Source organism: Falco punctatus, assembly GCF_963210335.1.
Source record: "Falco punctatus genome assembly, chromosome: Z".
NCBI classification, from domain to species: domain Eukaryota; kingdom Metazoa; phylum Chordata; class Aves; order Falconiformes; family Falconidae; genus Falco; species Falco punctatus.
Genome location: NC_137586.1, coordinates 84,975,709 through 85,115,823, shown reverse-complemented (window position 1 = coordinate 85,115,823; position 140,115 = coordinate 84,975,709). Strand labels below are relative to the sequence as shown.

At 45.5% G+C, this 140,115-nt stretch overlaps 1 protein-coding gene across 2 annotated transcripts; it reads right to left on the bottom strand.

Moving 5' to 3' along the window:
• Window positions 1–20,709: 20,709 nt before the first annotated feature.
• ZCCHC7 (zinc finger CCHC-type containing 7) lies at window positions 20,710–133,986 on the bottom strand (the record flags this gene model as incomplete). 2 transcript variants are annotated; one of them, XM_080372487.1, is made up of 8 exons in its annotated part: window positions 20,710–22,798; window positions 23,271–23,388; window positions 28,045–28,140; window positions 45,930–45,965; window positions 57,185–57,355; window positions 58,953–59,078; window positions 60,265–60,308; window positions 133,299–133,986. In XM_080372487.1, the coding sequence occupies 8 exons, from the start codon at window positions 133,984–133,986 to the stop codon at window positions 22,353–22,355; spliced, it is 1,725 nt and encodes a 574-aa protein (XP_080228613.1). In that variant the 3' UTR covers window positions 20,710–22,352. The 2 variants fall into 2 exon arrangements, with proteins under 2 accessions (XP_080228613.1, XP_080228614.1); XM_080372488.1 differs by having other exon boundaries at window positions 60,265–60,305.
• Between the last annotated feature and the right edge of the window lie 6,129 nt (window positions 133,987–140,115).

Here is a 140,115-nt window from a genome sequence, read left to right as displayed (position 1 = left end):
AGTACTTCTCTGTCCGCTGGCCCAGGAGGCACAGAGGAGCCATGATACACCCTGCTGGGACCCAACCTGCATCTCTTAAGCAGCGCATACCTACTCTGTAGCGAGAGTGAGAACGTGCCAGCTGAGAGGAACCATCCACCCAGCTTGCTGCTCCAGATACAGCATTCATCTCCCAAAGATCCCTTTGTCCAGCTGCTTGAAGAAGCCATACAGAGCACCCCACCAGTAAGGGTCTAGGCTGAGCTGGTTGCCTAAGCTTCACTGATGAAGAGGGATTGCCACCTCTAGCTGACAACTGACACTACAGGCATTGGGTACTGTTGTAGGATGATAATTTCCACCTCAGAGTCTGCCGTGACTACTTTGTGAAGCTTCCAAAGGCCAGAGAGAGGCGGAGTAAAGCCTCTCCCAGCGCTAAACAGACTTTGCTTGTTAACAGCCAGATTGAAATTTGCTGGGAGCCTGACCCGCATCTGCTTTATGGTCACAAAATGAACACAGCTGGCTGTAGGAGTGGGTGGGTGGAGAAGTCAAAAAAAGACATGAGCTCGTATAGGAAGGTGGGCTAGAACAGGCGTGTTGTCCCTGGGAGTAAGTACAGTCACACCTCTAAAGAGAACACATGCATGGAAGTTTAACATCCCAGTATATTTACCTGGGATTCCTTCTGCGGTTCCACAGCAGGGTGCTTCACAAGCTTGCGCCACGCAAGAGGTGGGGATGGCTTGCAGCACACCCAGTGGCAGGTTTTTGTGTGAGGAGGAGGAGGATGATCTGCAGGCCCTGTGCCCCGGCTGGCAGCTGCGACGTGCCCGCGGGCAGAGCCTGGCTGGGTCGTGCGGTTCCCTGCGCCCGCGGTTCACTGCGCCCGGTGCTGCTGGGAAAACAAAAGGTCTGTCTGCTACAGGGCCTCCTCCTCCTCCTCCTCCTCATTGCCCGGGGAAATCAGAGTCTTCATTGTCTGCTGGAAGCTTTAGCAAGAAGGCTGGAGAGAGCTGGAGTGCACAACTGTCTGATCTTAACGGGAATTTTATAGCAAACTCCGAGGCCAGCAACTTACAGTGCTTTTCTCTGGCACAAATCATCAGTGCTATATGAGGTATCAGCTTATCTAATGAAACTGTACTCTGCTAGTAGGATTTTCCTTTATCGTGATGCATGTCTGCTCCCGCCGCCAGTATGTTGTCAGATTATGCCAGCAGAATCCGTTTTATTTTTTAGTAATTGCTTGAAAGTTTATTTGATTTTATTGATCTGGGTTATCATTAGAGCTGACGTCTTATCTCCCTCCCTGATCACGTAAGGATTTGTGTCAGGAGTATATGCTCTCCAGCATGACATCTCCACACGAATCTTGCAGTGCAGTGGCTGCAAGGGTTTTCCTTTTCCTTTTCCCTTTTCCCTTTTCCCTTTTCCCTTTTTCCTTTTCCTTTTCCTGCTGATCATCCGGTGGACGCGGTGGAGTCGCTCCTCCAGGAGAATGTGCCAAGTCCGCTGGTGCCTCTTGTTGCTGGAGCCAGCGTGCCACGCACAGCAGTGATGTCTGAACACCTGGCCAGTTCCTCCAGCAGCACCAGTACAAGGCACACAGTGGTCTCAGGATCTGCTCAGCGTGGTGTGCGTGTGCATGGCCTCAGAAAACCACTGCTCGGTGGCAAAAGTTTGTGACAGCATGACCCGGGCGAGGACAAGGGAATGTCTGCTTCCCTGCATGCAGCTGGCAGTCAGCTCCAGTGGGACAAATCCAGCCTCTCACGTGGGACCTGAGGATATTTTGCTTGCAGGCTCAGCGCCGCTCCTTTGGATCCCGTCACTCGCACAGTTTGGTGACAAAATCCTTTTGCACCATACAAGCTGGCAGCAGCCCAGCTCTACGTGCCTGTTCCCGTCGCCGGTCACTCACCCAGCGTGGTGAGAAACTTGCTGCCTCTTGGAAAGGTGGTAGCTCCTCAGTCCCTCTGGAGGCCAGGTCGCTGCCAGTGCCATGCTCTTGCACTGCATCTTACGGGTGTCCTCTGCAGCAGGGTGCAGCTCAGAGCCACAGGGTCCCTGAGGCTGGAGGCATCTCCAGAGGCTGGAGGCATCTCCAGAGGCTGCCTTGCCCAAGCCCTGCTCAAAGCAAGGTCACCTATAGCCAGTTGCCTGGGACTGTGTCCAGCTGGGACTGGGGTATCTCCACAGATGGAAGCTCCATGACCTCTTTGGGCAACCAGTTCCAATATTCAGCCATCCTCAAGAGTGAAGAAGCAGTTTGCTTCTGTTGCAGTGGAACTTTCCGCGTCTGGGTGCGGGCGCTGCTGAGAAGAGCCTGGCTCCTGCAACTTTGTTCCCCTGCTGGGTGTTTTTTATACACGGAGATATGACACCCACCCACTCCACCCACCCACCCCCGACCCCCACCCTCAGCCTTTTCTTTCCTCAACTCCTGTGCTGGTCAAAAACTGTGTCGTCAGGCCGGGCACAAAAGGGATTGCACTTGAAGCCTGCTCCTAATGCCCACAGCTTCCTCCCCTGGGTCACCCCATCTCAAGGGTAACTTGGAGCCCCAGGTCCTGGCATCGTGGGCTTGTGCGCTTGATTTTAAAAAGGCATTTCATGAGCACGGGAAGAAATGCAGCTTGATTCCCTGTGAGTTTCTTCCTTGTGGATGACCGCCTTCGGTGTTGAAGGAGGTGGACGCCTCACTGAAGTGTTCCCCGGGGATGAGGACAGAGGGGGTGAAGGCACTGACCATAAGACTCGAGATTGCAATGCAGCCCTCCCCTCCACGCGTCATTGGCAAGGTCCTGGCCCTCTACACATCCACCTTTTGCCCCAACGGCTGTAGAAATGTGGCTCACATCTCCAGACACAGAGGGCAAGTCAGAGTGGTCCAACTTTTTTCCAAACCCTCGTGGTTTTTGAGCCAGTGAGTTGGGAGTGGGAGGAGGACAGCGTGCCTGATGCCATCTCTTTGACTAGAGGGGGGTGCAGTCTCGGTACCTCACCTTCCATTGCGGGGGGCGTCAGGAGTGCCTGCTGACACACCCTGCCTCCCTCCCTGCAGGGATGAAGGTTTGTGACGTCTGCCCACCTCTGCTGACCCTTCCCTAACGTGCATGGGACTTCCATCCACTTTTCATCCCAGCCTGGCCAGCAGTCCCGCTTGCTCAAGCTGGGCAGAAGGTGGGGGAGCAGGGCCAGTGCCCTTGCAAGGGATGGAGCGATGCCTGCTCTGTGGTTGCTGCTGGTCCTGCTGGAGAGGCACCCAGGCACCTGGAGCACCAGCCAGCTCCTGCTCAGCCAGCGCTTGTGGAGGTAGGAGACTGGGAGTGCTGTGGGAGAGCTGGAGGGACTGGGGCAGGACCGTGAAGCCGGGTCTGGGGGAAAGGGGTGGCATGGGGGCAGCTGCAGGGAGGTGTGAAGGGCTGTAGGAAATCGGGCAGTAGATTGTACGGCACATCCCAAGGGGTGTCCAGCTGCCCCAGCACTGCAGGGACCGAAGCAGTTTGAAGCCATGCCTGGGCATCCCTTGAGGGCAGAGAGCAGCAGCTTGGTGCTCCCATCCCCCTGCCCACTCCCCAGGCTGGCCGGTCCCAGCTGCTTTGGACCTTTCAGAGCAGGGGTACCAGTGAGCCACTCCAAGAAATAACCTCTATTAATTAGCGCTTCACCTGGACCCAGAAGTTGTGCCCTCGGGCAAAACACGTGGGCAGTGACTATTTCTGAGCCTGAACGGGCTCTGTGTGCAGGTGAGTGTTCAGTCTGTTTGAGACCCCTCTGTCACCTGGCTCGAGGGCACACCACAGCCCTCCGAAGAGAAGGAGCTATTTCCTTCCCTCTTTTTTACACTGAATGTCATTCAACCTGCCGTTCTCTTCTTCCTCTTGTCCCATGGGACAAACTGGATAGCAATTCCCAGTTTCCCATTTTGGTGTTTTGTAAATAGTACACGCATGTATATGCGTATAAAAACCCACACAGGCAGACATATATGCATAATTTACATGTCGTATTTTCTGTATTTCCTCTAATTCCCTTCTTTTGGTGAAATGCCAGCCTGTGCTGCCTCTCCGTGGTACCCCCCTGGCCAGCTTCTCCACTCCTCTGTGCACACCATGACAATGAATACGTCAGGTGTAGCCCCCACAGCATCTTTAGCCGTCACAGTATTCCCATCCCACCTTTTCCTTCGGAATCATTTTCCTGCTGTGTATGAGCCGTCATCGCCTCAGCCGCGGCAGGCCACTGACGTGGGTGGCTGTGGGGAGTCCAGCCCGGCCTCCCCACTGCCTCTGCCTGCTCCTCTTGGCTTTGCACCCGCCACTGCTCCACCGACACCTCTGCCATTGACCCGCCTTTGCTGGCTCCTTCTGAAATGCTGCAGTGTCCATCAGCGCGCCTGACCTGGGGATGCCTTGTAGCCTTTCCTTGTCCTACCCCGCTTTGCTTCACCCCGGAGTTTCAGCATCATCAAAGCAGTTAGTTAATTGGTCTCTCATGTGTGACCTGGCATCTTTCCTGTTATCTGGACACCCTGGTGAAAACTGAGCGGTAAATAAATTCTGGTTTTACCATCTGCTTTGTTTCAGACAGTCCTGCAGACTATTTCACCCCTGGGAAACTCTGCAGAGCTCTGCAAAGCCTGTCTGAAAGCTGAAATGAGAGAGAGGAACAGATGCCGTGTCTTTCTCCACTTGTTGGCAGACGGCTGGGCTGCTGCTGGAGGAGCAAGGACACTGGGTATGTCCCAGCCAGGTCCAGGTCCAGCTTTTCTTTCCCCCTGTGCAAACTTGCAAGGGTCTTCGCAGCTAGCACATCGATGCTGTCACAACTGGAAAAGCCTTATTGTGGGAATAGCCTCCCTGAACGCTCTTTTCACGTTTCCCCTGCATGAGGCTGTTCTGAAGGCTTTGCTTATATTTTTTCCTGCCACTGGGCTTGGTGCAAAGAGAGCCAGCTCACCGTCTGGGTCAGAAGGCAGCTGTAGGAGACGTGTCTGAGCTTTGCCCAGCCTCTGCGAGCCACGGGCTGCTTGCCAGCAGGGCCAGGGAGCTGCCATAAGCTGAGCAACGGCTTCTGCCAGTGACTTGGGGGGGGTGGGGGGTGTACTCCACCAGAGGAGGTGGAAAAATCACCTCTTGGGTACAGCAGGACCTTGATGGCATTTTAGAGTGCATGTCAGGGCAGGAGAAAGACAAGCACTGGCTTTCACTACATGAAGGTGATGTCTTTCAAAATACAAGACCCCCCCTGGCAAAGTTTGCAGCATTCCAGAGGATACAGGAGTGTGGAGGTGTGGCAGTTCCTTGCAAAAAGCCAGCACAACAGCTGGGTCTCCATCTGTCCAGCCATCCCACCCCACCCCCATCCCATCCCATCCCATCCCATCCCATCCCATCCCATCCCATCCCATCCCATCCCATCCCATCCCATCCCATCCCATCCCATCCCATCGCTTTCCATCCCATCCCATCGCTTCCCACCCCACCCAATCCCATCCCATCCCATCCCATCCCATCCCATCCCATCCCATCCCATCCCATCCCATCCCATCGCTTTCCATCCCATCCCATCGCTTCCCACCCCACCCAATCCCATCCCATCCCTTCCCATCCCTTCCACCCCATCCCATCCCTTCCCACCCTATCCCATCCCATCCCATCCCTTCCCACCCTATCCCATCCCATCCCATCCCATCCCATCCCATCCCATCCCATCCCATCCCATCCCATCCCATCCCATCCCATCCCATCCCATCCCTTCCCACCCTATCCCATCCCATCCCATCCCATCCCATCCCATCCCATCCCATCCCATCCCATCCCATCCCATCCCATCCCATCCCATCCCATCCCTTCCCACCCTATCCCATCCCATCCCATCCCATCCCATCCCATCCCATCCCATCCCATCCCATCCCATCCCATCCCTTCCCACCCTATCCCATGCCATCCCATCCCATGCCATCCCATCCCATCCCATCCCATCCCATCCCATCCCATCCCATCCCATCCCATCCCATCCCATCCCATCCCATCCCATCCCTTCCCACCCTATCCCATCCCATCCCATCCCATCCCATCCCATCCCATCCCATCCCATCCCATCCCATCCTATCCCATCCCATCCCATCCCATCCCATCCCATCCCATCCCTTCCCACCCTGTCCCATCCCATCCCATCCCATCCCATCCCATCCCATCCCATCCCATCCCATCCCATCCCTTCCCACCCTATCCCATCCCATCCCATCCCATCCCATCCCATCCCATCCCATCCCATCCCATCCCATCCCATCCCATCCCATCCCTTCCCACCCTATCCCATCCCATCCCATTCCATCCCATCCCATCCCATCCCTTCCCATCCTATCCCATCCCATCCCATCCCTTCCCACCCTATCCCATCCCATCCCATCCCATCCCTTCCCACCCTATCCCATCCCATCCCTTCCCACCCTATCCCATCCCATCCCATCCCATCCCATCCCATCCCATCCCATCCCATCCCTTCCCATCCCTTCCCATCCCATCCCATCCCATCGCTTCCCATCCCATCCCATCCCATCCCATCCCATCCCATCCCATCCCATCCCATCCCATCCCTTCCCATCCCATCGCTTCCCATCCCATCCCATCCCTTCCCATCCCATCGCTTCCCATCCCATCCCATCCCATCCCATCCCATCCCATCCCATCCCATCCCATCCCATCCCATCCCATCCCTTCCCATCCCATCCCATCCCTTCCCATCCCATCGCTTCCCATCCCATCCCATCCCATCCCATCCCATCCCATCCCATCCCATCCCATCCCATCCCATCTCATCCCATCTCATCCCGTCGCATCCCATGCCATCCCATCCCATCCCTTCCCACCCTATCCCATCCCATCCCATCCCACCCCATTCCCAGCATGCCGTCCTATGCTCCATCAGTAATTTTTCTTGTCATCGCCAGTACGTGGTGATGGGAAGGTTTGGGTCCATGTAAGGGCTTCATGTGTGCTCCCACAGGCCCTCATCTCTTCTTCCCCCCATCACCTGAAGGCTCCAAGCTCTACTCCGTATGGTGTCTCAGCACCTACACACATGGAGGTGGGACTGCCCCGACCCACGGAGAGCCACGGCCCTTTGGGGTTGCTTCTCCTAATGCATTCACTTCCCATGCTCCTTCTCGCCACCCTTGGATCTCCAGGACTTCTCCTTGGACAGAGGGACTTGTGGGAGCATACTGCCCACCCAGCTGGGGCTGAGGGCAGCGGGAGCCTGGCTTTTCCCATCCTGTGCCAGTCTGAGCTTCCCTCCATGGCTACTCCTGCTTGCCTCGCTGTGCCCGCAGCAGAGGTGGCTCCTCTCCACGGCGCAGGTTGCACAGCCGGGGTTTCGCATGCGGCACACGAGGCGCAGGGCACTGCTGTTTCAGGCTCTGTGATGTTCAGAAGCCGATTAGCCCGAGGAAAGTCTGACTTTACTGGAGGGCGAATGTGTACTTGGGCTGTTAGGCTACTACCACAAGATTATTTTTAAAATATCTTCAAAAGTTTCCTGTAGGGACAAAAAACCATACCGTCTCCATTAGGGATTTCAACCACACTGGTTTCCTTAATCCTTCTTAAGGGATAGCTAAGATTTTTTATTTAGGAGCAACCGAAACCTTTGGGCAATGCTGTTCTAAGGAGCAATATTTGAATTTTCCTTTCTTAAAAGAGACAACTGCCACCTTTAAAAGAAGGCTCAGAGCCCTACCTGGGGAGAATTCACAGCGGAAGACCAAGCTCAGCACCAGTTGCCTTCGTGCAGTGTCCTGGCTGGGCCTGGGCCACCACGCTGGGTCTCTGCTGGCCAGGGGACGCAGCTCCTGGGGTCTTCCCCGTGCTGACTCCTGCCCTCCCCTTCCCCTTTCCCAGTGGCTCGATGGACAAACCCAAACCACTGCTGGTTGCCTCCTGGCTGGGCTGGCCCGGAGAGGCGGCAGAAGTGGGGCTGCTGGATTTTCACAGCAGGCATCTGCTCCGTATGGTGTCTCAGGGTGTTTTCGGGGGGACCAGGGAGGACCCCGCCGTGGGGGCGGGGTGGGGGGAACAACCAGCACACACAGCGGGGCCCAGAGAGCTGCGAGAGAGGAGCGAGCTCTGGTTCTTGTCATTAGGCTGCCCGAGCAGCCGTCCCCAGACGCGCTGGGGGGGGGGGGCACAGTCCTGCGAGGGCAGGAGGTGGTGACCCTTGCCAGCCTGGCGAGAGGGATGGGTGTCCCGGCCAGCAGCGCTGGCTCTGCCTGGCACAGCTCCCCCATGCTTCCCTGCGCCTGCCCAGGATGGCATCAGGCTGCCCTGACACGTGTCCTGCAGCCGCGGCTCAGCTGTCCCTGTGTGTCCCCACAGGTCGCGTCTGCTTCCCCCGTGTCCCCCTTCCCCAGCTGAAAGCGGCTGGACGAAGCTGGGTTGGTTAAGCTGGGGCTGCAGCTCCCGAGGCGGTGGGAGGTTCGTTAACCGCCGCGCTCCTCCTGGGCAGGCTGCAGGCGTGCTGACGGCAGTGGGACCATTTTCGGGCAGATCTCGTCCTGTCCCAGGATGACCCGCCGTCCCCCAGTCTTACCAGAGGAGCTCCTATGCTGGGTTTGCATTGCTGCCATCGCTTGCCAGGGATGCTGGAGGACGCTTGTCTGGGGGATGCTCGGCACCTGTGTTTTAGCATTGCCGTTATAGGCCGGCCCACAAGTTGGTCTTTGACCGCGTGACGTGGATACCACACACAGAGAAATGGTCAGCCTGCTCTGCTGCCCACACCTGTGGCTCTCCCAGCGCTTCACATTGTGCTAGGTGAAGGGCCAAGGGCAAGTGCATCCCAATCCCGTGCTCTCCATCCTGCTGAAACTGCCGGGAAGCGACCTCCAGCCCATGGTCCTCTGCAAACCGCCTTGGTGGGGAGAGCTTGGAAGGGCAACGAGGCACACGTGGAGCAAATCTTCTAAACGGGAGCAAAACGACGGCTCCTGGCTGTATCGTGATGAGGCATTGTTTGCCGTGCATCAGTGCCGATTACCAAAACAAGCCTTCCTCCTTTTAATGCTCTTTCAATAAAAATATAACAGCGTGCTCATGGTAACTACCTGCAGCAGGGTGAGGGGAAGAGGGACTGAACGCAGCAAAAGCAAGCAGGCTACGGTTAACAAAGAAGCATTTAGAATAAAAATAAAAAAGGCAGGCAGATGGCATGAATATTAGTGCATGAAAATGACTAACACTCTGAGAATTTCCCAGTGTACTTCTGACTGGTTTGGGCTTGCTTTTATAATTAATTTATGGAAAGCACCTAAATTGGGAATAAACACAATCTCGCAAATCCCTTCTAATCTCTGCCTGTATTTTTGAAATGATACCCTGAAGGTATAGTTAGTTACAATGATTAAACTGTTTTCCTTTTAAGAATTAAAAGGGACTTTTTTCATGCGATTGTGCAGAACATTAATGGTCAGGACCAAACTCAGAACAGTTTTAGATGTGATCTATTGTTGGAAATGCCCGGATGGGGGCATTTCCCCATTGGACCACTGGATGCTAAATCTGCCAATGTTTTCATTTTGTATTCATGTATTTTAATGCAAAATATGACCTGGTATGTTGTCAGTCACCTAATGACTCGAAGCATTCTGACTCTAGCATCAATTTGGAACCCCACTTTAAAAGGAAAAAAAAAAATATATTTTTCATGAAGTTGCTGCTTCTCTGTGACAATAAAACCAGAACTCCCTCCCCCGGGGAAGGATGTGCAGAAAGTGCTCGGGGAGGTGGCGCAGCGCGAACAATGGGGGACCTGGAGTGCGCTGCTGGTTCTTGGTCTCTGGGTGCACGCGGGAGCAAGCTGTTCCTTTGCAGCCCTGCACACGAGGAGAAGCCTGTGGAGATACGGGCTTTGCTCCACAGTCACCGCTGCCTCACAGAGGGTTTCTGCTGGCTGCTGCTGCTGGCTGCAGAGGAGAGAAGCAGCAAGAGGCAGACAGGCGGAGCCGTGCCCTCTCCTGCCATCCCTTTGTGCCCGTGCACCGGCAAGCGGCAGGAGGAGAATAATGTGTGCAGTGGAGACCCTGGCCAGGGGGATGAGGGTGGGGGCCGCCTGGTGCAGTGGTGGCTGCTGATGGCGCAGCTCACCGACTCATGCTGATCTGCAGGCTGGTCCCCAGGCCTCGTTTTTCCTCTGCACCGCTGTGCATTGAGGCTTTGCTGCACCTCGCCATGACCCCAGTGGTGTGGCACTGGGCCCGTTTGGGATCCGCTGCTGTGGGCATATAGGGACAGCGCTGGCCTGAGGAGGGAGAGCGTGCCACTGAAATTTCAGCATTGTTGGTGGCCATGGGGCTGGGCTCCAGGAGGGGTCCAGCAGAGAGAACATGAGGGTGCGGGAAGGAAGCGAGGTTTTTATTACATGGCTTATCGTGTTTCAACATGGAAATCAAGGTAAGAATTACCCAGGGCACAACCAGTCCCTTTGATTTGGCCTTTGCAGCTCAGTCATGCATAGGAGAAACCTTTCCCTTGTTCCCTGCAGCAGCATCTCCTTGTAATGGCTAATGGGAAAATATCGTGGCAGTGAAAAACTCTCTCACCCTCATAAACACAATGACAAGGCTAAGTGATCCGTCTGCAGTGCAAGCAGGGTGTTTGGGCTGCATGTCTCAGATGAATGCTTCCCATTTTGCAGGCTGTTTGCATGTGCTTTATGAGCTCCAGCAGTAATTCAGGCAACTGCCAGACAGATGACAAGAGAGGAGACTGGCAGAGGATGCCATGGCTCTGGCTGCCCTGGGTGCCACCAAAGGGGGCATGCCTCGGACCTCTCATTCCCCAGGGGTGGCCAGAAGCCACCCGGCTGGGAGGGTGAGCTTTGGCAGCAGCCCCTGAGGCTGCCTGTGCTGCAGCATCTCCATGCCCCTGTGCCAGTGCTGGGCACAGCCCTTGTGGCGCTGCTCCCTGCAGCGCTGCCTGTGTCCCCCCCGGGGGCTGCAGCTTTGTCCTGCGCTGCAGCTGCACCTTGCTGGAGTGGAGGCCAGAAGCTGGGCTGGTTTGTACGTCTCCACCAGGGTATTTACTTCTCTCCCGTCGCAGCTCTTTGTTCGATCGCAACCTTCCCGGGGGTCCGCATATTTGGTTTTGCTGAACAGTTCTCTCCTACATGTAGGATCGGTGGGGTTTAACATAGTTTTTCTGTTCCTTGGGGAAAAAGAAAGGAGAGTGAGGAAGATTGAATGTGATCTTTGCTTTCCGAATATTGCTGCAGTAATTAAAATGCTTTGGAGAAGGTGTTCTGTTCCCTGAAGTAATAAATAGTTTTGACTGTTTTGCCCCATTAATTGCATATTAGTTAAATACGTGTATTTTATAACATGCGTATTCACTCACCTGCTTACTCTGACAGCTAAATGCATATTTAAATATGCATTATACCCTTTAATGCATAGTAATTATTTGGTAGAGAGCGAAGACTCTTTCTGAGCAGTCCCTTTCAAGGGAGTGGATGTTTGTGTGCGCAGTCTCGTGCTGACTCTGGAAGGCAAACTGTGACAGGTCTGCTGAGGTCACGGAGCATGGCTGGGCTGCGTGCGCTGCTTCAGCTGACGGCACCCCGCTGCAGCCCGGGGCATGCATGCTGTGCCCGCAAGGCGCTTGGGGACTTGTGCCCGCTGCCCGCAGCCTTCCCCCTGGCGCACCTCTCGCAGCGGCCACCTTGTCTTCTCCACGCCTAGGGCAGGCGCTTGCAGAGCAAGCACGCGGCTTTGACAAAGGGTCAGCCTTTGCGGGGTGAAAGGAAGAACTGGTGATGGTGCCCTGGGCTGGCCTCAGCCCGCGGCTCTGCTGGGGGACGCCGGCGGGTGACAGACACCTTGCCAGTGCAGCAGCATCGGGTGGTGGCACAGGGTCCATGTGCGCGTTGTGTGAAAGAAAGGGTTGGCTGGGAAGGGGCTGGAGGGCTTGCTTGGATTCCTTTTTCTGCTCCACATCTCAGCAAAAAAGGCCCGAGGTCAGCGCAGGCTCTTGAGCTGGCCACCAGCTTGCTAAAGCAACAGCTCCTACTAACTGTAGCTGGGCACTTCGTGTTCTCAGATTTTGTAGTAAACGCCACTTGCATGCTTTCGGTGGCCACAGTCAGCTGGCGTGCCAAGTCAGGAGACGCCTTGAGGGGAGCAGAACCAGCAGTGTCTGGGGCAGGACAAGCCATTTCCATGGCTGCTGTCCCCTCCCAGGATTACATGGGTTTTCTTTTGGACTGTAGTGCATGACAGCAAGAGCTCAGCAGAATCATCATCACCTAGGGAGGGTGAAGATGCCTTTCATTAGGTCACTTGGCAACTGAGGGGGTCTCTGCGTGTCTGAAATCCCACCCGCCTTTCTCAAGTACACTCAGATGTTGCCTCCTGCAACAGGACCCTGATCTCCTACCGCTGCACTGGGGAAGAACAGGCAGCAGCTACTGGCGGCCGAACCAGCGCTCTGTTCAAGACAAAGTAATGAGCTGGTGCAAGCGACGTCTTTGCTGGGGGCGGGTGAGTGAGCAGTTGCACCACCTCCCTGCCTCCAGCTGCTGCTTCCAGCTGCAGAGTGGAGGTGGTGGTGGTGGTGGTGGTGGGGCAATACGCATGCTCCCATCCCTCAGAGCACTGCCTCTGTGATTGCCTCCTCCTTGGCAGTGCCCCCCTCCCTCCTTGCACAGCCCAGCAGCCCCTGCTTTGCAGCCGTGGTGCTGCTTTCCAGCCCTTGCACCCTCCCAGATGCAGCATTTGGCTTTTGAGCCAGCAAGACTGCAAGGAAAGGGGTCCACAGCCTTTACATGGTGTGGTACTGGGCCAGCTTTCCCATCCCTGAAAGGGAGGGGGTCCCAGCCCTGTGCTTGGGGTCCTTCCAGCGGGATGTTTGCTTGTGCTGGCTATGTCCTCACCACAGCCATCGGGCTCTGGCGAGATTGCTCCTTGAGCTGGAGTCAATGGTGCAGTGTGGCACCGGTCCTGTTCCCCGGGTGGATGCCCCTTGGCAGTGCCACGGCTGCGCCCTGCCTCCCCGGGCGCTGCGGCCAGCCCTGGTGGCACCACTGCTCCGACGTGGCGGCGTTTCCAGTGAGGGGTCCGGCTGCAGACTTCTTAAGAACAATGCAGTCCTACTGTATGGTACCAGATTGTACATCAAAACTATTATTTCCAACATCTCTGGCTTAATTGTAAAACTATAATACAAATGACATTGGGGGTTTGCTGGAGTTAAATTTTAATAGCAAGCCAGCGCCCTTTTAATGACATTTTATACATTTAAATTGGGCATGATCCCTTTGGGAACAGTAATTTTATTCATGGAGATTATGTCTAATTTGAATATAAAAACACCACTAAAAAGATATTGGATTTGCTATTTTTCACTTGCAGGAGCTCCGGAGTCCAATCTTCCCAACTGACTGGGCTTTGGTGGATTAATAAAAAAAAAAACCAACCCCCACCCCAACTTCCATCCAGCCAAGTGTTGTACAGAGATCTACGTGCATGCGACCGTCACCACCCCAGCTTGGCGGCCCGGCTGGCTGATGCCCGCCCTTGCCAGGCATGGAGCGATGAGGGGATGAAGCCACCCAGGATGGACCACTTCTGAGGCCGGTGCAGCTGTGCTGTGCATCTGCACGAGCTCTTGGGGATGGTGATGGCCTCTGGCACCGCTAGTCTTTCCCCCTCCCCAGGCCGGCCACAGCCTCCACATGTCAGCACTCAATCCCTGTGACTTCTGTCAAAGCGGCAGATCGCTTGGTCGTGGTGGGTCCTTGCCCCACCGAGGGCAGGACGGGCCCAGCCGCCTCTCTGCTTCGGGGGCGGCAGTCCTGCTTGTCTTTATTGCAACAGCCAAGTTCAAGAGGAACGGCCTACAGGCAGAGCACCTCGGGGGCACGTCACCAGCCCGCACTCACTGCCCGCTGTGCGTGAGGGACCCTCAGTGGCTCAGGGCGCTCTTGAGAGCAAATACGGTCTTGATGAGCTGAACACTCTTCCAACCGAAGTGATTCTATGAGAGGATGCTTGCACACAACCAGTGCTGAGTGGCCGGTCACCAGGGCGCCTAGGGTGGCTGCTGCTGGCTCCTGCAGAGGCCAGCTGGCTTTAGTGGGGAGGATGCTGGGCAGGAAGGCACCAACTTTGTACGACACAAGTTTGAGCCCTCTCCATCGGTGAGGCCGGCCCTGGTGGGGATCGGGGCTGTTTCGGTGCTCACCACTCTTCTGGCTGTACCTTGCTGTGCAGAGCATGTGTTCGCTCCGCATGGTGCTGCAGGAGGCAGACAGCTGGTGGGCAGGTGAGATCTGCAGATGCAAAATAGCTCTGCTGCTGCCTGGGGACCAGAATAAAACTTCCAGGCTTGCAAAATCCCTTAGCTTGATGGGGAGCGGGAAGGGAGACTTGGCTTGCACAGGAGAAGCAGGTGCTGGTGAGGACCTGGAGGCTGCCGCGGTGGCCAGCCGGGCTGCTTTAAGCGTGTTGCGTTAGTCAGCACACGGGGCTGCGTGCAACCCTCCCTGGCTACGAGCTGTATCCTTCAGCACAGCAGAGCCGATAACGGTGCCGACGCTGCTGCGCGTCTGCACAAAGCTGCAGCCTCGTCTCTGAGCCAGGATAAACTGTTTGGCCTTCGGACAAGATTATTTCTGTTCAGAGCAGGATGGTTATCACTTAATTGAAAATAATTATCCAATGCAAATTGGCTTCAAGTTGGCAGGCCGAGTTGAGAAGATGGCGCATTTCCAAGCTGTCCCGAGGAGGGCTGAGGATGGTGGCATGGGACTGGCCGCGGGGCTGGAGGAGGATGCTGTGGGGGGCAGAGCTTCCCTTTGCAACACCCACATAAGGAAACGAGGAAAACGGTGGGGTTCATCCTGCCTGCCTGGTGATTTCATGCACTGGGGTCCTCCAGTTTGCTTTTCCAAAGCTCGGACAAGCTTTGAATCTCCCCCCCTGAGAGCGGGAAGCACCAGTCCATCTCAGGGAAGCGGGCAGCCAGCTGCCAGCACGGGCAGAAAGGAGACGAGATGGCAGCTTTGGCCCCGAGTTGGCGCAGTTATCACCCCACTGGGAGCTGCAGGGGTCGGGCATATCATTTGGTAAAAGAGTGCGTGGTTGTGAGAAGGTGCCAACACCAATAACTCATCCTGGCGATGTGCACCTGGGATTTCTTCACACAGAGGATGCAGCTCTCCTGCTGCTATTGGTCAGGATTGCTGCGGTTGTGTCCAAGGGATGGAGACAGCTGGTACTGTAGAGGGGCTGGGCCATGTCCAGGATGTGGAAACCTTTGGAGAACCAGGCAGAAACAGACCCTCTGGTGCCTTGGCTGGGCTCGTGCTGTTTTTACTATGGACAAGCACCCGTCATTCAATATGTCACCTGCATCCGCATGCTGTCGCCAGCAACATCTAAGGAGAACCAGAGATCCCCACATCTCTCTGTGAGGTTTCCCCCACCCCAACCCCCTCAACACCCGCTGAACCTTCCACTTGTGGAGTTCCTGTGGCCACCCTTGCCTGCAGGCTCCACGGGCCACAGTCAGCCTGAGGAAGGGCATCTGCCAGGGAAGACCCTACCCTGTGGACATCTCCTGGGGACTCATCCTGCCCTGAGTCAATGTGGGCACGTGTCTGGTGAGGAGCCTTCGGGCTTTTGTTCTGATGCAGCGGCGCTCTGCTGTCTGTCTGCCATGGGGCAAGCCAGCGGGGCCAGCCAGAGCCCTCGGAAAGGCACAGGCATCCCGCTTGTCCGAGGCCATCTGCACCAGCAGGGACAAGCCCTCCATGGTGAACAGACCCGGGGGCAGAGCCTGGTTCTTTGGCTTCCCCTTTGAAGGGAAATGCAGGAGCGCTCACCCCATCAGCTTCCACTCCTCTTCCCTGTCCTGCTTCTTGCGTACAGGCGTGTAAGCCGGCACAGCCACACATGCAGGGAGGGCTGGCAGAGGAAAGCAGCGACAGGTGATGGATCAGACACGGCATTGGCCGAATCCAGGTGGCGTCTGCATGTCCATGCTGCCGTCCCACCAGCAAGGACCCCCACCTGAGGTCCAGGGGCTCTCTGCAGCCATGCTGCCTTTGGTGTTTTCTCCTCTCCCTTTTTTTTTTTTTTTTCTGCCTGAACGGGTTTGGATTACACAAGAGCCTCCTGAATGTACACAACGCCTCTGCCAGTGCACAAACACACAAGAGGATACTGAGGTTTCACAACAGTTTTTATATGATTTGACCAGACTGGTACAAGGTTAATTAAAAACCCCAATGTTTAAATGCAGTTTCATCACAAGAAGTGTAAAATGCTTCTGCAAGAATCTCTGTCAGGCCTTTTCAAAGATAATGTACTTTACCCGGCAAAGCATAATTAGACACAGTCAAATATTGTCCCGGTTAAAGACTATTAATTTTCCTTACATTTGTCATGAATTAATTTTTTCTGGCTGTATCAACAGTGTTTCCTTTATAAATACAACTGGCTCCTTTACATTGAAAAATTAAATTTGCTTTGATAATGAACTGAGGTGCTAATAATCATTTTGCAATGCAAAAAAAAGTGCAGTTACTGGCTGCCGTGCCAGGTAGTGCCACAGGCACTTGTAACTGGTGGACACATGAAGACAGTGAAGAGCTGCTCGGGGTCGCAGGGATCAAACCGGCCCTGGCTGGAGAGCGGAGCAGTGCTGCGGGGCCATGAGTGCTCGGTCGATCCCCTCCGTCTCCGCCAGGACCACCGGGCAGGGGCTGGCGGGGCTGTGCCAGGCATCCTGTGAGCTGGACCCTGCTTTGCTGCAGTCATCCACCCAGGTGGCTGCAGGGCTCTTTTGTGCCATGAGCTGCAGCCTTACCTTGATTTCCATTTTGCAGCAGCGCTCCTGCCTGCTGACAGGGTGCCAGTGCCTTGTCCCTGCCCAGATGCCACTGTCCTGCCACCACCACCATCGCACAGCTGCCCTGTTCCCCTTCTGCAGTTCCCGGCTCTCCCAGCATTGCCTGCACATCTGCTGTGAACGCCTGATGCCCACAAGGCTTGGAAAAACTATGCCAGGGCAACTGGGGCTTTCTTTCCCTCTCTAGGACACCCTCATCCATGCCAGCAGCAAGGAGCAGAAGGGACACACAGCTGCCAGCTTAAGACAGCTGGGGGAAGCAAAATGACAGGAGATAAAGACAGCTAATTTTGTCCCGCTCTCTGCAGGCAGCCCGGCTGCAGCTACATTCGGTGCTCGCTGGATCAACAGCTCATCTGGGGGATACTGACTCGCCTCTGCCCTCGTGGGACAAACCCACCACGGCAAATCCACATCTCGCCCCATAGCGAGGAAACGGTCCCAAAACAGGGTGGCTTCCACCCTGTCTGCCTTGCTTTGGCAGGAAGCATCCACAGTCGCCTCCCTGCATGGATGTGGCCTCCAGCTGCTCCTGTGGCACAGAGCAGCATCCCCTAACTGGCTCCCAGGTGGATGCCATGGCCGGGCGCACGCCCTCCTGCAGCCCAGCTCACCAGCACAATGCCGCCCCACCAGTCCTGCCCATCCGCCTGCCACTGCTCCACTCCGTTCACCTCTGCCAGCAGAGACAACATCTACGTGTGGCGCTGGGGCCTCGAGTTAAGGAAGAGGGCCAAGGCCAGCAAGCTCCATCGCAAAGCACAACAAATTAAATCCCAGTCATGATCATGCTCTGCAAATGACTCACAGCAAGAGATTACTTCTTGGCAAAGAGAAAGGGCTGAAAGCTCCACGTGCTCTGGCAAGCCTGCCAAGACAGTGGTGTAGCTGCAGCTCCTTGCCTGAGGGGGAAGGAGAATGGTTTTAGGGGTGACGGGGCCATGCCTGTGCTCAGCTCCTGTTTGTGTGGGAGGTCTTAGGTATAGGTGTCCGGCCTTTGCCCTCCCACCAACAAAACGGGGGGATAACAGCTCCCTCCATAGCCCCCCAGCCTGTGCATCCCCAGCTCCAGGACACCCCACTCCACCTGCTCCCACTGCAGCCTCTGCCTGGGCAGGACTGGGACACGGCTCTGTACTGTGGTGCCCCGATGCCACGGGGAGCTCTGGAACCAACGTTTTGGTGCAGGACAAACATTTTCACCAGTTTGCTGACAAACTGGGTGCCAGCCTGGAGAGCTGTCGTGTCCAAGACAGACTAACCAGCACTGCTGCTGGAGGAACAGCGCCAGCCCCAAGGAGGTAGCACACGCTCCAGTCAGACCAGCACGGGATCCCGCACCTCACCAGCAGCGTTGTCTGACAGGGGAACTCTGAATTTTGTCCCTGCCATCAGCAGCGTGCTGCTCACGCGTGGTGCTTCCCTGATCTGGCACTGGCGACACGGGAGCAGGTTACGGTTCTGCTGTGGGTTTCAGACCTCTTTGCTGGGGGTGTGCAGGAGGGCTCCAGGCCAGGATGCAGCTGCGGTGCCCCAGCATCACCGGCTGCACGGTGCACAACTGAAATGTTGGTCACTGCTCCCCACGGTGCAGCACAGGGTGGCTGCGTAGCTCGGACATGCTTGGTTAAATGACTTTCCCAGCAGAACCTACAAGAGCCGGTGCCTTAGAGACAGAGATGGCGACATTTTTAGGCAGACGTTAGTGAAACGAAAGCTTCAAGGAGGAGCCAGCGTGTTACAAAGACACGTTTAATTCTTTGCCAATGCACGCTGGTACGCTGCCGGGATGTACACCTCAAACATTATTCCTTTCTTCCTCAACCTTGCTGTGTAGCGGCTGCAACAAATGATAGACCAAATACTCTCTTCTCCCCTCTTCACTCCTGGGACAAGTGCCCCCATTATCAAACAAGACTCTGACCTTTCGATCCATCCATCTTGTCTCCTCCACAGAGTCTGGGCTGAGCTACGCCCCTTTATTTATTCACGCAATGTAGGTTTCCTCATGCTGCTTCACCAGTGCACATCAACTGTGACCTCGAGACACTGTCCTCTCCTGGGATAAGCATGTTTTTCAGTCCCAGGCATCTCTGGAGTAAAGGCTGACAGTTCTTTAAAGGAAGGGGGAAAAAGCAGGTGGGAGGAATGACAAGCTGAAGCACTTTTTGGTTTAATAGGATAAAATGGAGCTTGATGAAAGTAATTCAGCCTGCAAGTCACCTGGTCCCGAACCGGATTTTAATGCAGTGCTTTCCTTTCTGTAGTTGCTAATGTGCTATTTTTGCTTGTGGAAAATGCGTTAACTCCTTTTTGCCATTTTCCTCATCCTGTCCTTCTCATCTAATGCAAAAACATCTTCAACTGTATTATTTTTGCACTAAGCTCTGTAAAATACATCAATCTGCTAGACAGAAGCCTTACTGGCAGTGCCGGGAGGCACAAGTTACCAGTGACAGGCTTCTGGTGCTGGCAGCAACCCCTTTTAATTAAAGCATCCCAACAGAGATGATCTGGGAGTGTCATCCACTGCACAGGCACACAGACCAGGCGCTTGGTCTCCTGCAGGTAAGTGGAGATGATTTCCTGACTCCTCCACGTAGAGTTTAACGGTCGGGGGGGAGAAGGTTCACTCACTGGGTCTACGCTGTGGGGGGTCCATCTCCACGGTTGGAAACATGCTGCCAAAGAAGGTCCTGGCTGGCAAGAGACAAATCCTTGTCCTGCTGCACCTTGTTGCCACGTGCAAGAAGGCTCAGCACCCAGCCTGAGGGGTGCTTTTGAAACTGGAGTATGCTGGTTGTGAGAGGTGCGGCACTGGGTTTCAAGGACCCGAGCGCTGCCTTGGGCTGGGGAGCGATGGCTGAAGACAGCGCAGCCCTACACAACCGGTGGGATGCGAAGAGTCTTGGTTCTCCTGCTCTCTATTCCAGCAGTGCCTGGCCAAGGGCGTGCTGAGCTCCTTCTGCCCAACAGCAGCACGGGCACGTTGCTTACACAGGGGCAAGGCCAGGACCGGGCTGCTGAGAAACCACTGAAGGGACCTCAGCAGAGCGCTCACTCATCAGCTCGCTCCAACCACCTCTTGTCATCTCTGGCAGATGTTTGTTCTACGCTTCCTTGAAACCCTCCAGGGAGAGTGCCCGCCCGCCTCGGACAACCTGCTGCTCTCCCATCACCTTTACTGGTTTAAGCTCTGTTTTCTTTGTGCTAATCGACACATGTCTGTTCTTCGCTGTCCCACTTATTAAGACCAGCCATTTTCCTTTGCACCTTATTTACCCAGCTGCTTTTCTCTAGAAAAATACAGATGTTTATACATGAAAAATACATTCATGTTTAGTATTTCCAGGCTAGCTGCATTATCCGGACCTTCTGATTCTTCTCCAGATTCTCTGGTTGGCCCTCCATAGCAGATTTGCTCCGTTTTGCTGTGCAAAGCCTGATATAAGTCAGTATTTGGGCCGATGTCTTAACATGCCGTGACCCAAGTGGACGGTGCAGTTAATACTCCAGTTTGTATACGTTGCACCAGTATCTCGCTTCTCTTACTACAGCTTTGCTGCCTCGTGTTGGGCTGGGGAGTCACATCCTGGCCTTCACCTGCAAGGCTGCTTGAGGAAGCCAGACACGACGCACCGCAGGAGTCAGAGCTGACCTCAATGCTCAGTCTAAACCAACCCTCCTCCCCCACCTGCCAGTCTACGTGCTGGTTCAGCTAAAGGCTACCAGAGGCTTTCGTTCAAATAGAACCAGGTATCGATAAACAAAAAGCATACAGGAAAAGACGAGTTTCAGTGTTAGGGGCAAGTCTTCTCAGGAGTGGAATTAATTTATTATTTTTATTTTTTTAAAAATTAGGGGTAAAAGCGATTTACTTTTTCAATATCGTCAGGAACTTTACAACCATGTAATCAATGAAGTTAAGCAAAATTAAATTTCAGTTGCCAGCAAGGACACACTTCAGCAAAACCGGGCATTAGGTTCCCAAGTATTAGGCTGGCATAGTTCTACCCCTAGCACCTCGGAGATGAGGTGATACGGTCACTGAAGTACCAGCGTTCTCGCTGGTGACCTTGCCAAACAAAAAGCCGATGAATTTAGGGAGTACTACCATGGGACACTACTGGCAGAAGGACAGTCCTGATTTTTTTCTAGTGTACCCATTTCCCTTTCCCAGATAGCCTTGCATTAATGTAGGTTACAAACGCTTCCTAATCTTGAAACAGAACTGTAGCCAAAGGCCCGCTTCTTCGTAAAAATTCAGAGAGGACATGCACCTTTATGAAGCTGTGCTGTTATTTACTATTAATTGCTTAGCAAAAGGAGTGGTATCGTCCAGAGCAGGTCATGAATCTACAGTACAGTAGCTACAGCATAGGTAATTTCCTTTTCAAAACCAGAAAATCTCTTGCCAGGGGTTCAGTAAAGAGAAGATGACACTTTTTAATTATGTTTGGTAATGCAAGAAAATGTAGAACAAAGCTGTGTTTTTTTTATATCCCTCATGTAAAGTTTTATTTAGGTTGTTCCTTCGACGAACCAATTATTCTTACAAACCTTTTAACAACATGCTTGTTTAATTCCAGTGTACAAAAATAACTGTGTTTTAAAAAATTACTAAATTTTAGCACAGTTTGTCTGGAATTGAATACATTTTTCATACTCTGCTACCTTTTCTCCAGAAACAACTTCCACATCAAGGGGAGCAAGGACGTGATTTGGGATGTAAACTCTGTTCCATTCTCAGCTGGTTTTTCCTGCCCTGCTGAACCGTCAGCAAGGAGAGGGAACAGACTCGCGCAGAGCTTGTCCGTGCTCAGCACCAAAAGCCACGGCACCGAGAGAGATGGATCCATGACACCACGCTGGAGCACGAGGCGGAAGACTGTCACAGCCCAAAGTGCAAAGGCAATGGCTTTGTAGCACCTTCCAGGAGGGACAGCAGTGCAAATGCGCCCAGCTGCGCTCTGGAGAGGACTGAGTGGCCGCAGGGAACATTTGCTACATCTGTGCCCCCGGTCTCTGTCCTGATGACTCCTGACGTGTCCAGCGTCAGCTGCGAAGGCACTGTGCTCCCTAGCAGCAGATCCTGCTCTGACAGGCAGAGCAACATCTCACTGGTGAAGAAACAAACCCGACCAAACCCAGCACGACCCCTTCCCCATCCCTCCCCCCCGCCCTCCCCAAGCGAAAAAAATAAACTTACAGCCTATTCTGGGACTGCTGGAAAGTACGGCCATTTCAGGCAGGGGCACAAAGTCCAACCTGTCAAGCGGACCGTTCATGAAAGACGATGTTTGATGTTCATGAGAGGGATGTCTGGTGTGTGACCGCCGCCTGGGCATGCTGCCCGGGCTCAGAGACGGACTCAAAATCAGCGTGCTAAGAGAGGAACAAAAATAAACAGAAGGCAGAGCCGGAGCCAGTAAAGGCTGGTGCTACCTATCTGCTTCCTCATCACCAGGATTTCTGTTTGGACTTCTTCTTCCTTTGTTTTATGAGGAATAAATTCTCATTGATATCAAGACCAGTGTCCTTCTGCTTTTTCCATTTCCTCTTCCGTTTAGCACCCTCCAGAGGCTCCTGCACGTACGCAGTCTTGCTGCCCGAGAATGCCTGGAAAATGGACTTGTAACGGATTTTACTGCCCTTGCACGCATGCCTTTTACACCCTCGAGGGAAGTCCTCCAAACAGCGGTCCATTGCAACTTCACTCCTGTATTTCTCTTTTCTGGGTTTCTCTGCCTGGGACATCCTCATCTTTTTGTAACACTCGCCATCTTTGTTGTATTTCCTATGTTCTTGCCAAGGCTTGCTGCTTTTCTTATGGCTGTGCCCTCCACGTTTTTCTTCCTGCCACAGTGTCTCTGACTGTTCTGGCAGAAGGCCGGCTTCCTGTAGTTCTGTAAAACAGAGCAGTTTATTTCAATACCGATGCAGAAAACATAAAACGCCAGTGGCCAAGTCATGACAGCTTTCCTTATGGACGTTGAAGGTAGGTAGAGAAAAAAATTTCTCTCTGATAAGATTTTTTCATAGTGTTTTTTATCCTGCCAATAGACTAGAATCTTAACAAATTACAGTTTAGTTCTCTTCTTGTTAGTTTATAGCACTTTTAATGTCACTATATTTTTTAGAATTAAAACATCTGACAATGTGAGGATGCTTTAGTGACTTCGGCACAATAAACTTCCATGGTAGACATGGATGATTGAAGTCACAAATCTTTTACAATCGTTAGACTAACTGTTCAAATCCCTTTTGCTTTTCTCAACACAGGAAAATAGTCCCGCAATATTTCTAAAAGCAGCAAGCACAGAAGAAAGTATTTCTAAGAACTGAAAGGTAGGAGGAATCTCCCAAAATATACTGTACCTGCAGCCTTTCTTTTTAATCTGTTTGTTCTTCTCTTGATATCGTATTCATCATCATAGTAGCAGATGAATGGAGAAGTAGGGAACATGCTCCCATGCATCCGCCTTTCTGAGCACTCCTGCAAAACACATTTCGCGTCACTATATGTGGCTGAGTTGCAATTTTTGGGGAAGGTAAACAGGCTGGATTCCGCAGGTGCTGGTCTGTACCTGTGGAGGATGTGGCCAGCAATTCTTTAAACATTGCTAATTTTATTACCATCCAATAATCCCACGTTACACGTATTACATGAGCCGAGCTGCTGTCCTCTCGCAGCAAACTGAGAGGATCCCACCTCTGCCCATCCAATTGCCCATCAGCAACGGTAGAAGCAGTGAGTAGGAGGTAAGCGGGAGACAAACTGCAAACACACCTGCTGGACCTGGGGAATGGGGCTGTCCTGCCTGCAGTGGGGCCAGGTCCCCCCGCCACTCGCCTTCGCTGCCCTCTCCACCCTCCCAGCACAACCACGTGCCCGGCCTCCTCGAAAGACAAACCACTTGTAATTGCAGGGGAGCTTTTTGGCCCCAGGTCATTTTGGGTGAAAGCAGGTGCAGAAACACGGCGGACTGAAAGGCTGGGTGAGCCGAGGGAAGGAGCAAGCGGATGCTTCCTGCAGTTCTGTCGTGGTTTTTTTTTTTTTCAGGGCACCCTGTGGTATTAACTGATGCTTTTTTTCTCTTTGTAAATTGCTTGTTACCCGTTGTGCTTTGCAATATTATCTCTCTGCTTCCTACTGCCCAAATCTAGTGAACTCTGGGCCTTTCCATTCTCGAAAAACTGTCAGGAGCTTTCACTTGCCCTGGTGTCTCCACCACAAGCTAAGCATTTTTCCTTCTTGCGTTTGCTGCTTCTACCACTCGGTGCCACCTCCAGCATATCCTTTCTCTTTGTGTCCTCCTGCCTCCTCCCCTCTCTTTTGCCAAGGCAGAGTACATCAGAGATGCATTTCACATATATTTCGTATTTCTCCACTTGTATTTGGACTTGGCTGAAATTAAGTGAAGAATCAAGTTACTCCCTGTGGTGTCCTCCAAAAGGGCATCATTAGGTTGTGAGACAACCGGCTGGTCTCCACAAGCATGGAGGAGCACGGACAAGCAGCGGCAGCTTGTAGCTGGAGCCTACCCAAGCCTGAGGGCTCAGCCTTACTGCACTGTGAATCAGGCTGAAAGGGACCTAGGAGGGGGCGTGTGGCTCCGTCACCTGAGGCTGGGCTCAGCAGCTATCCATCGGAGACATGCATACCCTGGAAGACGACCGGATTTCTTATTGCACACCTCGAATGGCCAGCTATCACCCCACCACGCAACCTCCTCTCTCACCTTTCCCAGGTCCTCCATGTGCTCCCTCAGATTTAAGAGGCCGGAAAAGCATAACAGAGAAAACGCCACTTCAGCTACCTGCGTTTCACATGAGTGAAAGCTCTGAGTAGCCTTTAGGCAGAGCACAAAGCTACCTGCTTTTATTTATCTGAAATAAAATGAAAGAGAATACTGTCTCTAAACGTTGCCATTCCTGAAAACAACATAGATTGGCTTTACACGGGAGTAGGCAAAGGCACATTCAGCTTTCTGTGGCACCTGTGAAATGTACGGCTTGAGATGCCGCATCAAATCTAGGGCTTGTTCTGCACGCACATGGCCTGTTCATTATTTTTGTTCTGTTAAGGCGCTGGCAGAGAAGCTTTAGTGAATGAAAGGCACGTGCCACCCCCATCAGCACTCCTCTTTTCCTCTTTGTCGCCACTGCATTGATAAATCAGCCGAGCAATGCCCAGCATCCCTCCCAAGTAAGCTGCCGCTGCTCCCATACGCCAGGTACTGTTGAACACTCTCGGGACAGTCTTCAGCATCGGAGGTATCGTACAGAGCATGGAAAGCAGAAGCCGCTACCAACCTGCAGGAGGATTTTTCTGTGCGATTGGCACGCTGGGATGTGAATGCAATCTGCAGATACCATACAGTTCCCTATCCCTGCTGCCTTGAGAACTTGCTGCAGCCTGAATAATGCAGTGGGCTGTGCCTCATTAACTTACCCTCCCTCTTAACTTTCCATGGGGGTGTCCCTTAAAATGACCACATCTTTGTCATGGACCGCAAGAGACAATGTTTTGGATGTGTGGACTGCTATGAAATGAAGTATGATGAAAAGGCTGCTAAATAAGATTTCTCGTCCTTATTAAATCCTGTCCTTAGTTCACGTAAAAACATGACTGTCTTAACTATTTCCATTTCTAGAAACTACAAGAAGTGAGCTGCAATGACCTCCTTGCCAGGACTGTACAGTTAACTCTGGGATTAGGCAAGTATTTTGCTCTTGTCTCTCTTTTGGGGAAAGGTCTCCCTAGGCCTCTAGCAAAGGAAAGGAATTTCGGTGTTCCTAAACGAAATTAAATGGTAACATGAAAGGAAAGGACTGCAGCGGGAAGCACTGAGTATGGTGTGTGTACACAAAACTAACACCAGCCTTTTTCTCTTGGTCAGTTTGTTACTCCTCTGCTTTAACTGCTTAAGAAAAGCAATAGGATAGTGTTCCTGAGGTACAGAAAGGGGACAAAAGTTTAGAGATGCTTGTCATCACAACTAATTTTTACCTGCTTAAAAAGAACTACATGAGATAAAACCAAACCAAAGACTTTTTTCTCCCCTTTAAATTATAGGCAAGAGCCTCCAAGCTCTGACAGAGCTGCTCACTGCAGGAATTCAGGCACTGATTATGACCTTGGTTTTCTTAGCCGGTGAGAGCCGCAGCTCTCAGATGCATTCCCTGCCTGGCTGGGTCGCTGCGAAGATGCACGTGCAGCCTGCCAGTCCAATTTCCTCGGCCGTTCTTGAACAGGGTTAGTGAGTTGAAGGCAAATACTCGGTTATCATCACATAACCTGCCACGCGTCCCGCACATTCGTCTGTGTGCGTATACAAAGGTCTGGTATCTCTGCCCTTCTGTGTTGTTACTGACTTCTCCCATCTTCCTTCAGTCATTGCTAAGGCTATTTCTGCTCCTCGTACTGTCTTATCTTCTTTAAACTTTGGAAGACATACAATGTTGTGCCTGAGTCACTTTACTCCTGTACTGACTTCATGCAGCTTCGCCCATTTTCTATTCGAGTAACTACTACCAGCTCCTCCCACAGATTTACTAATTATTTTTACAGCAGCCTTATTCGTATCCATGTACGGTTGCCTTCCTCAGTTTTTAACAGTTCAGGAAAACGCTCCTGATCCATTGCCAGCAATCAGCCTCACCGCTTCTTCAGTCCCGTCACTTCAGTTTTTATTCGATATGCTCATTCTAGTGCCTGTATTACTGGCAGGGGCTTTATTCTGGTTTTAACAGGATCAGCTTCAGCGCTGCTTTCATAGGTTTTATCAGCTTTACTCCCCAACAGCGGGCAGAACAAGCTAGTTCACATGACTGTATCACTGGGGTCTTACACCGCTGCCGCACCTGTAGCTGTGCTACGAGCAGATGTTTTGCAGGACTCGGCCGCATGCACTGCAGCCGAAGCAGTGCTTGCGCTCCTGTTGTGCCAGGGTGCCACTGGGCTGCTGGCTCACGCTCGTCTCCTCCTACCAAGCTTGGACTGAAACCGCTGAGTATTTCCTGCCCCTTCCAATCCGGCTGCGTGGGCAGCAGCATGTCCTGGATGTTCACGATGACCTCAGCGCACCACTTGAAGGGGAAAATCTTTATGTGCCTCCAAAGACAGCTTGGCACTAAAAATCTTCCATCTATCTTTCAGCTCTGCCATGAGAAGATCCCAGCAAACCCACCCTACTTGTCCCGCTATTCCCCGCAGGGATTAACCCTTTAGCTGAAAACAGCAGCAGGCTTTTCACGATGCATACTCAGTAGTCATAGTAGTCATAGTTGACGTAGGAGTCAACACACAGAGCATGCAGGAGAGAAGGAAGGAATTTGCCGGGAATTTGCTGTAGGAAACAATAAACTTAGCCCATCCAACACGTAAGTAACATTCATTTTCTACAATACTTGTGGGCCCTGGACCTATTCCATCAAAGAAAAGAACGAACATTTGTTCGCTGTTCATATTTGCAGGTAGAGAGTTGCACTTGTCACGACAGGGGACTGCAAGAGGTGATAAACATAAGCAAGCAATCCTAGAAGATGCAGCACACCTCCAGTTTTCACTGAGGCCACTTAAGGATCACGATGTCCTCCTTCACCAGGCTGTGTACCTTACAGAGGGCTTAAATCAGATGTTGGATTAAACTACGAAACTACAAATGAGGATAGTTGAAAGCAGGGAGAAACGGAAAATTCCTAAAACGGGCATTCAAATTGTCGGGCTGATTGTGGTGAAAAATCCTGCATGATGTCGAACACAGCAGTGAGGCACTAATAATTCATCCCATGAGCCACAGGGGGGTGAGGGGTGTGGAAGCTGTGTTCAGTCACTGTCTATTTTCTAATGAATATTCTGTCTCCCAGGCAGTCTCATTTTGATTTAAGACTTAAACAACAAAGCAATAAACCCGCCAAGGAGAGACAGTAACTTTTCCTCCGTATCTTTAAACCAGACGGGTGAGACCACTTTGTAGGTTGGCCCCCACTGATTGCAGCAACGCCACAAAGCCACAAACATTTCTTTAGGGTGGCCCTTCATTAGCTTGACTCTTCCATCTCTTTTCTCCAACCACACGCCACGGCATAGATGAATTTTTACTCCAAGGATGTACTCAACACTGAAGCAGAGACTGCTGAGACTTACATATCCGAAGTGTCCCTTCTGAGAGCAGTTGTAGCAGTACACCAAAGCTGAGTGCTCAGGGTGAGAACTGGCCGCCTTGATTGGTCCTGGCTTTGTCTGAAACACAGGAATAGGCAAGAATTAGGTCTGGCAGTATTCCGAGTGCTGAATTAAAAATAAATTAAAATTACATAAATATAATTTTATTATGCTTAAATCAATACGTTCCTACTTGCAGTTGGAATATTAACTTGGATAAAGAAGCAAGTGGTTCGTATTACTGTAATTTTGAAGAGCAAGGTTCAGCCTCAGCATCACAAATGAGGTGGGAAGAGGCATCCCCAGTATCTATTCCACCTGGCCATGTTATTTCAGCTCTGAATACAAGAAAAAAGGCTGCTGATTTATCTCTCTCCCCTCCTCCTTGTCTCCCATCCCCCTCCCCCTCTCGCAGATGTGCCACCATCCCCAGGGAGGGACAGAGCCATCAGATATTGCATCCACCAGCTGGATAGGCACATTTGTGTATTGCGGAACTAGTTTTGCTTAAAGCAATACAGCAAAGATCTGGTGGAGATCTCGAGGCCTTCACCCGTGGCATTCCCAAGCCTATGCCTGCTTCCAGCTGCGGTGCCCTGAAGCTGGCGTGCCGCAGGAGAACCTACCAGTCCATCCTAGAGAATGGGGAACTGGTTCTCCTCCCAGCAGAGGAGACACGATGCTACAGTCCAGAGCTGCTCTTGGGGCTTAGGTAGGGCAAAGGAAGATTTAGCACGGTCCATCAACTTCAGGGGAACGGGCAGCGCTTTTTCTTTCCCCTGTTTACTACCACAAAGTGGATTACGTGAATGTATTGTCTGTTCCTTTACTTTCCACATGCGCAAACATGCTCGTCCCCTGGAGAAGCAGTGGCCATGGAGCTTGTGCCTAGCCACCCACAGCAGGCACAAGATGAACAAGGGGTGCGTGTATTCCAGCCAAAAAGCAGCGGGCCAAGAGAGCGACCTTACTGCTTCCCACATCGCATGCATTTCCTTCTCTCTGGCACTAAAGGAGCACTGGAGAGTGGCCTGGATTTCAAATAAATTAGTAGTGGTTGCTAATGCTCATTCGGGGCACCGTTTTTTTTCTTTAAATCTGTATCACCACTCTCTTCCGCTGGTAGAGCCGCTGTGTTCTCCTGCATAGCCTCCAGAAGAATGACAGCAGTGCTTGTAAAATAGTCAGAAACAACAGAAATCTTCCAATCCTATCTTTTATGAATCTGATCACACTTGCAGGGTCACCTTATTTTGAACCTCTTCAGCCTTGGGTTTAAATGCATTTCAGATTCATGTTCCTCAGTTCACATTCACTCAGCAGAAGGAGGCTAAAGAAAGACTAGGAAGAGTGACACATCCAACAGTGACTTGTGACAAAAGGCGGGGAAACAGGGAAAGGGAAAAACCACCATCTATAAAGTAATTTGTATATTTCTCATCCATGTCTTACAGCAAGCGCTCTCCAGCTAACAGCAGTGTATAAGTGACTTACTAAGCCGGCTTAAGTTGTTCAGGTATTCTTTTATCATAAACACATAGAACAGGCAAGGAACTCACCCACCCCCAGCCAAATGCAAACATTTGTATATTCCCCGTGAGGAAAAAAAATCTGTGTGTTAAATTTATTGGATCAATCACCTGTATTCTAGTTAGTTTTTAGCATGAGGAGTGGCTCCAGAAATCATCTCCGCTTTGGACAGGGCTCCTAAAGAGCAAAAATAAATCCTATGAGTGACACCTTCCTCCGTCTTCCCACCATGTAGAATTTTACCCATAGTAAATGTGTTTTCAAAGCTGATGTCCACTGAAGCCCACACTGGGATGCTGCCACAAAACCCAAACAGGTTCCTTCAGTCAGGCTCTTTCTGCTGGAGAGCTCTGCGACCAGAGTACTAGTGCAATACAGCTGTCAAAAATAAAATCAAGACCATTACGTTTCTATTCTGCTTTCTGCCAGCTAGAAGGCCTTAAAATGAACCATAACATCAGTTGGAAAATGACACTATTATACTGTTTGCTCCTTGCAAGGTGCAGTGTAACAACAACACATAGTTATAAAAACCATGCATTATTCCAGAGACGTGATCCTTTATGTTCCAAGGTATTGTCTGCTAAAGCACCTGCTGTAGGGTCCAACACCTTCGCCTGCTGAATGGGCATCGTCCAGCATAAATAATGATGATTTTGGCCATCATTAGAGTTCTTACATGGAAACTCCAGTAAAATTTGCACTGAACAGTAAGACACTGTTACTTTTTACAGAAAAGAAACCACCTGCCAGCTGTATGGGTGTTGACAAGAAATGGAGCACGCACACCGGAGCGTTTTATATGGCTAAATTTGTAAGTAAAGAGCCTTTACGCATTCCTGCAATAGGTGCTTCCGCATAATCCAAAAGTTAAACAGGCAGCAGGAGATGCGAGTTAACTCACCTGACTCAGAAATTACACCTGGCACTGGCTCCCCGGTATGTGAGCGCTCCTGCTACTAAATGCTTGCAGTTCTCAGTGGCTAACAAGAGATCCAGCTGAAACGCAGCAGCTGTGCAAAGTGCCGGTGGTGCTACCGTCCCCCCGCTGCCCTTGTGCCACCGGCGGGGATGGAGGAGCACCTGTGGGGGATGGAGAGGTGTCTGCAGAACAGCCTTGCCTTGCTAGAGATACCGGCACCTATAATCCAGGTGTGAAAAGATACGTCGGGGCTTTCCGCTAGTGCAGGAGCCCTTCCGATGCTCCCATTTATTAGGAATACACCCCCTGTGACCCCAACCTCCCCCGCTGCACCCCCTCCCAGGCCAGCTTCCCCCCACCCTGCTGCCTTTTGTTTAGTTACTAGAAAAGGTCATATTTAAAGAAAGAAATTAAACTGAATACTTGCAGGTCAGATTACAACTCTGCATAACTTTACTCCTTTCCAAGGCCAAACAAAAAGGAAACCCACATGTTATATACGCTCTGTTTTGTTATTATTGAAGGCTTAAAAAAGCATCTAAAGGCTCCAGCCATATGGGTACAAAATAAACTATTCATGAACGTAGCTTCTTTATGTTATAGGTTTTTTTGTTACAAACATTTAAATAATCTATATTTGTAGGGTGATATCTTGGAGATTACTTCACTATCAATATATAGAAGTAATAACCTGGTAGATAGCATTACCTATGAAAGGTCCATCCCATCTGCTATTCTTGCTGAAAGCTTTTCATGCACCAGTAAACTCAGTAAATATCAGAAGATAAAGCATAAGCCTACCACGCCATGGATTTACTCCTAATGTCTCCTCAAAGTGCAGCCTGATGCAGCGATTACAAATGATTTTTCTTCTAATGTCATTTTACATAACCCTTTTTTCTGCATGAGTAGTTAGTGCGGAATGAATGAATGAATGCCATTAAAACAGTTAATCATTATCTGGGACACTGGCCTTCCTCCCTTCTCAACTAGGAATCTCCATGACAAAGGCCAAGAGATCAAAATGCCAGGGCTGCCTCTCTGGCCTATTTTTGACAGTAATTTTTTATGCAAATGGACCTGCTGGGCAGCTCCCTCTGTGACCTTGAGCTCCCCTTATCTGCACTGACTTTGATCCAATGAGGGCTTGCTTTTATGAAGCTCATTACTACTTAGGATCTGCAATCTGGCTAAATCTCACTAATTAAGGAAAATCTTCTGACTTCTATTTTTGTGGATTTCTCTGCTCCTCTGCATTATGTGATGCGTGGACCTCGATGGCGTTGGGGGACCAGAGGTGAGACCCTTTTGTGCCATTCAGACCGCCCGTGTTGGACAAATGCATCTCGTGGCTAGCCACGCCAACTGACTTCTACAGCGCAGCGCAGCGCGTCATGGCATGCTTTGTGATCCTCACTGGTACGACAACACACACCCAGTGTCGCTGATGGCCAACGGCAGCTCAAGCCCGGATGGGAGACAGACAGAGCCACCTTGTAACTCGCAAAGATGCACCGCACCCGTGAAAAGAAAAGCTTTGCACCCTACCCCACGTGCCAACGAAACCACAGTGAAAAATAACCAAAATTCAGATAAATTCCTTGTACTGCAACTAAATTTCTGTAACTAAAATTCAGATAAATTCCATGGGCTCGTAATCAGATGAAACAAGGGTCATGCCCTCCATTGATCCATCAGCTATCGCACTGCCTTTGCCTAAGGCTTGCGCTGAGGTTTTCTTTTTGGTTACGTACACCACCAGTTTGGGCAACTCCATTTTAGCACGCGAGGGAATAATTCTGTAAACCCTTCACCCACTGCACCCCAGGACTAGCTACTTACACCACCTCCGAGTCACCCAACGCCATTCTTGCACGCCAAGAAGAGACAGTTACTTCTCCTGATGCATTTACATACATTGCTATGCTCAAACTTAATCTGTCAGATAATTTTTACTGTTATTTCTTGTTGCACTCTAAAGCTAAGTAATTAAACAGTGGACTACAGAAAGAATGCAGGGGGAGTCAAAAAGCAGACCCAGGACACTCCTTCCAATAACGTGCCCGACACAATGAACACGAGCTCTGCACACCGCAGTCTGTTTTTGTGCAACTCTCTGAGACAAACAAGACATGAGGCTGGGAGTAAAACTCATTAGCAGTGATGTTTCACCAATTTCTTGAGTCACTGAAAGATGATCATCAAGTGAATCATTACACACTGTGGGTTGTTGACTGGAGTTGGACAGGGGAACAGTCACAACAGCTCTATCACTGAAAAATATACATTTCTTTTCCCTTTACCAATTATCATAATCTACTTGTATACCAGCTAAAACAATGGCAGGTTAGCATCATTCCCTTATATTAAAAATTGCCAATATAGGATATCATGTAATATAGTAATTATACTAAGGGGTTTTGTTGTTGCTATTTTCTTTAACCATGTCATGCACCCAGTAGACTTGCATTCCATTGGGTAATTCCTTAATTAGGCAGATTTTTGAAACAAGTATTATGTACACAACAGACCGGAACGTCTCCTTTGGAGTCTTCCTAGTCTATCAGGTGATTGCATCATTAAGCCACACATGCTACGTAGTAAAAATCCTTATGAAAATTCATGACAGAAACATACTGAGCTTGATGCATGCTAATAAGCGAGAAACACACAAATCTGGTATCTTGACTTTTAACTCCTCCCCAAACTCCAAACAATTATAAATAGAACAATTTCTTTACCAGATTTTATTCTTAATTTTTAAAGCCATCTAAATAAACTTGCTCTTCCAACAGGTGTTGTGGGGGTCACACCTGAGTATCTTTCCACAAATTACACCTTGACATTTAGTTTACTAAATGTGCTTGTAGCATTCGTTCCTCCTGGATTGCGACAAAATGCAGCAAAATAACCAAGAAAAAAGTGATCTAACTAAACTTTTAGGTTTCGGTTTGTTTTGTTTTGAAGTACATGATACACGTTAGATTACAAATCAAGGAAAAAAATATTTTTTTGATTGCACAGTCTGGAAAAACAAAACCTTTCCCAGAAGAAGAAATTTAACTTGTTCAGTCCACAGTATAAGCACTGTGAAGTGGTTATTTTCTACAGAAATAAGACATTTCTACAATGCATTTTAAATAGATGCAAATAGCATCTACAATCGACTGTGTGAAAACATTAAAAGGAAGAGACAAAAAGTACAATATTACATATTTTAAAGAGATGAATGTAATCGTTTGATACTCTTAAAAACAGAGAAAAAACCATCCTAAAATATTAATTCAAAAACTCTTTTCTGAAAAATGGACAAAAAAATTCTCAGGTTCATAGAGAAAATGAATATATGCAAGATAGTAAGGATAGCAACAATACAATCCCTGAATGCCTCAAAATCTTCATGGTTTAAAAGGCATCCCAATTTTCTCCAAAGGTGATGGCATCTATCCAGTCGTCCATGGCTAATTTTACACAGAATGCAAAACGTTATTTAAATAGGACGGTGCATTAAACTTCAACTGTTTCTGATGCAGCTCTCAAACTACAAACCTATCTTTCTTCTATTTTAATTTTAAAGTAAGTTAGCAAACACTTCCTTCTTAATCCCCAGAGACTATCTATACAGTGACACAAATGCACAAATTTATGACAGTAACATAAATGCTCCTCCGAAGTAATGTGCAACATTAAGTGAAATCGTTTCCTGGAAAGATATTATAGGTATCTATATTTTATTTGCCATCTTAAACATATCTGGGTCTTTATGACCTTATTTTTAAAATGTATTTCCTTTTTACATTTCCTGGTGCAAATGGACTGCATAAATAAGCAATGTGCTATGAGGCTTCAGACTAGCCGATAAACCCTTTCAATTTTCATGCCAGCTTCTTCTTTTGTAATTCAAATCTGGCTGAAAACTGGCAGCTCTGAAAACTGAAACAAGCACTGCCACAAATACCTTGTAATGCTATCGACCTTGTCTGCCCATGCAGTGAGAAAGGGGGATGCATATGTGTCTGCAGTCATCCAGATAACACAACTCATTTTTTTGGGGGGATAACAGAAGCCAGCCCCGGACTGTGCACCAAAAGCAGTCATTACCAGGCAAGCTGGAGAATAAGTCTCTTCAAAATACACAGCGCATTTAAAAACCATATACAGGGCTCAGCCACTGCTTTCATTACCAATTTTAATTTAGCTCCTTCAGTTTGCCAGCCAGATAAACTCTTTAGTGCTGTTTTTTAATCTATTTGCCACATTTTATGTTTAAGATTATAGTAATATGGGACAGGAGAAGGAATCACTTTTAGAGGAAATAAAGAAATAGATCCGCTTATCAGCGCCCATCAGAAAGTTCATTAATCAGCCAGGCTTTGTGCCCCCTAAATTGAAAGGTTAAATAATCCTCTCAGGAATATTTCTCGGCACCACTGCCAATTGTCCGGAGAGAAGCTGCCATTCACAGCACTCTGGATCGGTGACAGGGTATTTTACCACTGTTTGGACCCCAAACAATGATGGACAAATGGCCTGGCTTACAAAGAAACCTTTTAGTACAAGGATGGAAAAAGGACCACAAGCTTTGAAGTGGGGTGGGGGAGGGGGGTGCGTGGGGATGAGTCAGGGGAGGAGGAGAAGGAGGAGACTCGTGCATGGGGATACGTAGATTTTATTTGAATGTTTATTAGGAGACCCGCCAAATGTTGTTATATTGCACCCAGGCATACGTGCCCAGAGAGAGCGCGCGCAGGCAGGCACTACACGCTCGCACACTCGCTGCACTAAGTGTATGCATACTTACACATACATTTATACATTAATCTGAACACAAACATTTGCAAAGCCTGTAAAATCAGAAGATGAACAGAACTAAAACATGGTTATATTTATTAGCTAATACACCGGGGAGCCCAGGAAACCCCAATGTTCTAATTTTTACTGTCATTCTAGATGATTTACAGCTTCCTTTCTCTCTCTTTCTCTCTTTAACCTTTATGTTGTCTGCTAATCACCTTTCACGATCAGAAGCAAAAGGAGGAAGTACCACATTTGAAATAACTTTCTTAGCGGAACATTCTTAACAGATATTTACTTTGAGGTGATTTCTGATTATAGCTAAAATTGAAGTAAACACAGAAAAAATACAGTGCTGCTGGAGGACACCAGATGCCAAAAGAGTGGTGCATCAGTTTGTTAGAAGAGGGTTTTTGCTTGGGTATATTCTAAATAAACAGTAATTCAAGCTTTTTTCTTTAAATTTCGTAGCAGCTAGGCTCCAATCTGCAGCATCCTTTACTGACGGACAATTTTACAGAAGCATTTTCCTGACGTTGGCGACATGTTAACTGTGCATGTTGTTTATCAATTTTCTCATTATTTTTTCATGTGTTCTCCACTTAAGAGCATCATATATATTCAGTAATGCCATAATTATTTTTACCTAGCTTTTTAACAAGTGACATTCATCCAGCATACATCCTTGAAGAAATGTCTGGCAGTCTGTATACAACCATTAACGCATACAAGCTTTTCCATGTCCTTCTTGCACATCTGTTTTTGTAAATCAGTCTCAATTCCATGAAGTTTTTCCTTGAATACGACCTGGTACTTTCTAAACTGTCTACAGCATCTAAAAATGGATCAAAAGATTTCAGATTTCTGCTCTCTCACATCATGTAAATATGCCATTGATCAACATTGTTTTCTCCAAACCAACTTTTAGGTATCTCAGTGCTGTTTTCTCTTTCCCTCCTCACGCCATCATCAGAAAAGCAGAATTAATTTAATCGGGGTCTCATCAGCCATCAAAATAAGCCAGACAGCAACTGGATAGCACGCGCAAACCCAGTGCAATTGATTTTAAAGGAGAAGATATTTTGGGGTTACCATTTATTCCACAGAAATCCCTCAGCGTTTGCGTATCCTCGTGCACAGGCACCCACCACCCCATTTCGTAAGAGCCAAAGGAAGTTACAAATATGTTTTAGAAAGAGATTTAACTGCATAGTCAAGAAACAACATGAAATTACTTTCTGTTAACTACAAGCAGTTGCTAGAGGCAGAGAAACTGTAACTTGGGGGGGGGGGGGAGATAAAGGGGAAAAAAAAAAAAAAAAAGACATGCAGATTTTGGACTCGACGCTGACTCTGAACACCAGCAGTGACCAGTGACTGTCCATTTTGTCCTGGTCTACTATAAAAGTAGCAGCTCACTCTGTAATTGTTGCCCCCCTCCTACATCTGGGGGGGGCAAAGCCTGCGCCATGCTCGTGCCGCGTTGGGCTGCTGCAGCACAGACCGCGATGCGGAGGGCACCGCAAAGGGACCACCGAAACGGGCCTGTCAGGCCAGGTGTGGACTGGGCTACAGAGTAAAATGCCTAATGAAGCAGCAGGTAAAAAAGTTTGCCTGCTCCCGGCGGAGGCGGTAAGACCAGCGAGGCAGCGGTGCCACACTGTTGTGATGCAAGCTGCTGCCAGCACCAGGGCCATATGGACATTGTGGAGCCGTACACATGGCTGTTAGGGTATGTTTGTCGAATGTTGATGTCATCCAAGTTCAACATTCAAAAATAAGTTCAAACAGAGGGCCTAACTTCACTCCCCCAAAGCCAAAAATTCCGAGGGATGCTGCCTTCTTTTGCCATACGTGGGTGCTACAGCATACGTACGTATATCGTGCAAATCACCCACTGCTCTAAGACTTCTCCAATGCTGCAGTAAAATAGTACCAACTTTTCGGCATATGGCTCTACGCTACTCATCACTTTGTATGGGTCTTCGGTTCCTTTGAATTCCCTTCATGCTTGATTTTTCAACATCTGAAATCAAATTCAAGGTAATTCTGTCATGGGGATAGCAACTTTCCTATTCACATGACAGGACCTAACAAGATGTATTAATATTATAGACATGATAGACCCTCTCAGAATTAAATCAGTGAATACTTCTAGGGAATCCTAATCTGTAGATTATTAACATGATCAAGCATAACTTGAGAAAGTTACTGTCTAACCAATGCGAGCTTCTGGCTGCTCCTAACACACGGATCATTGACAAGATAAACTAGCAGGTCTGGGAGCGACATGGACGATCACATATGCTGATGCCAGCGCAGAGCTCTGTAGGCTGCCGTTGCTAAATACCTGTGACATTTTACCATGCAAAGCATTTGTATGTTAAAATGCAACAGTTTCAGTACTACTTAAGCACATAATTTACAAGCAGCTACTGAGTGGACATTTGACAAGTAAAAATGCCATTCCTAGTTAGGATACAGGTGCAAACAGTTTGTGGACATTTACGCTCTACTGACATTTCACATTTTTTCCACTTTGCAATACAAAAATGCACCAAAATACATTTTACGTTACCTACATGAAAGCGTAGTTTTTACATGTTTACAAATGTCTGATAGATCACAGGCAATTTTTGGTTTCCTATGGAATTTTGAAACTGACTCTTAAGTTCTAATAAAACGAAACTGAGAAAAAAACACCTTTATATCAAGGCCAAAGGAATAATTTTCAGGAATTTCAGGGAACGTTAATATGAATATTCATACACAGAATTTACTGCAGAAAAAGGGCACGTGTTTTTTTCTCAAATAACAGCCTGGTTTTTTTAAATGCATTGAAAATCTCACTCTAGCTTGAAAATTCTATTTTCCTTATTTAGGTGCTTAACACTAGAACTAGTAAAAATTCTTTAAATGATCATATAGGTTCACCTTTTCAAAATAAAGGAGAGGTGAAAATTTCTACCAAATTTGTAAGCATTAAAGAAGACAATCATCTGAATCCCTCCCGTTAAAAGAACTGCATTTACGTATACGATGGGGAGACATGCCAGCAATCAATCTTACCACAATTGTCCTGTTTTCTGTTTAATTAACCAGCTACCCAACAGTTTTGGTGTATCACAAAAATGTGTGTCACAACAATTTTGGTGCGTGTTGGGTGAAGGAGGAATGCACACGGCAGTTTCCACGTTGAGAACAGAGGAACTGCTGCCTGCAAGTTTGCAGGGGAGGGAGCAGCTCTCTGCAGTCATGGGTGCATCTTGCCACCAGGATTGCTGGCACTGCGTTTGAAAAATGTCACGCGCTGCAAAAATAGCTTCCTGGGCATGCAGGGGTCAGCTAACCACAGATTTAAACTTTCAAAATATTAAAATGTATGGATTTCCATGCCCTGCACTTCTCCTTTTCCCATTTAAAGGCAGGCCCAAAAGGCGTTGCTTTTGCAGAAAACACAGCGTTCCTTCAATAGCAGTAACATGCATACTGCAGTCAGGGATTCTCTGAAGGACGCCGCTTCTCAAAGACAAACGCTTCGAGGAGGTTATTTGGAACCCCAAAATCAGAGAATTGGAAGTGACTTGGTTGAGTCAGCCAAGCTTTCTGTTTCCCTCCAGTCCCAGACTGCCTCCAGATATAAATCAAAGTGCAATTTCTGGTCAAGATGTACTCGGTCTTTAGTGGTCCACTTCAAAAGCACCTTTTATTTTATTTTCTGGGGAGACAGATGAGGAAGAAGAGCATGAGCCGGATAAATGTTAAGAGAAAGCAAGGATGCTCTCTACAATGCCTACACGATTAAGGTAGGTGGCAGCTGGTGACGGTGCTGCTGGAAGGTTGCACAGCCCACCCGAACGGCCTCTGGAGTCTGGTCCAGCCTGGCAAGAGCTGGATGCTGACCTGGGGTAATGACCAGGAGCCCGGGCTGTCGGAGCAGACACCAGCCAGGGATCTGTCCTCTGCACTAAAAAGGCACCAAGACACCAGGAAACACCAGACACCCAGGAAACAAAGTGCAAAGCGCAAAGGTATGTCGGCATTTTACAGATAACCGCTTTGAGCCTTCTATTTCAACTTAACCGGCACACAAGACACACCCCCACCCCCCACCCCCCACCCCTTAATTATTTGGTAGTCATAACCAGCCGAGGGTATTAGTTAAAACCTAACATTTTCATGAAAAGGCAAACTCTAACCAGTACTTTTTGTAGATGTTCCATATTTAAAGTTACTGAAGCTATTCTTTTTCCTGTAAATTTTAAAATACAGTTTTCAAGTAAAAATTGGGAAAGAACTCTATCTAGCATGCTTTTGTACTGAAAGCTATAGCATACAGCTTTGTACACATAAACACACACTTACTTCTGAAATCCTCTCTTTTCTGTAAAAAAAAATATCAGAAAGGATACTGTCTTTCGTCAACTACAATTTCTTTGCAACAGAAAAAATATTTGGAGTTTATGCTTCTGGCAGCCTCAAAAAATATCCAAGACTTGAAAGAAAATGGTAACTAGGGAGAAGTTATAATCAGTAGGGGAAAATAAGCACAATGTAAAATAAAATCCAAGGGACCCTCTAGACAGCTTACCAAACCACCTCTAACGTACTTAGTTTCACCAGAACAATTGTGCAGGGCAGGCAGACATTTCAGAAGCATCTCTATCACAGAACGGCACTCGCACAAGCGGTAGAGCTCAGCCTTGAAGAAAGTATGTAGATAATTTAAAAATAAAATTGCTGCTGGTGCCATCCAAGACCTGCCCTACCTCCTCCCCTGGCGAAAGAGGCTAGCACGCGTTTTTGGCGAAGATGAAATCTTCGTGTACCTAAGCACCAGAACGGCACCGCTCCCTCAAGGGCAAGTGTGGGGACAGCATCACCCTCCAGGTGTTCATGATTCCGCTACAATCCACAGGAGGGACAGCCATCCTTACCCTAAATTCATATCCTCAGGAATTTTGGGTTGCCTTCCCTGTGAAACATCCTGCCGAATGGCTATGGAAGCGTTGGCACACGAGGACCTGCTCTGTGAGTCCGAAATACGAAAAAATACACTGTCTGTCACATAAACCAGGTGGTAATTTGACTGGAGTTAACAGAAATAACCTCAAACCACCTGGAGAGAAACTGGCCAGGTGCTGAAATACTTCACGCAAACGCAATGATCTCACGGTCCGCAGCCCCACGTCACGCAAGGACTGGAGGAGCTGTCACTGCAGCCATGTTCACAGCCACTGCAGCAGCCCCGTCCCTGCACACGGGGAAGCCAGGCTTAAATCTCCTCCTGAAAATACTTCTAAACCCATCCTTTCCCTCACTGCACAAAACCTACAAAGCTTCTCTGGAAACCAAATGCTCTTTCTCTCCCAAGCTTAAATGTTTTGGGTTTTTTGGTTGTTGTTGTTTGTTTTTTGTTTTTTTTGTTTGTTTTTTTTTTTTTTTTTCCCCAGAGTGAGTCAGATTTTAAGTTTTCCCTTTCTGAAAGTCACATTTGAAAGGATACAGATTGACTTTAAGCAACGCTGCTTACATTTTCATTTCCGAAAAAAAGTGGCAGGCCATGAGGCATTTTAATAATGCACACAAAGAAATCCGAGCGCAAAATTTAAACACAAAAGATGCATTGTCCCTTCATGTCTTTTACGCGCAGAGGCCAAAACAGCCAATTCCTGGTTCACCTTCTTTTATGTAAGTGGATTAAAAGTAAGATTAACAAACTGTCAAAAAGCATGTTAAATGATAGCTTCTGCTAGTTAAAAATTCTGATGGTTCTAAAACTCTGTTGGTGGCCATCTTGGCCTAGGAGCTTTAATATATACGAGACCGGTGAAGGCAGAGGATGGGGGAAGGAGTCCTTGCGTCCAGAGCAGTAGAGGGAGAGGAAGAGGTTATTAAAAATGAGCAATCCCTGCAGAAAGAAAACACCTAGTGCGAGCAGGGTTTGTATTTTAACACACAGCTCGACACTGAGAAACACGTCAGAAAGGTTTAAAAAAATTGTGCTCTGCCCATTTTAGGGACAGAATTTCATTACTCTGCGGATATTTACTGAAGAAGACGCTAATACTCGCAACAATATCTCCTATTTGATTATCGCAGCCACACCTTGTTCCCGAGCCGGCCCAGCTACGCTCGTTGCTGTGTACCACAAGTCCCCCCCGAACAATGAAGCAGTGCAGTGTACGTAGGGAGATCTACGCAGCCAGCACGTCTTCCATTTGACATGGAAATACCGAGGTGGTCATTTGCACGTCTTCTGGGTACCCTCTCCAGTCCCGCCGCGCAGAAGGGGGCTGAGTTGCGCTTGAGGGGGCCTCGCTCAGAAGAAGCGCAGCTTCACGCCTGAAGCAAAGCACAGGTCACTACGTGCTAAAAATAAATTTCCTTTGCATTCTGCCACGATGTCATCCGTTGGGTGGAAACGTGACCGCTCACGGCAGCGCAGTGTCTCTACCCGCACCTTCACAGGGCCACTCCAGCGGCAAAGTTAGGGGTCCGGGGCCCATTCGGCTGCAGAGTGCGAGCCGCTTCCTTCCATGGCGCGGAGCCCCGGCAGAAGGCCAGCTCCAGCCGCGCTGGCCACCTGAAGCCCCAGCGGTTGGCGGTCACGGCAGCTCCTGTACCTCGGGACCCCGCTGGCGGCCCCACACTGAACCTCCGAGCCCGGGGGGGCTGCGGGACCCCTCACCTCAGCACACCAGACCCGCTTAAAACGGCAGCTGCCACTGGGCATGCAGTGAGGCAGCTGGGTAGCCAGTCGGACTCAGAGGGACGCTATTGTATTTTTTTTCAGAATGAACTGCAAAACTGAACCAAACACATGAAAATCGTGGGGTGACTTCATCTCCCAAGTTTTTCCACTGATGACCTTTTTTTTTTTTTTTTTTTTTTTTTAATTTGAGGACTACAGACTGGCCTCCACTTCAGTGCAGAATACTTAATAAATGCCTCTACCTTTACAGCTGAAATCCTAAATACAGGAGAAAGGGAATGAAAAAGCTCCAAACATTCTGAGGATGAAAAAGCCCTGCCAGGAGCATCCCCAATATCCTTAAGACGAAAAGGGGATGTGACGGCATGTCCTTTGCAGCACAGACTATATTTCTCTGGGTTTGTGGAGCATCTGGCATTTAGACAGACAAAGTTGTAATCTAAGCTTCCTTATAATCATGAACAAAGCGCTTTACAAGACCTTCACATGCCTCGCCTGTGAAAAAAATTTCACACATCTTATTATTTACACTGCAGTAAGCTATGATCAAAACTGTTTATCCTGGATCTGCCAATGAAGTCCTTGTGTTAGTATCTGAATTGAAAATAACTCCTTTGATAAATGTAAGCAGGTATCAAAACTGGCCTATTTATTGCAAATAGGTATCTACAGGAAGAAAAACTTAAAATATGTTTTGACAAACCTAATTTCCCTTTTCTGCTACAGGAGAAATACACAGAGAGCAGGCATAATGAAAATTATTTGTAAAAGTTTTAAATCACCATCTTAAAGAGGTTATTAAATATTATTTTAAACCACAGTGGGAATTGGATTGTTCTGCTGACTTTGATTGGTTCCTTGCAGAATAATTCTAGTTAACAGAGTTGAAAGAACAAGTTAAAAGAAACTAACTTCATCCACTTATAAAGCTTTGATTATCATAGAGCCTTTAAATTTAAGCTACATTGAATACAATATGATAATCTTTTTTCTATCAAAAGGCAAATTAAAATATTCTGCTCATAATCCTTTTTGCCATTTCAACCGCTCCTAAGATTTCTTGCACTGGCAGTCTATTTTGGTTGGAATAAGACATTTCTGCCCATACAACAAATTATTTCTAATGTGCCAAAATTTGTCACCACAGCTAATGTAAACAAAACCCTACCACCATCCATAACAACAGAATGGATTTATTATTTAGTCATTGTTCTAGTCAATCCACGTTTCTGTGCAGGGGCTTCAAAAAGTCAATAGATGGCAGTCCATCTCTTAGGAAAGAGCCAGATAATGAATAAAATCACCAAAAGCTTCACAAAAGAGAAATGTGGAAGGCTGTGTGTTTTTTCACAAGCATTCACAGCAATTAACTAAGAATACTTCATATAATGCAAAACATTTAGACAAACTTTGTAACGGCTGCCTGCAAGCAACGTTATAAAAATGGTCTTTCATGGCAAACCTGAATGCCTTGTTTTATTTCCGCTTATATGTACCTGCATGTGTGACATCCATGATCAATTTACCAAAATCAATTTAAGTCTAGGGGTTGTATCCATGGCTAAAGCACAGGAAAAACTCACTGTAGCCTTAGTCTGTTTGCTAATGATCAGCTAGCCTCTGCAGCACAGCAACAAACACGACACTACCTTTCTTCAAACTTCTGTTATTTTTCTTTAAACTAACCCTGCCCATCCAGAAATACTTCTCCTAAACCAGGAAAACTATAAACTAATTTCTGTAGTGAAATACTACTATGCTGATATGAGAGTAAAAGACCTCAGCTTGTTAGTTAATGATCCTATCATTATATAACATACATTATTGTAACGCAGAAGTTTTGATCCTTGTGAGAACACTGTTTACTTTCGTTCTGCTTTGGGTGCAAAAGAGAATATTCAAATGGAATAATAAAAGCTGGGACTCACATCTAAACAATTCAGACAATGAAGTTTCTTGAGGTTTAACTCATTTTTCTGTATCACAAACGTCCTTCACCACACAAATTTTTAAATTCCACGCTTAATCTGACTGCTAATGTAACTTTGTCACTCAAAGTGAGCCTTCCCAGGCAAAAAATGGAGATGTGCAAAGCATTTCCCACATTATCAGAAATGTTGATTATTTACAGATAATTTTCAGTTCACTGCAAAATAAAAAAAAATATTTATCAGTAGCTAGGGTCTGACTCCATGTCAATTTGTCTTTGCGTGCCCACATTTGACCGCATTTCAGAATGTCCCTAAAATGCATTAAGAATTTCCAAATTTTAATAATACACTCGGTACTCGTAACAACTACATTTTCTAACAAGAGCTTGTTTTGACAGATATTTCTGGCTTTATACTAAGTAAAGTGTAAACTCCAAAGCTTTTCTACAATATTCACAGATAAAATTTCCTACCTCAGGTACCTCAAATTCTGCCCTAGTAACCACTGGGTGAGGTTTTAAGCTCCCCCACACTTTTTTCCAAAAATATATTTTTTTTCTAAGTGTTGATTGCAACTCATTTTTTGGGGGAATTTTCAATGGCAAGCAAGACTAAAATTAAATAAAAACTTACACCTCAGTAAAAAGAGAACCCAACACATTACTACATCTCATATACCTATCTGATTATTAGACTCCAAACATCATAAACAATTCAGAAATAGTTTTCACATGCAATCTTAGGAATTATAATGAAAGACAGTATTTACCTTTTCCTTCATGCAATTTTAAAAAAGCAAACAAAAATACTCAGTGAATGTACCTTTTGCTTATAATGGGGTTTTATTTTGAAAATCTATACCAATTCTGTTTAAAATAAAAGTAAATGCTCAGAATGCGTGGAGGATTTCCAAAGCAGATCTTTGTTTTAAAACCATTATGCAGAAAACAGAAGCGAGAGGTTTTAAGAACCGATTTCTCCTGTTCATTGAATTTAGAAGCAAAACCAGAAAAAACACCATTCCACTACCATGAAGAGGTGGAGGAAATTAATTATAAAGCACATCCCATTTATTGCTCCAAAGAAAAAGCCCCCACCAAAGACGCATAAAGAAAAGTAGTGGACAAACTTTTCCACTTTGTTTTGAATGGACAGCAGTGATTAATTGTAACAGCTAAATACATACGAGGTTGATCTGGAGAGCAATGACAGCAAAGGTTCAGATGAAGTGCAAAAATCCTAATCTTCAAAGGTGTTTTTATGTGCAATAATTTTATAAATAAATATGTTTAAGATTTGTGATACCAATCCATTGAATACCGTCTTCACCAGTTAAATACTGTTCCAGGTTTAAATATCAGCCAAATTTATGCACATTTTGTTTTATTTTTATCTCTGTTTTACATAGGAGGAAAAACCTTAAGTAATACACTGGTACAGTTCACAAAGTGCTATTTTCTTGTCTCAGTGATTACAGATCAACTAATGCAGGCCAAAGAGGCAGCCATAGCTATATCCTTACCAATTAGAAATCATTCTGCAAAAGTTTATAAAGTGTATTTGCTCAATTTAGCATCTCCACTCTAGCTGAGGTTTATTTTACTCATTTAAAAAGAAAGCTTTGTCACACACAGTGATTAATTACCAGCATCTGGGATATCTGAGATGGGATTATTGCCTCTGCTCTGCATCTCAACTTAAAATTTAACCCTCTTTATATGTGTAAATGTAGCCACCGAGAGGAGAGAGTGCTGCAAGGCACTCATTTAATGATTACAGTATTAAAATGAAATCACAGGTTCTAAAGATGTTTAAAAAATAGTGACAGTGTTTCATTGCATTCTTCAGTTCAAAAACTCTTCAGATGTTTATTATCTTCTCACAGAAGATGCTTGTCTATATTTTATGGTCAGCAGTTCACAGAAGAGTAAATAGGTTGGGTGTAGAAGAAAATAAAAAAGGTGTTTCTACTTACTGTTAGGTGATACTGCCTCCATATTTCTGGGCAAGCCTGGAAAATAAAAATATTGATCAGCTAGGAGCATGAAACAAGGTGCTTTACAGCCTGTTGGTTTTGGCATAACACAGTATCCACCGGTGTCGGTCACAGGAAAATAAGAAGCTTAACTGAAAGGGTCTGCATTTCAGCTTCAAAAACCTGGCTAGACAGTTTAATTGAATTTTACACTGGTTTAACACACTCCCTGCCATTGTCAGAAAGCCAGTAACAGTTTTCTCTCTCCCCTTCTTCTCTGAAGGTTAGAAGTTTGGGACAGTAACGTGCTCTTAACTGTAGTAAGTATTAATACTGCAAAACAAACAGGAATGAATTTAAATTCTACATTTTCTGACATTTTATATTTACATAATGTTTTGGAAATTAAATCACAAGGTACCTTCCTTTCACGGAGGAACAGAAATATTTTAGTATTTTTGTACATATCTCTTTCCTAATCAAAATATAATTGTTACATGTAATAATCCTCAGTAGCCTAATGTCAGATGAGTTGTAAACAAGAGGCATAACAGATTGCTTTAACATTTCTATTTTTACAATGGCTTACTTTATTTTTTCTTTCTTTTCTTTTTTTTTTTTAAAAACTTGCCAGACTTGCAAACAAACTTGTAAGTGCAGCCCTTTGTAAAAAATTTCGCAGAGCAGATTTTTGAATCACAGCGATAACACAATAGACCCGAGGAATACAGAAGAGAGAGGAAAGAGAAAAATGTGGATCTTCTTCTACAAACAAAATCAGACTGTGTTAATGATCAATAAGACAGAGGTTACTTTCTCAATGGTTCTTAATATCGTCAGGAAATTTACAATATCTCTGTCTTCCACAATGACCCCCAAGCCATAAATAAATGCAAAAAAATAGTGGTACTTTGTCTGTTAGCCATTTTAGTGTTTAAGGGAGTGTGCACACGGTTACTTCAATGGAGGTCTTGCACTTTTGCTTAAAACATTTACCCTTTTATGAAAATAGCTCCTTAATCATTTGAACAGTTAGCAATTTGGTTTGCCAATCTCAATTTTCAGTATTTTACGAAGAAATATTAAGTTATTCCATGGCTTCTACATAATACGCTGTAGCTCCAATTTCAAACATTGAAGCCTCATGACTACTTGCAAATGAGTACTATTAACATTTCTTTAGATTTCTAATAAATTTTTCACTCATGCCTAAATTCTGGCCTTCTTTTCGTCTGACAGAGCATGTTAATTAAGAAAGACCCCACTCAGCAACCGATACCAGCAACTGAACCTCTCAAAAAATAATCCAAGTTTTTGACTGTCACTCTATGGCACATACAGCATGTTTTTCCCGGATGTGATGGAAATTATATTATTTATTATTCATTCCATCAGTAACACCATTTTCTGGCGAAAAATCTACAATCTGTTCTGTGTAATAGTTCGACATTCCTCCTCTTACTCAAATTCTGCATGTAAATATTTGAGTTTTATATTAATATTTCTATAAAGAAAATGTGTGAAGTACATCAGATCTCTAGCAGAGGAACAGGCTACAACATTTGACAGTTTGAACACACTCAAGCTGTCTTCGAGTGCAAACAAAAGGATTTTCCTCTGCTTTGCTAACTTACGTGGGATTTGAAGGCGCGATACATGAACAGTCTCTTGCGTATAAAAATACTGTATCAAGGGCTTTGCCTTCTCTCTCAAACCTGTAAAAGGTTTCAACCGTACAGGAGACTTTTGCTGGTTTAGCACAGGGGTAGCAAGCACTTATTTATACATTAGTTCTGGATAGTTTTCGATTACCACAGTGTCCCCAGACTAATATGGTTGAAAAATCGCAGTCAATGAGTTGTCATATACTGGCAAAATGCCACTCTGTGATATGACCTTTACTCGCACAGCAGCTATTTACTAATATTTTTTAAAAAAACTCCAAACCACTTTATTTTTTAATTATAGTTCGGTTGGGTTTGGTGTCATCCCCCCCCTCCACCCCCCCCCCCCCCCTTGCTCTGGACACAAAGGCATCACTTACAGCAAAAATCCGTAACTCAGAGTAGGAACGTCCAGTTGGCACAGCTCTTACCACTCTTACCAAAACACCAGGAGAGGCACAGTCCCCCCCCGCTCTGCAGTGCTATCAAGAGGTAGGTTTTATCATCGCCATCTTTTAAGGATGTTTTATGGCTGTGGGAAAACTTAGGGGAGGTAGGAAGAAGGTGGCAAGGGAAAATTGGCCAAGCATATTTCTTCATTCAGATGGTGATTCAGTGCAATACTTTTCATGGTCACAATGATCACTTACAAACTTCAGAAGTTGAATACAATAGTTGGAAAACGGATGCCTGGCTAAACAACTGCTTTTTAGCAACAGTGCTTTTAACTAGGAGTCTTATTACCTTGCATCAGCTCAGAGTTATTGTCTGCATCTTCTATCACAGGATGACAAAAAGTATAATTAACAATTACTGCCAAATACTGGCTTCTCAAATGAAGCAAAGAGGTTCGCTATGGAAGACAGCATAACCAAATACAACAACCACCGAACCCGTGATTTTTCTTATTTATTTAAAAGTACTTAACCATGAACGGCCCTCATATAAAGAAAAGCCCTCGTGGTACACAACCATGATGGTAGCGTGATGAACTGCATTAAAATAAAATTGCATCTATTTCCTGCCCCAGTGGTCTGACCTTACGAGCATGTAGCTGTACCAGTGCAGAAGGTGCCTGCGGCGGCTGGCAGCGCTGCCACAGCACAGCCGCAGGACGCGCTGGCGAGGTGCGCTCCCCCGCACCTTTTGCTGTGCCCGCCGGCCTCTCGCCGCACGAGTGCTGGGCAATTAATTTTCCCAAATCCGCGCTGTTTTCGCTGCGGCCCGCATTCAGTTAATTTGGAAGGGTGATTATTCATATCGGAGCCTGATCCGGCTCAGGCTGCCTCAGCAGATGAATCGAGGCTGGGTACCCCACGTTTTGACCCGTATTGAATTTTATCAGGTGCTAATTATTGTTTTACCAGAACAACGGCTTAATGCATCTGTTGTTTAATTCCCACTTCCCCATTCTCAAACGTGAACATCAAAGAAAATAAAACACTCAATCTCAAACAGCCCCTGACAGCAGACCAGGACTCGAGTGCTCAATAGACAAGGCCCTTGCCACCAGTTCTCATATTTCCACAACAATGAGCAAACACAAAAACAGCACTAAGCGGCCTTTCCTCCTTTCCGCTCCCCTTGGCCAGTCGTCTGCCTTGCGCCGAGAGGGCCCTCGACGGCAGCCCTGCTGGGAGCGCGGCGCGGGGGAGAGGATTAGCCTCGCTAACATGCGAGCATTTGCAAAAGGGAAGGAAAAACCCCGCTACTGTATTTGGCGTATGAATAACCAAAATGCACGCGCTGACAGGAGACCAGGACGGGCCTGCAGCTCCCCGGGAGAAAATGTAGCTGTGATGAGTGACAGGGCTTTCAGGAAATATGTTCACAATCACAGACAGTGAAGGCCATGACCTAGATCGTTTAAGAGCTTGTCTTGTCAAATTATCAAAAGCTTCTTCGTCTCTGAATAAAGAGTGACATAAGTGAGTGTCAGAAAGCTGCAGGCTGACAAGCCAAGCATACAATAACAGCATGCACGTCACATACTTGCCGAACACCGCCACGGCTAGCGGCAAATCTTAATGAGAGCGCGGCTGGCCCAGGAGACTTGGGTCCCTGCTGGCACAGCTACTCATCTCGCAAAAATCCTTCAGCTCCAAGTCAGTTATGGTCTGACACGACGACTACAATTACTAAACACAACTTTTTAACAGAATCCTCTGGTGCTTTGTCAAAGCGGCGGCTGCTAGGAGCTGCCCCACCGCAAGCCACCACAATAAAACAAAAGATTTGCCAAAACACGCACTTTTCATCACCTCCGCATGGGAACTGCGGCAGAGAGTGCACAATGCTGCTCTTCAAAACCACTGCTGCACCAGCAGATGTCGAGACCTCTAGCCGCGCCGCCCGCGCAGGTGGCTGCCACTGCTAGGACGGACGCCAGTGCCCACCGGGCTCCTGGCAACGTCCGCTCACGCCAGCCATGAGGTGGGCACCAGCGTGCCGCGAGCGTGAAACGTGGGCAGTGTTGTTGGGGAGCAGGGGGAGAAGGGCAAACCCCCCTCTCCTTCTGTCTCAGCACCGCTGGCAGGAATGGCCGCCCGCCAGCCCCCATGGACTGGTGCCCATGCCTCCAGCTGCGTCTCGGCCCACCGGGGCTGCCACATCCTGCAGGACGCACCGGCACGCTGCCCACAAAGGCAGAAGGAAATCTTCCAGAAGAGGTGGTTTACATGGCCAGGAGACGCAAAGAATATGCTGGCCAAGATGCTCGGCCGATTCTCCGGAAGGAGAACGCCTTACTGGGTCTCGGGGGTGTGCAGACAAAACCTTACGAATGGGGCCAGCGGGCATGGCATGGCTGAAGAGTGACAGGGGCCAGGGTACTGCCGGGGTAAGCTCAGGCATTACCCAGCACTTGCATGACATTTTTCCCGAAGGCGTACAGGGATGCACTGCTCTGCCTGCCATGTTTGCCCCCTCCCTGTCACATCACCCTGGTTTTGGAGCTCTTTTCCCACCCTTGCAGCTGGCAGGCAGGACTGGAGACCACGAGCATCGCGACACCCACCCAACTGCCACCAAACCGGCAGAACACAGGGTGTTCACAGCCTGGGGTTTGCTGCATATATATACAAGAGTATAATTATATATATACATATATAAGTATGTGTGTATATACACGTATACACACACAGAAATATGGATACACATGTCTACACGTGCACGTCTGATGTGCTTTTTTCTAGGGGGAGCAGTGTATGGTCAAGTAGAGCTGCACTTGAAACTTTTGAACAACTGCTACCTGCTCCTTTGATGATCTTCCTAAGGAAAGCACACGAGGTTGAGCTGCTTCCAACAGGACTCCGTGTAAAGATGATTCCATACATTCTCAGGGCTGCCTTGAGGAAAGAGACTGACCTAAAATAATAAGAGTATTACCCTGAAAACGTTTTAAATAACTTTGAACATTTTCAAATCAGACTAGGCGAAGTATCTTGAGCTGCCTCTCAATCACTTCTGGACAAAAGCGTGACTGTGGAGAGTCCCTCTGAAACACTGGGCGCAGGAGCTCGTTCTGCATCCTTTGTGTCACAGTAAAAGAGAATAAATTTTCTGGGAAAGACAAAACCTTTTTGGAGCATCCAAAGTACTTGATAATGGCTCAAAAAAATTAGGGAATATATTAAGTCTTGCCCCCCCCGCCCCCCACCCTATTAAGCTCTGGTCTGTGAAGGCTGCAGTAGCATTTCAAGAGAATTTTGGAGAGCTTTGGGGAATGTTGGACTCATAGAGCCCCAGGTTCAGAGCAAAACCTGTTGACCTGCCTCCACCTCCTATGGACATGGAAGAAACATCCCAACAGGCAGGCTGATACAGAACAGTCACAGTGAGTGGACTTGGGAAAACACTTCCAGGTTTTCGATGAAATGCCCCAAGGAGGACTTGTAATCCTTTACAGAAAAGTAATTAGCAGAGGCACAGAAATAAGAACCTGTTACTATGATCAGTTTACAGAGCTGTCTATGTCAGACCACCTGCCCGTGGTCGCTAACTGCGGCCATAAGCCAATGCTCATGGAGCTTAAAACCAGGGCAAGCATGCACCCTTACCCTAACACTCTTCCACACCCAACTGTTTCAAGCTCAATGACTGTGCAAGCTGGATGAAGTTTCTGTGCGTTCAATCACAGTCCACGCTTTCTCTTCCATGAACTGCTCCTGCCTCCTCCAGAACCAGAGCAGACTTTCTGTATCTCCTGCATCCCTTGGTAAGGAGTCTCACAGGTCTGCTACTGACTGCATGACGAGTGACCTCCTTCTGTCTCTTCTGAACTGAACTCCTACTGCCTTCATCCCCTAATTCTTGCACTGGAAGAAACAATGAACAATTGATCCATAACCACTGTCTCCCATCACGGATGACTTTGAAGTTCTTTACAGACCCTTCCCTCTGTCATTTCTCTTCCACGCTGAAGAGCTGCAGCTGTGCTGAAGGATGCAGAACAGAGGGACCAAAGTTGCACCCAGGTGTCTGCTGCTTTTCTGGTGATTCCGAGCATTTCACCACCTTTTTCTCACAGCTTGTGAACACTCGACTGATTTTTGTGGGGATGGTATATCATAACCCTTGACATTTGAGTCCTGAATAGTAATGCTCAGAGCCTGCCATTCCGCGTGCAAAGATGGGATTATTTTTCCTCAGGCATTCTACTTTGCCACTCAGGTTCATCTGCCATTTTCTTGGGCTCTCTCTCTGTTTCTTCCAGTACTCGGGTAGTTCTTCACAGCTGGACACTCTAAATAAATTCAGTTTTCTCAGCAAATCTTGTCGCCCTATTGTTCACCCTTTTCCATGTCACACTAGCATACCCTACCTTTACCCTCTTATTCTACACCTGTTCAGTTTCTTTAATTAAAAGCTTTTGGTCAGGAACTTTGTCAAATGTCATTTGGAAATTGCTGCCTACATCAATTGGATCATGTTTACACACATGCTTGTTGACCTTCTCCTTTGAAGAACTCCACAGATTCCTGAGAACTGGGATTTCCTTTAGAGAAGCAATCTCGAGTCCTCCCAGGTGTATCATATTTTTATACATCCATTCCACCATGCCGCTGTTACTGCCGTTCCTGCTAATCGGCTTGGTGTACACAACAGGCTGGCAGGCCTGGTGGCCCAGCTCTCCCTGGGACCCATTTTAAAAATTGTCATTATATTTGCCACTCGGTCACCGATCAGGCACAAAGCAAAAGGCTACCCACAGCCATCAGTCATCTGGCTATCTGACCTGCCAGTTCCTCTAACAGCTCTTGGGTAATTGTTACCCAGTTCTGGTAACAGGTTAGTATTCATAGGTTAGAAGTAACCCTAACATTGTCTTCAATTTCAGAGATCCTCTGATGATTCCCTCCACAAAGGAAGACTGTGGTGTGGGGATGTCCCTGGTTTCTTCCACGGTAAATGCTAGATACCACAAAACTATTTTTAGGTTGTTAGAAATAGCCTTTTCTTGGCTCACTGTTCTTTCGTGTCTTGATCATCTGTTGGCCTTACAGGCCTCTTGCTCTGATGTGAATAAAGATTTACTGTTGGTTTGGAGTCCTTTGTGAAGTGCCCCTTAAACTCCTTTTAACCCTCAGTTCTGCACTTTCACATTTAATCTGCCAGAGTTTATGATCACTTCTGTTTTCTTCATTTGCCGATAGACATCAGGTTTTCAGATGACACCTTCTTGCTTTTTGTGTCCTCTCCCACCCTGCCATACAGCCTCATGGCTTTCATTTTGTTCTCTGCAGTTCTGCCATGCCACATTTCTTTCCAAGGATGAAAGGATGAGGCAGACGAGACTCTGCTCTCACACTCCAGTGTTCACTGCACAGGCGGCCTCATGCCTGTCACGCAGAAGCGCAAGAATACTGCCTCAAAGTTTCAAAGACAAGCCCTACTCATCTTAAGGTGGACCTAAATGAGCAGAAAAAAAAAATACATGTGCTGTGATGTTCCTGAAAATCTACACAACTCAGGTAGGATTTAAATTTGGGGATGATAGAGGCATATAATCCTTTACAGAAAAGAAAATAACTTTAGAAGACGTGAAATCTCCCTGTCTATGCTGAGCCTGCCACAAACTCTCAGTTTTCCTTCCCTAACTGCTCACATCTGGTGCAGCTCCAGGGCATCTTCAGCAGGAGCAGGATGGACCCAGGCAGAGCCCGATGCACAGCTGCTCTCATCCCATCTGGACAGGACACTCAGAAAGCTCTGGAAGGGAAGGAGGTCTCCAGCGTTGGACTGCTAAGCCACAGGGTCAAACCTCCCGCTGAAACGTTATTATTCCATCATCCAGCGACACGGGGACTGAATATAATGTCAGCAGTTATGGAATGTAAGCTTTATCAGGTAGAAGAGTTATTCAGATAAACCTCTGTGCTCAGTGAAAGGGAGGAGAAGGCCTTCTCAGGATCTCTCTCATTCTTTGACCAAATAGAAGAAATAAAGGTAGGAGGAGGAGATATTTAGGAAGAGGTTATAATACTTTTGAATTTCAACAAAACCCAGCATTTAAGGGAAGCAAGCAGGTGTATTTGGAAGACAAACATTTAAGCCATATCTTTAGATAGAAAATGAAGTAGGAACGTATGCTGATGTTACCACAGGTTGCCTGTTATCCTCATCAATTTGTGTTTAATTTGAGGGGAAAAAAACCCAACAGCATAAAAGGTTCATTTCTATGTATAGGACTGAATTTCTGGGATATGTAAAACCATAAGAACATCTTACAAAGTGAAAAAAATATGTTTAATCACAGTTGATTTTTCACCCATGTTTTCTCTTAGTAGATCATATCCAACTCAAAGGCCTTCAAATTCCTTCTGTCTTTCTCTCCAGTCCTTACAGTACAATGGCTGCTGCTACCAAAAAGCCACAGAGAAATTAAAGAAAGGACACAGCAAGTCCTCTGCCTGTATTTAGGAAATATGAGGACAAATCTTCATGTTACCTTCATAACTGAACCTCCTACTAAACGGAATTAAGTGTCCTACTGCAAAGTCACTACCTTCATCTAGTTTACTTTTTCAAAAATCAGTTCAGCACTGTCTATGTCACTACATGAGAAGTACACACGTTTAAAGACTATCTGGGAAGGGCTTTGTACACAGACACACACACAAAAGCACATAAATACAAGACCTTTTCAAGTGTAGTTTTCTAGTGTCATTTAAGTGTCATAAAGCGGTATCATCATTGCAATATATTTCTGCCTGGTTGTAATCACACAGATCTTTAATGTTAAACATAGTTATTAACCTTGACAATTTTGCTTGTTTTGCCAACCTCTTTTATTTTCCTACCAAACTTCCAATTCTATAGCATTCAACGCTTTCTTAAGAATATTGAGGAATGCTTTTGTATGAAAGTCTCCTTCAGAGGTGTAACATTCGTGCCAAAGTAGTTCATCCTGCACTGAAACTTGACGTGAAATAATTCATCCAAGAAGCAAAAATTTAACAATCAGTGGTGCCTAGGTTTGAGGTACACCGTACTTAAAAAAGAAAACAAATATCGCTGGTTTGTGAATTCTCTGAGCAATTACAAAAAAACTTCTGTTTTTATATAGATGTATATGTGTGTGAGCGCGCGTGTATTATGTATGTATTTTGAAGTACTAGCAGAAGCTTTTAATGCGAGAAGCTTTTAAATTCACAGAGTCACAGGATGGTTTGGGTTCAAAGGGACCTTAAAGACCATTTAGTTCCAGCCCCCCTGGCATGGGCAGGGACACCCCCCCCCCCCCCCCAGCCCAGGCTGCTCCCAGCCCCGTCCAGCCTGGCCTTGAGCCCCCCCAGGGACGGGGCACCCACAGCTGCTCTGGGCAGCCTGGGCCATCTCACCACCCTCACTATAAAACATTTCTTTTTTAGATCTAATCTAAATCTCCCCTCTTTTAGTTTAAAACCATTGACCCTTGTCCTGTCACTACTGTCCCTGGCATATAGCATCTCTCTGTCTAACTTCCACGAGCAGTAATAACAGCTTTGGGCAGACTCTCAAGAGCAAAGCAGTTTCGACTTGTTTCAAAACACATTCAGATGATTTGAAGAACTATATTAAAGGAAGGAGATCATGCAGAGTGTGTTTCCGTAACAGTAGTGTTTAAACAATAAAAAGTTTTGAGAAAAAAGTCTCAGTCAAATGAAGTCCCATGACCTCACCTCCTACCCAGTCTTCAGTGCAGAGAGTGCACTGTAACTGGATGACCTTTAACATGCTTCAGTACCTTACAGGACTTCAATGATTTTCATATTTCCATACCTGGAACATACAAAGTAACTTCGTGCCAATGTTACTCATTCACTTTTCCAAGGCAACTCTGAACGCTCAGAACACAAGCAGAATGCATGTGTTTTACGGGGCCTCCCCCTCCCCATGAAATAAATAGAAACCCCTCCCCCGCTGTGCTGCTCCCACCCGAACCAAGCGGCCAAACATCTGGTGGGAAATACACTGAACATCCAGTCTCCTAGTGAGATGAAAGGCGAGCTTCCATATGGCCACTTGACAGAACCATTTTGGCTAGGAATACAGGTGCCAGCTCACGAACGCCTCTGAAACGTTGTTTTAGTAGGTAGGGTACGGAAATTCTTATTTGCGCCAAGTACTTTTTTCTCTCCAGTACTTGTGACACAGAGACAGCATAACGTAACATGAACGAGGAATTAGGATGACTGGCAACAGGAGCAGTGCCCACCCAACTGAGCTGGTCTAAGTAGAAGCTCGGGTTTGAATGACAGCAGTGAAGATGGAAAACACGAGGGTGGTTCTCGTGGGATTAAGACAAAATATCAGTAGGTTCCAGACATTAAATGCTTCTGTCAATACTTCTAATAGCAGGGTATACCTTCTTCCAACTGTTCTACAAAATTCTGTTACACTGTATGTGTGATGGGCCTGTCCGTAGGGATAAGGAAGTAGAGAGACAATTTCATTATTGTCTTTCTTCTTGCATATTCACAAATAATTGAGGACTCTGACAAAAAGCAGGCAGAAACTAAGCTAAGGCACATGAATGTGGTTGTAGACCTGCTTCTTTATGAGCTACTGTCAGATACAACTTTTATTCGCCTATAACCACGTGAGAAATAAGGTGTACCATTTCCATTTTGTTTTTAAAGTATGTCTGTAACGTGAAAATACCTCTGGAAGGCTACTAGACATCAGTTTAAACTCCTCATATTTTCACTGTGGAATACAAGACCATAGTGGAAAAAACCCATGGATGTGGAACTCTTGGAGCATCAGAGTTATTCTTTACCTCTTGCCGGCATGCTTGTAGCATACCACGTCTCCTAATTTCAACCTCCCTACACCTTCCATTCAATAGAAATGAGGATATTTTTCTCCCCCTTAACTAAACTGGACAAAACTAAACTAAAGACAGAGCGTTCACAATGCTCCAGTTTGTTTTCTTTGAACCGTTCTTCATGAAGACTGTGATACTAACCACGATAGTTTCATATGCTTAGAAAAATACACACTATATAAAATTAGAGAAGCATGAGAAGACTGTGGTAGTTGTAAATTCAGTTTCTGACAGATACAAAACCAATAATGACTGAACTCTTTGCCATGGGCTATACTCACATCAGCATAATGCCCCTTCATATCACAGCGACTGCAGTGTTTATTCCAATAGGCTCTCTCGAGACATTCCCTGAAAAAGTGGCCAGGCAAACAGCAGTTCAAACAAAAACGTGCTGGGCAACTGTTCTGTAGGTGACCTCTCTCTGCACACAGACAACAAGGGGGAACTTTCTGTGAAGAAACAAAAAAAGAATTATGTTAAGTGAGAATGTTTCAAAAGATGAAGAAAAGGAAAAAAAAAAAATAGAAAGAGGAAACAAAGAGACCACCCCAAGTAAGTGTCTACTGCTTCCTAGGTGTTGCGGAGATGTTATGTTTCACCAGGGAATCAAAGTGAAGGGAGACTACGAATAGAGTAAAACTCAAAGCTGTAACTCTCTAGCCTCCCTGTACTTTCTTGATTTGGACTTTGCATTCGAAGCACTCGTTAAATGTCCAGCACCCATGTTATTTGCTCAGTGAATACAGCAAAAAAAACCATTAAACTGGAAAGCGTATTTCACTCAGAGTGGATGTATTGGGCACTCTGTAGGAACACTTGATTTTTTATTTTGATTTTCTTAAATCTTTGATTTTCTTAAAAGTCGAAAACAAACCGGATCATAGGAACATGACACGCAGTTTGTACCACAACACACTGGACTGGTCTGTAAATATAGTTTGTGCCACAGACCATTGCACTGCCAGCAGGTTTGGGGTGCACCAAAGGCCAGCAGGGACACAGCCAGACAGTCGAGCCAACAGCTGAAGGGGTATTTGTTCCGTACAGCGCTGTGCTCAGCAACAGACTGGGGGAGGGAGGTTTTCTGACATTGCTGTTGCTCAGGGCCTGGCTGGGCAGCAATCTGCTGCGGTGAATGAGTGCTTTTGCATCACGGGGGGGGGTGTGTCTGCATTTACTATACTGTCTTTCTTTCGACCCTTGAGTTTTTCTTGCTTTTGCCCTCTCCCCCACCTCACAAGTAGTGTGTATGCGAGCAGCCGGCTGGGGGCTTAGCTGCCAGCCAGGGTCAGTCCCCCACAACCACTTGGCTGCATGCCTTGCGACTCACACAAACAAGCACATGCAGCCACAAATACAAAACGCTGAAGACTATTCTAAGGCCGTACCTGTATCTCTTTAAAGCCAATCTTCCCAGTGAGTGAGTGTATCCTCACTCCAAGGGCTTACGTTTCAACTAGACGGGATGCAGTTGCTCGAAGTCTCAGCGTGGGTACCAGCCAAGGGGACTGAGGTTTTTACAGATTCTGTTGTGGGGACTGGTAAATCCAGACTCTCAAGCAATTGCCCCCACTTCTTCACAGTATAGCGACTGATTTTTAAAACTCTAATCCTTGAACAAACTTTCAGTCTGTAATTTTTTACATTATTCCTATCACAGTTCATTATATAGATATCTGCTTTCATTCATTTAGTAAGGGTGATTTCTGGATTGTTGAATGTTGAAAATCCATTTGAAAAACAAGGTACATCTTAAAGTGGTTTTACAATAAGAAAAAAAAAATGTTTCTATGTCGTACTTGACCCTCTTTTTGCTCAGTTTATACTCACAGATTGTTTCCTTTTATAAAAACAATAAAAGCAATGACCTCCACAAAACAGACAGCTAGTTTTATGTAGTAAACTGATCTTGTGCAAACTATCCTTCAACTTGGAGCAACTTTTCAATGAAATAACAAACCACTGAAGTAATGCTTGTTACAGCAAGAGCGAAAGAGTACTAGAAAACACAGCTGCAACTACAAGCAATTTAGGTGTTACATTTACCTTTGGAGTAGGACAGTTCTTGGACAAATGACCTGGTCTATCACAGTTTCTACAGGTAACATTTTTATTGGCTCTGTAGTACCGCATACTGGTATGCCTCAAACTTCCATAGTTGGAGATCTGTGCCTGGTGAGACAAGAAAAAAGCAGCAAATTTATCATTTCAGATTCTGTAGTTTAGTGTTTGTTGGAAATTTGTGAAGGTCACTGCTGGTAGCGTTCAAGTTAGAAATCTAACTTTTTACCAGTTCAATTTACATGTACAAGTTTGAACTGGATAATTCTGTATAAAGGAACCTGCAGAGTCTCGAAGTATGGTCTTGTTCAATGTTCAAATATGCTTTGGGACATTCTTTTTTGCTGTTTAAAATTGCAGTTGTGAAGTTTTGCGTTCCCTTGATTAGTCAAGAGACTTTTACTCACTACGCTACTTCACAATGAACTGACATTTTTCTCAGAATACAAACATAACTAACATTAATTGCAAATATAAGTTACACATGCCCTTGCACACATTAAAGGAAACTTCTTGGACAAAGTACAATGCTATACAAGTCTAGACCAAATCTGCAAGTTGCAATTGTAAAGAAAGATTTAAAAAGGAAAAAGAAGAAAAAAACCAGAAGCTGGAAACAACTTTCTCTCTCTCTCTCCCAGTGACCTCACACTTCCCTTCTGTGCAGGCAAACAGAATTGAAAATCCAACCTCCGCGGCTTAGTAAACATCATAATTAAAAACAAAAAAACAAAAACCTGAAATAAAATACTGAAGAAGTGAATGGGAGAGGTACTGAAATACCATTTCTCTTAAAGGGAAGAATTTCTTAACGTTAGCCGATTATGTAAGCTTTACTAAACCTTGGAAAGAGAACTCGAAGGAGTTGGATCTTATAGCTGAAGCGTACTCCTCCTGGACATGATGGCATCCTGCACGAGTACGCCGGGCCACAGCCTAAGAGCATCAGCTCCTAAGCCAACTCCGACCTCTGGGAGTGCAGGAAGGCTACCCACACACAGATGGCTTGTAGTGCTCCCGCGGGGATGGGATTTAGCTCCCACAAAACAATTACTAGTCTCTGAAGAGACTGGGAAGGAGCTGAGGAGGCACTCCTGATTCATGGCACCCTCTTCCCACTCTGTGTGACTGCTCCAGCGTTCCTGCTGGACAGGAGCTCAGGCTTCACCTGCCTTTGACAGGACACCGCTAAGGATTCCACACCAAAACTACAGATGGATATTTCAATCCCATTGCCCTTGCTCTGCTTGTTAAGAAACATAAAGAATTATGGAACAATTTGGGTTGTCTGTGTTACCTCTAAGTCTTTATTGCAGATGGACCAGTCCACATCAACTCCTTCTGAAAAACAGAAATAAAATTGATCGCACTTAATTTATCTGAATATTTTTCTATAATATATTCAAATTTATCATCACTGCACTTACTGAAACTGGTAATAGACTCTGAATGCACTAAAGCAGAGAAACTAGTTCTATCTTCAGTGAAGGAAAGCTATCAGCCCACTCGGCATCAAATTTGCTTGACCTTAAAACCAGCAGACGCCCAACTCTTGGGTGGACTTCACCTGACACCACCCTCTTGCGCTGCCCCCCAGAGTATAAATTCAGGCAAGGATTTAATTTCTTCAGAGGCAGGGACTCCAAAGCTTCTGTTTCCAGCCATTTGAATTATCTCTGCCTGCACCCACGGGGATGCCTAGCTGCAATCCAGAGCTTGCCAGAGTGGGAGCACATGGAACAAGAAGTTAATGCGCAGCATAAAATATGCTTTTCCTCTTTGCAAATTAGAAAAATCTGTGTCTTCAGCACTGCTTTCTGACTGCTGCATGCCAAAATGACTTTATGCATAACCACGGCAACTAAAGACTGTAAGCTAAGTAACTCTATTTCAAAACAGAGTTTGGTAATGTGCAATAAATCAGGACGACACACTAAATTATCAACTGTCACACCATAACCTTCTCACAGACAGCCTTTGGACTGGCAGAAGTAAAAAGAAAAAATATAAAAGGAAATAAAAAGCAGCAAGCTAAAAGAACAGGGACGCAGTTACAGCTGTTTAAAAATTCTGCATGTCAACACTGTTTACTTCTCTCGCTGTGCAAAGACAGCTGCATCATCTTTTTCATCATTAAAGGAGGATTCATGTCAACAGAGGTGTTCACCTTACCTATACTTTTGCAGTAACCATTACAACCTGTGCACAAATTAATCCCGTGTGTTTGCAGACTTTTTAATGCAAATTGTTCCATCCTGTTCCCACAATCCAAATCTGAAGCATCTATATATGTGTTATTAACACAAATCACAACAACATCAAGATTTACAAATGGTAGAAAACCCAGTAAAAATGTATCCAACTGATTTTGATTGTTACTATTCATTTCCAATGACTAGAAATTAAAATTATACCCTCTACAATGTCATGTCTAACCCTTCATTTATGGAAAAAGTCAGTAATCTCAGCTGAAGTGTGTAATGCAGTATCTGGGTACAAGGTACGTCACTCAAACATGCAAGGGGTGCTTTAGAGCATAATACCTGCTTGCTGCTGTTCTTCATCCAGAATCTGGGGCTAATACTATCTTCTGTAATCTGAAAGCACTCTGAAATGGTTTTATTTTGCTTTTATTTTATTTTACTGGCTAATGCCAATAACACTTAACAACCATCACAGAGACATAAATAATGAATTAACTAGCCTATTCGTACATCAATTTGAATGATGTGTCGTACCTAAGTCATGGTACATGTAGCAACTGCCACGGCACAAACTCCAGTACAAGCCCCCAACACATCCTTCACCCGAGCATCATTCAGGGTGAGAAGCTATGACCCGAACGAGAAGCGGTACCATGCCCGCAGCCCTGGAGACTGCTTCTCCCAGACTCTCAGGTCCCAGCAAAGAGGACGGAAGAGACAGCATTGCATCAGGTCGCTTCGGTGGAAGTGAGTCGTGGGTATGCCCAAGGGAAAATCAGGCCTTTGGTGTCCGGTCATTGCAAGTAAAGAAACGTGCTGACATATTTGAGTGCATTATTTATTACTTGGAAGCCTGTTAGGGAAAGTCATACATGAAGAAAAAATATCTGTAATTCAAAATTCTGCCTTGGCAATCGGTACTGTGAGCGCCGCATTTCACAGAAATGCACGCACAGAATGGTTGGCAGGTTACAGATCAAAATTACCAGCGAATTAACTCCTGTTAATCATTAGGTATGTCCTTCCTGAGGACAAACCAACTTAAGTTTCTCTTCTTCACTGTCAAAATCCCCTGCTTCATAGGGGAAAACCGTGATACAAAGATTCAATTATTCCTAATGCTAGAAACTAAAAATGCTCAAAAATAAATACAAGAGCTTTCATTTCTTTTTTTCTGTATAAAAATACTTTTTTTTTTTTTTTAAGTAATGAATTGATATTACTACAAAATATATCTCCACTAAACTTGTTTGGTGACCTAAAAGTTACGTCTAATTCACAACAGATTGCATCAGGCTCTGGTTTTACTCGCAAGAAACTATTCAGACTGAAATACGTAGGAAGGGTTACACTTCTGCACCCAACACGAAATCTTGCTTTAGAGACACACAGAAAAGTCTCCACCGATTTTCCTCATTGACCACAGCACTAAATCATGAGACGAAGCACAAAACTCTGCTCAAGTTGACAAATACCTCCCCTTCCCCCCAGTTCACTGTACTTATTCGGATGAATTAACTTGTCCAACAGGCACTTCCAGTCTCTGGGTGGCTTGCGGGTTCCCCTGAGCTGGCTTTCTGGCCACTCCACATCCCCCCAGCCCCGCAGCTGCCCTTTGCTCGTTCTCCAGCGGCAATACCCATCGGCGTGTTGAGGACCCCATTGTACCGCGCTCTCCCTGGTCTGTAGCACCCATAACGTTTGTTTTCACTCCTTAATACTCAGAGGCATGCAGGCGACAGGCCTGGGACCGCTGACTTCAAGAAACTCTTCTTGCAAGGAGACAGTGGTGGCCCAGCTTGCAGCCCTGGGGTGGGCAGGCAGCCAGCACCCCTCAGCACCTTGAGGTGCACAAGGACGATGCTCTCCCACCCCAAACCCCCAACCAGTAGCCTCAGACCTCCCCCTGGGACTGAGAGGGCGATTTTGGTCAAAGCACAGGCATGAAACACATATGCTAATTACGGAAAGTTTCTGTATTTAGCAAAGACTGGTACAATTAAATCTGCCACCTGATGTTTTCCAAGGCCAAGCCAGTAACTCATTAAATCGTTTCATCCTTTTTTCAGACGTGCGCGCGCACACACACACACACACACACACACACAGAGGACAGATTTCTGCCTTAAGAATGGGGCTATGAGCACTTTGTTTTTACTCTTAAGAAAGCAGCAGTTTTAAAAGTATTCAGATAATCTCTGTCAAGACTTTCCTCTTTTTTTTTTTCCTGTGGAGAAGTTGCACGCTTGAAATTTACATTACTTAAAGGGTCCTGTGAGATTTCACAGTGTATTAATAAAATCCTCCCAGAACATCTTCAGCAAATTTGTGCTTTTATTCTTTCTCATCTTCATTTGTTAAAAACAATCTCCTTTGTAAGATTACACTAATTCCTATACCTCAACTAAAAAAATACAACTTGTTGTCTAAGTTTCTTGAATTTATACTTTGAAAAAAATCGGTTTTTCAAATTGCAGAACAGGGAAGGAGAGGAGGGGAAGAAGAGGATGCAAAATATCTACAGTTTAGATGTAAATGGAAGCTCTGTGCAAGGTTCTTCCTTTAGCAAGTATTACACTTTGGCTGTCCTGTGCCCCTCTACAACAGGATGAATGATACACAACAGCTTTGCTTTTACTTAAAGAAAAATTTTGAAAGATCATTGAGATTCAGATGTATCCCTCCACCAGCATGAAAATGTAAATTTCTGAGCAGCACTCATGGCGAAGCCAGATTTAGGACCACTGTTCAATGTGCATTCAAGCCTTCCCTCTTTCATTCCAGAAAGGGAGAAGAGGGGAGGAGGGAGAATGAGGACCAGCAGTCAAACCCTGAAATTACCCGGAGAAACAATCCGTTTCCACAGAACAAAAACCTGACTTAGAATCAACAATAAACTGCTCAGAAGATTTCCTTATATGCCACACCACCAACGATCCCAGCAGCAAGCAGGCTACCCCAGCAAGGCAGAGCACGTCTGGGCGCAGATTTTGACCCCGCCAAAAAGTCACACTTTGCTTATTGGGGCTGGGAGAAAACACGTCCCTGTTTCCCCATGCAAGTTCAGCCTGCCTGCAAGGGTTTATTTCATTACCTCATTTAAAAAACACAGAGAAACGGTAGAGTATGGACATTCAACTTTGAAAATAAACCACTATGTTTTCTTAAAAGGGGAAGGCAAGTCATGCCACCCCTGCTCCCTTCTAATTGGAAAATACAGGCAGACATGTATTTTATTTAGTTTAGTTTATGATCAATTCAGTGAAACAGGATGCTTCAAGCTGTGACGGTACGATATGTGGCCTGAAGGGCAAACACAATTCAAAGCTGGGCTTTAAAAATTGGATTTTGACTGCTAATTAATATAGCACATTACAGAATAGGGAACCCTAATTACATTCCCCTGTAAGACCTCTGTGGCAAGGACTGTTTCAGACGTATCTCTGAACAATATTTAGCATGTCAGGACACAGCTTCTGCTGCTACTAGAATAACAAATAACATTTTAAAATGGTAAGTCTTAAACCCCTAAAAATTATCTAGATCTGTAAGAATTTCACATTGTGACGTTTTGCCTATATCTGAAAAAATTCCTGTTTATGTTTGAACCAAAGTGATTCAAGTCTGACTGTAACATAATTTTCTATAAAGAGTTCCCCATTTTTCTGTGTTCAAGCAGCCCTTCCTCCAAAATACAAGTAATGGAAGTGTGAAGTCGTACCAACCAAGCAGCGTCCCACAAAAGAAGTTGAGATTGCCTCCCTGCATTAGACTTTGCAAAGCACAGGAATCCAGATTTCTATGTACTAGGATGCACTACACATCCTTCTCTTCTGGGAAGATGTATTCCAAGTACCCATATATATATATATATATATATGTGTGTGTGTGTGTATCTATATACATGCACACGCACGTCACCAGAAGTTTTTGAAGTAAACGACATCTCTCTGTGGGCACTGAGGACTAACTGTGAACTGAAAAGGGAGCTAGTCCTCCTTATCCTGCCTGAAGTTTGTGCCCAAGCCACATCTGGATGCAGCACAGCGCAGGTACAGAGGGCTCCAAAACACATTTGGAGGGAGGGAACCACAGGTCTGAGTGACTCCTCGTGCAACCCGTGGATCTCAGCACACTGTCTGGAGAGACCAGTCACGCACCTGCATCACAGGTTCCTGATTTGTTGCAGTTCCAGCTCCATCCCAACATGGACAACTCCTTGCAGGGTACCCGGGCTAGAAGATGCACACCAGCCACAGTGGATGGAGCCCTCTCTGCAACACCCAGTTACTCAAATTAACTGCTGTGAAGAGGGAATGGAACCAACTGTAGTATTTTTCTTAAGACACTTCTAGGGATTTCTCAGCTTTGCTTTGGTGAGGAAAAAGGTGATTTACTTCTGCCTCTCCCCTTGCTACCTAATATGTATATACGTGTGTGTGTGTGTGTGTGTGTATGTATGTATGTATGTATGTGTGTGCAGTACTATGCACTTCTGCCAGTGAGAAAATACATGCAATACTTAATTTTTAGGAACGTTCATCTGATCCAGCAGGACGTTTTTCACAAAATCTGAAAGGTGACAGTGAACAAGCAGCAAAACTCAACCCATTTGAAATGAATTAAAATGTAAGAAGTTGATTGAAGCGAAGGCAGCATCGGCCAAAAGCATACCAGAGTTTAAGAAGAAAAAACCCACGCCTCTGAACAGTTCTGCATAAGTGAAAAAAAAAAAACAAAAAACAAACAAAAAAAAAACCCCAAAACCCAACCACCAAACCCCAAGACCTATGAAAGCAACTTTAAGCAAATTTAAGCAGCCATTACCCATGGGAGAAGACAACCGTCATTGCCAAAGAAGGAAAGTCTGATGGCTGGGGGCTCCGACGTGGTACTTATAATCCCTAGGCAGCACGTTTGGCTGGGGCCCGCTGCAGGGCCAGAGCCGCAGTTTTCAAGAAGACGCACAGGTCACGAAGTTTAATACAGACGAATTAGGAGTAACCTAACCAGGCAGAGATGTGTGCTTTTGATATTTAAAGGGCCCATGAAAAAATACAAGAATCACCCAGGTGCTAGCACATCCTGCCTCTTTTTGGTGAATGTCAGGCATTCAGTATTGCATTTCAGCTGTGTCTCTCTTTTCTGCATAGCTGAACTGCTAGACAACTTCTCTAACAATAAATCCTGAACCTTCTCCCAAGTGTATGTCCTTTTGCATCTACCTCAACTCCATTTATTCTTATGGGTATGTATGGGCAAGACGTTTCACGAACTAAGTGGGAATAATGATGTGCAGTGAAAAAGGTGAAAGACAATATGATTCTGTAAATCATATTCTTGAGGAATATGTATACCACCAAATTGCTAAAATGCACAGACACAGGTTAAAACAGAAATGCATACTCTGTTTTTTCTCTTAGGTAAGTACGCATAATTTTCTGTCTGTTTTCTGTCTCATGCTATAAACACTGCTTCCTTTAGTCTTGACCACTGCTAGTAATGTTAATTCACAAAACTCAGCGGCTCATGATTTTCAAAGCTTAGCGCAACATTTGCAGAACAAAGTAGGTTTTTCTCTCTTTTTGGTGGGTACAAGTATGGGGACCACAGGAACAGTTAAATTCATGGCATGGTTGGTCTACCACACAGTCGGGGGAATTCTTTAAATAGAGCCTGTCACTCTCTTTGCCCATCAATGGGATTTCCTTCTCAAACTGCTGATTCGTTCAGGTACACAACAGAGGAAATTTCAGTTAACCTTTGTTTCACCCCGGGGAAAAATCTGTCTGAAAAGTATAAAATGAATAGATTTAAAAAAAAAAAAAAAAAAAAAAAAAAAAAAAGAAGAAGAGGGGAAAAAAAAGAAAGAAAAGCTGCAGGGTCATTATTCCTAGTGTTCACAGCAGTCAAAGTTAAACAGAGAAAAGGAGGCAAACATGAACATTTTATTCCCACCAGAGAATAAGGTGTAATATATGATTTAGAAATTCCGTTGTCTATACTGTGATTTCTAATTTAGAGAAGGAAAGACTGAACACAAATCCTTTGTCCTCACTGGGTGCATCAAGAATTCACTTTTTGACTCTTTCCTATATGACTGAAATAGGAATAATTTACTTTGAAGAGAAAGCCTTTTAAACTATTTGATTAAGTTGTCTTAAATACCTTTTGGATTCCAGCAGTCCCTGGTGAAGAGAAAAATAATAAATGCTAACTCAGAATTACCTGTGAAAAAATGCATGCGATAAAATCAAAAGTACAGTCATAAAATAAAGGGAAGCTTCAGGACAGATTACTGCCAAAAATGGCCTTAGACTGTTTTAAGTTAATCACTAAAAAATCACAATTATAATTTCAAAATAGGAATAATAATTTTCTGGTACGATTCATCTGACAACACGTCCGTACTATTCACTCAGGTACCAAACTGAACGTCACTGCAAACCTCCCCCCAGCCAGTCTGCGAGGGACGACCGCCAGCAGAGCTCGGGCTGGGTGGTCAAGGTCCTGGCGTGGAGGACTAGAGAGGTCTGCATGGGTCTAGCTCCAGGGCAAGTGCTATCCTGAAATTTCTTGGAGGATTAATAGGATGCCAAGAATTGATGCTGGAGTACTGACTCCAACATCACTGAGCCTATTTCTGTATTTAAGTCATCATTACTGCGCAGCAGATTTTGTCAGTGGCAATACAGCACTTCATCGAAGAAGGTCATAAGGGAAGCCAGAGGCTTTGGCAGCTGCATCACCATGCAGAATCTTCACCTCTTAATCAGCCCTTGAAGACCAGTATCTACTGCAGTTATCAGCGTTAACTGTTAGAGCCCAGAAGCCTAACCAGTGCGCACGGATTGCTTTAACAATCTGTACAGATTCCTTCACAGAGTCAGCTAAAATGGTACTCAATTAACGGCTAAGACACGAGCCTGAAGAGTACCGCTGCTCCACCTCTCAAGTGTCAGTTAACAGCAAATCTACAGTTGTACCTTGGGAATCTCTTTTGGCAACATAGTGCGTCTTTCTCCACCAATACAGAATGAAGGAGATACAAATAGAAAAGAGGGAGCAAAGTCCACGAAGCCTTGTTCCACTAAGGCTCGTGGTGCCTGATCTGGCAAAGTCACTGGGCCTAAAAGAAGCTGTGTAAGAGATGGGCTAACAACATTATGCCTCTTCCCACAATGGAGAGGAATCCAGATTTAAAGTTCCTTGGAAATGATTCATTAATTCTTCAACTGAATAACAAACCTGAAACCATTGACCATCAACTGTATCCTAGAAAAAAAGCACGGCTCTCTTGATGCTGCCATTAGGAAATTCCTGAGTTTGAAGAATGCTGATGTAGATAAGCATCTGAAGCCTGTAAAGTTTAATTGGAGCTCTTGCCTCTACTTTTGCCCTGAAATTCAAAAAAGCTTTAAACCAGGAAAAAAGAATAATAAAAAAAAAAAATCACATTGCAACACAAGCTAACTGCCAGTCTTTGGCTACGGGCTAGAATTTCACTTCAACTATCTTTCATGCTGATAACCTGACTCATTGGGCAATGGCAAGCTAAATCCTCCCAGTTCTGATAACCCCTTCCCACCCTCATGGTCAGACCAGGCTCTCCCCACATAGTCATGTGGGAGAAGAACTGCTCTTGGAAGTCGTGAAGAACCACCATTGGGTCTCTGGGATGAGGCAGACCCCAGGTGGTCATACTAGAACAGCCCCAAAAGTTCTCAGTGCTTTCAGATTCCTTTCCTGGGAGCATTCAAACAAACTCCACAGTGACTAACCTGTCTCTAGAGAACAAACTGTAACGGCTAGACATCGTGGCTTGATTCTCATTTGGCACTTCTGCTGTCCTTAGGAGAAGCAATTTATAAATTGTTAACACAACCAGACGTAGACCGTGCCTATAGCTCTTCAAGGTTTTGAAATGTTACGCATCATTCGGTAGCTTCACAGGTATGGAGGAGGACAACCCTCAACACTTCTAAAGACACAGATGGGAATGGGAATGCCCGAGTACTAAAGTGTAGCGGCACCAATGCGGTTAACGGGTTCCAAAGGTAGTACAGAGCTCTAACGTGATGAAGAGCAGGCTAAAATGACACCAGAACAGAACACCAGAGAGGTCTTTACATGGTCTTTACCTCTAGATGAAAGGAATCCCCCAAAGCCTGATCAAAACTAGGATGCAGGTGACTGCGTTACTCTGAGAGCAGAACTGAAGTTTGAGCTAAAGCTACTATGGAGACCTGGAGTGGGTGAAAACCTGTTGGATACATCCCTAGTTCCTCTTTTTGATCCTCGTGAGGATTATAGTAAAGGTGGAATAGGAAACACATGCAGGAGGCTCCTGAAAAAATATTCATACTGAAAGAACAATTCTAACAATTCAGGAACAGAAATCCACACCACGTCATTGATTTCCCATAGCTGAAAAAATTCTACCCAAGGAAACCTCCTCATGTGGCACACGTGAGGAATACAAGCAGCACCCTGGGCACTACGGTGCCCCTCCATGTTAAATCATCTTCAAGGAACTTCCAGGAAAACAAAGACATGAGAAAAGCTCCAGCAACACAGCACTCCTAACAGCAAGTGGTAACAAAGCACTGATCCAGTGCAGATGTCTAACGGCACGTCGTGATTTTATGAGAAGAAAACTCCAGTGTTAAGACTCTGCTCTAATTTTGGTGTTCCTGAGCTTTTTATGAGCTTACTACCATACCAGACAGACAGATCTTTTAGCCTGTATCTGGAGGCATGCACCACAAACATCTCTCACTGCAGGAAAAGGGGGAAAGTTCTTCTCAATGCCTTCTTCATGGTTTGTAAGCATGCATCAAGATGCTGTAGTGGCTCTTCTGAGAGTGACTAACATGGAAGATTGTAGTTTGCCCTAGCAAAGATGATACATTGCTCTCAACCCACTGTGAAGCTCTGTAGACACTTCAAATGTGAAAGCACCAAACAGCATTAGTAAGCTGTGGAGACCCTGAGAGTCGTACCTCTTGAGCATGATCTCACATTGGTTGGGTTTTGAGGGACACAGATTGAAAAGAAGCGGAGAATTCAAAAGAACAGTGTCTTTTCCATTTCAGTCCTCATTTTTTGGTGTACTTCATTCCACATGACAAAGACATCCTTTTCTTGGGACAACCGGGATGGACTTCTCTCAACATCAGCTCGCAATAGAAAACAGAGTTTTCCAGAAACACATTATTTCCATACATGAGGCACAATTGCAAGGTGATGAAAAACAAAGTGGCCTTGCTAAAGAACTACTAATTCTCACTGGCTAGAACAGTTTCGTCCTTGCAAGAAGGACGCAGCAGAAAAGATGTCTCTCTCTTTCCTCCTTTTTCTGAAGAAAAGAGAAAGTGGGGAAAAGAAAATGTGATGTCTCTCTAGAATCAGCAAAGAACGATTCTCAATGAGATAATTCAATTTTTGCTTATTCAAAAATGTTTCAGTGGTGCAAATGGAAAACAATAATCCCCCAAAGCATCTGAGACTCCCAATTTCATCTGTTTCCCATGTACACCAGCATGTACATCTTGACAGTGGGGTACAGGCACCACAGGAGGAATTTTTTTTTTTTTTAACCATTAATAAACAAAATAAAATATGTTTTTAAAACATTGTTTACCTAATGTTTTTCTCATCCTTTTTTACTTTCTATTTTGTCTATGTTTTATAATGTACGTAAGACATCAGTACAGTATTACATGTAGATAATTTATAAGTAAATAAATACACATATGGTGAGGATGTGGGCTCAAAAATATTTTTCCTGATAGGGGTGTGTGATTGAACGTGTTTGGAGACCACTGCGCTAGCCCATGGCTTTCACTAGTGGCCAAAGAGTTACCAAAGAAACAGAGGGAAGCCAATTTTCTGTACAAAAGCCTGCAATGGCTAGAAAAATTGGAAGTCCTCACATGGTGTTTTTTTCCATATCCTCAGATCCCGTGTTTGAAAGACGATGTATATTTTGTACACACTGTCTTTCATTTTTTCAGAAAAATAGCTGGAGTCCTTTGAAGGAGGATGCACTGTAACCGCAACTGACACTTAAAGCGCCTGGTACAATACTAAAGAGGTATTTACACTTCTTTTTTTTGGTGTTTGTTTGTTTGGGGGTTTGGGTGCGGTTTTTTTGGTTATTCAGCATGGATGCGTAAAAGAAGTCAGAGGAAAAGTCAGCCCTGTTTCACTGAAGTGCAATTAGACAATAGCAATACTTACGCTCTGAATGCACTACTAACCAAGTTTCAATAACCAACAAGCATTAAACTAGAACCATAGTGCTTTTAGGCATAGATAACATACCCTGTGTTCTACTTTCTACTTAAGAGAGAAATTAAGCATAAATACAGTTTGTGCTGGATGTGGTTACTGGCCTAAAAATTGTACTGCAACCAATCTGTGCTCAAATTCAGAAGTCTTGTTCTATAAAAAAAATCATTGGAAAAAAAAAAAAAAAGCAAGTTCATTCAGATAAATATCTGAGGGTGAATAAACATGAGATCAAGGAAGAAGTGCCCCAGTGGTTAAGCACCATATTAACCCTGGTGAATGCTGCTCAAATATTTTCACAGCCTGTGTTGATCTGCTCAAGATATTAAAGTTTTGTGGGGACAAGTAGAGCTCACAAGTCTTATGTTTGATTTTAAGCATTTAAATTCAGAGAGTTTAACCAGCCACTGCTGAAAATCAATGAGACAACAGAAGTAGTTAAGGTGCATGTAATTGTTTTGAAAGTAGCACTTAAGACATTTAATAGCACTTTTTCCTGACATTAATAGAACTGTATAACACACCTGCTCTTCCTACCTGTATATAAATACTGCAACTCTCGATTTTTCACTGTTCCAGTAGGAAACTGTTACGCACTTCATATTTACAGGTGTTTGTTTTTCTTAATTTATAATGTTTTTGTTTGATTAAAGCTTTTTTTTGTTTGTTTCATTGTTGATTTTTAAGCAGTCATATTCTTTAAAAATATGCAGTTATTTAATTCATCTCAGTAACTTCATGTGTGGGACTGAAACATTTGTATTAATCTGAGAAAGCTGAAACATTTCTGAAGTCGTGATTTAAGTCATTCTTTTCTAATAAAGCCTGAATAACCTAATCAGTTTAGCCTATATGCCTCAGGCGAAAGTCCCTTACACTGTAGCAGAGTTATGATTCTACTGTGCAAACACTGAATATACTTTCCGTATCACAAGTCCGAGCAATAATTTGTGAAATCTTTCAGAAATCAGGTTCCCCCCCCCCCCCCCCCCTTCATCTGGACAAGAGCAAGGGATGTCTGAATCCATGATTAAAGGGCTGGTTGCAAAGCAGATTCTGCTTCTACCTAGCAACACTCAGAAAAAAACAACTGGTCCCACCGCTGAAAAAAATTATCAATGCCTCATTTAAAATGTGCAATCAACCGAATTTCCTGAGCAGTGTGGTAGCTGGTCACTCCTTTAAAAAAAATAATAATACAGACACTCTTTCTAACTCCCACTGTCTTTCACTAGGTGGTAAGCAAAGAGGAAGGGGACAAGAAAAGCAACAAAACGTCACATCGGATGCTGTGAATCCTTCACCGGGGCACAGACTTTGCACCGTGAAGTGGAGCCACCACAGATCTCGTGAAGATCAATACCATTTCTAATAGTCTTGAGGGTCTGGGAAGTGGAAACTCATGGCAAACGTTACAAGAGACACTCGTGAAGGGAGATGGCAGCATTTGAAAAAAGACAAACCAGACTTCAGAGGAGGAGACAGAACACGACCCATGTCTACCCTCCCGTCGTCTTTGGCTGTCCATCGAACGCGGGCAGATCAGCACATGCGGGGCACTGCAGCAGTGGCCGCTCTGGTGCTTACAGAGGCTCCCCAAAGACAAGTCCTGTCTTATTTGTCATATCTCGACAGCAGAGTAACATGCACACCAGCAGGTTTCACTTGGTGTCAGTATATCAGACGTTGCCTTACCGAACACCCTTGGCACAGAAGGGGCTCGCCAGCAGCACTGTTGGTTTTGGTACTGGATCAAGCCCTAGATGCCTTCACGAGCCTCAACGAAACTATGGCTGCAGGAGGTGGTTTTTGCTGGAACAACTGCCTGCAGTGGGGGATTGCGGCCAGCACTGACGGCGCCGGTGAGCAATTGCAATTCAGTGTGTCACTAACAGAAATGCAGCGGCACAAGCGTGCAACAGTCCCACACGCAACGAGCATGTGGCCTGGCACTGAAGCTATTGTACACATGCACCTGGTGCTGACAGCCACGAATCGTCATGAGGTTTGGCTTTGATGCTCAGTGCACGTGGTTTAGAAAAATAAAAAATCCAACTCTCAATTAAACTAAAAAAAAAAAAAAAAAAAATCCAACTCAATTGAAAACCAGACTTAAAATATTCTTCCCATGCACTCACCTCCTAAATTGAGGGCAAAACCAGAGGCAGCAAACTACTAAAACATGACTGGGTTTGGGTGGCAGTTAGGACCTCTCTAAGAACAACCTTAAATAAATTTATTTCAAGTCAGTAAGAAATGGTGGGATGCTAGAGTTTGCCCTTCCTTTTTCTGTAAGTCAGTGATTCAGAAGATCCAGTATGACTGAATTCAGACATGTATTTTGCATCTACTGCACAAGCTTGAAAAATCATATATTAATTTTCAAGAAATGTGAAGACAGCATATTTGAAACGCATTATTTGTACATTTGCTTTAGTTTACTCCTGTGTTCATGCAAGATCAATAGCTTGCTGATGCAGTAGGAAAAATGTGATCGCACTATTATTATTTTTTTTAACAGAAGTGCAGAGGGAAGTATAAGGGAAAGATAATCTGCAATTTGTTACCCAGTAAGCCTCTTCGAGTGACTTTCAAAAAAGAAAATACAGTACAAAAGTAGAAAGCCACCTACTCAACATAAATGCTTTCAAGTAAACAAACTGTTTAAACAGATTACATCACTCACCAGCAACATTCAAAATCTAAGAAAATAAGTGGGCCAACTACTTACTGTTAATCTGAGAAAGGGCATGTACAACTTGCCTTCCTCTCTTGGAAACATGAAGAACGATAAATTAACTGGTTGCTTGAAAAGAACATATCTAAGGCGTTGTAGAAACACTCGTTTCCTTTTTTGCCATTGTCTCTGATGACATGCTCTTTGAATTACATACCTGCCTCCAGCCTTCATTATTTCTACGTTTCATTATAATGAAGATTATACTTTGACTTCCAAGGCTGCTCGCCATTATAAAACCCTGCAAAACCTTCTTTTGCCTTGCAATCTTACAGTGCCACAGTGAAAACAACACAGAATTCTTCCAGGTATTCCTTTTACCCATAACACAACCCTTGACACCAAATGAAAAAAAAAAAAAAAAAAATAGTGCAGAGAACACACGGCCAATGAAGCCCACAATAGGTGCCGCCACTGTTCCCGATTTCAAAGAGAATTCTTAGATTGGAATATCTAAGCAGTGAACAAACAAACTAGTGGAAAATATGAGTTGCTTAGTCATGGACAATATTTGCCCTCTTACAAATGTACAAAACTGTTGAAATATCTAAAATGGCTGATTTTCCTGTCAAGTCTCCAATTATTTCATGAGATGCACACAAACCTTTTATTGAAATTCCCAGTTTTGAGTTCTACAGCTAACTTGTGTGAGGAGTCTGCACAACTGACATTCCGTAAGCATCCCGTCAGTGCTGCGCCACTTCTACACTACATTGCAGAGGACTGCGCTCTCGTCATGACCAACTGTGAGAAACCGCAAATGATAAAGCTGAGGCTGGACTGTGACCTCCTGTTCCTGTCCCTGTCACTTCTCTGGCACAAGAGACGAGCCCCGGCGCCAGCAGAAGATGCCCTGGGAGTGTGGGCACTGCCGGGTGGGCTCTCCACCCGCCCCAGCCAGACCTGTCCCAGGGCACCACGTCCTCTCCAGGCAGCACCAGGATGGTGGAGCCGCAGCACCAACTGGGCAGCACCTTCGCCCTCCTGGCCACACAGGGATGCTGTCTGCACGGTCACAGCCTGCTGCTGGCACACATGGGGGGGACGGGGGGGGACAGCTGCTTGGTCACCAGTTACTTTTCTGTGCTGAACTCCTGACACTTTTGCTCAAGGTTCACGCTTGTGTTTGCACTTCCAAAGAGCGTTTCGCATGAGACCGAAGGTCCAGTTATCATCTTGAGCGTCTACGGCTTCAAAAAAAAATAAAAAAAAAATCAGGAGGGTTCCTGTTTAAAAAGGAAAGCAGCGTTCAACTGTTTTGTCAGGAACACATTTTACCTGCTGCGATATACTATTTGTTTAGACCAAAGAAGGAACTGTAGCAATCCCCCTGGGTTATTTTGGGCACAGTTCCCAAAGCTCTTGCACATGCCTGCAGGCTTTATTTGTGTTGAATAATATAACCTTCTTTTTTTCTTCTTCTTCTTTTTTTTTTTTTAATTCAGCTATTCTTGCACTCAGACAAATTTAAAAAAATTAACTTTCTGTAAACATAGTGTTATCTTAATAAGTTCAAATATTATTAGACTATTCCCCAGGGGAAGAAAAGCAATATGTTCTAAAGCAAGTGGCTGTACATTTTGCAGAAGGTGGCTATTCGGAAATTAAGAAATGCAAATGATTCTACAGTTTATGTGCCTCAAAGTAAAAATAATGATATTAAATTTTAAAAAGGTAGCATAAGATATTGCTGCTTATGCAGGAGCATGAGGATGCCAAGGGACCCAGAGCGATCCTCGGTCTAAGGTTTTCAATGGCACAGACTAGTGATCACAGGATGCTGGTGATACTCTCCAGTTACCCCTGGCAACCCTTCTCAACTGTAACGATGCTGCCCTACAATAGCTTTCACTGGGCAGCTTTCTCTTCACTTAGCTGAATGCTTTGGGACCATCTGCGTCGGAAAGCATAAAAGGCCAGCCTGCCTGTGGGCCCGTCACTCTGAACACCACCTCTCTGACCCCGATTAAATACAACTTTCAATCCCTTTTGTCCTCCCTGTTGACTTCTCCTATTAAGGGAGCCCTTTGACAAAGAAAGCGGAAGAGTGGACTAAGTGCCCCCAAGAAAGGTGATGTCTGATACTGCTCAACACAAGGATTAGCAAGCCAATACATAACAAAAGCAAGTTTGGGGGAGGGGTAAAGAGGAAAAGAAAAAAATGGTTTTAGCCAGGTCTTTGACTAATTCAGTAGGTACACAGTTCAACAAATAGCTATACAAGAGGCCTGCTCCGAAAGAAACAACTACTAGAGAACAATAATTTGAGGAGATACCTTTCAGCATCATGACACAAGGCCATGACATTGACAAGAATGGTGGATATATCATTTGCTACCTATGCTTTTTTTAAAGTGAATTTTGTGGAGAGGAAAGGCATTAAGAATACTTGAGAAGTTACATCAGAGACAGACTGCTTCCTACAGAAGGGCCTTGGAAAATATCTTAACTTCAGTCATCCACGCTAACTTTAAAGGCAGCAGGCTACAAAACCATGAATGACAAGAACAACATTGGCTAGGGGAAACCTAAATTATTCGCCATGCAAGAGGTGATGGTTTCCAAAGGCATACATTAAAAAATGAACTGCCGTTTGGAATGTGCAAAGCATCTTTACGAAAAATGAAAATTTACCTTATTTTTGGCTTTAAAAGACTTGCAGTAGCAAAGTACGCCAAGGTAAGACAGCCTCTGAGCTTGAAGTCAACAGTCAGCACCAGGGAGTGTCCGAGCGGCTCCAAGAGCGCGGAGGCATGAGGAGCAGGAGCAGAGGGAAGAGCGGAGTGTCAGTGACTCCCGCCATCTGTGCCTAACCACAGGAGAAGAGACCAGTCTCCTGGCCAGAACTCTCCGCAGTGGAGATGAAGAGCTGGGAGATCAGGAACCTAGCTGTGGCCTGCCACAAGACAGAAAATAATGCTGCTCCAGGAGTGCAGAAGATGTCTCCACTGAAGACCCTGAAGCCAAACTCAGAAGAAAACACTTCTGTAGAGTGAAGGAGCAGGAGGGATTACCAGGGGTTTTATTTCCAGGAAAAAAAAAATAAATATTGAAACAATAGGAGTGACCAGAAGAGAGAAACAATAGTCGGAAAGCCATACACAAAACAAACCTTAGAAGAACCCCAACGAGTCCTGGGAGCAGACCCTATTTCTAACCCCAAAATCATCAGTAATTAGGCAAGGGAAGCAAGCAGATCAGATTAGCCCCGTGAAAATGTTGCAGTATGGCCAGGCTATCCACCAGCATATTATGAAGGATTGCATTACAGCACAACTGCCTGCCCACAGAGGTTCTTTTCACACTACCTACAGCTTCACAGATTTTTTCCCCTTCCTTACAACAGCTCTGCCTCCCAAATCTCTGAAGTTATATCCATGACCCTTCCAGCTGAGGACCAGAAAAGACTTCCTCCAGAGCATGTCAGGAATGCCTGATCTAGTGGTGTTTGCCCACAGTCTTACATTCTCTTCTTCTCATTCTTCTTGGTGGGGCATATCATTCCGAGGAGCAGATCTCTTCAGGGATTAAAAGCAACTTGGGCACATCATCAAAGCTGCGTTCCCTTCCCAGCCATCAATAAAGTCTGGTTTTGCTATTTAGAACAACATCAACTCCTGGCAAAGTTCCTCTCTGCGTGAGTGCTCTAAGTGTCCTCAATGAAGCTTGATCTGCAGAGGCATCGGCACTGCCGGCCCTACCCGAGTCCCCTTCTCTAGCCTGCTCCTACCAGTTCCAATCAGGTTGTCGAACCTTATCTTGTTAGATAAGCAGCCAATCTCCAGCTTTCGCTGTGTCACCAAAACGCTCTTATACTGCCTTTAACACTGTCCACCTGTATGGCATTTCAGTGCGACACCAGCGTCACAAACAGAAGGCAGCTGGTGGTCCTGACCCTGAGAACTGGTTCTGCATGACAAGAGGCAGAAATGGAACAAGAGCATGTGGAACGAGTAAAAGTCTCCGGCCGCCACAGAATAGCAACAGAAGGAGATACAAAATCAGTTTTTAAGATGAAATGATGAGAGGAGATACGCCACTGGGGTTGGCCCAGGGTCACAGAACAAAAGAGTTCCCATCAGAAGAGGCTTCTTGCCCCTCTGGCAACGAGCAGCGTATTCATACCCCCGGAACCGAGATCGCACCAGGGAGAAGCTGCACAGCCCAGAAGTTGCAATGCTGAACTTATCCTCCCCCGGAGTGGGGAGGGAAGAAACGGGGACACATCAGCCATGACAGCTACCAAAATGAACGGTGTTAGCCAAAACCTGTGTGTTCCCCTGGCTCGGTGCTGGCGGAGACGGTGGAGCTGGCAGGGGAACTGTATGGGCAGCCTGCCGTGGCTGGAGCATGGGGATGCGTGCGCTGAGCTCCACCGCCATCCGTGTGTGGCACGTGGCGAGATCTCACACACAGATGAACGGACGGGACGAGGCACGCTGCGGCAGTCATAGCTGGAAAAACCCAATTCATATGCTAACTGTACCTTAAAGCATGGCAATCCCACCTTCAAAGAAAAGGTTAAAATTGCGCTAGCATCGGTGAAAAACCTCCCTACATGCAGCTAGGCCAGAGTTCCACCAGCTGCAAGTTCACCGGGGCAAAGATCAGCAGCGCCACTCTCCAGTGAGTGAAACCTTCCACTTGCAAAAGGCATGCCTGGCTACTCCAACCTCCTTAAAAGCGCTCCCTGCAGCGCCTCATTTTGACTCCCAAATCGGTACAGCAAGACACAACGTCAAGTGGACCTGGTGTGTCTTATATCTTAACAGCACGAGATCGAAAGGAACAGACCACCGCGCTACCCACCAGCCAGCAGGCAAAGCTTATGGCTCCAGGGACAGCTTCCAGGCACCACTCCAGCGCGGGTCCTGCACGGGTTACAGCAACCACTCAGGCATGGTTCTTGCAGCAACTGGGTTTTTACTGACAGCTTTATTAACATTAACTCTGTGCCTTTTACATTTTCTATTGAAATGTAATGTTTTAGTTCGCGCAGTCAATTTAGACGACAGATGTATTTCCTCCTTCCTCTTTTTGTCTTTTTTGAAAGGGGGGCAAAAAAACATCAGTAAAGTCCCCGAATGGGTGCCACTGAAAATTAGTATTTCTCTATGTACTCCAGAAAGTAATAGATGGGAACCTGTTTCTAATAGTTTTACTTTCTGTGTTATCTGGAGAAAAACAGATTCATACATACAAAGTGGACTGTTTCAGAAGATAGTGCTGTGAAAAATGAAAGACTGTTCCAAAGTAAAAAGTGATTATTTCAGATGAAATGAGAGGCTCCAATGTCAACCCTACTGCCTGAATCAGCAAAAAATCAAAGCTTCGCATAGAATAGGAAATTGGAGATTTTCCTTAAATTTACATTTCTTTTTGCTGAGCACATTTTTGCTTAAACGTGAAAGAACTTCTTAGAGACACTCCTAGTTTCAGACATTGCTTTTTGCTACAGTGCTGTAAAACGCTGCTGCCTGGGACTGGAATTCCATTAGTACAATTGGAAGAATTTATGTATTAATGCTAGATACGAGCTACAACAGCCACGGGAGCCAGCTATTCTTAAGACTTATGCCTACGGATAACATCATCTAAATGAAATTTTTTTGGTTTTGGTTGGTTGGTTGGTGGTGGTTTTTTTTTTTTGTTGTTGTTGTTGTTCAATAAGATCTCCTCAGCTGTATAGACAATTGTCCACCAGAAAAGCCAAAGCCATATAACCCCAAAATATAAATTGTAGTTTCTGGAGGCAGAATCCATCAGAAAAGTAGGTAAAATATTGACATACACGTCTGATATTCTGTGCACTACTACAATAAAATAGGAAAAACTAACTCTCGGAATTTCAGAATATAGCATTGTACTATTTATTAAACCTAAGTGATACATTCCATTGTATATGGAATACAATTTCTATTCCATATATGTAGTATCATAATTACATTAATTAAAAGATATAGGTTTGATATTACAATCTACCTATAGGAGGCTCCTTCTCAAAACTATCTTTGTGATTCTAAGCCTCAAAAAAAAAAAAAAAAGGTAAAAAAAATAACCCTGATCAGTCAGAAAACAGCTTTGCTTTAGTCCTTAAGTGCTGCTCCTTCCCCCTCACAAACATTACTGAAGAAATGCAGAGTATCCTCCCTCATAGCACTGTGGCTGTACAGTCTCTTCTCCAACAATGTGCAGATTTACCAACTGAAACTTTCAGTGAAAATAGTAAACTACGGGCAACACAAGAAGCAGCGATATGATTTTTCTCTGCAGGTAGGATGATAAAATTAATGTGTATTTACTACATGAACACTGACAATTCCCCAAGACAGACCAGACTCTGTAAGATGTTTGGTTTCCAAAAAAATTTCAGTAAATGAAGCATCCTCAGCCAGCACTATGACCATAACATTTTGAAAAGAAACCCTTTTGTTACAGCGGTTGGGTTTTTTTGGTAACCGTTCCTGAAGTATCTGCTGAACTTCTGGATGAAACACAAAAGTACAAGGGAAGTTATCATTGAGCTGCACCTAAAAATACCGGGATTACAGAGAGAAGCAAAATCTTCTCTTGTGAAGAAACCCCACAATTTGTAATGGGAATCCAAAACCTGGTTCTCCAGCCTGTGCTGACAGTACCTGCTGCTGTGGCCTCTTGCAATACATACGCCCTGAAGAGCACAGCAAGAGAAGACGCTAAGGTCTCCAGCTGCACATCCAGGGGTGCACGCCTGCTCTCATGGACCGTCTCTCCTGCAGAGGTCCTGCAGAAGAACCAGCCTGGCAGAAGATGAGATCAAGCTTTTCTAGGACTGAACTCACCAGGGGGTAGCTGGTTTCTGAATCATTTGAAATTGCTCCGGCATGTGAGCCACTGCTCCCTTGCATAAGCGAACTCCAGTAATCCTTCAAAAGCAGAGAATATGCTCACATTAGACTTTCTTGAATAGATTAATAATTTACAGAAAATACTGTTGGATGTACTGCTGATTCATCCACAGCAACAAATACTCACAGTGGAATCTTAAGCTGTGGGCATTAAAAATAAATAAAAATTTAAAAAATTCAACAAATAGTTGTTTCGAAACTTAATCAAAATAAATCTGCTCTGTATTTGCTTCTTTACTTTGGCACTATGTGTTAGTTGTGTATGATGATCTCCCCTTGTGTTTTTGCCTGTCTTGCTAGTAATCAAGTGTTTTAGTTTTGTTCTGGCTAGTAGAAATGCAAAAAAACCCCACCCATGGGTCACCAGTGTCTGCAAAGTAGATGGAAAATCCAAAAGAAAGGAAAGTCACAGGGAAAGAGCAAAGATGTCACTGCAAAAAGGTGACAGGCAAAAAGGACAAGCACAAAGTAGTCAGAACTACGAAAAACACAGCAAAACCAGCAGAGATGCTAAAGGTGTTTTTTTCTGCTTCTTGCCATCAAAAGCACTACATTTTACTAGTAAGTGACCTACTCAGGGGTTAAAACTCTAATTATTCTGCACTTAACCCCATATGCAACCCAATCTGTTCCAGCATGCATAAGATGGAAACAAACAATATGAAGCCCAACAAACACGTACAAGTTGCCATCAAGACATTTCTTCTTAAGACTGTCTTTTCAGAATTCACAGACAGGTATCTGTGGCAGTAATTTGTATCTAAACCCAAATAATAATAAAAATTCCCTTTAGATTACTATTTTTAAAGTGTTTCATGAAACGGAGTGGTTAGATGACATTCCTACATTTGGAGAGGTCACTTCAACAGAGATTTCATTTGGTGACAAGCCAGAAGGGCAGAGGGAGCAGTGTGAGCAGCCTGCCTGCCAGCATTCCCTTCCTGCTTTTTCTTTAGTGAAACTCTGCTCTGCCCTTCGCCACCGCCGTTATCAGGGAGATAACAGCGCCCGCCGCCGGGGCCTGCCGGGGCCAACCAGAGCAGTGAGGACGGGGCGCGGGGGCACAGGTTGCAAGGCTGCAGCGAGCGGGCTGCAGCAGCGGGGTCAGCACGGCCGGGGCAGTGGGCAGCACCAGCGGCGGGACAGGCAGAGGCCCGCAGGCCTTAGGGTGCATGGCCAAGGATGGCAGCACCATGCAGGGGGGTTCAGAAGCTCCTGAGGGAGGCCTGGGCAGGGGGGAGGGAGGGGTGAGAGCACAGCCCCCAGTGGTCCCAAACGTGCCGGTTCCCCCCAGACACAGCCCCCACCCAGGCTGCCCAGCGCTGGGACGTGCAGGGACCACGGCAGCTCAGCCTGCGACAGGGGAGGTGCAGTGGCACGAAGGGACGCCAGGCCAAAGCCAGTAGCCGCAGATGGAGCTCAGCCATGCACCGAGCCAGGACGGAGCTGGGAGCTGCTGGGAGCTCTGGGCAGTGCTGGGGAGCCCATCAGGGCGCACGCCGCCCAGGCAGCACAACGCTGCCCGGGCGCTCAAGAAGGGACAGACAAGCGCTACAGCCGCGCCAGCTGTACCAACGCCGCAGCTCTGAGGACGCCTTCCCGGCTGGGCTGCTGGGACAGGGAGCAGGCGCCAGGCTCCCAAGGAGGGTCAAAGCAGCCATGGAGCATGCCTTGGTGCTAGAGAAGGACTCACTGGTGGCCGAGTAAGCGCCCCCAACCCTTCACATTACCTTGTGTAACAATTAGCAGCACAGGGCAGAGAAGCAAAGTGATGCCACCAGCTCCACACTTGCCCAGCATCCCAGCTCAGGCTGTGGAAGCGCAGAGAAGAGCCGGGCAGGACCTCCTGCTCCTCCTGCAGCTCCTGCGCTGCCAAGGCAAAGCCTGCTACGCCACGGACAGCAGGACAGAGCTGGCAGCAGGGTGAGGCACTCAGGACGGAAAGCTTTAAAATTACTGAGGGGAGCTCTCCGAAGACCAGGCTATATTTAAACACTGAAGCATTTTGCCTGTCCAAACGCGGAGGAGGACGAGCAGCTCAGGGGAGAGAGGACAGCACCGACCCTTACGTCACTGAGATGCGTTGCCCAACGGAGGGAAACGTCCAGCCCCGTCACCTCCAGCAGCGCAGGCGGCAGGAGCAGATCCACATGCTTCTGCGGTCGGAGCTGTGGCAAAGCATCACCAGCATGCGGCCCAGCTTTGTTGAGAGGGACCAACAACACACCCTTCCTCGTGAACAGAAACAGAAAAAAAACAAACCCCAAAACAACCCCAAAACCCACTTATGATTTCAGCCCACAATATCTGAACTTAGTGAACGCAGTCGCCTTTTACCTTTTTGTCTTCCAGCCTTGGAGACTCCAAGAACCCTCTTACCTGCCCGGGCCAACTGAGGACACCTCTGCCATCTTCCCAATTGACAGCAACTCTGCTGGGGCTGAGCCCCAAATGTCATTCCACAGAACCGCAGTGGCGCTGGGAGAACCACACAGGGATGGCATAAGGAGGAGTGCTTCGGCATGCACAACCTGTCCTAGGAGCGTGGCTGTCAGCGTACAAGCGAGAGTCCAGCTTTTCAGGACCGGGTAACAACTCTTGTGAAAGATATTTTCATGGATTGAAAATTTCTTTCTCACGTTAACATTTTCACACTCCAAAAATTTAGTTCCCTGCAGGGGAATGGTATCTGAGAGGAATTCGCTTTCACGACATATTTGTAATTTCAGCATGGAGAGGGACAGAAGTCTTTTTGGCAATCTAGCTGGGAACAATGATAAACGAAGCAAGGCAGCCCAAACAAGTGCATGCAAAACCTGCACTCAGAATGGTTTTCTACCCGTGCTCTTCAAAAAGGTGAAACTGCACTGCTAAAGTCCTCTCAGCAAGCAGTAACAGCATATCATCTGTGCAATCAGTTAAAAAATCTCTTGATTCCAGCATTTCATAGCCAACGCCGCGATGTCACATCCCCACAGCAAATTTACCTCTGTGTTCTTTATTCCCATTTACTCTTCTAATGACATGAGCCAAAAAGAAAAGACTCAAGTGAAACATAATTCAGACATTTTAAACTTTTCTCTCAACTATTTCAGAACCATATCTGTTCCATTCAAGCCTAAAAAAAGGAGATACAGAGTGGGGTTAAGTGCATCTTTTGTCAGTAACCTATCTGCTCCCTGTGGTCTCGTAAACAAGCCGCTTTCTTTAGAAATACAGCAGACCTTCAATTTAAATTTATGGAAAGGCTGAACCAGAGGAGCCCACACTCAAATAATTTTAATAACCTATTAAGTTGCGACTTCAGATTCATTTTATAACCATGTTCCTCAGGGAGCAGCACTATCAGGATAAAGATAGAATTTTTTTTCTTTTAAAGATAAATAGCATCATTAATCTGCAACATTTCTTTTCTATTATCTTTCAAAACGAGGAGTTATTTTGTTCTGATCTTCAGGTAATTAGCCCTCATTCACTAGCCAGAAAATGTCTGTGTTCTGAAAATTAAAAATGTGTCATTAAGTGGAATTTACCATAATGTCATTTATCTTTATATAGTTCATCAGTGACAGCAATGGGCCTGGGAATCCATCAGCTTTTACCAAGGAAGCATTAAAACAAATTGAAAAACAGAATAATCCCAGGCACTCTTTAGCACAGTCAAAGCCATTTGGGTAATTAAATAGTGGTATTTAAAGTTTTAATTTAGATTTCCCCCTCTGTTCATCAGCAGTCAAATGAGATGTTCATATTCATAACTGTTTGTAATAAAGGGTTTCATAAAGCAAACGGAATATCAATGCCATTAAAATTAAAGAGAACACAGAGAAATCTTTCAAGTGCAAACAGGGAAGTTCATTCCTACTGCACCCTATTTTCTAAGATTACATCGGGAATAAACCGTCGCTATACCTGGCTCGCTTTCCATACTAATAATGTACAAATTCTATGACGCTTGTGCTCCCCGTAGTTACAACTGTCTTCATTTACATTTCTTGTCTTTGAGTGTTTTGTTACACAGAAAAGCCAACTTCAAGAAGTGGTATAGTTTACCTTCTGTTTCTATTGTTTTTCAATTGTTTGCATATTAATCTCAAACACCTTTTATCTTGTATGTTCAGCTCTTGAGAGGTTATCATTCTGTTGTGCTCCTACAGCTATTGCAATGCAACAATGTGCACCCAGGAAACTAGTACGTAGTATAAATAATGCTAACAATAATTATTTAGGAACACAAATAGAATCACTAATGAGCGAACCGCACAACTGTAATTGACTTCAGGGGATCTTTTTTTTTTTTTATTTACTTAATGTATACAGGCAAAATATTAAGAAAATGTTTATTAAAGCCTAAGAGCATCCCAGCTCAACCTGGAATAGTTTCTGTGAACAAGCTGACATGAGCATCCTGCCTAGCACAGAGAGGTAAGCCAGCGCGTACTTCTGGAGCCTGCTCCCGTGGACCAGCTGACTTTGGCAATAGATGGTTTAACAGAAAGATCATGCCTCTTCGAGGAAGGTCCTCAGTACTGCTATATAGTGAGATAAAATGCAATTAAATCTTAATTTCAGGACACAGCTCTAAATTTTGTAATTATGGTTTGATTATATTTAATTACAACTTCCATGGCAGGAAAACCCATGTATAAAAGCTTGCTAGTGCCCTTCTTACCAGGTACTATTAAAGTCTACTGCCAGTTTTTGCCAAAATTAAACTAGAGAGATAAAATTAAGTAGTTCCTCATGAAGCAGTTTCAACTGAAAGAAATCTGACTAGTGAAACTTCCAACACATGTACATTCTCACCAACATACTATTGGCTGGGACACAGTTATTTAAAATATGGAAAAAAAAAAAGCATATAAGCTCTCTTCTGTGTGCAGCTGGACCTAAAATAGATCAAAACTGTCAAGAGTTTAGTGCATGATTTTTGTTCCCTTCTTTCACATGGTAAAAAATGTTAAAGGATTTTAGCTTGTTTCTGAATGAGAAATCTAACAACTTTTGTTCACTCTATTTTAAATAAAGCAGAAAACCTCCAAATTAAGACTCCATTTGCAATGTTACAGAGACTTCGGATGTACATTTTTGCAGAACCACCTGAGATGTTGTGTTTTTCAGTTCCAAAGCAGTGGGCGATATATCGGGCAAGAAAAGATACTCTTATATAGCATTAGAAAGAAACATTAGAAACTTGAGTGCCTCTGGAATTTTTCATGTACGGAGCAGAACAATAAGGCACAGCATAAATTAGATAAGACGTAAAATCAGCAAAAGGTTAACAACTCAATAAATACCACGACATTGATGATAAATCAGGCTGTAGTATTTTATGCTATATTCCTATTCCTCCTTTGCTGAAAAACATTGTAATTTTTTCTCACAATTTTAGCACAGAAAAGTTCAGTACACATACATCTTTCAAGAAAGGCTGGTCTCTGAAGAAGTTGCCATGCTACTAGGTTTTTAGTAGTGTAAATTTTCTCTTCTGACAATAATGACATACTTCTTTTAGTTACCCTTTTAAAATATTTTCCCAAACTTACTTACCTCTGATAACCTGTTTCCATGAACACCATTCCAGCAACTTTGGGTTTTCTTTCCCCCATTTTTTTTTCTCCCTTTAAATTTTAACTAGATGCTTTTGAGTCTTAGCTACCTTTGAAGCATGGTCATACTGGCACATTTGGACTTTAAGCTCTACAGCTCTGCTAGATTTCACTCCTTTTTAGCAGCTCCTTTTGTTCACAAGCACACATTGTCACTGAAGGAGATGGGGAGCAACTTTCAATTTGTGAAGCAAGTATGTCTTGTGAAATTGTTCCATTTCTAATTCCTCCTACGTAGGCAGTGAAAAAATACACCATTACAGCTGCTGTGGAGCGCAAAATAAACCTTAAGAGTTGAAAAGATAAAAGTGAAGTCATACAACAAACCAACAAAAATACCTGTGGTACCTGCTAGAACGAACCGATCAGCACTGTTTTTAAAAAACAAAGTTGGCTCACCTAAAGCCTAACACAGACTATTTTTAAAGGCATGCATGGAAGGAAATAGAGAAGGTGGTGCAAAATTTTCCCTGTTACGTAGCGGCGAAGTAACTTAATAAAGAAGTTACAGGAGACATTTCATGTCAGTAGACAGAAACCTCTCTGCCTGCCAGGAGAGCCGCAATGTCCCCCCGCAGGGCTGGCAGGCTCTGGAGAGGAGGGGAGCCCGTCCATCCCACACCTGCCAGGGCAGCCAAACGGGTGCATGGGGGCAGGGGAACAGAAAGGAGAACACCAAGATACACATCTACTAGGAATATTTCCACCACCTCCCGCACAGCCGGGATGAGACTGAAAAGTTGCATTTTATAAAGTTACCCAGATAGCTAAGGGTGACTAGTGGCAAAGACAAAACAAAATGCAAATAGATTCTTTAAAACGACCTCTGTACCACAGCTCTGAGTGGCAAAATGCAATCAATACGATGTTTGGAGTATGCACCTTACGCCCCAAACCACCAGCTACCTAGTAGGGTCACAAAAATAGCCAGACTTTCGGTAATGTGAACTCTATTCTGGTAACATTTAACTTAACTTCCTGTGTCTTTGTGTTATTCAAGGAAGTGAAACTCATGCATAGCATGTTTATATTATTCCCCTTATAGCAGACTTGCAGACAATGTCAGGTCTGGAGAGATAAGAGCTGCCTCTAGGACATGAATTCTCATGAGGATTAGACAGCCACCATCTGGGGCCTCGCGTTTATCTGCAGCAGCTGCAGTCTAAATATCGGTGCTGGATAAAAACGGGTGCTGGTCCTGAAGTGTTTAACAAGTTGCTGCAACTTGGTTTCAATTACGGTTTGCTGTCTTTTGAAAAAATGGAAGAATAAATAACAGAATGACCTCCCTTCTCAACAGAAAAGTGCCAGCGGATGCTCGCTGCTGCTCTGTGACGTTCTGTACTGCTGTCTACCCGAAAGAAAACCAAAAATCACAAGAGTCAAGGTGAACTGGTTTGGTATAAAGGCTTCACAAAAAACAGGACATGGCAAAAAGAATCAACAAGTTTTAAGTTCACTTGCCTACTGGCAGTTCCCGAAAAGTAAAACTTCCAAAGGTCTCCAACAAACAGCATGAGGGGCTGCAAGTTTAGGTATCCCAAACATTCAGCATTTCCCCTGCAATTAAGCAATCGAAGGTAATCGTCTGAGGCATCTAACTTCAGACATATCAGAATCCTATCCGGCATGTTTTTCCAGGCACCGTGAAGAAATGGGGGAACTGGCAAATAACTTGCACTTGTTCTCAGTTTCAGCCTGCAGACAAACCGATCGAGCATGTAGATCGCTCCCTGCTGCGCTGGCCAGGCAGCGGGTACAGCCCTTGCCTAGAGATCTTTGGCACTTTCTTCTCTAGCCACTCTTCCTTTTTTTCCACTTATTTTCTGCTGCAGCTGCATCTTGTTTTGTAATTCTGTTAAGCAAACCACAGGGCCCTACCTAAAAACGGTCAGTATATCTCCTTAAAATAATTCTTCTTTTTCCAGGAAATATTGCTGATGAAAAAGCTATTGGAAAGGTATGGAACAACCTGAAACAACTAGCAGGAGGAAGAGAAAATCCTGGTGTGAGCTCTGGGCATGCCTTTCTAAGTTGACACTTCAAATGCAGAAGTCTCATTGGCTTCCTAGGCTTTAAAAACCTGATTTTTAAAAGAGCATTTTGGGTTCGTGACAGGGTCTGCCTCATGGCGTTGCTACAGCGGTGAAAAGGGAGGGTTTCTTAGTTCATTCAGCTCCCTAGTCTTCGGTTGGCACTGCTCTGCTCCACGTGTCCCAGTGCCATCACCTATAAAACAGGACTGAAGCTAAAGATGGCCATTTGGGGCCACTGGAGAAAGCAAAGTGCCTCTTACACCCACGCTGCACGAGAGGTGAGCAGCCCTCAGACTGGACGTGCGAGCCCCCAGTGTCCCACGGCTGACCTAACCCAGGAGCAAAGACCAAATCCCAGTGGGAGGCAGCCTCCAGCCATCCCCGGCGATCCTGAGACAGCTACAAACTTGGGTCAAAAGTTCCCGTTATTGACCCCGCTGCCTTTTTCCCAAAGCTGGAAACGTCCACCAAGGGAAGTCAGCCAAAGCAAGGACATGCCAGATCAGCAGAAACGAATTAAATATCCAGTCTGAGGCCGGACAAAGCATGCCACCACCCTACACATTTCTTAAGTAGAAGCCAGATATTTCCTGACAAGACGTTTTAGCGCTGTCAGGAAGTATCTGGTAGGTATTTATCTGTCTGGATTTCTGATTGATATCTGCCAGGAAATTTAGATATCTGATTGATATCTGTCAGGAAATTTATGGCACTGAGTGACCCCCCAGTACAGCAGAGGTGCTGCTTCAGCGCTGGGCACTTAGCGCTGTCCAGCCAGATGTGATGGCTAGGTGCTGGGAACTAAATTTTTAAATCCATATTAAACGTTCAGCTAAACCCCAGTCAAAGTAGGAGACCAATTTTAGGTATTTGGGGTTTTTTTTTGGTGGTGGGTTTGTTGGTCCACCCCCCATCCCCCGATTAGAACAAGGCACATTAGATTTTGGACATCACAGCAGCACATCAGATGCACCTCTTCTACCTTTTTTTGTACCCAAAGCACAGGTACCACAGGGTGTCCAGGAGATGTGACCAAACGGGCACATCTGACCAGCTTGTATTGTTGCCCTGCCTGACCACAGCACATTTTGTACTAAGCCAGGACACTTGTTAGGTCACTGCAACAAACCCGCAGGCCTCTGTGCAATCCAATATCCACCAAGTCATGGAGAGGTGTGCAACACAAACGTTCACAGATCTCACAGGAAAAAGGGAGAGAACGAAACCTGCCATAACCAGCAGACTACCAGGATCTCCACAGAGATCCACCTGAACGCCCTTCGTCCGCTCGTGGCCCATGCTTATGCGGCTCTTCAGAGCTGTGTGGCTTCCCACAGCAGCAGTGCAAGGAGCAGGGTGTTCGACTCGATGATCCTTATGGGTCTCTTCCAACTTGAGATATTGTGTGATTTTATGGTTCTACAACTGGCGCCAGCTTGAAAGCCTCCTGCTCCATCTGCACAGACGCAAACGTCAAAAACAATGTTGGATGTGGAGTAAGTAGCCAACCTCTTGCCCTCCGGACTAAGAAGCAGAGGGGTATTTTAGGAACAACTGCAAACACTACGCTTCAACACAGCCATCGGGCACGGGAAACCTCCCAGAAGCAAGAGGTGTCCGGAAAAGCCCTCAGCTTCTTCAACAGAGATGGTCTGGGACAGGAGTGCCCACTGACAGAAAGGCCAATTTCTGCTTCTTCCAAGTGGTCCCCAGAGCCGTGATCAGCTGCAACACACACGGGGGCCCGTGGCAGGATGGGACACCTCAGCTGGGACAGGGCAGCCTCTGAACCCAGCCCCGCTGGCAGCGCCTCCCAGCTGTCCCCACACAGCGCCGCCTGCTCTCGCCCACCTTCTGGAGACCGTCTGCCCCATCGCCAGGTCACTCTTCAACCGCCACTGCAACGCAGCTCACCAGACAGCAGCACCCGACTGGGGCCAGAGCGGCTGTGGCACGGGGGATGGACTTCACGGGCCACCTGCTTGGTGGCACTGCAAACCCGCCTGGGGTGCCCACAGCAGTAAGGACCATGGCCCCGAAATCTCTTATTTCCAAATACGCCCGTGTCTCTTCATAATCCAAAGGAGCCGGATGACAGACTAATTGTAAAAAGCAGCAAACTGCGGTGACTACTTATCTTTACCGTTAACAGCCTTTTCTGTTCTACCTCCAAAGGGCTGGGGCTACCTGCTGCCTTTGAGACATCTGGCACGTCACTTGGACACAAACAGAGCTGCAGGAGCCTGGAACAAATAGTTGTGGCCAGTTCATCTCCAGCTGTGGCCAAGAGCTGGCACCTCGGGAGATGTACCAGGGCATTGAAACCTCTCCTGGCTGCCCTCACCACTAGCAGCTCCTCATGGGTCTTCTGAGCCCATGAAGCATCTTGTGTCATGAAGTGACCCAGCTGGGTGACATGGAGCCTGAAGAAGGACTTTGTTTCAAATGCCAGCTTTGCTGGGTGGTCGCAATGAACAGACAACAAAAATTTTTAAACAATCCTCTTTTCCACACATACGATTTTACGCAGCCCCTTCGTCACCCTCCCACTGCCTCTGTTTGAGGCCTCATTTATCAACAGCAATTATAAAGGATCTGAGAATCACCATGAAGTGTCGCATATGTCCCGTCTGAATGTATTTGCAAATTTTAGTTTTGTACAGTAACATTTAAAAGCACAAATACATAGGCAGTTAAACGCCTAAAATTCAGATGCCGACTCCAAGAAATACTGATGTGTGCCATCATCTTCATTGCTGAAAAAATGAAAATAGTTGTATTTCTGTAACAAAAAGCCTTGTATGTCTTATCTTCTCACCTGTCCTATTCCTGCCAGATAGTCTGTTCGAATGCCCAGCTTAACACACTTTGAACACACAAGTATGGCTAGAAGAGATGTACTACTTTTGCGTAACTATAATGAAGATACTAATGCTATATTTGACAAGAAGATACTAAAAACTGAGTTGAAATTCTCCTGTGCCAGCAATGCATGTGGCGCGTAGGGCAAGAACAGCCAACCCATCCAGCCGCAGCTCCCGGTCCTTACATTGCTCTGGTCTAGTCCTAACAGACTTCATTTTAAAAGCATTTTAATTTCGTGTTTCTGAGGGACCGGGATGTTGCAGACAACCTGCTGACTCCATCAGCTTCATCCTAGCTGATAAATACATTCATTGGTGCTTTTTTTAACAATCTCCTTCTACTTGTGTACCGCACATAGAAGCACGAAGGGCAAACAGGCAGAATTGAAAAGCTGGCCGCTGGGCTTCAGCCCCAGACACTTCACCACTCAAAAAATGCTGCAACTTGATCACCCCTACGCATTTCAGATGCTGCAATTTCTGGTGTATTTTCCATTACTTTAAACGTTTTCCTAAACCCATGAAATATAAAGGCGTAAGTGAAAGGCCACGGGGACAAAAGGTAGATTCCACTGTGTATCAATTTTATGCAAAGCAAGTATGGTTGATTACAACCTCCCAGTTTCATTTTGCAACCTGCACTAAATAATGCCATTAAAAGCCTTTGCAGTCATCAAGAACGAACAGATGTATGGAAGAGGCAAGCAAATCGCGCACAGTTCGCTGGTGGATCAGAACACATACTGCCTGTTCTGCCAGGAGACGCTGCTGAGATAACCCGGCCCCGTACAGCAACGCTGCCAAAGGTGGCCCCCGGAGGATGGGCTCGTGGAGGACTGAAGAAGTTACACCAGGTCAGGTCCCCCTGGACACATCGATCTCCACCGGTGCCCACAGGCAGGCGTAGGAAATCCTCCTCCGACCAAGCGCGAGGCGTGTTCTCCCCAACCCCTCAGCTTCACTCTTCCAGGAACAGACCTGTGACCACCTGCAGAAACACCTTCTGCCTCAGCCCCTCGGTCCCCACGGGGATCGTTGGGTTTGCCCTCGGACACGGACGCTGCTCCCTCCCAAACCCAGCAGCCGTGCCCCAACGTCCTCCCCGCTCTGTGAGGGCAGCGTCGGTCCCCCTCCTCCTCACCACAGCCCCACCGGTGGCCCTGGGGACCAGCCGCCGGCGGGGATGTGCTTTGGCCAGCCAGCCCCGTTGCCGTCGCCAGGTTTTAACGGTCTGCTCTGGATGCTCCCAAAGCCAATGAAGACACATTGAAATTTTGCTGGAAGGGGTTTTACCAGCCAGTAAACAAATGGTTCCCTGCTGTGTTTCTAACAGAGACAGCAGCATTGTACAGTGAGATCCAGAACATGTTCAGGGAGGTTTAAAAAAACCACAAACCACCCAACAAAAAAACCCCAAGCATGACTGCGTTAACACGAGTGAAAGGCAACATACAATAGATACAGCAAGCTATGTACATTATTTTACCAGTCTAGGGCTCTAAGTAGACAATTATATGCTTAAATGTTAAGATTTCCTAAGCTGGCTTAGTGGTCTCCATGAAACAGTTTGAAGCATCTGTTTTGCAAGAAGATTGGCTGTTCAGAAGTTGAAGAATAAGAGGAAGAGAAGCACAAAAATATGGTTTTATGGAAACCAACAATTCTTTGGAAAATAAGCAAATAGTAGTGTGGAGGGGGTTTGCTTTTCCCCCAAATGAAAGCAAGCTTCTCAATGTCATGATTAGAATTAAATTTCTAAATTTAGGTTGTAATTCCTTAAAATTGCCTGTTACACTGAAGACAGAAAAAAGAAAAAAGGGCTAGGTAGTGTTCCCATGACTAAATGGATTAATTCTTTAGTACAATTACTGCTCTCCACACAGTTTCAGTGAACATCTAAATAAACATCCAAAGCTTATTTCACACAAAGAAAAGATCCATTCTAAGGAATAACCCAAATGCTAAAAAGTTGACATTTTGTGTAAAAAATAAATACAAGCTAACAGGGAAACGGGGAGAAAGAAAAGGACATTTTAGGTCAGTTTATGGAGTGACATCTACTGACAAATGGATATCTTTGTTGAAGCCGCATGGTTCATGTGCCTGTTTTATTTCTGGATGGCTTTCTCTGAGCAATTTTTTTTTTTTTTTCCTGACGCGGGGAGCTCAGCTTCAGCCCATCTGACCTTTCTGAGCAATGAAAGGACCTGGCTGAGCAGCTTAGGGTTCGGAGGAGGCCGTGTTACCGTGCAAGTCCATGCGGAGCCAGCGTTTGCCGCAGAGGCAGGGAGCTGCCATACCCAGCTGCTCCAGGGGTCCGGCAGCCCCCGCCAGCCCCTGGACAAAGGCTGTACTGGGGGATGGAGGGCGGCTGTCTTCATGACGTACGATAGCGGTTGAGGAAGGGGAGGCAGCCAGGGCACGCGCTCCCAGGGTGGCACGCAGGCCACCGCTTCCATTGCTGTAATTGCTAACACTGTATCCCATTTTGTTAGGGTAGAAATGGCTGCGACTTTGATTTTTCCAAGGTGGGTATCCAGATTTCTAGATGCTTACATAGTGCTGTTGATAGATTCGTTACATCATGCCTTTTTCTAAAAAGCAAAAGCTCAAGAGCCGTAAACCACTCCGGGGGGGGCGGGAAGAACAGGAAAAGTTCTCCTCAGCTTCTAAATTTCACTGATTTCTGCCACTTCACAAAAAGGCCTGCTGAGCTGAACAGACACCGCTTGTTCTGCTTCTCTTAAGGGAAGCAGCCTGGCTAAGGTCAGTACTACCTGGTTTATAATAAATTACGGCAGATTAACGTTGAAACTGGTTTATATTTAACAAGACATGCCTTGCCATCTACACAGAAATCCTCCTCTCCCATCCTTCTCTCAAAAACACCCTGCATTTCAGCAGAGCGGCAGCATTTCCATGGTTGTTCAATGCAGACTTAAATGGGGGGGAAAACCAGCACCGTGTCTCAAAATCAGTGTAAAATTACAGCCTTTGAGGGTCTAATGACCAATTCAATGTTATGAAACTAAAACAACGGCAGAACATGAATACATGTCATATTTCTCCATTTCGACAACATTACTAACAGTTTAAGAACCAGCCCGCGCAGAAATAAGATTTAGCCCAGCACACAGCTGTCCTCAGGTAAAGGCATGTTACTGAAAGGCTGTGTGTTACGCTGAGCTCAGCACATTTTTTTAAACCCCTTCTCTCAAGCACATTTATCAAAATTGTTAACAACAAAATGATCACCGGCAGAGTTTGGAAGGATTTCCTTTTCCCAAAGAAGATGGTTCACACTCAGCATGACAACCAGAGACGAAGCATCACCACGTCTCTTTCAAATTACTATCACTGACTGCAACTCATCGCAGAGTAAACGTAACCAGCATTTTATTAAGGACAAGGAATTACCCAGCAAGAGCATCTGGCTGCGTTGGCAATCTCTGACCAGATGCTGAGGACAGGAAAGACAGGTGTGTAGGTCTGTGCATCCAGCCAAAATCAAGGGAGATGGGGTACCCAAAATTAGGTCTACAGGAAAACACCTTGGTTTTCTCTTGGCCACCCACCCACCCCCCCCCCACGCACCCCTGAAATGGGCAGATTTGGTGCTGAGTCCTAGGTAATAGAAAAACCTCCAGAGGCTTATTTTTGTGTGACATTTTAACGGTTAAAAACTGAACTAAAAAGATGTACGTTGGAAAGCACAAAAGCATAAAAGAATGCCTAGCAGTATTTTGTACTTAAGAGAGAATGGTTTTGACTCGGACTAGTATTTTAATATTCACTTAGAAGTGTGCTGTATTACAGTATCTGGTGCAGCACCCTCTGCTTTCACTGGCCTTTCTGAAATTTCTGTTGTTTCACTTTGTTTTACCCTTTTAGACGTAAACGAGATAATACCTATTCCCAAACCACTTAGTTTAGAGCTTTATATACTGCGAGATGGTAAAGAACTTCTGTTCCTCTGGTTCAAGACAAATACTTTCTTTCCCCTAGGTAATGGGATACTTTCTAAGTTGCTTTTTAAAACACATCCTTGAACACAGCAGCTTGCTGACGTGGAGATACAAATACCCTCCACATCGAATACAAATTTCCATCAAATCAGGACCACCTTATCCTTGAAAGTTAAGATGCTGAATTCATCACGTTTGTGTTCTGTGCTGTTTACAGACTTCTTTAATTCCATTAAGGCCAATAAAAGAAACAAAAGTTCTGTAGATAAGCATGTGTTGCTTGTTTTCTTATGTTAGGGCACCCTTACTTTGAAGGCAAGTGGTAGGTTCTGCCAACTGTACTTAACGTGTTTGTAAAACCATAAAGATTATACAGTATAATGTTATAAATCCTATTATAGTCTATAATCTCTAAATTACATTCAAGTGGATAAAAAAATACACAGCTTGTTAATGAACTTTACATTTTCATAGCACCACTTGCACAGCATAGAGGAATTCTGTTGCTTTGGATAAAAAGTTTATGAAAATCAACTTTGCATATTCTGTTCGTCCTGGGAATCCATTCCCCTGAAAACACTGGCCTTAGAGAGGGGCGATTTCCTACCTGTGCCCTTTTTGCCTTCTCGGGGCTCCCACGCAGCACCCTGCATGGCAGCCAGAAGCAAAAAGGAGGTGGGTGCAGACCAAAGACTGGGGGGGGGACACGGGATGTGACCCCCCTCCTCCTCCCTGGCAATCAGGAGAGGGCATCCACAGCACAAGGAGGGCGGCGAGGCACAAGGGTGGCAAAAAGACTTTCTCTTCGTGCTGGGACATCAGGGAGCAGCAAGGGCGAGAGTGGTGCAAAGCACTATTGTGTGAAACGGAAAAAAAGTAGCTTTGTCATGGTGGCTCAAAACAGGGGAAGCTGGAGTTTCAGAAGCAGCTTTTTTTTTGCAACGGATGAATGAGTCTTCCCGATCCCCGATAAATAACATGGAAACTAATGTAAATCTGTGAAGCCACAAAGCCCAACCAGTGCCTCCTGGGCAGGGTTTTAAGGCAGCAGGTTGTAAAGCTGCGACTTTCTGACCAACAGTGGAAGTAACATAATTTGATCTGAAGAACTGTATTTACTGGCACCCATGAAGTTTTGGAACAGTTTGACACCAACTGAGCAACCAAACCTTAAGCAGTAAAAATCAGCAACTCTGAATACAGCACACAGAGGAGACAGCATGCTCCTTTATGAGCAAGGGGTTGTAAAATCCTAGTGACGTTAATTTTACTAGTAAAACTGTTGGAAGAAAGAAGCGAAATGACTTTCAAACTTGTTAAGGCTGTAATCCCTTTTCCAATCACCAGTGTGTGCTAGCACCAGTGAAAACAGGAGTGCATGAGGACAACTGCAAAAGGAAAACATCCCCTTGTCAGATTCAAGCTGCAAAACAATAAAAGGGTACGAAGAACAATGTATATATAGGTATGTGTCATTATAGTATAACACATCTTCCCTTGGGTGCTCCGAGCAGTATGTTCAACCAAAGAAATTCAAACTACGTGAACATTTACTGTAATACTACTCGTGTAGACTAAAAAAAATAAAATAGTATCCCAAAAACAAATCACTGGAAAAAAAAAAAACACTTCACCAGTGACATTTTAACAAGGCCTACCATAACTGAGTTATGCAGCCATGATTTTTGTTACGGTGTTCACCTCGTCCTCCATACTGTAATTCTGTTTATAAAATAAAGCATGCCTGTCGTCTTAACTCTGAGAACAGGATTTGAAGGATCTGGCATCCTTAAGTCTGCAAGAAGACAATTTGAATGTGGGAGTTAACAAATTCATCTCAAATTCCTTAACTCCACAGGTCTGAAGCTTTTTAAATTTTTCTCCAAGAGGCCACAGAACTCGGCATTTCTCAACAGAAAGTGTAATTTCCCTGCAGCCAGACATCTGTCAGGTTTTGTCCCCAGGCAGCTGCCTCTCACTTTCCATCCTTCCCATATGGGAGACGTCATGGGCACACAGCAAATATCCCTCACGGTGACACGCAGAGCTCGACACTGGGATGTAAGAGACCAGAGCTGAAAACCCCATCCTCGTAAGAGACCCCAGCTGCAAACCCAGCCTTGTTTTCCAGCATATAGAAAGCAGCATTCCCAGACTTTCCCCCTGGATGCCTGGGCTCCAGGAGTGGGAAGATCAGCAGTGCAGCCAGGGGCAAAAACCCCGTTGCTGTCTGCCGGCAGGAGCAGCGAGATGGTGCAGAGGGCACGTGTACCGCAGTGGGAACCCGGGCCAGGCTGCCTGCAAGGCAGGAGCTGTGTCTGGCCAGGCTCCCAGCCCCTCTCCCTGCCTGGTACTGTCTCTCTTTCTCTACCTCTGCAGAAAGACGGGCAGTTTACACTCCCTCAGAACTCTGTGTCACGAAGGCTTTTTAAGGCACCAGTTTCATCCGCCTGGTCTGTTGACGGGCTCGGTGCAAGGCTGCAAAAACCATCCCCCTTGGCAGGCTCAATCTGATGCTCTGGCTGAAATCAAAGGAGGGATAACAAGGGGATGAAAAGGTCAGGGAAGGAAACGGATGGAGGTGAGGGAGAGGGATACCAGCAGGAACTAAGTCTGGGATTTCGTAAGGGGTTCAACATGGAGCCAAACTGGGTATGAGGCACACAGATGTCTCCCTTACCTCACTCTGGGCATCCATCAGAATGAAAATACCAGTATTTCATGGCCCGACTGCCAATCTAATGGCTACAGAAGTTGGTGGCATGACTGACAGATGCGTGGATCAATGTTTGATTCTAATTGTTTGTTTGGTGCCACTTCAGCTTTTTAACCTCCGAGTCCTATTTTATGGCTCTGTGACTGGTCAAATGACTGCACACCCTGCACACCTCTTGCTTATCAGCTACTCTAACAATATTCTGGGGTGTGACCATAAAATATTTCTGTTAGCCCGATTCATCTTTTTTATCTTTTATAATGAACTCTTACTGGCAGTTTTATGTAGCCTGTAGCTAGATTCCAGTTCCTAGCAAAAATTAAAAGCAAGGACCTCTACAGCGCGTTACCTCTTCTCTGCGCCATAAAAAGGCTGAAGCTTTCAATTAAAAGGGGTGGTAAAGTTATATTCTTCCAGTCATCATTAGAGAGGGATAGCATTTCTCAGTATGCACAGACAACTCAAGCTGATCTTGCAGAGGCTGCTTCTGCAAAAGCATCACTCTGCCTTCAATCACCAGCACGTGGTCCCAAGTGCTGGGTGAAGGAGTGTCTCGGGTAAACTCGTATCATCTGCTAAGTTATAAAAACACAGCCTGTCCTGTAAATCCAGCGGAAACCCTGCTAAACAGATTTCAAAGCTCCTTGACACTGACGCCGTACCCACGTGTCCGCATAACAGGTCAGACACTGGCTAGGGAGACCTTCCCCCAGGGAGGGGGACTTGGTCCTCTGCTGAATCCCACAGTGGAAGCCTGGCACCTTCATGGATGGACTGACCGAGGCAGAGGTGGTCTGGTCAGCTGCTGGGTGAAGCTGCAATAACAAAATCCAGGCCAGAAGAATGACCCGTTCGTGCCCAGCCACAGCTGTGACACGGGTCGGGAGGACTTTGACAGGAGCAGCAGATCCAAGGATGTCCAAGTGCTCCTGGGTCCAGTGCAAATGAGCCCTTACACCTGGGCGGTTCATCTCCTACTCTGTGTAATCTGAACACAGCTGTGGTACCACAACACCCCACATTTTTCACCTCTTTCGCCAAAGAAGGACCGCGGGACAGCAGAGAGCCTGAAGGAAACCAGCACAGCCATTAGCTTCTTTGCCATCCGCAGCTGGGCTCTGCTTGCTTCCCCAAAATGTATGTTTTCATGGAAGCATGAGAATGACCTCAAGTTTCTTTAAATTTCTCTGGTCTTCTTCAAGGCCAGGCTGGACGGGGCTTTGAGCAGCCTGGTCTAGGGAAAGGTTCCCTGCCCACAGCAGGGAGACTGGAACTGGATGAACTTTAAGGTCTCTTCTAACACAAACTATTCCAGGACCCTGTCTGTCATCAACGGGAATAACACGGTACTGTAGCTGGCAGACGGCTGCAGGGCAGCGTGGCCACCAGCACCCGTCACCAGCAGCCAGCTGAGGCTTGCCAGGCAATGCACAGGCACCACCAAACCTGGCCTGCAGCGAGGTACCGCGGGGACCCGGCTCGACGCCTCTGCCACGGACCTCAGCAGCCACGACACCGGGTGACAAGCGGCTTCAACCAAAAAAATAAGCATGCAAGGAATAAGATTCCCCCAGAAAGGCAGTTTCGCTGGTTTTTTTCCTAGCCTGGACTGAAAAACGAAGTAAACACATTTCACAAAACGGTAACTGAAGCACAAATACTAAATTTAAGCACTTGTTATGAATTGCATGAGGCTGCTTTACGTTCTAACATCACTGCTTAAAAATAACACATTCCTCTCAAAATTTAGCCAAACAGCAAATTTTGCAATTTTTTTCTTCAGTGTTAAGTATACGAAGTACAACATAGATGTACTTGTTTAACTTGACTTTATGACTTATGCAAAGCATCACCTATTATTCCAGTGCAAGTCTCCTTAAATAAACCTTTCTAAGACATTGTGAAAATGGAGGTTGTGGATTAGTGAGCAGCGAAAGATGAGGTCATCTAGGCCTATTGAAACCGTGTTTTGAGACCTTGCGGACCAACAATAGCAGAACTTCAGCAAATCCTCTGAAGTACACCCCCTTGTTTTCCACGCAGCCGGGATTAGTCTTGAGCTTCTAGATCTAAAAATACAATAACCCTTTCACTCATATATAATAAAGAGAAATAGACTATACTAAAAAAAAAAAAAAACCCACCAAAACCTAATAGGTTTATTTACATGCCCAGCACATAGAACTCTTCTATGTTTCCAATACAGAGGGCAAAAAAACCCCAAAACAAATGGCAATTTAAAAAAATATGGGTTTTTTTTCTAAAAGCTGTTTGGATGTGGTTTGCAATTTTTCACAGCTGTGTCAAGTAAGAGGCATTCATGTCTGGAACTGACAAATGCACGGGCCTCCAGGAGCATCCGGGCTGTATTTTAACAAGCCTAATTTTTAGGAGAACATAATAGTACAAGAATAAAAAAATTCACACGTGCAATTAGGTCCACCAAAAATTCCTGAAAACACGCAGAAGAAAAAGCTGAACAATAAGGGCTGCTCTCCTAATTTAGGGTTACTTTGGCCAGAAAGTGAGGTGTGTCTGGGGGCAGATCCCGCAGGGAAAGAAGAATTTTGCTCCCAATCTCAGTGACAGGAAGGTCAAGCTTGTAACAGACTGTGATTTTCATATAAATGCATATTTGACATTTCAAAGCCACTGGAAAAGAATCGAACTGACGCCTCGAGTTTTCCAAGGTGCTCTGGCAACAGGAAAAAAGGAAAAGAACTCCGCAGGTAAGCTGTATGTCACACTTGGTTTGTGCTGTTGAAGAGGTAGGACAAGGGGCTCCACTCAGCGCAAGCAAACATGAGGTTTGGGCATTTCCACGCCGCACCCTGACTTTTACATCAAAATTTTAGCACTTGCAGCAATCCTTGGCAGAGCTGTCTTGTCTTTACGCTGTGGGAACAAAGTAATGGGGCCTTGGAAAACCTGGGAATACTGGGGCTTGCTACGAATAAGCGGGGAAAAACTCCATTCCTGTTTTCTATGCCAGCTGCTCTTAGCGTTGAACAAAACAGAGGAGGGAACATGGAGAAAAAGTGTCGATCATCACTGCATTCATTTCTTCCAGCAGTAAACAGACCACTATAGGCTTTCTAGCAAACTCGCCACAGTTTTAGATCACCCCATGGCAAAGTGGCTGAAATACAGGAGCCGCAAGCACCATCCTGTGGATGTCACACAGATGCAACAGAGGACCAGCCCCCAGTGTCTGTACTGTTTGGTTTTACAGACAAAAATATTTACAGTATTTTGCTCAACTACCACAATATGAAACGAATATAAATGCATCTTGATCTCTCCAAGAAATCATTATTTTTTCATAGTTTTAGGGCATGAGCAAGAGGGATTGACTATAGATCTTTCCATAATACCCAATTTCTGCATTAAAAAAACCCAATCCTGAAGCAACTGTCTTTTTACCAGTAGAAACAAACCAACGCAACATGCATGCAGCACACGTGCTTTGCAAAGCTGGGCAGCTACTTCCAAATCTCTGCCACAGATTGGGAAATGTGGAGCTAAACAAAGCCATTCGCCCGGGCTCACAGGGAAATCACGCCTCACAACCTGGTGCGAATGCCGGCCTTGCGATTCTCTGTATTGCACCCCAGGTACCACCTTGAGGGTAGGATGTGCATGCAGCTCTGTTTTCCTGACGCAGGACAGGTTGCTGGCTGTGGAGCAACTACCCTGCGCCCAGAGGCGGCTCCCTACCCCCATTTTCAGCCCTGCTAAACCTATCACAGTTACAGGGAACCACGTTTGCTCCCATCCTTGGGAGCCGCACCCTTTGAGTTGAGCATCTCTCCTGGTGAGAGCGAGCACAACGCGCGAGGTCCCCGGGCTCCGCGTGGTGGTGGCAGCCTCCAGGCACCCACCGTGAGCAGGGTGCTGGCCGAAAAGTGGGTGCAGAGCACCAGGCAGAGCCACGGCCAGCGGTTGGCACCGGCTGATGGCAGCTGGGGCTGGCTCCCGTGCGGTGGGAAGGTTGGGCTCTGCAGCACTGGCTGCCCAGCGGTCGAAGTCCTCGCAGGTGCCCTCACAGACCCGACCGCTCCGGTAAATGCTGCTGGAAACCGCCGCCTTTCCAGCTGGAGGGAGCTTCCCTGGTTTTGCTCTGCAGCTTAAACAAGCCATCACTTCACAAAAAACAGCTGCGGGATTGCCCTGCGATTTGTCGGACACCCACCTCCCGCTACGTCCCGCCAGGCTCACGCCAACCTCGAGCCTCCCTTTGGCACAATTAAAATAAATGCTGGAAGTGACAAATCTCGGAAATCTGTTCTCCTCTGCAAGGCACTTATCACTCAGAAGTAAATTTCTCTTGCATGTGCCAAGAAGGAAAACCTTTTTCTATGTTGCTGGCAAAACTGTCAATCATCTTGATGAGCAGCAAATAAATGAATGCCCAATGATGGGATTCTATATTATCCTTAAAAAAGAAATCCATCAAATAAACATCAACAGGTAAATGTTTATACCCGACAGCCATCAATTTCAGCTATCCATGCAAAAAGACAGGTGAGCTGGACTGGTAAACCTCGAAATTAGAGAGGTATTAATCATCTGCTCCCAGCCAATATAAACAGATGTTATTTTTAAACAGGCAAAATCATCCCTTCCTCTGAAATTTATTTGCAACAGATAATGTTCTGTTACATTTTTAATCAAGCAGATGAAGTTACATTTAAATTGAAAATCTGCTGCACTCAACTAATCAGGCAAGTAAAATTCGAAGATGATTGAATGGCAGTACAGAGCACACTATTACAGCAGGTAAATTGTGAAATTTACCTGTCACACCACACAGCTTATTGTTCAGCCACCGCGCCTGCAAGTTAGAAGCAAAGAACTAAGACAAAAAAAGGAAAGCCATGTTAAACGTATTTATAAATCCATCATATTTTAGGAAAACACCATTAACAGTGGGGAAAAAAAAAGAAGCTCCACCTCTTTCCTACAAAAAAGCCAATAAAGATTTACATAGGTTACTCCTGTCTGCTTCATGCTAGTCTAAGCTGCCGAGTGTCTAGATATGCTGAGATCGAGGCACATCATGAAAAACCTCTCATATTTCTCCCACAATAAAATAAAAAGCAAGAAAAAAAAATATCTTAGGGAAGAAACTGTGATTTTCCTGTTAATCTGTTTCCTGTCTCTCCTACAGACACGTCTGCAAGCTCTGTGCCACCACCTAACTTCTCTGTGCCTTAGTTCACCACTTTGAAAAGCTGCTATTAATGTCCTGACTCAGAGGTTCATAGATGTTACACTTATTTATGTAAATAGTGCTGCGGCAGAAGCAGCAGTCATCTCAACAGACGAAATACAGAGTTCAGCTACCTACTGTCTGCAGAAACACCGTAAAATACTTTGCTACAAGAAAGTGCCAGAAACGAGTATCTTTCATCTTAATTTTAAAATGAGATCCATATAGTCTCATGCATGACATTTATAAATTATGCATGGCTACTTTTTTTTTTTTTTTTTTTAATGTCAGGATGAATAGAAACTGACAGCAGACATCTGGAAGACTGTCAATTACTGTACTTTTAAAGCATCCACACCTTAGCCGGCTGCAGATGTGGACATACTGACACCGAAGAGCAGCGCACAGGCCAAGCCCCATACGCGCTGCAAACTCTGCATCATCCTGTGCCAGGTGCAGGTGAGGCTTCACCCCATGCCTGGGCACTCAAACCCTGCAAGCCACGAGGACCCTCCCTAGGATCAGTGCTGATCATTAGAACCAGAACAAACCTGGTAGTAAATCTAATAATCACGTTAATTTGTCTTTGCAAGCATTGGTAATTCTTGGGTGGTACCAGAGCGCGTGTACACTGCAGAAACTCTTCAGCACACAGCTCTGCAGTGCGTCCTCCGCCACATGATGCCAGTACTCCCTCAGATTGCAGCTAAAACTTGCCATTCCCTAAAAAAATAACACATTATTTTTTAAACCTGAAAATGACACAGAGACCCTAATGCGCCATGGTGAGCACAGGAAATATATGAAAGACTCTAAGATCAGGTTTAAAAAGCCGAACAGTTGTGAAGTTGTTTCACTTCCATTACTATTCACAAATTGGTAATTAAGACTCATTTCTCACTTTTTTCCTCTAGGAGTGTAATAAACTATTATTTTTATGCATTATGTTATTTGTTAATCAATTGGTCCTATAACGACAAAAAGTTTAATGGTTAGTTTAGCACGGTGTATTTGGGCAAGGGTTACACCCTGCAATTCACAGTCTAGATTAGGAAAGCAAACGTTGTTTAAAAACAAAAATAAAATCAATAGAGTCAATTCATACTGGCGTATTTAAACCACTGCGAGAGTTTAGACACTGCAGCAGCTTTCGAACCAAACCCTTCCGCTAAGACCTTAAAGTTCAAGTTGAAATATATAATTACACATTCTGTACCTCCTGTGGTTAAAACCTGGTTCACCATGGCCCAGTAACACACGGTACCATCACAGCACTTACCTACACCACCTACTTGGGAGAGCTCACGGCCCTACTCTGGGTGATTTGGTCCAGCTACAACTACCTGGTGGGACGTGGCTGAGGTTTCTGACAAGCAGGGCTCGGCCCGCTCTAGTCCATCGTGTTTTTTGCACGGGTCTGCTGGCCCAGAAGGGCCGTGTACCGCGGGGAATGGCAGAAGGAAGGTGCTGCCTTCACTGGTGCCACCAGCTGCATTTACAAAATCAGCGTGTGCGTGCACGTGTTGGATGGGAATTCACACCTATAGAATTTCCCCAGCTACCAGTATTTAAACAGCTTCACTCTAAAGTCACAGGGTTCCCGTCATATTTTTCGACCTGCCTCCTGGTGAACTGGCTTACTGGTGTCAGAGAACATCTTGCAAAGGCTGTGGTGGATGTCCATAATATCTCGTGCAATCTTCTCCAGCAGCAGCTAGAAAACAGAGGCTCCCCTTGCATGACGTTCGGGCAGCCAGGTAATGCAGTCGAAGGAGCAGAGTATTTAGATTTCCTTCAACTGTTGCTGAAAAGCTGATAAAAATATGATTTTTCTTAACTGAGTAAAGTGAGTTCTTCACCGACCAGGTGAATAGTTCTGTCCAAATTCTGAAAAGAATTCTGGTTATGTGTCTTAAAGACAATATACATCTACCTGAGACAGAAATAGTGTGGGGGAAAAAAAGAGAAACATTACAATACAGTCTCTGATTTCACTACCACCACTCTCTATCAAATATACCAAGCAGTGAAAAGAAAACAAATATTATCTAGAGCGTACCATGTCCTGGATTTTATTAATATGATTAATATGATGATTAATATGTAAAAAAAGGAAGTGTGGTCCCTTAACATCTGGCTGAACAACTGCCCCGGACCGTGGTCCTACGCAGTGTGAAACAGCTTCTGGTAGCCAGTGCTACACAAATCCAAAGCATCTCACCTTTACCTGAAGGGGGGGGTTGGTTTGTTTGTTCTTTTAAGAATATTTTATTAAGACGCCCCCAAAACCTTACACCCGTTTTCTGTTCAAATTGAAAACGGCGCACGGAAAGTGAAGCTGTACCAAAACCCCAGCCTGCCCACATGGCCGGCGCAGTGCCACGTGTGGCACACAAGGAAACACAGTTCCCCCGTGACGTGGCTGCCCACGGCAGCGCCGGGACCGCGGCACGACCACAGGGGTTGCGGGGGTGTGACAAGCGCAGCAGGAGTTCTCTGTCTGAAAAATTACCGCCCCATGACCATGCCACGCTCTCACTCCTATACCGTCACTACGGACCACATAGTGGTTTCCCACTGCGGAGACACGCACCGCCCTGATCGCGCAAGGGCAGGGGACGGGAGAGCCAGGCAGCGTGCCCACAGGCGAGGCTGAAATGCCCTGGCCTCCACTTGGAAAATATTTCAGGTGTGCTTAGCTTTAAAACGAGAATAATCCTAAATACAGAGGACATAAGCATGCATTTGAAGTTAAGCACATGTTTGAGTGTTTTGTTGAGCCAAAGCCTTTCTGCGGATTTCTGTCTCATTCACTGCACACTGTTCAAATTATTAATTAAATGCCTGGGCAATTTTAACATTGGGTTTTATTGTTCTAAGTACCTCAATCATTTTTCCTTTAGTGCTAGTTATTTTTCTGCCTTTCCCCCCCCCCCCCCCCCAGCATTTAAAAAACATCCTGTCATGTTAAAACTGCGCAGAAAGCTATACACTGAGACGGATCACAAAAAATCCCCCAAAGTATCCCTTTTCCTAATTGCCCTTTAATACATCTAGTCTTTAAACCAGACTTCATGTTGAGTTATTATGTAAGAAATAAGCACAAGAACAAAAGAGAGTAGTTTTCATTTTAAACATACACAGTAGAGACCGAATCTTTGGGCAGCACTGTAGCGCTATATTGCAAACTGATACAAAAGTCTGTAATTGTCCAAATCTGGAAGTTCACCAAGCAAATATTTACATTTCAACGGCCTTATTCAGGAAACTAAAATTTCTCCACCGTTTGAAACCAGAGGTGTCTTTTCACTAAGCATCCCTGCAGACCTCACTGCAGCCAGCAATTAGCACCGGGCACCAAGACCTTTGCAGGGTTCAGCTCTTCCAAGTTCACACTCATTTATAGCTCGTGACTTCAAATTCCATAATATGTGTTAACCTGCATAGTATCACGGGTTTCAGCCATTCAAAATGTTATGCCACCAGGTTAGTTTTTGGTTAGCTTTTAGAAGCGAGGGTTGGGAAATAACCAAGTTTAAGATGACACATCCTGTGCAGTAACTTTTATTTTGAAACTTTTTAGGAGTAACTTGCAACAACATATTATGACAAATCATTTAAAACTAATGTAGCAGATTACTAAACATGAGCACTTCATGCTAAAACTGAATTGCTTAACTTCCAAATATTTGATCCTTCAACTCAGTATTATATTAAATATTTTTTTTTGCACATAGTTACCCTTTTAAAGGAAATGGAAGTTAGCCAGAATTATTGACAATACCTTTATATATCATAAAGTTTAAAAATTCAGATGACATAAGCCCACATATTCACAAAAACTAAAAATCCCTTTTAAATCATAAGCAACTCATTTCTGATGTTTCATACACGTGCAAGTATTGCAATACTGCACAAATTAAACTTTGTACACATTCCAATTTCTTTGGCATTTAATGCACCTTTAAAATCGTGTTCTTCCCAAAACCAGGAAATAAATTTTGAAAAGCATTATAATGACACATTAATGATGAACTAGAGCATTACTTTGATTAACATCAAAGCTAAAGAAAGGCAACTACTAGCAAATTTAAAGATGCATTTAAGAACGCCTCTGCGTGCAGGGATTCCTTTTCAGACTGGATGTCTCACTGAAAGAGACTGCTGTGCAGCAGTTGCTGACTGGTTTGGTTTAAGTCTCCAAGCAGTAACCAAGAACCTCGTGCTTCTTTGTTAAACTGGAGAGGAGCGCGGAAATGTGCCTTTGAGATGCTCAAGCTCGGAGGTCCTGCTCAAGCTCGGATGTCCTGCCCAAACTGCAAAAAGCTACAGCAGGGGCAAGATTTCAGTTTCAGTTTCGAAAAAGCTTTGCCTGCCCAGACCTGCAAAAAATGGATTGGATGTGTTTCTGGTGAACTGGAAAACACACCGTGTGCTCACAGCTTTCACATGTACTCCTCGCTTTCAGAAACACAGCACTTGAGCTGAAAACTGCTTTGGACACAAACTGAAAACACCCATGCCCTCTTATCCCGCGCTGCTTTTCTATCAGCCTGAATTACTCAAAAAAGAAAACACCACAAAAACCGGAGTAAAGTAAGGTACTTGAAGAGAGGCGAGGGGCAAACTTTCGAATTTTGCTCTGGCTGTGACCTGAAAATCCTATGCATGGAGTAACACTGCGAAAAAGTGGCAGGCGTTTCAGTAGTACAGTTGCACTTACACCTCTGTGCCAACAACTGGTGTAAATCCAGCAGACCATGTACAAGTAATGCATGCTACATAGCTTCTTTTTTTTTTTTTTTCTCTAACACCCCCCCCCCCTCCCCCGCTTTTTTTTTCCCCCTTTAATTAAAGGAAAGCTGCTCTGCAGAAGACAGGAAACTTGCTGTAATTAAGACTTTCAACTTCTAGAATCTGTGCTTTATTATCGTAATACAGCAGAAAACTCTTTTCTAAGATTTTAGAGGACAGTTTTGTATAGTGTGTGATTGCTTTCACTTCACAGTTACAGCTGGGGCTGAAAGCACATCGCTCCCCACAAGCAGTTCAGCGAAACCCGTGCACTGCATGCTGCTTGGGCCTCTCCTGAGCTCCTTCCACCCTCTCCACTGCAGCACCAGTATTTCTACAAGTGTTTTCTTTCTGTAAAGAGCAGCACAGTACTTTTACTTCTTAAATCCAACAGTATTTACTGGGTTTAAGGGGATGTCTGCAATACAGAATGAAGAACTGCACTCAATTCACTGATCTAATAGCCCAGGCTATTAGACCCTGCTGTTCCCAGAAGAAACTACTGTATTTTTTAATTGTCCCTTACCTATATTGTCACACTTCAAGTACGGGAGCCAGGATTTCAGAAATAGTAACAGGCATAAGAGAAAAAAGACACGCACTACACTTTTTCTCTTGCACTAGTAACAGAAGTCAAGAGGAGGCTTCAAATACCGTCACAATGAAAACCTGAACCTAACTCTGCTCCTTACTACATTTGCCATTTCAAGGGCAAGTCTGTTTACAACATTTTTAGTAATGCACTTAAGATTAGAGTCAGGCTGTGCCTTGAGTAAATGGTGTCACTTCAGGAACACTTATTTCACCAAGTAATGTATGTAAGCCAACAATAAAAAAAATTACACTTACTATTTACACTAATAAAACCAGTGCACTTCATTATTTCTATTCTGTGGGTTTTCCCTCACTTCATTGGGCAGCAGGTGATTGTTTTCTTGTAGCCTCTAGCTAGGGAAGCATCAATGTCCCATCTGGGATGCGCTCAGAGGAGGAACGGGTTTGTGAAAAGCAGCAGTTCCTGTTGCTGCCAGACCACCTTGGCTCCACTTTCAGCCTTCACAAACAACCAAGCCAGTACGATGGCTCAAATGGGAAATGAGGATTACCCAGGACTGCACTGTAAATGGGGCTTACGATTGCTGGACATTGCATGAACTCACTGTAAGGGATAAAAGAAGCACCAGAAAGAAGTTTTGGGCTTTGTAATACCTGTTACTAAAGTTAGTTTATCACAGAAGACCTACTAAACGTATTAAAAGCTTTTCCAAGTTTTAGTGTTGTTTTTCCAATTAAAAAAAAAAAAAAAAAAAAAAAAAAACTATTGCATTTGGCGCTGTGTGTTATGCAATCTTTGCAAGAATAAAGGAAGCCTTGTTATTAAATAAGCAAATCAACTTTTTTAAGCATCACGAGCAGCAGCCCGAGGAACTGCCGCACCTCTCACTTCACAAACGGAGACAACGAACTTTTTCCGCACAGGTTGGAAAGTGTAGCCAGCTACAACTGCCAGCTCCAGCTGTCCTCCAGTGAAGACTTCCCCACGCACCACGGCTGGATAAACCTGTGCCCCTGCAGCACTGGTACCTGACCCACATCCACCGAGGCTCTGCACTGGCCTGTGCTTCAAAAAAAGTGATTTATTGCAACTGCAAGGCCGCACCAGGATCTGAAACGAAAGAAGCATGAGGAAAGGTCACTGCTGGCAAGGGGGCAGGAAGGGCAGGGGCTGCGGACCCCTTCTCCCACCTGCCTTGACCCGCAGTGCCTTCGGCAGCGTGGCTGCACTTGGGGCTGCAGCACGCGCACCCACCAGCAGCCCTCCTTGGAGGGGGGCCGGGGGCGACCATCCCCATGTCAGACACCCCTCCAGGCTGCTGAGTCCCTGGGGAGCACAGAGCCCCGGCGGGCTGGTGGGGCGAGCCGAGCGCTGGTGACCAACGCTCACAGCCAAGGGTGCTGCCGGTCGCTCTCCCCAGCTCAAGCTGTCACGCTGAAGTCCTTTCTCCTGGCGAGCTGGCCACCAGATTGTGGTTGAAATACAGGTCTTGCTAGTGGCTGCCCTTCACCACGGTGCTGCTGCTGCAGGCACCCAGCTCCAGGCGATGCCTGGCATCCTCCTGGTGCATCCCTCATCCTGCACACTCCTCCCTCCACAAAGACATTGTCCAGACCCTCAGCATCCCAGGAGCAGGCAGACACTGCCCTTTCTGGCATGCACAGTCTGTTATTTCCTATGCTGCTGCCCAAGTACCTTTCCCACGCTGTGACTCTGCACCTTGCATCGCCAGCTGTGGGTTCCTCGAGAAGCTTCCCTGGCTCTGTGCTTCCAGCAGTTAGTTCACTCCTGGCAAAGAAAAGCTGGCACGGGGAAGAGGGGAGGCACTTGCATAGAGGATGAGCCAAGTGTGCACCCATCACACTGGCCATTTCGGGAGATGGCAAGGTCCCTGCGTACCATGGGGAGGCGGGCTGGGAGGGCTGGGTGCCACTGCAAACCACCGCAGCACTGAGGGGCATGCTGGCAGGGCTTTTGCCAGAGCAGTGCAAAACACACCTGTCACGATCCTGGCCAAACTAGAAGTTGCTCAGCTTCACCTAATGTTCTCACTCTGAGCCGTTACTACACGATCTACCACATTACTGCAGTAATATGTAGTAATTAGGTAGTAATACAATGCTGTAGTATTGGCTGTACTAAAGTTAGGACTCCTGCAGTATTTCTCACCAGAAAGAGATACACAAGGGTGCAAGTGAGAAAGGCTGAGGTGCCACCTAACGTGAAGGGACTGCTTGCACAGAAGAAAGCTCGGAGGATAAGGCTGCAGACTGGGGTTTCCCAGCAATTAAAAAATGTTGACATGGATTTTACTAGTATCCATGGTATGCAGATACTGTGATTACACTGACCTCACCGTGCTAACTGCAAAGGTTAGCTTGTTCCATAAAAGAGAACAAAAACTAGCATGCAATCTGCCAAAATGCCCCTGAGAATACCCCAAACTCCTATTTAAATGCAGAACTTGGTGACAGAATACAATCATAGCATCAAACGTCTCAATGTGTACTCAAAGTCCATCCATCCTGTGAAGGGGAAAAAAAAAAAAAAAAAAAAAGAAAATAACACATTCTATTTCCCTCTAAGTTTACTGTAAAATTTACCTTCTAGGTAGTGCATGTCTTCTTTTCACAAGTCTTAAAATGCCACCACAGTTTCTGCAATAGTCTCCATGCTGCTCCAGTGATGCTCACTGCGAGTGCACTGAGAAGTTTTACACTGTAAGATTTTAATTACTGATGTAATATAATCCTCAATCTTCCTTGAATTACAATCCCGAAGCCTTAAAAATCCCACCTGCCCTGCAGGGATTTCCAATACTGCAGATTCACCTCCATTTAATAAGAGGTCCCAGACAAATGCTCTTCCTTTATAAGACACGTGAGATTACTGATTTGGATTTCTGCTTTTCCAAACATAAGTGAATGCAGGAAACATGACATGTTCGAAATCTGAACCTGGTAACAGGACTTCTTCAGCTGCCCTTCTTCATTTACGTGACCAGATGATGGAGTAGCTGTTGGCAGGAAACTCTCCCATTTGTAATTTTACAAAGGTATGAAATTGCGATGTCTTCATACGCATCCCACTTTTGTTCTTAAGCACAACACATTAGCAGCCCACGTACGCAACACACTCTAAACACCAAAAAAACCCTCCCAACCCCAAACCAAACCCGGGCTACATTTGCTAACGTTGAAGATCCTCAAAGTTCAACTTCAAGTCACAGTTGCTCATATCACCTGGCGGGTGGGGAACAGCTGTGTCAGTACATGGACACTGACCACCCACAGAGTGGGACCAACTGCACCAGCCTGCAGAAGGCCCCTGACTGGAAGCGGCCAGATGTTCCTCATCCAAGCCCGACGGGAGGAGAGCCCCACACGGAACAAGGCAACGCAGATGACAACTGCTAGGCTTGGTTGCTGGTTTGAATCCTGAGCCCGAGCATGAGTCAGCTCCCAGTTTACCACTGAACACCTTCAGTAGGCCAGGAGTTAACCCCATCAGAAGCCTAGATACACACAGCTGGCCGCCAAAGCTCAGGATCGCCAGGGTTTATTCAGGTTGGGCACAAGAGTACGCGAGCACCTGAGCCAACCCAGCCATTTCAAGCCATCGTAAAGCACGAGAGCGCACGCTGATTGACGTAGGGATGCCGGGAACCTCTGGCTGCATGAAGGCTGCTGAAGGGCTTACTCATCTTCTGTGCGCTTGTGCCCCGTGCCAGACTGGCCGTCCTGAACGCAGGGCTCCAGGGAGCGCAGTGCTGGGAGATGCAAGGAGCTCAGAGGTTCTGGCGTGTCCAGTAGTCTTCTGTCAGAGCTCATAAATCCTGCAGGGACAGGGCTGCATTTCGGAGGCAGCAGGTCAGCACTTGGTCTCCTGAGCATGCCGCAGTATGTGACCATCAGGCTTTTCTGGTGACCTCGCCGTTTACCTAACGCAAAGCCAGATGGGCATCACCGCACACAGCGATGCGATGCTCACGGGGGTAGGAATCACTTGTGAAAAACCTTCAGACTCTCTGGACCGGTCTGGATTGCTGCGTTTGCCATCCCCAGACGATCCTCACCTTGGAGCTGCAGCAGGATCTTCTACCCATCTGAGGTTATTTCTTCTGCAGCCGGCCTTCAGGCAGCCTGATCATGGTCAGTCAGCACAGGCTCTTCCAAAGAAATGAAGAAAAGCCTGCCAGTGGAACTGCCTCAGTTCTTCTACCTTTACACTTGCTCACTTTAATCGTCTGTTGCATGGGGGACTGGAAGAGGCAGAGCAGCAAAGCAAACCCCAATCTGCTGCCACCACACGCAGAAGACAGCCTGAGCTTCTGTCTTCTACCCCAGCACCACCTGCAGCTCTGCTCCCACCACCCCACCTTGCCCTCCAGGATGAGGGTGTCCAAAAAATCTGTAGAGAAGGTGAATTCAGCGTTATTTGAACAGCAGTAGCATTTTGTTGACTGGGGGTCTCCTTAGAGCCTGCATAATAAAGAAGTTACCGGCACTAACACTGAGATGACGGGCTAGACAGAAACGCCACTCAGCAAACAGCAAGAACCAAGACCAAATGCAGCGCCAGTTCAGCATTAAGACATTCAATACCATCTCATAAATTCACACAGTTCAGAAGATTCTCTTTCCTAAGCCAAAGAAAATAACCTATGCCTGCAAAATGGCAGCTAACAGTCGTTTTCCTTTCTTCTTTTCTTGGTGTGGTAACTAACGTACACTTTAAGTCCACTATACAGCTGGTTGCTTTTTAGCCCCCACCATAGTTTGCAAAATGCATGAATAATATAAAAATAAGACGTTGCCAAGTATTCCAATTAAAGAACAGTCTGGCTGTATCTTTCAAACTATCACACGCCATCAAAAATGTTATCTGTGTAATTCCAAAGATGAGTTCCTCATTATTTCAAATTATGTCAAGGGATTATTTGGGGGTCAGGGAGGTACAGAGCAAAAAGGTCAAGAAGAGTAATTTGACCTCTCAAAAGATGGAAATGAAGAGCTTTTGGCAAGATGCCTAGAGGCCATTTTCTGTACCTTGAATGATATTATAACTCGCTGGTGGAACTTGGAAGAGGCAAATAAATTTTTAATCAGAGAAAGTAGAGGGGGAAAAAAAAAGCATGCTAGAGAAACTGGCAGTAATGTTTTGCCTCTTTTAGGATCAAAAATAAGTATTCCACATTTGGAATGGGGCAGCCAGACTGACTGCATCCTGCCGCGTCTGCCAGCCAGCAATCCCTGCACCTGGACCGCTGTTTCTATGTGGCCAAGCTCCAGCACACGATGAAAGAGGCACATCTTGTTATAATCAGACAGTTCAATCTAAGACTTGTGTTTAGAGAAATATAATTAAAACAGGACAGCTGTACAAAGTGTTTGTTGGAAAGCAGTATTCAGGAAAAATTTACCTAGTGAGCTTTGGCAACCGAAGAGCTTGCTGCTCAGAGGATCTGATACTGGCAGAGGAGCATCCTGAGAAAAGATGCTGTTTGGACAATGTTCGGTACAGCCTGTCTGTCCTTCCTGGCCCACAGGATACTCTAATCAGTGAAAATTAACTAAGCAGGCCTGTTATCAGCACATTTACTACACAAGGAAGCACACAAGTTGGACACAACAATTACCATTTTACACCTCTTGCCACATGTGATGAAATTTACCCCGAGTTCTCTTTAAAGCAGCCTTGGCTTTTTGCAGGGAAGAAGAGCGAAGTGACAAGTATCCAAACAACAAACCATTTAAAACGGCACCCTTCCAAAATGCAGGAAAGCAACGGTAATCTTGCTTTAAAGGAGGTCAAAGAGCGGGGTGAAGACTTGGTACAGTGTTCCAAGTAAATTGCAAACGAGAACATGAAGCGGGGCAGGAATTCAGCCCAGCAGGACTGAACGCTTACAAACGCCCCTGTGTCCGAGGGATGAGCGTGTACTTGTACAGGACTGCCCTGAAAGCCAGCCCTCGTTTGTTTGCTATCTAAAGCAGATTCTTCTCCATCACTTCAACACGCCCCCCGCCTCATAATCTCTCGGCTGGCAGTGCCATTGGGCCTTAAACATTTGGATTTGGTACATCCCGCTACTGTTAAATGCAAGCACAGAAACCTGCAAGAAAAAGTAAGCCGCTTACAGAGCCCAGCAACAACTTCTATTATTCTTTCCTTCCCTCGGGTTGTTGATTTATGTTCAAACACAGGGATAAAACACTGTAGTATCAGAACTATGAGAACAGTTACTCTGATACCACACGTTAACACTAAAACATGTTTCCAAAGGTAAATCTTGTTACTGCACTAAACCCACTGAAAAATTAAATTTCTCCAATACGGATATATTAGAAATTCAGTAGTTTTCCTGCTTCCAAGATAACTTGTGCCAAAATCTATGTGAATTATTCGTTAATTTATTACTGGATAACAAAAAAAAAAAAAAAAAAGGGGGTGGCTGGGTGGGGAGTGAGAGCCTTCTGTTAAAGACAAGTCACAATTACTGTGGTTTTTACAAGCTGCAGTCAAACAAGGATTTTTTCTGTTTCCATCCACCTTATTTATAGTTTTTAAAAGATCATAATATATTTTAAGGAACCTCTCTTTTGCTTAAAAAAAAAAAACAACAACGGGGGGAGGGAGGGGGGGGGGCAGCAAGTTAGACCAAAGAAGAAATAGCAAATGTTACTTCCCAGGTTATGCTTTAGCAGTTACCATGCATTCACATTGTGATTTCCTTAAAGCTTTTACAAGTTAACTATCTCGTACAGTGCCAAAACTAGCTCTACTTTTCAACAGACAAACGTTAAAGGTCAAAAAAATCCAAACCACAGCTATTCCAGCTACGGATCACCCCTCAACTGTAGCTGTTTTCCCATACACATCCTCTAACAGCATTTGCTGCAGAAATAAACTCGTGTCATCTTTCCGCCTCAGAAAATAAGAATGACATAAAATTGGAAATCATATTTCGCCATTTTTGCTGGTTAAAGATGATTATTTCAATGCAAGAAGCTTATTATTTTGCAATAACATTTCACATGGTTTTCTGGCACATTTCAGCCATTGATATTGGGGTCCAGGATGGAACGTAGCTGAACTTACTAGTGTTAATATTTTATTAGCAGTCTGTGGCATTAACAACTTAGCACAACTGTGGTCTTTGCAGGTTTTTGAAATTGTTATTAGCTATTGTATGTTTAAATTTCAGAAATAACTAATTTATATCTCTTCACAGATACTCCATCCAAATTTTTTTATTTAACATTTGTATAATTAGAGATACTATACAGCCACAAACGTAAGGATTTTGCCGTAAATAAAAATACAGGAATGAGTTTTGTTGAATAGAATTTGTGTGTGCAGAGCTGAAAAGCACAGAGGTAGCGTAATTGTTTCCAGAAAGATACAATGAAAGTTTATTTTGAAGCTCTATGTTTATACTTCATTTTGTATAAATATTACAGAAATTGCTCTATTAACTATGTGTTCAAGGGGGGGGGGGGGGGGGGGGGAACCCACAAAAATGTCTTCAGAAAAGTCAGTGCTAAAGTGTAAACGAGCAAGTGCCCTGTCTTTCTGGTGGGCCGCAAGGTGAGCCATTCCTCCACTTTTCCTGATGTCTCTTTGAGACTGCTCCCCTCTCAGTTTTGCAAGGGGAAAATAACCTTAACTTCCGAAGTAAAAACATATTCTTAAGTCACTGAGGGTTTCGTACCTATTGCCCCCAGACTACCTTGCACCATTCTTCTCCCCGTCGTGACGTTGCAGCGCCCAGGCCACAATGCATTCTGCATGAAGCACCGAGATGAGAGCAATTGTAGTGATTTTAATTTCTGTGATAACACATCAAATACCAGGGAAAACATTGTACTATATTGCTTTACTGGTTCCACTACTTATCAAGTATACTAGAAAACAGAGAACTAAGCCTGTTTTTATTACAAAAAAACCCACTCTGTATTACACTGCTTAAAGCAAAAAGCTGAAAAATCATGGGTTTTTTTTTAATCAAGAAGTGTATGCGGAGATAGGATGCTTGTACTACACAGCTGAATATGGAGGTTCAGCAATGTTGCCTGTGTACTAATTTGATTAACAGTCAATTGTTTTCAACTCTTAAGCAATGGTAATGTATATGCTCAGGTCACTTGTCCTAGTTTTTGCTCACTGAACCACGCTGCCATTGGTCAATATTTAAACCACAGAATTTTAAGTGTGGAGGCTGGTGAAGGCAGCCTGATACTTATTCCTTGATGTCATTTTGATTTTTCTTCCTTTCTCCTCCTGTCCTTTTTTCTTTTTCTAGATGAGAATTGTTTGAACAGACTGATTTTTCATTCATTCCATACGGAATTGTGTCCTACATGGCATTTAAGTTTATTAATAAACTTCAAAATTACAACAAAAAAGTTAAATTTTGGAACACAAACTGAGAAGAACTTGTGGACTATCTAAATTTCCCATTCAGATGGGAAGAACATTTTCTGTTCTTCGCTTTTATCCTTTAATTGGTTGACATTAACAATGATTTTCATGTTTTCCTCATCAATGGTACGTATACCGTTTTTTTAAAAAAAGCGACTAACCAGACATATTAAACCAGCTATCCGTTTCCTTTAGGAAAACAGGATGGGCACTAAGATCTCAGTTATTTCCCCGTCTGATTTATCCTGCAAACTTCAGGTGAGCCCACTGTGGACAGTCCTGTCAGGAGATGGCAGAAAGCAGATTCAAACCAGGGTGACCTGTAACATTTAATTCTACCATAGCTAATACCACAAGCTTGCAATCCTTTCCTGCTTCTCCTTTTAATTTCAAGTGCTACACCCCAAGTTCAAACCAACAGAATTACCTATGAGAAGACGAATTACAAACAATGGCTTCCTTATGTTGGTTAACCTTAAAAACATAAAAACTCCCACAATTCTCCTGGAGCACATGGGGAAGCACAGAGGTTTTGATGCACACGCTGTGTTCATGCTGCTGTACGGCGCAGTGAAGCTCTGCGTGGGAATACCTACAATTTCCCCAGTAAGGACATGCAGGTTTTTGCTGCATGATTGCAGGGCATCTGAGCAGCTGTGCTGTCTGGCAAGCGTACTGCTGACATTATAATCCACCTGCGCTGGGAAGCTGTCATGCTTTCCTTCGCGTATTTATGCTCTCGGAGAAACTGCAGAAGAAGAGAGCTACATCCGAATTAAAAGTTGTTCTTGCAGCTGTACCATTCCTGAACGACTGACAAGGATTTTTTGATGTATTTTTCGTTTATGCCTACTTCCATGAGCAGATGTCCTCCCTGTGAGATACAAACTGGAATGGCGACGTAAGAATGCCGACTGAGAAATGTTCTCAACTTTTACTGATAAAAAAAGATCAGATATTTGCCAAATTAAGAAAAAAAAATATGTTTCAGCAAAGTTATCCTTAATAACCAATAGATTTTCAGCTTCTTTTGCAACACCGTAAATAAAGTGAGACTACAAAAATTTTCTTTTAGGAAGAATTCAGTTCCCAGCAAGCCTCCTTGCTCCTTCAAGGTCCTGCAGATTTTTAGCTTCGCAAAGCAACTTGAGATTAGCCAAAGCTTTGAAAAATTGACAATAAAAATAAAAACGTGAGGGGAAGATGCCTTTGAAGGTGCATTGTCCATGATGATGAACGTAGGATGCTAAGCAAACCAAATAGGCTTTAAATGAACTAAATACATTAGACATAAGCAAACCTGCAGGCTTAAAACTAGTTACCCAAGGAAGTGCCACTACTCCATCGATAAAGGGAGTCCCTCTAACTCCCAAGGCAGGCCTATCCTATCCGTATGAACGCAGTCTCAGGTCCAAGTGACTGTTGCTGGATGCTAGCTGTTTTCCACCCCGTGACAAAGCCTTAGGTGCTTAGCGGAGAGCTGCCAGGCTTTCTCAGTCTGCATTTATTTCCCTTTTCAGTGCTAAGACAACGTGGGCTGAAAAGCAGTTACAGCTGCCTTTTTCTATTTTGATGCAATTGTGTTTCACTGCCCCACCAAATACCTAGCACATTTTCATGTGTTCCTTCCTAATTATTTGAGTCCATTGGAGAATGATTTTCAAATGTCTATTTCCACACAAGCCGAAGTATTTTTTAGCTTTTGTCCTTCAGAGACAGCACATGCATGTGCCATTAAAAAATTACATCACTGACACACGTCATAAAAGCGCCATTCATATTTAAAAACATAGTGCATTTTGGACATGGAAGCTAAGATATATAACTAACAGCCAAACTTAAGGATTTTTTGCAATTCTACTGTTTTCTGAAGTCGGTAATTTAATGACCATTTTAAAGAAAAGGTAATTTTTAAGGTAAGTCACAAAGGCTTGGGTTCAGAATGGCCCATTAGCCACATTCCTTCTGTCCCAGGGACTGTGAAAGCAAGAGCGGAGACAAAAGCACACTGGGTCTCCCCTGACTCCTCCACAAATGTAGTCAAACAGTGAAAAGATACTACAAGGAGAGAAAAAAAAAAATAATCAGAATGAACCTCTCCGATGAGAAACTAATTAGTACTAAGCACACATCTTACATTTAATCCCATTAATCGTCAGGGGCAGGAAAGATGCGACTCGCTGTCCAGCTGCCTCCCTGGCTGGCTGGTCTGCAGGGCCAGCAGCACTATCCCTGGCATTGACCCTGGCCCTGACACCAGCCCTCGCCAAGGACCCCTCTCCCCCAGCCACCCATCTATCAACAGACGATGCTCCGGGCAGCACTGCGGCCAGGGCTGGGAGGGCGGTGGGGGTCCGGCCACCCAGCAACCTGGTACCGGCCCAGCAGTGAGGGGCAAACAGGAGGGGAAGGGGTGCAGGGCACAGCAGTGGGCATCTCACGACCCCCCCCCCCCCCCCCCCCCAAAGCCACGCAGCGGGGGCTCCTGCCCGGAGAGGCCGGCGGAGGGGAGTGGGAGCCAGCAGGACCAGTGACGCACTGCTCATCCCAGTCATCCTCGTGCACCTCACTTCAAAGCAACCACACCGAAACACAGCACGCTGCGACTCTTAAGCTGTAATCAAATCACCCTGGTTTTAGAGAAATGACAAGTAAAACAGTGTCATTCCACTGGCGCGAGGCTCAAAAAGACAAAAAAAAAAAAAAACAACCAACCCAAAAACCCAACCCAAAAGCAAAGTGAATGCCTGATGCCTGGTTTAGGCTTCGTTTTTGACAAAAGGCTGGAGCACTAGAGCATTTTAAATACTTGGTTTTGCTCTCTAGAAATCTAAAAACTTCCAAAAGTTTTTGTGTTGTTTTTTGGGTTTGTTTTTTTTTTTGAAAGAGTAAATTGAAAATTAAATGAAATAAAATAGGTAAAAGAATAAAAGCAGACAAGCAGACAAAATCACTACTGCATTCAAAACAAAGGTCAGCATGGACGTATTTCAGAAAAAAACCCAGGGAATAAATTGCCTTCGCTACCCACTCACAAAAACACAACTCATGGGAGGTGTACGACATAAGTCATATATATACTACAAATGCCAGCTGCAGTCCCTCTGCTCCGGCTGCTGACGCTGATTTCTTAAAGGGATCCTCTTCTCTGCCACTTTGAATTTTATGCCGAAACAAAATGATGCTCATTCAAAAACAGATGAGAAAACCCCCTCTGGCACATGCCCACTCAGCTTTAGTTCTACAAGTATCAAAAGTACAGTTAGATGACACAGAAATTGCCTCTGTTCGGAAGAGCAAGCCTCAGGGCACAGCTGTGTTTTGTGTCACGACTATCGCACGCTGAAGCCTATCACACAGACCCCAGCCATCTCAGGAAGGAAAAAAAGGCTGGAAATGGTGCTGCCCCTTCTCGGAGGTGTATTTTGAAACAGGAGAGAAATCTCCGTTCAAAGCTGGCAACTTTTTTCCACTTCGCTTTTCTTTGTAACGCTGCATGCTGGATATCCCGCACGAACGCAAGGCAAATGGGAACGCTGCACCCTCACATCCACCTCTAAAAATATACATACAAATCCATACATGTTGCATATGCTTACATGTGTGTGTATGTACGCTTATAGGCAGTCCCGAACCGGAGCGAGCTGCCACGTCTCAGGCCAGAGCCCCCCCACGGCTCGGGGGTGGGGGAGGGGGGTTAATCCCCCGATCTCTGCAGCTAAAGTTTTAAATATACAAGACACGGTTATCAACTTAGCGGCTTTACGGCTTACCTTCAGGCAGCGTCGGGGCTGGGAAGTGTGTGCAACCTTAACGCAATTACTGCCACCACAGAGGCTTTGACACCAAACGTTTCGCTGCCTCCCCTTGAGAAGGGCAGAGAAAACTGATCTTTCACCATGCACAAGAGTTTCCAAAAGAGACCGAAAAAAGCATCTGGCAGCCTTCCCACACGCCCCCCCCACCCCCCACCCCCCACCCCACCCCCCACCCGCCCCTCTCACTCTCTGGTTGTTGGGGTTTTAAAGGAGTTGATGGAGGAAGATTTATCAAGTACTGAGGATGGCTGGCCGGGACTTTGCTGTTGCTGGTGCTTCAGGGCTCTGAGGCAGGACAAGCACGCCACGACGAGCCGTGCAAGAGCGACAAAAAGCAGATAAAACTGCCCTCTTCGAGCAAAGAATTGCTTTGTGACTGGCGCCAAGGTCTGTGCTCTGCAATAGGGCCTCCTCAGTGCCTGTGAGTATATTCTCCTCACCCACACTTCAAAAGGGGCCATACGGAAGAAAAACGGCCACCACTTCTCACACCTGACACTGCGCAAAGGCCCTCTCAGAATTGGCACCAAATGGGTGACAAAAAGCATCTTGGCAGCCAGGTCAGTGCACGTAGTCTTCCAAGCATGTGGGTGATGGCCTCGCTGCTCCATCATATAAGCCATACATCACCAAATCCACCACAAGAAGGCCGGCTGAACAGAGAGACCTTTTATTGTCATGTTTTCTCATTTCTAACAATGTCATTATCTCCCAAGATGTAACCGGGATACCTGTCACCATTGCATACCACGTAAAAGCAGGAGCATTAGCAGGAGGAAACCCAAGCATCACCATCACCACCATCATAGAAAGTGAGTGGAGGTTGAGCCGGGCAGATGGGAAACCTTCCTGGCGCTAAAATTTTTCAGATAGAAACAGCTTCAAGCTAAATTCCACAACTGCCCAACCTGCCATGTTAACGGGAAATGCCCCTGCTAACCAGAAACCCTCGGCAGAGGAGCTGGGCGATGGGCTGCTGGTACAACCTCCTGCGAGGTCCTCGGCTCCTGCCAGCCCCGCAGCACGGCCAGGGGGACCACGTGCCAGCGCCGAGAGCTGCCGGGGAGAACCAGGGCACTGGCAGCATCAGGCAACTGGACAGGTCCCGGTGAACAAAACCTCCCAAATCTGAGCTTCTCTGGAGATTGGAGAGAGATTTGGATTTGCACGTGGAAGACTGGAAACGCTGTCAGTGCGAGAGGGGAAACCGTACAGCCAAATAACGATGTGAAAGCAGGCGCAGGGCTGTGCTCAGCCTCAAGCACGCCGGGCAGTGGTGCCCGCGGGGCTGGTGAACAACGCCAGGCGTGCACTGGCACGCACTGGGACACCACAATTCTCATCTAGCAAAAGACGCTGGAGGGGGATTGGTACGCAGGAAACACTGGCACGAAAGGCATATAACATTTATTAATAACAACACTGGAATATCGATTATATACATCAATAGAGTATGAAGACAACAACAATATTCATCCCAGGACTCGCTGGCCTGCGTTATAGACATCGTGTGTATCTACCTGTAACACGCACAGATGTTACAACAGGCTAAGGATCTACTTCTGCATCTCCTCCAAATTAAAAAAGCAACGAGCCACCGCATACCAGCTGTCACGAGACTCATGGTCACCATGATGGCAGCACAGGGTAAGTTTTCTGTGCTCTTCAGTAAGAAACCCGCAGATTACCAGATGTGCTGCATGCATGTCCATTTTGACCACTCAGCACTCGCGGTTCAAACCTTCCCAGCGAATCCCATCCCGTGCCAGAAGGAAACGGAGCAAGTTCTTTGAGGCGAAAAGGCCCCGATTTCTCTAGACACATGCCAATTACTGCCTAAGGGCTCACAAAATGATGTGCCATCCTTTTACATTCCTCTGAATGTCAATATTGCCCACAGCTTCAAAGCACAAACCCACTTTCACTACGTGCTCCTATTAATGGAAAGACACAGAAGGTATTAACAAGCCACCTTATTCCTCCTATCAGGCCTTCTCTACTTTCATTCTGTTTTAAATTCATTAATATAAGCTGTTTTCCCTGTGCTTATTTCATGCACATATCTGCATGATTTATGCCCCTTTGTAGCCCAACTCAAACTTTACTTTTTCCCTTTTTAAACCCTTAAGTCCTTTGTCTTCAGTATATTCTCTGTTGCATTTTTTAATTACTTAAAAAAATTGAACTTCTCCTTCAGAAGGATTAAATCAGTTTCCCACCAGTGTTCAAAAATTCAATTGCAGTATGACAGTCTTTCCCCACCTGTAAGAAACCCAAAGAAACAGGGACAAGGAAGAAAGATCAAACTGATGACAGAAGTGGGGAAAAAAAAATTCGTCTTATAACAATCAACAGAACAGGGGGGAAAAAAGAAAAAAAAAAAAAAAGAGAGAGAAAAAAGTGAAAAAGTCACCCAGAATATATGACCATGTAAGCATGGGCACTCTTGCAGAAAACCTAGTCAGCAATCCAAAGCCATGGGAAATTTAAATTAGAGCTAAGGTCCACAATAGCAGAGAAATCTGTACAGATAAAAGGGCCTGCTCAGGCTGCAGGTATACTTAGTCTAGATCTCTTCAGATTTGCAAAGGAACTTTATTAGTTTTATTAATTTTTTTCTTAAATAATCAAGAGATTCGAGTGTATCCACATTACACGGCAAAGAAGATTAAGTTTTTTTCTTTAATCAAAATATCCATATGCATGTGCTGTATCTTCCACATGGTGGGTGGATTCCCACTGCTTATTATTGCTCCGGGGTGCATTCTGCTATAGTAACTCATGCACAAAACACTCCTACTACATTGAAGTAGCGTTAAGGGTCTAGCAAATGGGAGCGAGAAGAAAAAAAAACCCTCACATCACAGGCAAAGTCCCAGTGTTGAGCAGCGCACGGTTCTGAGGAAAGCAAGCTGATAAAAGGGTTTCAGCAATGCAGCCACAAACAGACAAAACACCCAACGCGGTGACATCAGCTTCTACTTTCCAGGCAGCCGGCGTGACCTGGCATCACTCCGCCGGTTTCGCCCTTGGAGGGGGATGAAGCCCCCAGTCCCGCGCCTGGCTCTGCTCAGGAGGGATGGGACGGGGAACCGTGGTGCGGCGGATGCTCGGCGGGGCCGCGGCACGGCCTGGGCAAGGGGGACCAAAGACCACAGGTTCCCACCCCCTCTTGGAAACCCCTCTGTCCTCAGGCTTCGCAGCAGGCAACAGACAGCGCAGTCCCATGTGCATGGCTTACCAGCCCTCATAAACACAACTCCCGGCACAGGCTGCTTCCAAACAGCCGCTAATTTCACACCGAGGCATCTTTCTGCGAGCTCTTCCATCAGCTGACCCCTCCAGCTGCCCAGCGCCCACCCTCAGCATCCCAGGGGAGACGCCATGCTCCAGGGTCACAACAGCTTGGCCCCCGCGACCCCTCGGCAAGGGGCCACCGAGCCGCCTTCGACATGACGTGACGTGGATGGCCACCGACCCGCAGCGCCCAAGCAGCCTCCCCGGCCTCAAGAAGGACCAGCAGCGAGTGGAGATGCAGCAACGTGCCTGCAGCACCCAGCCGTGCGCCGCCACGCAGAACTGCCCGGGAACAAACCCTTGCCTTTTGGTTTGGTTTTGGTTTTGTTGGTTTTTTTTTTTTTTTTTTTTTTTTTTCTGGGTTTTTTTTTGTTTGTTTGTTTTGCGACATTGGAATTTGTATGTGAACCACACTTACTTAGTCTTGCTGACACCATTAGGTATTAATAAGAAAAATATTTTCATTGCAAAACTAATTTTCACCAAGAAATCTTTTTTTTTTTTTACTTTTGAAAGCAAGTTTTGCTGAATTCAATCCAGCAAGTCCACAGCTCAAGCATCCAAAAAGTACATCTCCTCAAATAGTATTTCTGTAGCCTAACAAAATGAAAACTTTCTTGTAGACATTTCTGTAGAAAATTTAAGTTGGTGCTACAAATACCAAGACTCTAGAACAAAAACATACTACATCGTGCAAAGGTCGTGTTCAAAACTAGCTGTCAAGGGGAAGGGTAAATTAAAGAAGAAAAGCACAGCTCACTGTACTTTTTTGTCGTTTTAGAAATAAGCTTACCCCTTCTCCCCGTTTAAAAATACAACAAGGGATTTGAATAACAGCACAGAGAGGAAAAAAAAAAATACAGATGTGGTCAGATCTTTGAATAGTTTCTGTAGTACCATGCAGAGTTAAGAGAAAATTAAGTCATACATCTAGAAGCCGCCATTTGAAACACCAATAGTTAACAAAGGGTATTTCCTTTTTGAGCATGGCTGACAGAGATAAAACAATGAGCTAAATTTATCAGAGACTGCTGTTTTCATTTTGACTCCATAAGTTGTAGCTACTGCTGCTGAACAGAAAACTCCTTCCTGTATTATTTTTTAGGGAAGAGGGTCAAATGAAATGCTTTCAAATTACCTTTTTTTTTTTTTTTTTTAAACCGTTTCATTCACTAAATGTTCAAATCCTTTTTTTTTTTTTTTTCTTTTTTCTTTTAAAGATGTACTTTTATTGTTTTGGGTTTTTTTACTAAAATGAGAGACTTGATAACTCAGGCTAAAAATCAGTGTATAGAAAGACGTCTAAACCTGGAAAACAAGATGGAAATAGATGCCAAAATGGAAAGCTGAAACAACTGCTTTGGAAATAGTAGCTTGCCCTTTATTTTATGTTCACTGTTTCTTTTTGTAGAGGGCGGTTTTACAGGACAGTAAAAGTTGACATAAAAGCCTGTGCCTCAAGTGAAATGATTTACCCCTTGAACGCTGGCTTCCCTTCATAACTCCTGTCAACAGAGAAGATTAAAAATACTTGTATTTTACCAAATTCCAGAAGTCACCCTGTTAGGAAACACCAAAATCACTTCATCTACTCAAGATAGCTAGAAGATCATGTGACAAACAGATTTCAAAATATCCTGCAACACCCCATAAGCCTCAGCTGAGTTTTGTGCTTTCTGCTCCGAGCATCCTGCACTTCCGTGTGTCTGAGGTCACCACCAGAGCCAAAGCTACACCACACACGGCTTCTACACAGTCGTGGAACAAAATGCTTAAATAAAAGCACAGTGTCATCCTTGCTACAGAACCTATTTACGCCCCCGGGCAGGAGCAAGCTCCGGCTGAACAGGCGCTGCACCCGTACAGAAGCCACGTCAGTCCTTGGTCCGGGGGGGACACCTCGTGCAGCAGCTGCGCCCAGCAGCACACATGGGAATTGCTCCAACGGTTGTGTGCCATGTCACTGTCTGTAAATGTCATGAAAATGTGGCGAGAGCTGCTAAGGAGGTGGCACCGGGGTGCCTGACGAGGTTTGCAGGCCGTGGAGCAATGACTGCAAAGGCACCTGGACACAACGCTCTTTACTAGAACAGACTGATACCCAGTGACTGTTACTTTTAAAAGCAACTTCTTGTGCTGGAAGTAGCATCTCTAGCGATGCTCTTGTAAAAGCCTCGCTTACTGCGCTAATAAGAAAAAAAATCACGAGCAGAGAAGAAAACAACCATTCCCTCCCTGGGAGACCAGCAGAGCACCTATGTGCTATTTTATAGAAACTCTGGATTCAAAAGCAGCCCTACCCACTGCGCACCACAAAGCTGCCAAGCGCAGAGTGCAATCACATTAGTTTCTTGCGCCCGAGGGCGATACTGGGTGGGCAAAGGATGAAACAGGCAGAAGATGCATTGGGTTTTGTACCCCTTAGTGGCCTGACATTGATGCAGCACCTTTGAAAGCTGTCTTTCCAAAAGCCGTGAGGAAAAAAACCAAATTGCAGAGGTTATGATCGCAGCTATACGTGGGAGAGGAAATACAATAAAAGGAAGCATTTAATGAAGGAATGGGTGGAAGACTTCCAACTACAGCAGATCAATTCTTATCATATATACTCTTACTGCAAAGTGGAGGAAAGGGATGGAAGGGGAGAACCCTCCTTCAAAGACCTGGAAACGCTCCAACACTAAAAGTGAACTCACTGCCATTTACTATATGGTACAGTTTGTAACGATTCTCTTTGCACACTTTCTTCTAGAGCCTAAAAATTAAAAAAAAAAAAATCAGAAAAATCATACCAAAGACCTAGATTTGCTGAATTACCTGGGTTTGAAACACCACAGGAAGCAGGTAGGACCCTTTATGCAAAGACCAAGCAGCAGCAGCAGCAGCGCACGCTTCTCCAAATGCCATTGCAAGGAAACCCACCGACGACCGAGTGGAAGCAAGTAACACATCACAGGTACACGGTCACTCTCTTTCAGCTTGGCCGACCGTCTGTAATTCCAGCGCCTGCTTCGCTTCCAAGCTATGCGCAATCCCACCACAGAAGAAACAACAAAGTCAGAATAAGGAGGGACAAGAGTCGCTACAGACACAGCAAGCGCTTTGCTTGATACCCCTCCCCGCGAAGCGAGAAAGCCAGTGCTCATCTATATATCCCGGCTAACGAAATGTTGCCAATCAGCTGTACAGCTGTCTTACGGAGCAACCAGCAGACGCGTGACAAAAAGCAGTATTTTACAGAAATAGGGGCAGAGATACGCTGCTGCTTAATGTGGTGTTAGGCAAGCAAAATAAAAAGTGAGAGGTATCTAAAGCCACTTGGAAAAAGGGTAGAAACGGCAGGAAAAGTTTCCAGCTGTGTACTGAACAGCAGTGTTTGTGGACCAGCCGTAATGTTTGAGATGTGAACTGAAGATGGAAGGGTACAGGTGAGTCTTGGTTTTCTATCAGGAACCACAGGTCATTTCTCAGAGGCTCATTTCTGCCAAAGCAGCCAGCAGTGACTGAAGCTAGAAGTGGCTGTGTGGGAAGAAGACTCCCTGCGCATTGGAGGCATCAAGAAAGTGTTATTTGTTTACAGAGAACATGAAAAATAATAAGGCTGTTAGACAAGAGCAGGGCAGACAAATAACATGTAGAGGAGTTCGCAGAATAAGGAGATATGCCCAAGTCCTTCCCTCGAGGAGTTATTTCTGACTCCAGTGGAACCTCAGCACCCCTGTTTCAGGGAGGCAGACATGAAAACACACTCATCAAATGACTGACACAATCAGCTACGCTCAGAGTCACAGAATCATTCATGTTTCAGTTCCCTTTTTAATGTGAAGCAAACTGGACACTGGACGTACCATGACACTGTCACGGGAGGTCTATCGCATTCACAGACAGGCAGTTTTGGGGGAGAAAGGAAAAGGCAAGGATTCACCAGTCACTCCACTCTACATCCATCCTTAGCGATACTGCAAGCCCTAAACCAGTAATGTACGTACTGTGTAGTCACCTAAATGCTTGATCTTGTTCTTTAGAAACGGTGAAAACAGAACCGCGCACACGGCTCAAAATAATTTCAACGAATTAACAGATAATATCTTTGCCAGAAAAAACACAGATTTTTTTTTTTTTTTAAATGCATTTCTTCCTTCAGATTTAAAATTTTATGTTTCTGTTTCAGCAGGGGAGTCCTTTATAGAACTGGAGATACAACGCTGCGTAAGCTCAATAAACAAATTATGGTTACTTTACATTAGGAAGATTTATGGTTTTTGTTCCCTAAAACTATTTTGATACTGTTTTGGCTTTTCATTACATACATACACGTACATACCACACTGATTTATTTTAAGCCTCTGTCTTTGCAACCCCATCACCATTAGAAACAGACCAGCCGAACCCAATTTTTGCATGCCGGAGCTACCTGAATAACATTCACTGGAATTTGGGAGGTGGTCGAGAACCTGAGGTTTGACCAGAGCCCAGCTTTGCGGTACCCACTCCACCTCGGGCATGTGTCTACATCAGGCCAGCACGGGGGCATGGGCCTCTGCTCTGCCCGCTACATACAGTGGAGTCAAATGTATCACCGTGAACTCGTTCTCAGTTGGAAGAACTGTGCAAAGGTTGAGGCTTTCTGCAAAGTCATACATCTGTAGAAAGGCAAAAGCTGAGACGAAGAGAGAGGTGTGTGTACCAGCACCTGCTCCCAAACGGCTGCACGTGCCTCATGCATGTTGCTTATGTCCCATTCCTCCAGGCACGAGGCTGCTGTTGGCAAAACCACTACTGATGCGAGGCAAGTCACAAGAAGGGGTTTTGAGGAGGTTTTGATGTAGCTTGGAGAATAAAAATCAGAGTAGGAGCAGAACAGTTGTATTTATATGAGTTTCTTGTGTGGCTGCTTTTGACTTCCCATTCAAGCACCTCAAAATGTGTTTACATTGCCTACATTAAATTCAACAATTTTAGTTCTGACCAGTATGACAATTTTATACAGTGCAGGAAAATTCTGCTTCTGTTACCTGCCTTGAACATAGCTTGCTTATTTTCAACATCTATGAATGTATATATGAATAAAAAACATGACCCAATTTCTTACAAAAACATACCACAAGTTAGCAAAACTGCCTCCTGATATTTACCGCCCACGCTGATTTTTAAAAGCCTCTCTCAGTTAGCACTGGCACACTTTTGCTAGGCAAAGCACTGGCAAAGAATGGAGACATAAATTTTCATTTTCATGTATACCTAGTAAGCATAATCACTCCGATAAAAAATGTTTAAACAGTACTTGAGACTTCAAGCACATTTCAAAATTCCATATACACATTGTGGCGAACATTCTGTAATTAATTTATCTTCTGTTTTCTTGAGTACTATTTAGTGCTACCATCAGCAATTCTGGTACATAAATGCAAATTGATACACAGAGTAAACTAAACAACGGAAACCTAGCTCCAGGTCATTTGCCTGTCCAGCAGTTGTGAGAAAAAGAGACAATTCCCAGGAAATGCATTAATGGTGCTAGGCACAAACTGCATCACTGTTACAGCAGTCACCACATGGCACCAAACATTTGCTCCCCAAGAGGCAGAGTAATTTAAGAAAAAGACAAGCTAATTAGCTCTAGTTTCAAAGAAAAAGATAGGATATGGCTATACAAAAAGAAAGATATTAATGAAATTTAGCAGCTTCTCAGAAACTGCATTTTGAAAGATTCACGGGGAGAAAAAAAATTACATAAATTCCAAATAAAATGTGGCTGTCTGGGGTTCTGGCACGGCAACTGAATGCTCTGACACTCTTCCAGCATCGCGCTGGGAAGAGGGAAAGCATTTCTTAAATCTCTGAGGCTTGGGCAAGCACGCTGGCATCTTTAATCAACAATCTGAGACTGAGTGCACGCTATGGGCTCCTTAGCCACGTACTATGCAAAACCAGACAGAACAACTCTAAGCAAAAAGTTACTGAACGTTTACAGGCAAGAAACAGGTGTTTCGCCAGAAAAGAAGGCAAAGGCCTCCTCAGCTTCCCCCTCTCAAACAGCTTAGTAGCAGCACGCGAACAGCAGCAGTTTACAAAAACTTGATGAGTGTCAGCCTTTAGATCAGTGCTGCAGAACACTTCATTGCACCAAAAAACGCCACCAATTTGCATGCGCACCTTGTAAAATTATGGTATAATTATATTAAAGGGGACGACGGGGACGACGGGGTTTAGTGTTGCAAAGGTCCTGAGCGCTGTGGCTGATGCGGCTAGCCTTGCCTTTCTTCAGGTCACATTTTCTCTCACACTGGCAAGGGATGCTGTTTCTGGAAAAGATCTTTGTGCACTGGGAAACTGGTGGGCAAGAAAAAAGCACGGCTGGATTGCCCAGCAGAGTTTTTAGTTGCTGATGACGAGGTATGTATTACGTAGTACGATTATTGCAAACACGTATCTAAAATCTGTCACATTAACCATCACATTTACTAACTTTCTACACTGTAACTTGGAAGAATATTTCGAAAAATACCCAAAATGCGAAGATGTTAGTTCTTAGCAATTGGGAATCTCTCTGAATTACTTAATGCAGAATCTATGCAAGAAGTCACAGTAAATTTTAGATCAACAGCTCAAACTGTCAAGACTCCTGAGGGAGTGGTTAACGCAATCTGCTTCAGGAAGGGGAACCAGCTCAGAAGGTCTCCCCTCCATTCCTTGCCCTCTCCTGTTAGAGCTCATCCCTTTCCGTCAGAGTTGCAACTTCTCTGGTCTAGCACCCGGCAAAGCCTAAACAAGCACTGGCACCTGCACTGCTGAGGGGCAACGAGGCAGGGCAGACAGGGGCGGGGGGGGGGGGCAGAAACCTCATCACATGAAAAGAGGAATGACACTGCTCCCTGGGTAATGAGCACTGTTTACTTTCCTGCCCTGTGGTACTATTCAAAGTTTTTATTGTTACGCAGTTTCGACCTCTGTCTTTCTCTCTGCCTGTAGTTCTCAAAGGGCTGTTTTTTCCTACTTACTTTGTTTACAAGAAGAAAACATTGTATTCCCTCTTCATTTCAACCCCCTTTCCCCTTGCAATTTCTTCTGTGATCTTAGGAAAACAAAATGTACAGGCAAGTTGGAAAGCTCACACCGTGAATCACTCTGATGACACTACTGAAATGATGGTATTGAAGTGGTGTAAATAATGGCTGTTTCCTTCGTCATAGTTTTGTATGCATCATTACGCGCTCCGATTCGCTTTCTGTTCGTCATTCTTTTCAAACAGGGACCACTGGAGATCATCTTGCCCCCTCCCCTGGGCTGCTCTGCAATCTCAGGAACCCCTGTTAGGCCCTGGCCGCTGTGTAACGAGTCGGGCAGTTAAGCATCCCTTGTCCGTGCATGTGTTTGTGAATTAAGTACCTCATAGTAAGTACAGTATAAGTATTACCATCCCGGATCCCTAATTAAGTCACTGTTGTTATTACAGTAAATCCGATTTGATTCACTTTGTAAGCAATACGTGCTACTAAACCGCTATGATCAATCTTAAAACTGTGAACAAAGCTTGCCTATCCTTTAGATATAAACCATTGACCAAGTCTGGATCTAATGGCACCTAAGCTCTATTAAGAGTTCAGAAAGCAAGGGGGTCCACTCTGAACCTTGTGACTCAATGGGAGGATCTCCCTTACTCTCTCACATTTATAATCTGTGTGAATCACTCTAGCTTAATTTTAAATTTGATTCTTTCTGTGACTTATCCATGTAGTAACAGAGTGAATATTGCCATCTAACCTTGTGAAGTTGCACTCCCACAAATTCCTGTTAGAACTATTTTGCTAATACTTTTGATGGTGACTCTTTAAGTGACCTCAACCACTTTTTCATGACATCATCTAGGTCAACCCCCTGCTCAGGCAGGCTCTCCTACAGCAGCCTGCACAGTGTCGTGGCCGGGTGGTTTTTGAATGTCTCCAGAGAAGGAGATGCCACAGCCTCTCTGGGCAGCCTCTTCCAGCACTCCGTCACCCTCAAAGAAAAGAAGTTTCTCCTCGTGTTCAGAAGGAACCTCCTGTGTTGCAGTTTGTGCCTGTTGCCTCTCGTCCTGTCACTGGGCACCACTGAAAAGAGCCCGGCCCCGTCCTCCTGACACTCGCCTTTAAGGTATTTGCAGATACTGACAAGATCCCCTCTCAGTCTTCTCCAGGCTAAACAGGCCCAGCTCTCTCAGCCTGTCCTGAGAGAGATGCTCCAGCCCCCTCATCAGCTTCGTACCCCTCCACTGGAGCCTTTCCAGTAGCTCCCTGTCCCTCTTGAACTGGGCAGCCCGGCACTGGGCACACACTCCAGATGCGGCCCCACCAGGGCAGAGCAGAGGGGGAGGGTCACCTCCCCCCACCTGCTGGCCCCGCTCCTCCTCATGGACCCCAGGATCCCACCGGCCACCTTGGCCACAAAGTCACATGACTGGCCCATGGGCATCTTGCTGCCCACCAGCACTCCCAGGTCCCACTCCGCAGAGCTGCCCCCCAGCAGGTCAGCCCCAGCCCGTACTGGTGTGGGGGGCTGTTCCTCCCCAGGTGCAGGACCCTACACTTGCCTTTGCTGAACTTCATTAGGTTGCCCTCCACCCAGCTCTCCAGCCTGCCCAGGTCTCACTGAATGGCAATGCAGCCATCTGATGTATCAAACCGCTCCTCCCAGTTTTGTATCATCACCAAACTTTCTGGGGGTGCGCTTTGTCCCTTCAGCCAGGTCACTGATGAATAAATTGAACAGGACCGGACCCAGTACCAACCGCTGGGGAACACCGCTAGCTACAGGCCTCCAGCCAGACTCTGCAAAACTAGACAAACTAGACAATGTGAAACACTGACATCAGTATCATTGCAGACAAATCATCCCACACACAGAAGAATAAACAAGTGATTAAAAAAAAAAAGTACTAACCTTCACTGACAGAAGTTGGACAGCCTTCAAGATTCAACATTATATCTTTATCTCTGTCATCTGTACCGGCTCCCAAAAGCATCCAACTCTGGACATCACCACTTTCAGATACCAAGCTCTCCTCCTCCGAGCTGTCATCTATTACCAACACATCTTGGATGTCATGAACTCCAGCACAACTAACTGGGCTAAGCTTCCCACTAATGCTTTTCCATGGCCTTGAAACGTTTGTGCCTGATCCGGCAGGATCCAGGGTATTACATCTAGCAGCTTTGGCCTCATTTGGTGTGGAAGATCCTGGATGGGTATGCGTTTTACCTTGAGCTAAAGAGCTTGTTGAGTGCTTTGCTTTCATTTTGTAAATACTGTCTTCATCTGGTGTATCAGACAAGACGATGAGCTCAGGGTCATCTGAAAGCTGAGCACCACGATCAACTAATTCAGCGATTTTCTTGTCTTCATACTGCTTCTCAGCTAGAACTGAACTGTGACCCATGGCTCCTGAAACATCAGCTTCTTCATCCACTTCCAGCGTGCTGGATTCTCCAAGATTCTGGGAATAGTGGATCTGGCTGTACAGATGAAATTCCACCTCACTATCAACACTCTGCTCACTGGATGACTCCTCGTTATAAAGTTCATCTTCATACGCTTCAGTATCCTCGGCGTCTTCATATCCGCCAAACATTCTGGAAAGTGAATAGTCTGTATCTATAAAAAAGCCAAAAGGTTTTATCAGAATGGTCATGAATGTATGCCCAAAACAACCTTTCAAATTACACCTTTGGTCTTTCTGAAATTGCTAAGGTTAGTCGCAGAGCTCTGCGTACAGAACATAAAACTGAGCAGACTTAGCAGCTACAACAATCCATGCTCAAATCCGTAACAGCAAACGCTCCTCAAGGGTCCACCTGCTTTACTTTTAACTACCACTTAACCTCAGCTAGTTTGGCCTCGGAAAGTTGTACTTCATGTGCTCTCAGCTTCCTCAGCTCCTTCCTATCCTGGGTTCAAAACGAGGGTACCTGCATGAATTGGGAGACAGAGAAGTGTCTGAAGCACAGTCTGGATCATTCCGCCAACTAGTATTAATTCTGAGTACTTTGCAACTTGTTTTACTAAGTAACATGTAGATACCTGAAAGAGCAGGGAAGGAACACTTCGCAATATTTGACAGAAATAACTTGGAGCCCATCTGCACCTGGGCTGCAGAGTCACCTGAACTGGCACTCCAGAATTTAACCCTCTGACGAGAAGTGCTAGGGCAATGGTACCAAAGCACCCACGGACACTCAGCACAAGTTCAGGTCTGAAGGTAGCATAAAAACCCCAACCAGAACAGTAGAGGTAGTATACAAATCTGCATCCTCCATACAAGCTAGCAGGTCACATTGTCCCATCAGGACTTAACCAACTGAGTTACAAAGCCATGAAAATGCAACTACAATGTTCTGAGACCTGAGGAAGATAGACCTCTGAACAGTGTCTGCCCAGCTCAGCGTTAGCTGTGACATCTCTGTACTGCTACCAGTTAAGCAATAATTACCTACAACCTTTAACGGCCTTTTTGGCGGATCTAGGACTAAAGCCTCAACCTCGCCCTTCTCACGTACTCAGCCATACTGCTTTTTAAACAAGGATGCTACAAGAGTTGGCTGACGGGACAAAGTGCACCCTCAGCAGCTTGCAGCTGATTCAAAGTGGGGAGGAGTGGTTGATACACCAGACAGTCAAGCTGCCATTCAGAGGCACCTCAACAGGCTGGAGAAGTGGTCAGAGAGGATCCTCATGAAGGACAAGAAAGGTAAATGCCAAGTCCTGCACTTGGGGAGGAGACAGGCTGAGGGTCTCCTGCCTGGAAAGCAGGTTTGCAAAAAGAGACCTGGGGATGGGCCAAGTTGACCATATGCCAATAAGCTTCTGGGACAAAAAGCATCCTGGGTTCCTGAAGAACAGCAGCAGCAGGGTGAGGGAGATTATCCTTCTGCCCCAGTCAGCACTCATGGGACTACATCTGGAGTGCTGCGTACAGCTCTGGGCTCTCCAGTACTAGAAAAAATGGACATACTGGGGTGAGTTCAATGAAGGACCTCTGAAACAAGATCATCTGTCATATGAGGCCAGGCCAAGACAGCTGGGACTGTTTATCCTTGAAAAGAGAAGGCTCAGGGGGATCTTACCAATGCACCTAAATACCTGATGTGGGGGGAGTAAATAGGACAGAGCCAGGCTCTTCTGAGTAGCAGCCGGCAACGTGACGACAGGCAAGAGACACAAAAATCAAAATACAGGAAAGTCCACTTAAACATAAGAAAAAAAACTTTTTTTTTTTTTTCACTTTGCAGAGCCTCCATCCCTGAAGATGTTCAAAACCCAGGTGGACATGGCCCTGAGCAAACTGCTCTAGGTCACCCTGCTTTGAGTCAAGGGGACTGGAGGTGGCAATTGCCAGAGGTTCCTTCCAGCCTCAGCTACCCTGTGATCCCAACCCAAGAGTGAGTCTCTAGAGCTCACCACCTACTCCCTAGCCTACAGCAAATCCAGAGACCTTCTGAAGTTACTTTGCCTAATTCACAGGATACTTTAAGTCTTTTACACTACCACATCATGCCTGGAGGAGAGGCAAAGGAATACTTTCTCTGAACAGCCTACCTTTATTTCTGTGTTACAGTTACTCCTAGGGAAGCCAACAAACTTTTTTAGATATGAATACTGTCAGATGGGGTTCAGTTTTTCAGTCATGGAAGTAAGCTGCATGGTATTGTTGAAATTCACATACCAATACTCGAGTAAAAACTTTTCGATTCAGGAGTTTGGTACAGAAGTAATTTGCATGACGATGGTATTTGAAGAACTCTTACTATCACAGCTTTCTGTGCTCACCCTGCACAGGCTTCTTCCCTGATTATGATACATTTGATCTCATTAGTATTCCTGCTACACCAGAAGTCAAACTAAAGAGGAAAACACTTATCCCACAAAAATAAACAAAGCAAAACCACATAAACCATGACCAAACAAGCAGGAAAATACAATTCATACACTGTAACCTTTTCTTTTGGGGCTTCCAGCAGATCAGCATATATCATTCAAAGAAATCATTCTGGTCATCACCAGCTGAGATCATATCCAAAACCCACCAGAACCCTACTCATCCACGCGTGTGCTCAGCTCTGCCACCTTCTAAATACACTCACGTGGGTTTCTAACCTGCAAATACAGTCCTAAAACTTAATGAGGGGAGGCTCTAGAATCTGTTTTAAAAGCTCTCCTAACCACACAGCAACTACAATCTCCTCGAAACTTTTACATCTGTCAACGCAGAACTCTGCTTAGTGGCATAATGTGTGCAGCAATAACCTGAAGATAAGGAGGGTATCTCTGTATCTGCTAGGCTCTGCCCATCTCGTCCACGTTCTTAGGTAACTATAATAACTATTATGCCAAATAAAATAGGAAAGAATGAGGTCAGAATTTGGCGGTAATAAACTAAATGACTACGTTATACCAGTATTTAGGTTTGGATGTCATAGATAGGAAAGTAAAATGCTGGTCACCTGTGCGGTTGTAGGTAGTAAAAAACTAAGACAGAAAAGCATCTGACAGACCCCATGAAGCACCCATACTTCAAACATCTCTCTCAACTTTATGTGGAGTCACCCTTTCAAACAGGTCTGCTCCCACCCACAGGGCAAGAACAAAAGCAGACCTGGCTCCAATCAAGCACATTTACAATATTAATCTGTGGTTATGAGAAAAGAGACTGTCACCAATGCAGGAAATTAAAGAATTCCCCTGAAGCATGCCACAATTTTAGTGATACTCGACAAGCCAACTCAAGCACTCTTTCCTTCCCACTCTGTCACCGGCTGGATGAAGTTACAGAAAGTAAGTATGTGACCGTTGCTGAAAACATGCAGCTAAACAAGCCCGTTGAGATCACAAGTGTCGAAGAGTGCCCAAGGAGCTGACTCACAGACGCTGCATAACTAAGACGAGTAAGAAGAGGCAGCATGGCACTACACTTACTGTAATTTATCCTCCCCAGAAGCTCAGGTCAAACAGCAGCTCCTTGTCCTCCTCCTCTCAGGTCCACGCACAACTGGAATGACAAAGGGCTCTTCCTCTTGCTCAGCATGTATGGCAGGCCACTGGGAAAAAACAAACATCAGCATCACCGCATAGTCTGAAGATACCTAGTTCCACTGTTCACCATCCTCAAACTCAGGCAACAGCTATGCCCACCTTTTCATCACAGAATGAGAAAAACCTCTTTCAGGTGTTTGGCATCAAAGCAGACAAAACCACCGCAGCTAGGAAGGGGAATTGGAGCTCAGCAGACAAAAAGTTGCTGTTTTTTCAGATTGTCTCTTACTGTATTCATACTGATACTCAAACAGAGAAAGATATATCTGACTGCCAGTCTTCAGCAATTTCAATTTCTTCTCACCAGTGAAAGGTTTAGCTTAGGGGCAATCATGCTTTTTGCTACCAGCCAGACTGTGATAAAGACATCCCTCATGTCTGAGTGTGAAAACCACATTAAAAATAATAGTAATGCACAGACTAGCTGGTTTGATAGGTAATACAGGCTGCAGAGAGCGTAACACACTGATGCATCATAGTTTGAACTGGGCTGCCTTACTTTTAAAAAAACGCCCCAAAACCCTCAAACCCTAGGCCACAAAAGCACCCCGTCCCTTCATCAACGCAACCCCATTCCTATGTGAACCCAGACCACAACTTTCCTCAAAAGTACCCGACTGCCTCTGTCGTAGGCAGTAAGGGAGGAGAGTTCAGGCAAATGGCTGCTGATGTTAAAATCAAAACATCACAGCTATCTGAATTTCCTTTCACCGTTTTTGAACAAAACTCCAGACAGATACAGTTAGAAAAGGCAGGAGATCATCTCCCCAGGTCATTTACAAAGACTGCTTGCAAGTACTTTTCATCTAGTCCATTAAGAAAACCAAGAGCCCACCCTTTGATAAAGTAACAAGTTGGCAGCAGCAGAGCAGTAACGAGGGAGGTGCTGACAGCAACCTGCAGCCAGGGACAACGCGCACAAACAAGTTAATCTTGAGCACCCACAGCAATTTTCAAGTTGGTGTGGACAGCTATCCCCCTCAGCCAAAATTTGAAAGCAGTTTGGGACACTCAAATATAACATACGTGCAGAAGGGTCTCTGCATCAGTGGCAGCAAGATGCCGAGGCCATTCCTCCTTCATGCACCTCATTTCTCCCAATCAACTCCTCCTTTCCTCTGCTTAGCTTCGTTACTTCTGCTGCTCTTGCTTTTAAAATTCCTCCTTCAGAGCTTACACAATAACCTTCTCCTCTCTTCCTCTTGCCATTTGAAATATGCATTCTGCTTAACTTCAAATATTGAGATTTTTTTAAAAGAAAAAACCCTCAAACAAAAAAGGAATTGCAAAAAAGATTATTTGTCCTTTGCAAATATGACTTTTCGGACAAGTCTACTATTCCTACCACAAATCACCAGTGCATTCCAAGTATTTCCTTATTTTTCTTGCTCTCTGCTTATCTTTGCAGTACTGTCAGATCTAACACTTTGTGACAAAGGCTGAGTTGAAAATAGAGCAACAAATGTGTTCTTTGCTGTCTTAGGAGGTAAAACCACAACATAACCCTATCATCAGCCTCTGTTACAGATGGGAACAACAATAAAATGGGAAAGAAAGTTCTTGTGAGGAAATAAGCAACAACTTCCTAAAACCACAAGTATCTATCAGAGCAGAGGTTCAGACATGGGAATGGCAGGAGACATCAACAAACTCAACAGTTGTGTGCAGCCTCGACCTTTTCTCGGTTTTCTATTTAGTCGTATTTGTGATACATAAACTGCCTAGGCCTTTTGACTGTTAGGATACTGCACAGGTACAACCGCAAAATTGATGAAGAACTTGTCTGTTCCAATTCAGTTAAATGAAACCTTTCATTTCAGCTGCTGGTAACTACTTTTGTACCCTTCATCAGAAGCAGCGTACCCCTCTTAGGTGAGAGAAGTCAAAAATATTGTGACGAAGCACAGCCCCAAAATGTCACATCTTTGTTCTTCTTGCCACCCTACAAAGGTATGCAGATGTCAAACCTGAACATACTTCTTTAATAAAAAGCACAACAATATATGTTTATTATCAGAGGTCAACGCCAGGAGACAGGCGGGGGTTTTCTTCACCCGTTTTGTGTTTCTGTACCAAACGTTATACAGATCTGATTTTGGCTTACAGCGATAACCACGCTGCACCTGAAGCATGTGAGAGAGAAATTCTTGTCATTTGCCACCCAAGGTGAGGTGTGCAGTCATTAGACACCTCGAGTTGTTCCCTGCGCTGATGTGCTCAATCTAGAGGAGAAATGCGCTCACAGTGAAACATGTTAACATGTCATGAGGCAGATTCCAGGGCAGCCACCCCCTCAGTTTTCACGAAGCAAACCCCAACAAGTATGTACAGTAGCCACTGTCTCAGTTTCAAGTAGCCAGGAAAAGGGTTGACATTGCCATAAACCTCATCTAGCCTGACATTTGCTATTAATTACTGTTGACTAAACTTTGCTGCTCGTTTCTTCACAAGGATAACTTGTGCTGCTCGATGCTGAGATGTAAAACGCGTGTTTATGTCGATTTGCTGTGCGCTCGAGAAAATGTGTCTTTTTTTCTGTAGTTTCTTTAAATACAGCGCAAGTGAGTGTAAAGGAGAGAAGAAAAAGCTTTGGAGAAAAGGTGAATGTTTTTCTAGTGACAAGCTATACCTTCAGGAGATCACAGGAATAGATCTTCCACACCCAAACCCT